The sequence below is a fragment of the Dreissena polymorpha genome, chromosome 16, assembly GCF_020536995.1.
Source record: "Dreissena polymorpha isolate Duluth1 chromosome 16, UMN_Dpol_1.0, whole genome shotgun sequence".
NCBI lineage: Eukaryota > Metazoa > Mollusca > Bivalvia > Myida > Dreissenidae > Dreissena > Dreissena polymorpha.
Window position 1 is genome coordinate 25,677,117 of NC_068370.1, and position 118,344 is coordinate 25,795,460.

General features: G+C 37.2%; 3 protein-coding genes across 4 annotated transcripts in view; all 3 read right to left on the reverse strand.

The window, feature by feature from the left end:
- Positions 1–1,997: 1,997 nt before the first annotated feature.
- LOC127862410 (centromere protein F-like) lies at positions 1,998–82,491 on the reverse strand. Of its 2 annotated transcripts, XM_052401506.1 has the most exons (12): positions 82,373–82,491; positions 61,627–61,776; positions 55,234–55,446; positions 34,975–44,271; positions 34,051–34,194; positions 27,330–27,512; positions 19,324–19,560; positions 15,684–15,803; positions 14,716–14,845; positions 12,111–12,263; positions 5,914–6,728; positions 1,998–5,345 (listed from the first exon to the last, which is right to left on the reverse strand). In XM_052401506.1, exons 2-12 carry the CDS (start codon positions 61,762–61,764, stop codon positions 5,115–5,117), a joined length of 11,661 nt encoding a protein of 3,886 aa, XP_052257466.1. In that variant the 5' UTR covers positions 61,765–61,776; positions 82,373–82,491; the 3' UTR covers positions 1,998–5,114. The 2 variants fall into 2 exon arrangements, with proteins under 2 accessions (XP_052257466.1, XP_052257467.1); XM_052401507.1 differs by lacking the exons at positions 1,998–5,345; positions 5,914–6,728; positions 12,111–12,263; ... (2 more) ...; positions 19,324–19,560; positions 27,330–27,512 and adding an exon at positions 27,781–27,883.
- A 2,512-nt stretch (positions 82,492–85,003) lies between these two features.
- LOC127861721 (zinc finger MYM-type protein 1-like) lies at positions 85,004–86,053 on the reverse strand. The gene has a single exon (XM_052400408.1). The coding sequence runs from the start codon at positions 86,051–86,053 to the stop codon at positions 85,004–85,006; it is 1,050 nt and encodes a 349-aa protein (XP_052256368.1).
- Positions 86,054–99,424: 13,371 nt separating this feature from the next.
- LOC127861722 (microtubule-associated serine/threonine-protein kinase 3-like) overlaps positions 99,425–118,344 on the reverse strand; it is a 220,657-nt gene continuing 201,737 nt past the window's right edge. The window contains 8 exon segments of the mRNA XM_052400409.1: positions 99,425–102,720; positions 103,059–103,429; positions 105,597–105,777; positions 107,486–107,694; positions 109,128–109,229; positions 112,591–112,769; positions 113,637–113,790; positions 114,341–114,497. Of these exon segments, the coding sequence (XP_052256369.1) occupies positions 102,286–102,720; positions 103,059–103,429; positions 105,597–105,777; positions 107,486–107,694; positions 109,128–109,229; positions 112,591–112,769; positions 113,637–113,790; positions 114,341–114,497 (1,788 nt within the window). The 3' untranslated portion in view covers positions 99,425–102,285.

The following is a 118,344-nucleotide window of genomic DNA, read 5'->3' on the forward strand; positions in this document are numbered from 1 at the left end:
TTTTATTTTTGAAAGATCGTCTAATAAATTATTGAATATGAACAATTTCCCCATGATGGCTTACGTTATACTGTCAAGCACTCAAATAGTTGAGCGCGTTGTCCTCTGCCAGCTCTTGTTTAAAAAGAGCAATATCAAAGCAATAAGTCCAGAATGACTTCCCCTTGAATATGAGAAAATTTTGAAATCCCGCTTGTTCACGCAATTAATTCCACAGTTTTCATCCAATTATTTCCAAATTTGCACAGTATCTTTATATCAATGAGGACTTGAACCCTATTGAATATGAGCGGTATCGGAGAAATAAGTACACAATAATCGCCCCTTGAATTTGAGAAAATTCTCCTTGTTTGCGCGATTAAGTACACAGTTTCCATCTTATTCTTTCCAAACTTGCACATTGTTGATAGCAGTAGAGCGATTCAAGCCCCCATGTTCTTCTTTTTCGTACACAACATTTCCCACTTATAACAGACAATCGCTTAATGTAAGTGTGTTCTTCTTTATAGCATTTCTTTCAGCTATATCCATCGGCATTACATATAAACTATGCACTTTTTTGGCATTATATGAAGGTACTTTGATGAAAGTACATAAGGCGTGACATACTCAAGAAGTGGTTGTCAACCCCCCCCCCCCCCCCCCCCCCCCCCCCCCCCCCCCCCCCCCCCCGGGTAACCAGAAATCCTGGATCCTCTGATTCTTATAATCTACTTTAAGTAATAGCAATACGCTTCACAATGACTCATATGCATTTAAAGGGACATTTTCACACATTTTGGCATGTATTGAAGTTTGTCATTTAAAGCTTTATATTGATACATGTAAACATTGGATCTAAAAAAATATAGAAAACAAAAACTATAAAATTAAAGAAAGAAAAAAAGCAACTCTCATCTGGGCTCAAACCACTGACCCCTGGAGTAAAATCGCTTAGAACACTTGGACATCCATGCTGATACTATGATTGTTGTATTTTATACTATTTATATAAGCAATCCTCATAGTGTCACAAAATACAACGACAACAACAGAACTCTCCAAATTATTCAATCATTTGGCATTCCAACGTTTATAATTTTCATGTTTTTAATTCGTCAAAAGATGCATATAATTGATATTTTAGAGCATGGTAAATGGTCAGTATTGGTTTCCTCACAAATATCGTAACTACAACGAAAATTTGTGATTCTGAAACAATTTTTGTTTTATTTTGTCAATTTACCAAGAAGTGAAAAGGTCCTGTTAATTAATAAATCTGATATAAGATAAAAACAACCGTATGCTGCAAATATTTTTTCTACCCACTGGCACAACTTATAAGTTCCTAAAATTTGAAAGTTGCCTACCGTTTCATAGTCCATATATAATGACACCAGGGTACATAATATAGAAAGCTCAAATTAATCAGACCAAATAATGAGGTAACATACTTTAACCATTTACCACTTAGATACGTATTTTGACGCATGTGTACTCCCTTAGAAAGTTTTATTTAATTAAGGCCTTTCTTACTAGACTTAGTAGATTCAAGTTTTAAAAGCTTCATATCTCACCCTTAGATACTGATGAGCAGCAAACAGCATATAGCAATTTTTACTTCTCTTCCAAGTGGGAAAGGGTTAAAATGACTGGGCAGTTTTAAATATACTCATGCAATTTGAAAATGGGTCTTCTGCTCTATGCGACTAGCATGTGCAATCCCCCAAGTCTGGCCACGGGCTGTGCTGTCCACTTTAGTCAGGCAAGGTGTAGATGTCTCATGTGGACAGTGAAGCCAGACTGCGGGGATATGCAGGCTGGGCTATTGCTACTCAGGCCGCATATGGCAAAATATCCATTTTAGCATGACATGCGTCTTTTTAGATCAGTCTGTCAAAGGTCAGGATTATCATTCTATGAGCATAAATATTGTGTAAGATTATCTGCCAATATTTAGCGATGAACTCACAATTGGTCCAAGAACAATTTAGTAGACTGAGAAAACAATACAAACACAAGTATGCAGTTTTATTAGTGGGTGCAAACAGCACTAAATGACAAACATATATAATTGAAACACAAATGTGAACCTTTCAAAGAATTACCAGTAAAATCATGTTCATATACATTTGCTTGATTTAGGTTGGTTATTTCCAACAAAAACTTGGTTGCACAAAAACTTACATACGGACAACAATCATTAAGAGGGAGCGCATTGCAGTCTGTCTGATAGCAACAAACCTGCTTAGACTAAACAAGACATGAACAAGAGCTGCACCAGGACAGCAGGCTTGTGCCTTGATTGTGTTGTTTGTTTTCTGTCAGTCACCTACTGCAATGACCACAAGACATATTTGATTGCTATCACTTGTAACATTTGCATATATTTGTATGGCTGTTTTATGTATATTTCTTGAAACATTAAAGTGAAAGAAGCTAGAGGTATTGTTGTGTATATACTTCAAATAAATATAAATAGAATGTTCGTCTAACTGTACACTAACAGAAATACCATAAATTATATTACAATAAGCCATTATGTAAAAAAAAATAAGTTATAACTATTAAGCTTTCCTTAGAAAAAATCAGGCTACATAGCATAATAAAAAAACACATATATTGTCAAGGACACCAACAAAACAGTTAACAAGAACATTTGCTACAATATGCAATTCATATTTACAAAGCAATTGTGTACATGACATGACACAATAGGTATTCTGAATATATAACATTAAAGCAAATATGATAAGAATTAACTTAAATATTTGAAATACAAATAATTAGACATTTTTAATTCTCAGAAACTAACAATAATTTTTCCTACTTACTGGTGTACTTTTTTCTACATGCTGTGTAGGCTAAACACAAGTTATACTACAAGTGCATATAAGAAAATCATTGTCGATCTTTTTGACAAAAGGATAATTAACAAATGTTGATGATCAAACTGAAATGTAAATTAACAAATTCAGAAACATCAAAACAGTACAATACCTACATTGAAACAATCATACAACACATTCTGAATGAACTTAAATTGGCACTAGAAGTTTGGTTTCAAAATCTAGCAGGGTAGAAACATATATACATGCAAATACCAGACTTAAAAGCAATGTAACACTGAGATTAACATACCAATGCACTTCATGTGTCATTAAGACGTTCTTTTTAAACCTCAAGCTCTATAAAGACAGGCATTCCAATACAATACAAGGGACAAAATTGTCACAAAACCAGGTTTTCATTGTGAAAAAAAAATCTGATAAAGGGAGAAAACTCAAACTGAACTTTTGAAATGACCAAAAAAAATTAACCCCCTTTGTAAGTGTTTTTTTTTTTAAATCTATTTTTAGTCGTGGCGACCTTGACATTGGAGATATTGACGTGATTCTTTCGTGGGACACACCGTCCCATGATGGTGGACAAATGTGCCAAATGATTTTAAAATCTCACAATGAATGACATAGTTATGGCCAGGACAAGCTCATTTATGGCCATTTTTGACCTTTGAACTCAAAGTGTGACCTTGACCTTGGAGATATCGACGTAATTATTTCGCGCGACACACCGTCCAATGATGGTGAACAAATGTGCCAAATGATTTTAAAATCTGACGATGAACGGCATAGTTATGGCTCGGACAAGCTCATTTATGGCCATTTTTGACCTTTGAACTCAAAGTGTGACCTTGACCTTGGAGATATCGACGTAATTATTTCGCGCGACACACCGTCCAATGATGGTGAACAAATGTGCCAAATGATTTTAAAATCTGACAATGAACGACATAGTTATGGCCCGGACAAGCTTATTCCGCCAGCCAGCCCGTCAGCCAGCCAGCCAGCCCGCCCGCATTTGCCAATCTAATAACCAGTTTTTTCCTTCGGAAAACCTGGTTAAAAATGTTGCAAAAAATGCATTAAACTACATGTAGGAGAACAGTAGGAAATACTAGAAGTTTTAGGACAAAAACTAGGAGGTATAAAGAAAAGCATGTGTTTCATAGCAGCACAATTTTTAAATCCATCACCATACAGTTAGGTGTTTAAACATTGCAGGAGCTTAGTAAAACCAAAGAAATAACCAATTATAAAGAACTGGTCAATTTTATATACATTCTTTAACGGCAATCTGCTGTAACCTATGTCCACTACATTGCCTATAACACTAAATCTCAGAAACAACAACATAACCTGTTCAAACAAGGCTATTGTCAAGCAATAGTGTCCCGTACCAGCACCACCATTGTCAGAAATTCCACCACATTCAGAATATATTTTTTTGGTTGCCATAGCAACCACAATTTTTGACATAGGAACAAAATGAAATGACGTGCATAATGTCCATATTGCTATCTATCCATGTTGCAAGTTTCATGAAAAAATATTTAGAATTTTAAAAGTTATCGCAGGATCCAGAAAACCGCCATTTTCAGCAGTATTTCTAGTCTATTTGTTGCCATAGCAACAAGAATTTTTGATGTAGGAACAAAATGAAATGACGTGCACAATGTCCATATTGCCATCTATCGATGTTTCAAGTTTCATGAAAAAATATAAAGAACTTTGAAAGTTATCGCAGGATCCAGAAAACCGCCATTTTCAGCAGTATTTCTAGTCTATTTGTTGCCATAGCAACCAGAATTTTTGATGTAGGAACAAAATGAAATGACGTGCACAATGTCCATATTGCCATCTATCGATGTTTCAAGTTTCATGAAAAAATATAAAGAACTTTGAAAGTTATCGCAGGATCCAGAAAAGTGTGACGGACGGACTGACAGACGGAGCGTAAACCACAAGTCCCCTCTGGTGAAACCGGTAGGGGACAATAAAATATCAGCCACTTATCAGTCTGGTCTGAAGCTTTGATGCCCATGAACAGCATAAAACTAAGCCTTGTTGTGGAAAACTGGACACATGAATGTGCATAGTGTCATTCTAGATTAGCCTGGGAAGTTCACACAGGCTAATCAGGAATAACACTAACGGCTTCTAAGCAAAACTATAATTTAGGCAGAAAGTTTTGTCCCAGAGATGCCTGTACATTTATCACATACAATAAGCCCAGTTTTAAGACTGATTTTTAGCATTGCACGGTTAATTATTTAATCATCTACACGTCCCCTCTCAAGAGGGAGCACAATCCCCGGGCACATCTTCAGGGGCCTGGGTGGCGCTAGGTTCTTGCCTTGACTGCGCGCGCCCCCTGGTCATGTGGGGGGACTTGGTACGGCTCAGCGGGGACTTGGTGCGGCTCAAGGCTCTAGGGGGCCCGCTCAGCGAGATGCTGGGGCCGCAGTCCACAGCCAGGGGCTTCTTCACAGGGCTGTTCGTGATGGTGCTCAATGCGCTTGCCTTCTGAAAACATGTAGGGAAAATTGTTGGAATTAAGATGTTTTGATAGAATTACATTTCAAGACTGATAAAACGATGGTGAACATGAATCATTATTGGTATAAGTGAAGTCTTAGTTGTAATTAACTTAATTGCTATTCTTAAACTCAAACCATCTGAACAGTAAGTAGGTTGGGTTTTTTTGCACAATAAATCGTCTTAAATGGGTACTGGTAATTAATAGTACAAAATAATAATGTGTTTGAAAATCCTTACTTGCCTTAACAAAATCTGTATTCGCTTACATAACATGATTTTTTGCAAAGAAAATCAAAATGACATGCTTGTACAAACATTTCTTTAAATGGTGCTTTTCATTTGCATTTAAAACTATTATTACCTCAAAATACTCGTACTAAATATCATCTCGTACAAAAGACAGAATACCTCATCAAGCAATTGAAGACAATGTTTTGACAAAATAGTGATTTTTCATAATATATTTCTTTAACTTCACAATGGACAGAAAGGGCCATTAGCTAATAAAGGTCTATCGAAGGCATTAATTAAGGGAAAACCAAGGTCTTACTACCTTCTTTGGTGAGACGCAAACATCCTCTTTTTTCCCAAGTGACTTTCCTGGCTCTTCCATCCTAGGCAAGTTGTCCGCAGAGGACAGCGAAGTGAGGTCAACAGATTTCACTACAGAGGTGTCCAGTTTTTTCACTGCTGGTTTACTGGGATCAGCGCAGGGGCCAGGATTGAACGCCGACCCCGTGCTGGTGGTGGTTCGAATGGATCTTAGCCCTTTCACCCGCCCTGCCTGGTTGGAATTGACGGCAACCCTAGCTGGTCCGCCACTAGCTCCAGGGCCAATGTCAGCCACCCTAGAGTCCAAAGTCCTACCCATCCCTCGAGATTCATTCAATATGCTTTCCTTTGTTAGGGTGGAATTAATAGTCTTGCTCAAATTTCGGGATTCATTCATGCTTTTCTCAGACACATCACCGAGTATGCTTGCCTTTGCTGTGGATAGCATTCCGGTAGCGTTCAATGTCTTGCTCAAATTTTGAGATTCAGTCATGCTTTTCACATACATATCACTCAAGTTAGTAGTGGAAAGCATTCCAGTAGAGTTCAAAGTCTTGCTCAAATATCCCAACTCATTCATGCTTTTTACGGATGCTTCACCTAATAAGCTTTCTTTAATTAAGGAAGGCTTTGAAGTCTGCTTAGCCATGGTAGCAGCAATAGTTTCTGCTTTAAACGGAGCAGATACACTGGTGTCCGACTTCATCTCGGGTGTTGTAACAGCACCTGCTCCTTTAGATCTAGACAAACTTCTGGGGCTCTTTCGTTTTGGCGTCGTCTCCGCTTCAACCAGCTTTGTGATAACACTTTGTACTCCTGAAGTAATTTAAATTTTAAGCATATATTTAATGCCTGTGAGTAAAGCATTGTCGTAGATTAGACTGTGCAGTCCAAACAGGCTTATTAGGATCGGCACTTTCTGCCTTTATTGTATTTTACGGAAGTCTAAGGAAGTCTTCTCTGAGTGTAAATCCAGAAAGACGAAAAATGTGTCCCTGATTAGCCTGTGCAGACACGACATTATATATATATATATATATATATATATATATATTATATATGTGGTGAAATCAAATGTCCGAGTTGCCCGAGTCGTACATTTGCTTGTCTGGGCAACATAATTTTTTCAATTAAGTTGTCTGTGGACAACCAGTCAAGTCAAATACAAAAAAATACATTATATTAAAGCCGTAGTTACATTTTACAAAACCGGATGTTGACACGCGATAACATTGTCAGTGCTATTTACGGAGCAATCAAGCTAAAATATGGACACTCCTGCGCAGTGATCTCTCTTATTCTATAAGAGACTGGGAGCATGCCGCATTTTCAACATTCGGCCTGACAGTTAGACAGTGTACAGACTTGTTTCTTTAGTTTCACAATCAGACGGAAATATAAGTATCGAACTAAGATAATCAAAACACGGTCTTCTTTGTTATTTGATAATAATTACAGACGGCTTTAACGGTAAAGATTGAACTGATGAGGTCCACATATTGGACTAGTTTAATTTGTTAAGATTGCGATGAACTTATGTGTAACACATGTTTTAATAACACTAGTTTTGCAAGATTAAAAGTTTGAGAAACTCAGAAAGTCTTTATATTGTTTATAACATACTGCTATAATGAATGTAGCATGGAAATACAACTATAACAAAAGCAAGCAAATTATACTCATTTTGATTTATTCCACATTATTTTACTATAATCAATAAATGTGTTTATAATTTATATAAACATTAACGGACAAGTGTAGTTCAGCAACGGACAAGTTAAATATCCTAAATGGTTGTCCGTGGACAAGTATAGTTTTTTTAAATTTCACCACCCCTGTATACATATATCAGTATCGTAATCATCATTATGACCCTCACCAGCTTCATCATTATGACCTTCATCATATCATGATAATTATGATCTTCATCATCACTATCATTATGATCTTCATCATCACCATCATTATGACCCTCACCAGCTTCATCATTATGACCTTCATCATATCATGATAATTATGATCTTTATCATCACTATCATTAAGATCTTCATCATCACCATCATTATGGCCCTCATCATCACCATCATTATTTCCCTCATCATCATCATCATTATGACCCTCATCACCATCATCATGACCATCATCATGACCCTCATCATTATGACCCTCATCATCATCATCATTATGATCTTCATCACCATCATTATGACCCTCATCATTATGATCTTCATCACCATCATTATGACCCTCATCATCATCATCATTATGACCCTTATCACCATCATCATTATGACCCTCATCATCATCATCATTATGACCCTCATCATCATCATCATTATGACCCTCATCACCATCATCATTATGACCCTCATCATCATCATTATGTCCCTCATCATCATTATGACCCTCATCACCATCATCATTATGACCCTCATCATCACCATCATTATGACCCTCATCACCATCATCATTATGACCCTCATCACCATCATGACCATCATCATCATCATTATGACCCTCATCACAATCATCATTATGACCTTCATCACCATCATCATTATGACCCTCATCACCATCATTATGACCATCATCATCATCATTATGACCCTCATCATCATCATTATGACCCTCCTCATCATCATCATTATGACCCTCATCATCACCATCATTATGACCCTCATCACCATCATCATTATGACCCTCATCATGGTCATCATCATTATGATCTTCATCACCATCATCATTATGACCCTCATCATCATCATTATGACCCTCATCACCATCACTATGACCCTCATCACCATCATTATTATGACCCTCATCATCATCATCATTATGATCTTCATCACCATCATTATGACCCTCATCACCATCATCATTATGACCCTCATCATCATCATCATTATGACCCTCATCATCATCATCATTATGATCTTCATCACCATCATTGTGACCCTCATCACCATCATCATTATGTCCCTCATCATCATCATCATTATGACCCTCATCATCATCACCATCATTATGACCCTCATCATCACCATCATTATGACCCTCATCATCATCATTATGACCCTCATCATCATCATCATTATGACCCTCATCAACATCATCATTATGAATCTCATCATCATCATTATGACCCTCATCATCATCACCATCATTATGAACCTCATCATCACCATCATTATGACCCTCATCACCATCATTATTATGACCCTCATCATCATCATTATGACCCTCATCATCACCATCATCATTATGACCCTCATCATCACCATCATTATGACCCTCCTCATCATTATGACCCTCCTCATCATCATAATGACCCTCATCATCATCATCATTATGACCCTCATCACCATCATCATTATGACCCTCATCATCACCATCATTATGACCCTCATCATCATCATCATCATTATGACCCTCATCACCATCATTATGACCCTCATCACCATCATCATTATGACCCTCATCATCACCATCATTATGACCCTCATCATCATCATTATGACCCTCATCATCATCATCATTATGACCCTCATCAACATTATGACCCTCATCACCATCATCATCATCATCATCAACAACAACAACTGTCTTCTCTATAAAAGAACTTCATCAAAATATGCCTAAGTGTACCAGAATGTTAAGATTTGATAAACTATGATATTTTTTTCGTTTGTTCCACAATATGAACAAGAGTCCCAACAGTTTACAAAAACACCCACTTCAAAGTCTGGCTCACATTGATCTGTGAAGGATGCATTCATTTGTTGTTCAAATGATGGTACATAAAATAATGGATACAAAAAGACAAGCCATGAAACCTGATCTCCCACATATTTCATTTAAATTACATCCTGCCTTCAGTTATGCTTTACAGCCAAATGGCATGCAGTATTACGTTGCAGGATCACGTGACTTTGTGGGGTTCCCTATTAAATGTTGATGGATGTAAACACACTAGTAATGGGTGCTTTTTTTTCCAAATAACAAAAAAAAAATGTTTTCTTAAGAATTTCAACTAGTGCATAAAAGACAGATTTTCATGCTGCCTATATCAATGTAAAAAAAATAAAATTACTTTATTTAATAAGTAGAGCTGCAGCGATTCATCAACAGCTCGATTCGATTTCGATTTCAGACAATACGATACCGATTTTTTCGATTCGATTCATCTTCAAACCTAGTTTTATCATATATTTACTCTTCTGCCTGAAAATAAACATTTCTGTTCAAAAGTGTCGCATACCTAGATATCTTGGGCATTTGTCAAAATGTGTGTTTGTTTCATAAAGTTTGGTTGGTTCAACAGTGTTTTAAAAACTGTTGAAAGTGTGTTACATTAACATTTGTAAGAAATATTTTGCAAGTAACTGCCAATTGTCTTTCAAACTATGTCAATATTTCAATAAAACACATAAACAAGAGGGCCAAGATGGCCCTAGTTCGCTCACCTGAGAGGAGTCGGTTCATTCAATCTTAACCAAATGTCAAACTTTACCTAGATATTGTCCAGACAAACATCCTGGTCAAGTTTCATCATTATTTCATCTGCGAGTCATGATCAATGTACCTATGAAGTTTCATGATCCTAGGTGTAAGCATTCTTGAGTTATCATCCGGAAACCATTTTTCTAAGTTGAGTCACCGTGACCTTGACAGCCATTGTGTGAATGCGTTTTTTGGCACTGTGACCTTTGACCTAGTGACCTGATAATCAATAGGGGTCATCTGCAAGTCATGATCAATATACCTATGAAGTTTCATGAACCTAGGCATAAGCGTTCTTGAGTTATCATCCAGAAACCATTTTACTATTTCAGGTCACCGTGACCTTGACCTTTGACCTGAAAATCAATAAGGGTAATCTGCGAGTCATGATCATTGTACCTATGAAGTTTCATGAACCTAGGCATAAGCGTTCTTGAGTTATCATCCAGAAACCATTTTACTATTTCAGGTCACCGTGACCTTGACCTTTGGCCTAGTGACCTGAAAATCAATAGGGGTCATCTGTGAGTCATGATCATTGTACCTATGAAGTTTCATGATCCTAGCCATAAGCGTTCTTGAGTTATCATCCAGAAACCATTTTACTATTTCAGGTCACCGTGACCTTGACCTTTGACCTAGCAATCAGGTGAGCTAAAAAGAATAGCAAATTAGGACTCAATTTTAATATAAAAACTTATGACTAGAAGATTGTGTTGAATACACAATAATATAAAATTAAATAAATAATCACAAGAACATCTGGAATCAGTGGAGTGATAGTACTATCACTATTAAACTTATATACAAAACCGCTACAAGCATGTCTACCATTTAGCCGTGACAGCATCATCTGTTACCTGTAGGACAAAGCACATTCTCTAATAAACTTAACAAATTCCCAACAGAAACAGAACTACTTTTCTGGCTGGCGACTTGAGTAGTTGCACTTGTGCTACCTCTTAGTATTGCTAAATCAACGTTATGTTTGCATCCGTGAAGCACAGTTTACACTTTGCTTTATCCGGAGGGCTAACATCCCGAAACCCAAAATACTGCCACACTTTTGATCTTAGCTTCTTAGGCGCATCTGACAATTTCCATTTGTCGGCCACAACTTGTTCAGCCATTTTGACGCTTTTTCCGAAAGTAGACCGTAACGCGCTTATTGATTGGATGACTAAAGTAATAAGCAGCCAATCGCGCGCGTCGTTATTACAGGTGAAGATAAAACCTACACCTTCCTGTATCAAATAGTCAGAATACAGCAGGCTTTACGTATCTATGTATATATATGTCTATATGTTAAAGAATCTAATCGAATTTGGTAGGTTTGGTATCGTAATCGAATCGACGGATTTCGAAATGATTTTCGATGCATTGGATCAAATCGTTGCAGCTCTATTAATAAGCCTGTGTTCTTATTCAAAATTCCTTGCTTACTGAACAGTTATACTTCACGCAATGTTAACTTTTGTCAGCGATTTTCAGATGTATGCAAGGATTTATTCTTATACCTTCCGATATCAGCACAAACTACAAGAAAAACTGTCTTTAATGCACTAAAGACTTTTGCAAATTTTAAATAACTTGGAGATATTTGAAAAAATAAAGTTCTTAATGGTGGGTTTACATTCTGTCAAGCCCGTGTGTAAACCCCTTTAAACTCTGTTGATTCTGCACCCTGAGTATACCCACCATGGTCAGATTTCCTAAGTCTCTTGGCTATTGGTTCACTGTTTTTTGTGGAGCTTGTTTCCATAGAAACCTCAGTTTTGGGCTCAGAGGACGACTCTGTCTCTGTACTATGACAATCAGCGGCTTTCGTGTTGGAGACGGTCTTCTGGAGGTCTAAAGTAACCAGATAGGGGATTAATCAGAGGAAACTAGAGCTTTGTCACAGACGTGACGAATACCCCCACATGCCGCGTTGACACAGAATATTTTGCATGTTGTCTTCACAAAAAACAGCGGACGCCATGCTCAATGTTGAAAACACACTAAGTGACCCCTTAAGCTAGTTTTTTACCCGGCATGGCCCATGTTTGAACTTGACCTACACATCATCTGGATACAATTTCTGACCAAGTGTGGTGAAGATCCAATGAAAACTACTTGAATTAGAGAGCAGACACCATGCTCAATGTGTAAAACATACTAAGTGACCGGTGACCTAGTTTTTGATCTGGCATGGCCCATGTTAAAACTTGGCCTTAAGATCATCTAGATAAAACTTCTGACCAAGTTTGGTGAAGATCAGATGAAAACTACTTGAATAAGAGAGCAGACACCATGCTGAATGTTAAAAAACCACACCAAGTGACCCCTTGACCTAGTTTTTGGTCCAGCATGGCCCATAATCAAACTTGGCGTGGAGATCATCTAGATACAACCTCTGACCAAGTTTGGTGAAGATATTGGATGAAAACTACTTGAATTAGAGAGCTGTCAACATGCTCAATGTTTAAAATGCAATTAATGACACCGTGACCTAGTATTTGACCTGCCATGACCAATGTTCGAACTTGACCTAGACATCTAGATACAACTTCTGACCAAGTTTGGTGAAGATCGGATAAAAAGTACTTGAATTAGAGAGCGGACACCATGCTCAATGTTTAAAACGCACTAAGTGACCCCATGACCTAGTTTTTGACCTGCCATGACCCATATTCAAACTCAACCTAGACATCATCTAGATACAACATCTGACCAAGCTTGATGAAGATTGGATGAAATCTACTTGAATTAGAGTCACTTAATACGAACCAACAGACCGACAGACAAGTTCACTCCTGTATACCCCTTAAACTTCGTTTGTGGGGGTATAATAAACAAGAGCACCGCATAACAGGTGCCACGCTCGGCTCGGAAAGCTTGTCAGAATTGTTTTATTTTTAGAGGTCACAGTGACCTTGACCTTTGAACTAGTGACCCAAAATGGGTGTGGCGTGTAGAACTCATCAAGGTGCATCTACATATGAAGTTTCAAAGTTGTAGGTGGAAGCACTTTGATTTTAGAGTGAATGCAGAGGTTTATGTTAAAGTTTTATATAAGAGGTCACAGTGACCTTGACCTTTGACCTAGTGACCCAAAAATGGGTGTGGCGTGAAAAACTCATCAAGGTGCATCTATATATGAAGTTTCAAAGTTGTAGGTGGAAGCACTTTGATTTTAGAGCCTATGTTAAAGTTTTATATAAGAGGTCACAGTGACCTTGACCTTTGACCTAGTGACCCAAAAATGGGTGTGGCGTGTAGAACTCATCAAGGTGCATCTACATATGCAGTTTCAAAGTTGTAGGTGGAAGTACTTTGATTTTAGAGCCAATGTTAAGGTTTTAGCACGACGCCTACGTCGGACGGCGATCTGGCTATGACAATACCTCAGGTTTTCTCCGAAAACAGCCGAGCTAATAAAATTGAGCCACATTCTGGTAAAATGGGGCTTAATGCATGTGCGTAAGTGTTGTCCCAGAACAGCGTGTGCAGTCCACACAGATTATCAGTGATGGCTCTTTTCATTTTTAAGGAATTTTTCTTTTCAAGGAAATCTCTTCTAAACAAAAATTCAGGCTAGATGGAAAATACTGTCCCTGTGCAATTGCATAGGATAACCTGGGACAACACTTCATGCACATGCATTATACCCCGTTTTCCAAAGTGCATCTAAATTTGTGTTCATGTTCTGATTTGATTACTAATTCAATCAGACCAATCTAAGTATTTCCTTCATTTACATTGACATTCATTATGTATTTTTTGGTAGAGAATGTAGAATAATACAAATATTTAGAAAAAATCTGCAAAGGACAATTTCTACTTCTTATAACAACATGCATAAGTTTGTGAACATGCCATCCACTGTTTTCAAACCATTTGAATCCATTTTAAACCTTCCATTACAATTTTTCTAGTGAATTTCTATTGACTGTAACTGTAATTATTTCAGAAAAGGTAGGTGTTTTATTAAACTTGTTTGTTGATCGATTTTTTGGCAAGTTTCTTTAAAGTTTAAAAATTAATATTATTGAAGAAATTAAAACTGTTCTTAACATTACCCTTAAAATTGTTTCTTGTCTTTAAACATGTCTAACTGTAATAAAATATTACTGAAGTTGAAAAGCATGAAAAAAAAACCAATTAAGGTCATTTGCAGAAACTTCATTGGCCATAAACAATGGACCCCATTGGACCCTATCACACAATTTTGTATTTTGTAAAGACAATTTGCAATGACTCTTAAGTGCCTGGTAAGAATTAACTTTTAATTTGACTGGCTTCCATTTTATTCAAGCTGTACCTCTGTGCTGGATGGATTCCACCAGGCGCGAGTATCTCTGGGTCAGGGCGTGGAACTTGTTGAGGTACGTGTCAGCCTCAGCCTGCGCCTGGACCAGTGCTCTCTGCAGCTCCTCTGTTTTCTCAGAGACCTGCAAGCAAATATCACTTCATTTTACATTTGAGATGAGGAGGGGGAAATGTCAAATGCCTACACAGGTTTTGCGGCCCAGCCAGAAATTTAATCAGTAATTATATCAGCACTCAACATTACCTCACAATCTACCTTGGATTCAGAGTGTGTGTGAGGGGGTGTGTAGGGGTAAGGATTTTTCGCCATTTTTAACTTTTAACGTTTCATTGCAGCCATCCTTTTTTTGAGTAAACAGTTGTGACCAGTACTGAGCGTGAATACATATGCAGAGATAGAAAATAAATGGCTCTAGAAATAATTTCATCACACGTAGAGAAACAATAAATAGAATGAGCCTGCCTCTGGGAAAACTATGTGCATAACGTTTTATCTCAGATTAGCCTGTGCAATACCCATAGGCTTATCTGGGACGACACTTTACCACTAGTCATAAAAGACTTTCTTTGAATTAAAAATTCTATACAAGTGGAAAAGTGTCGTCCCTAATTAGCTGTCGCAGACTGCACATGCTTATCTAAATTATGTTTCTTGCATTAACCCACTCAGAGACAAAGTGAAAATGGCTATGTGCAAATAGCATAAAACCAGAACAGCCTGCGAGTAACTTGCAGTCTGTTCAGGTTTAATGATGTTCAAATGCTGCTCACCAGTATCTAAGGGTTGGAAATGAAGCCTTTAAAACTAGGATAGGTCTTTCATTAAATTTAACTTTCTAAGGGACTTCAAATGCGTCAAAATACGTATCTAAGTGGTTAAGAGTTAAGCATGGTTTTTGAAGAGCCCGGCCCAAACATGTATTACAGAAAATATTTAAGGTTCATGAAAGAAGTACTAGCCTTGGTTTCAATGTTTGTGTTAATTGCCTTGATTTGCTCCAGGTATTTTGTGTTCGTTTTCTTCTCAGACAGCAATTGAGCTTGCAGCATGGAGAGGCGACTGTGCAGTTTTGTTATGGTCTGTAAACAGACAAACCAAAAGCAGCATTAAAGGCAATAAGTCTTAAACTTCCAAGCAAATAATAAAATATGAAGATATATTTTTGAAATTAACTAACATGTTTTAAATGTTACTTTGAACCACAATACATGGTCCAGAAAAGATTTAAATAGCAAGAAATACATATCAAACCAATCGCATACTAAACCATGATTTTAAAGATATCACAAACAATTATGTAGACACATACTTACACACATGCATTTTTTAAGGCATGTTCACTGATTATTTTTTTAAAACAAGAAACATGACAGGCAAACCAGAGGAATATTTTGTGATAATTTTATATTAGAGTCACTAGAACAGCGTTTCTATGGAAAAGGCCAATGACATCTATCTTCATGCTCACTTTTTATTCAATGCATCTATCAAAACTGATGTAATTGACCACATGTATACTTTATTGTTATTTTTAGAGACTTTGACCTTTATCCAACAAGCACAAATACAATCCAAAGCTAAGTGACAAGTCTCCATGCAATATTTCTGTCACAAGTTTCATCAATGAAGCTATTGACCACAATCCACCGTTTTTCTAGTTTTTGTAACAGAGACCTTGGCCTTAACCCAACTGGCCCAAAAGAGCTAAAAGAGCATTGAAACTGTTTGTCTGTTTTCAAGCAATTTTCAATATGTCTTGCTCTGTTTAATTAAAATGATACACCCACTTCAAAAATGCTTTCTGAAATTTATTTGTAGAAAAAAATTAATGACCATGACTTCACTTTGGTGTGGTCTAAACGCTGTATTTTTAATCTTATTTCCCAAAGATTCCATGAAACACATTACCAGCCCTTTATTATTTCTCGATTTTGATTTATGACAATCCATTAACAAAATGTCATTTGTCTAAGGAGTGTTCATCTGCTTGTTTGAATGAAATGGTGTGGGTTTTTTTAATCCAAGACAATTTTTTTAAGAATTGTCATCATGTCAAACAAGCACTTCTAACCCTTTCTGGCTCTGAAACAAAGTGAAAACGGATATATGTAACTCACAGTCATTATGCTGTTTGCTGCTCATAAGTATCTAACTAACTCTATCAAGAAAGGTCTTTATTTAACAAAAAAATCCAGGGGACTACACACCTATCAAAGTGTGCATCTGAGCAGAACAGTGTTAAACAACAAAGACCAGAACAACACAAGTACTTCCTCCTTCAAAACCACACAAGTACTTCCTCCTTCAAAACCACAAAAGTACTACCTCCTTCAAAACGACACAAGTACTACCTCCTTCAAAACCACACAAGTACTACCTCCTTCAAAACCACACAAGTACTACCTTCTTCAAAACCACACAAGTACTACCTTCTTCAAAACCACACAAGTACTACCTCCTTCAAAACCACACAAGTACACTGCAACTCCAATACAAATGACATAATACTAGAATTATAATGAAATGACAAAAAAAGTTGTTTTATACAGTACCGGTAGGCAGTATATTTCACAGCCGCTCATTTAATATAGTCAAACTGCAACCATATCAAAGTAAGAATGTTTCAATCGTTTTGAATTACTTGAATTGTATAACTATCCCGCTTGCACCTAACTTGTGGAAATTATCGCACTGAACCGCTCTGATGATGAATACATGTAATAAACACTGACACGCGAGTTTTTCACACCTTTATTGACATTACACAACAGATTAACACCAATTAGCTGTCGGTGTTGTTTAACCTCGAGGCGATTATAATCGGTTCAACGGGATGTGATTGCCGCCATCTTTGAATTGTCTGAAAATACATTAAAGGGATCTTTTCACGCTTTGGTAAATTGACAAAATTGAAAAAAGTTGTTTCAGATTCGTAAGTTTTCGTTTTAGTTATGATATTTGTGAGGAAACAGTAATACTGAACATTAACCATGCTCTAATATAGCCATTATATGCATCTTTTGACGATTTTAAAACCTAAAAATTATAAAGCGTTGCAACGCGAAACGATTGAATAATTTGGAGAGTTCTGTTTTTGTCGTTAAATTTTGTGAAACTACGAAGATTGCTTATATAAGGTATAAAATACGTCAAGAATGTGTACTCGGCGGAATAGCTCAGTAGGCTAAAGCGTTTTTACTTCAGGACTCTGGCAGGACTCCAGGGGTCACTGGTTCGAAACCTGCTCCGGGCAATGTTTTTTTCCTTTTTTTATTTTTTTTCTTAATTTTTTACTGGAGCTTTTACGATCCAATGTTTACATTTATCAATATAAAGCATTTAATGAATAAGTTAAAAAAATGCCAAAATCTGTGAAAAGGCCCCTTTAAGTTGCATAATACGGATTTGAATCAGAAATCAAATGGAAGGTTGGAGAAAAAATGGGATCCAAGCACCCTCCGCGTTATATTGGATTCAGCGTTATAACGGAGCGCTTTATATTGGAGTTACAGTGTATATCACAGTCCGTTATATCGCGTTGTCCAATACTAGTATATCGCGAATTGGCTATGGCTCCCAAAAATTTGACGAGCATAATCCCCAAATAAAATGTTTTAATCGGAGAATTTGATGAATTAAAATCCATTTCGAGCCAGTATTTTTCACTTTTTACAACAACTTTAATCCAACATTCATAATCCAGTTTTGACCAGATTGTTTGCTTACATTGTACATCACTTTAACACCTGTGAACTGCGATAAACAATAGTCCCTCTTGTCAAACATCACAGGTCATTTCGGGTGTTACCATTCTGTAATGAATTTGTTTTGAACTGCCGAAACGCACCAGTGCACACATGAAGGTGTACACAATTATAACTGTAAATGTCACAAGTCCATACTGACCTATCTCAACAATCTGTGTGCGTTAGATACAGTGTAAACTACTTGCTTTTAATTTAGAGGTAAAGATCCCTCAGTTTGTCAAAATGCACTACTATTAAAACCCATGCTTTCCATGCTTTTCATGAGAATGAATGACGTCATTTTGTACATGGGTCTAATTTGTGCATGCTTTCTTGAACAATACAACGCGGCAATGTTTTTCGGATTACAAATTTAATTATATGCATTTGAAAATACACACAAGGAATAATGTTTTGTGTTATACCAATGAATAACATATGGATATAACACATAATTGAATAAGGTAGGTAACTAGCGTGTTTTGAGATTGCATAACGATGCTAATGCATACATATACATGCATACATAACCTTACAATTTATATCGCGCCCCGGGTATATCACGGTCACGATCTTTGGACCCCTTCAACCGCGATATATTGGATTTGCAGTGTACTACCTCCTTCAAAACCACACAAGTACTACCTTCTTCAAAACCACACAAGTACTACCTCCTTCAAAACCACACAATAACTACCTTCTTCAAAACCACACAAGTACTACCTTCTTCAAAACCACGCAAGTACTACCTCCTTCAAAACCACACAAGTACTACCTCCTTCAAAACCACACAAGTACTACCTCCTTCAAAACCACACAAGTACTACCTCCTTCAAAACCACACAAGTACTACCTCCTTCAGCTTCTCAGGGCTCTCCTCCTCAGCAGACGTGGACACAGCAGCCTGTTGTTTCGACATGGTCTCCAACTCGTTTCTCAACCTGGCAATCTCCGCGTCCCTCGTTTCCACCTCTGCAACCAGTGTCCTCAGTCTGGTCAGCTCGGTTTCAAGACTGGAAACCTGGGCCAACTCTGCCATCAGCTTCTCAGCTTCAGCTTTCAACTTTGTGGCTTCCTCCTCTATCTCTTTCTGTTGATAGTTAATAACAGCCTAGTTCTGGGAAATCTGGGCTTTTTATAAGCGTGTTGTCCCAGACTTGCCTGTGCAGTTTGCAAAAGCTAACCTGGGATAACACTTTCCCCTTTTATGGAATTTTTCGTTTCATTCAAGGAAGTCTTTTCCAATTGCAAATCCAAATTAGCTGGAATGTGACCTCCCTTATTAGCCTGTGCGGACTGCAGTAAGCCCAATGTTCCTAGAACGTGGCTGATTCTAACTAAATCAGGGTTCCAGACAAGTTCCTACAATATAGGGTACTGTACCCAGGGGTCAAAGTTGGATATTTTGAAAATCCTCAACTTAATGCTGGGGGGCCAGGGGGCCGGAGGCCCTCTAAGCTCCTGGATTCAACACATTTAAAGGGTGCATGTAGCTGTTCTGGTGAAAAAAACACACAAATATATTTAAAAATCTTCTTGTATTTGATAAGGAACACACAAAAGTAAGTCAAAAAGCAATTCATGTTCTATTAATATTTTCAACTGTATGCAAAGGAACTTTTACATCATACTTTAGCAATACTGACATATATAAACACTGTCTCACATAGTTTTTATAGCTTTTTAACTTATATTACTAACATCCGTTTCTATTTACAATATTTACAACACCATATCTCTGTAGCATAGTGTATAGAGTCTGATTCAATTGATCATCTTGCATTTTCAATACTGATTTACACAGTTTCTCATATAGTTTTAATTCTCTTCCACTTGTTACTGGTAGATGGTAATTTTAAGCTTGACTCTTCCGCAGCTCTCTTTCTAGTCTCCTTTTGTCTTGCAACTTTATTAACTAGTCTATTTTTCAGTCTAGTAAGCTTAGCCAGATGTTTGGCCTTCTCAAATTTCAATATGCCAATTGACTCACTTAATTTAATTTTCTTCTTATCTTCTATATCTACCATCTTTTGTTTCAAAAACTTCTGATAATTACTGTATGCTTGTAAACAGTTCCCTTTCATTGCAGTAGTCACCTTCAATGTTGAGGCATTGACATTGCTCATCTTCATAGCTGTTTTCACAATAGCTACTGCCTCATAGTTTTCAATGCACATTTTAGCACAGTCCTCCTCAATTATGTCACCCATGATGTTGAATGTCCTTTCACCTAAAGGTCCACTGAATATTGATAGTAAACTCTGTGCTAGTTTTGATAAGGTAGGAAACCTCTGCTCACTGAAAGTTTTAAGACAGAAGACTTTTGCCCAGAAGTCTGTGTCCACTTTTTTTTCTGTTCATCATAGGCGTCACTCAGGTCCTTTACCTGCCCATCAACAGAAAAAGCATTTAACTCCATGTTAAGCTGTCCTTCCTCTTCTGGTGTTACAACATTTGGGAGTTCAGGGCTCAAAGTTTATAAAATAAAAAATCATGAAAAAAGCTGGTGGACTGGTTGGGCTCCCGGTGGGTGCAGAAGGCCCCCTGGAATTTACAGAAATAAAGAGCTTTTTTTTCAAGAATAAGTGGTTCAACTCCTTTCTCGATACCTCTCATTGTGCTACAGTTATCGATGTGCACACTTATTATCTGTGACCTTTTCAAGTCAGACTCCTCCATAACACTTTCAATATTCTTTACTATCTCTGGTGCAGTAGAAATGTTTCGAAGTCTGGAACCTATGTGGTCAACTGCTACTTTATTTGAAACATCATCAAAATATTGCACCAGGATGTTTAACACTTTATCAGTGTTTTTGTTTGTTGCTTCTCACAGATTTAAAGACACAAACTTTTGACTTCAGCTCTTCCATGAATGAGTTGGCTAGTCCATGAATATTTATATAAGTTGCACTGGTAGTGGATATAGTCACTATCTCTAAAGCAGGACAGACTCCTGGAAAGTTCTAAAATGTCACCGGCTAATGAAAATGGCAGACAGTGCTCACTAATAAAAGCTGACACAAGGACCCACTGTTTAGCTACCCGATCATGCATAGACTCCAATGCTGGAGTTGCTTTTGAAGATCCTGGCAAAACCTGAGAACAAATTTCAGTGTTATTCTAATAACAACATAAAATGAAGTAAATAATAAATGCATAAATCTTACACTAACCCAAGGAACATTTTAGCTACCTCATACACCAATTTAGACAAAGCATTTTAAATGTAGATTATAATAATAATAAAACAAGGGCTGTTTGTAAAAGATGCATGCCCCCCATATGGGCTCTCCGTTGTAGTGACAGCCATTGTGTGAATATGTTTTTTGTCACTGTGACCTTGACCTTTGACCTAGTGACCTGAAAATCAATTGGGGTCATCTGCCAGTCATGATCAATGTACCTATGAAGTTTCATGATCCTAGCCATAAGCGTTCTTCAGTTATCATCCGGAAACCATTTTACTATTTCGGGTCACCGTGACCTTGACCTTTGACCTAGTGACCTCAAAATTGATAGGGGTCATCTGCTAGTCATTATCAATGTACCTATGAAGTTTCAGGATCCTAGGCATAAGCGTTCTTGAGTTATCATCTGGAAACCATTTTACTATTTCGGGTCACCATGACCTTGACCTTTGACCTAGTGACCTCAAAATCAATAGAGGTCATCTGCAAGTCATGATCAATGTACCTATGAAGTTTCATGATCATAGCCATTAGCGTTCTTGAGTTATCATCCGGAAACCATTTTACAATTTCAGGTCACCGTGACCTTGACCATTGATATAGTGACCTGAACATCAATAGGGGTCAACTGCGAGTAATGATCAATCTACCTATCAAGTTTCATGATCCTAGGCTTAAGCGTTCTTCAGTAATCATCCGGAAACCATTTTACTATTTCGGGTCACCGTGACCTTGATCTTTGACCTAGTGACCTGAAAATCAATAGGGGTCATCTTCGAGTCATGATCAATGTACCTTTAAAGTTTCATGATCCTAGGCATAAGCGTTCTTGAGTTATCATCCGGAAACCATTTTACTATTTCGGGTCACCATGACCTTGACGTTTGACCTAGTGACCTGAAAATCAATAGGGGTCATCTGCCAGCCATTATCAATCTACCTACGAAGTTTCATGATCCTAGGCATACGCGTTCTTGAGTTATCATCCGGAAACCATTTTACTATTTCGGGTCACTGTGACCTTGACCTTTGACCTAGTGACCTGAAAATCAATAGGAGTCATCTTCGAGTCATAATCAATCTACCTATCAAGTTTCATGATCCTAGGCCTAAGTGTTCTTGAGTTATCATCCGGAAACTATTTTACTATTTCGGGTCACTGTGACCTTGACCTTTGACCTAGTGACCTGAAAATCAATAGGGTCATCTGCGAGTCATGATCAATCTTCTTATCAAGTTTCATGATCCTAGGCCTAAGTGTTCTTGAGTTATCATCCGGAAACCATATTACTATTTCGGGTCACCGTGACCTTGACCTTTGACCTAGTGACCTCAAAATCAATTGGGGTCATCTGCAAGTCATGATCAATGTACCTATGAAGTTTCATGATCCTAGGCCCAAGCGTTCTTGAGTTATCATCCGGAAACCACCTTGTGGACGGACCGACCAACCGACTGACATGTGCAAAGCAATATACCCCCTCTTCTTCGAAGGGGGGCATAATAATTTGGCATAGGTCCCAAGGTTTTATACTTTTTACAGTTACATTTTTGTACGGAACAGTTCCATGAAAATCTTTTTTTTTGCTGTTTTGTTCATAAGGCAAAAAAAAAATGGCAACATTCCACCGCCCCCATTGTTTTCATAGAGAAAAAAATCGGCATTGATTCCTCTAGTTGTTTAATTTTTACTTAACTTTATATTTAAGTAAGGAACACAGAATTCAATGAAAATCCATTGCTTGCTGTTGGGCTCATAAATAAGGGGGTTTAACATAATTAAAAATTAAACAGACCTCTCCCAAGCAGCAAAAATGGAAAACATGGTCACATTTTCAAGCAATTGCAATGAAATATATTTACAGGGTTCTAATTCCAATTAAATGTGTTCAGGATGTTAAAACGTTTGTTTATTATATGATAAATTTCGAAATTTCAAATATCAATTTTTTTTTTTTCCGTTTTTTAATGAGAATAGATATCTTTCGTGAATAATAGAAAATATGACAAAGTTCATAGTACAGTGGATATAATTAAAAAATCTCACCTGGTTTGACTTGACAACTCTGACATTCTTTTTGTGTTTAGAATCCTCAGTGTGAGCACGAAATGCCTTCTTTCCACTAGACTTATAGTTAATAGTTTTCCCACATAACTGACAAAAACCACTTCCACGCGTATCCAGCTTCTTTAACCATTAACCCCGCCTAGCTGCACGCGCCTTTTTCATTTAACCATTCTCACCGCCACTTATTCTTAGCATCCTTTTCAAGATCTTTTACATGATATCCGGGAGGTAAGATTTTCATTTTCACTGGTAATACAATTGTTTTTCAAGTCAATTAAGATCAAATGCATACTGAAATCAGAGAATTCTTTCGAACATCCACTTCTGTTTTTCTAAAACAATGTAGAAATACAGTACAGTTCACTCGTTTTCCCCAATTTCCCTCGCTACTCCGCCGACACGCCCACAGACGGAGATTAAGAACGTCCCGCGATACGCCAAGTTTGCATGATTGGTGCCGACGAGGTTAACGATCGGCAAATTGATAAGCCGACGCAGCGGCCCTCTGCATTGGGCAACGCGGAGGAAACTCCGTGTTTAGCGAGATAACGATCAATTTAACTTTGTTTGACTTCCTGATTTTCAAATAAAATTACATTCAGTACAAGTACATATATAGGATCTTGCATGAGTGGTTGTTTTGTATTAAATTTATCAAACAAGTCATCTAAATAAAGATAAAAAAATGAGGCTTGCCAGATAAAAAATGAGGCTTACCAGTTTTTATCTTTTTTTAGATGACGAGTTTAATAAATTCAAAACACAATGACCACGAATCTAAGATTCTATTTATAACATGACCAACAAATTTTCTTTTTATTTTATGCTCTTTTCACCGTTTTATCACATTGTAAAAGAGTTTAACTGAACAAATTCGCTGGAATGACGTCATTTCGTCAAAAAAATGACGTCATTTCACAGTTATATAACTAGTGTAATAACACCCGTGTAATAAACAAAATTGAGCATTACGTTATTTCACTCCTGGAGCGTAGGTCATGTTATATATGTTTATAAAACAAGACTATTGTCAAGCAATATGGTCCCCTACCGGCTCCACCATTGTCAGAAATTCCACCATTTTCAGTTTGTTGTTTTTTTGTGTTTTTTTTTGTTGCCATAGCAACCAAATTTTTTGACGCAGGAACAAAATGAAATGATGTGCATAATGTCCATATTGCCATCTATCCATGTTGCAAGTTTCATGAAAAAATATTTTAAAAACTTTTAAAGTTATCGCAGGATCCAGAAAAGTGTGACGGACAGACAGACAGACTGACTGACACACAAAGCCCAAACCATAAGTCGCCTCCGGTAAAACCGGTAGGGGACAATAATGACATTCAATGTATTACCGGTAATTATCATTGACCAGTCGCCAAATACGAGATCGCTCCGCCCACTAAGTTGTGTTTTCATTAAACGCTTTATCCATTACTCCGACAGTCTTTGTTTGTCGAACCATGTGCCCGCAATAAACTAAATCTTATTATTTCGTGAGTTTGATTGACAGCTGGCAAGTGGTCAGTTATGGACCAAACCGGCAGAGTGACATTCACACATGTTAATCCCTTTTGTCAAAACACCACAGACAGCAGTCTACAGACAAGCTTTGCGTGTTTTCATAACGCCAAACACTTAATCCAGTTCCGTCCAGATGTTCTCTTTAATCAGTATACAGTACAATAACTGTTTCAATGATTACTCTACTAAAATACCGTAACAATAAAGATACGTGTGTTTGAATTGAAATTAATTTGTAGGAAATATCAAATTATTCGCGAGATAATTGTGTTAAAAAATACAAAAAAAAACTTTTAACCGAAATCAACAGAATTCAGTGTTCTCTGAGCTACAAGTTTGTATCAAACAAGAAATGTGTTTGTCAGAAACACTATGTCCCTTTCTGCGCCGCTTTGACTGTTTTTTGTTTGTTTTTTTTATAGTTTTTTTACCCTTGGACCTTGAAGGATGACCTTCCACCACTCAAAATGTGCAGCTCCATGAGATACACATGCATGCCAAATATGAAGTTGCTATCTTCAATATTGCAAAAGTTATGGCAAATGTTAAAGTTTGACCAAACCAACAGACCAACAGACAGGGCAAAAACAATATGTCCCCCACTATATTGGTGGGGGACATAAAAATCAATACATGCACGCTTTCCACGCATAAACCTTGAACTTCTACATTGCAGCATAATTTGTGCGCGCTTTTGTCGGGAAATATACATGATGACTGTATATTGGAAGCATTTGTAAACGTCGTGTTAACATTAAAAATCGGAAGCGTGTTTCGGATTACAAACTATTATTCTCATTTGGAAATTTAACGGAACATTTATTCTTGTGCTATATGTGTTATGAAATAAATACTAATTTGTCAAAACGCTTTACGTGTCGTATATTCATTCATATTGTAGACGTACCTGTGAATAAAAACATATATTAATTTTTTATACAATTATCTTTATTTTTATAAGCCACAGTATTTAAACAATTTTTAATTACAATGTTTTTATTTTTGGCATGCACAGTAGCACACTGCTACCGCGGTGTCGCGCGGCGGTGTCCTTATAAGAACGGAAATCGTCTGCATTTACCGACTAGGCTTAAGTAATAAACGCCGTGGGTATTAGCTAACTTGGTGGAACGCCGAGCGTTTTAGCGAGTACACCTCGCCTTCCCAGCAACGGAATCACTCTCTAGCAGCCAAATGCCCCGCAAAGGGAGCGCTTTTTTGGGAGAAAACATGTGGACTTTACTTTCAATCGATTATTTCCATGGAAATATGGATTAGCTCGTACCAATCAAATTACGCGGCACATAACGGAGGCTGATTATAATCACCGCACATGTGGGAAACATTGTGGGAGGATGAGATATCATTGATAAACAGTACAAAAATAGAGGTGACAGAAGGTCTCCTTGTTTAACACCAAAAGAAATGTCAAAGAAGTTTTCAGCAATATTTATAAGTTTCCCAATATTGATGGTAATGCCGCAAATTTTCCCAATTTGAACGATACCAGTACCATTCCATAATAATAATGGTGAGGAAAAATGCTGACGAAGCATTTAATTTCATTTGGAAAATGTTAAATATTTTATTTAAATGTTGTTTGCTTCATAATTAAATACAACGCTTGTTGACACCTATATTAGGATAACAATAATGTTGTTGTTTATTCTTTGTTAGCCTCACACACAAAGCGACAGGCACACTCGTATAAAAAGTGATCTGGGTCATTATTGTAATGCTGAAATATGGCTAATACTTGTGTTTCCTTAGTGCCAACCTTGAGCCTAAGACTTTCTATCCAATCACCAAAAACAAATACGTTTAAACTTAACCCTTTTCCCTATAAGAAGCAAAGTGAAAATGGCTTTTGCAACCAGCATAAAAACCAGAACAGCCTGCAAATAACGCACAGTCTGTTCAGGTTTGATGATGTTTGCTGCTCATAAGTAGCTAAGGGTTGAAAATGAAGCCTTTAAAACTTGAATATAGTAATGAAGGTATTTAATTGAATGTTATTTTCTATGGAACGACAAATGTGTCAAAATACATATTTAAGTGGTAAAGGGTTAAACAAAACCTTTTCAGATTCTTCCTGCCTCAAATTGTCCTGTAGAGTTGACACCTGCTGTTTCAGACATGTCACTGTGTTCCTTACTTCTGTTTCCCGCATCAGCTCTGCATTCAGATCACAATTCTCTTCCTGCAGCCTCGATACCTCAACACGCAGATCTGTTATTACACCAGCCAGATCTACATTCACCTGAAACAAACTGATCTGTTATCACACCAGCAAGATCAACATACACCTTTAACAAACTTATCATCTGTTTTCACACCAGCCAGATCTACATTCATCTGAAACAGACTGATCTGTTATCACACCAGCCAGATCTACATTCACCTGTAACAAACTGATCTGTTTTCACACCAGCCAGATCTGCATTCATCTGAAACAGACTGATATGTTATCACACCAGCCAGATCTACATTCACCTGTAACAGACTGATCTATTATCACACCAGCCAGATCTACATTCATCTGTAACAAACTGATCTGTTATCACACCAGCCAGATCTACATTCATCTGAAACAGACTGATCTGTTATCACACCAGCCAGATCTACATTCACCTGTAACAGACTGATCTATTATCACACCAGCCAGATCTACATTCACCTGTAACAAACTGATCTGTTATCACACCAGCCAGATAAACATTCACCTGTAACAAACTGATCTGTTATTACACCAGCCAGATTAACATTCACCTGTAACAAACTGATCTGTTATAACAACAGCCAGATCAACATTCACTTGTAACAAACTGATCTGTTTTCACACCAGCCAGATCTACATTCATCTGTAACAAAATATTCTTGTATCACCAAGCCAGATCAGCATTCACCTTTAACAAGCTGATCTGTTATCACACCAGCCAGATCTACATACATCTGTAACAAACTGATCAGTTTTCAAACCAGCCAGATCTACATTCTCCTGTAACAAACTTATATGTTATCATACCAGCCAGATCAACAGTCACCTGTAACAAGCTGATCTGTTGTCACACCAGTCAGATCTACATTCACCTGTACCAGACTGATCTGTTATCACACCAGTCAGATCAACAATCACCTGTAACAGACTGATCTGTTTCACACCAGCCAGATCTACATTCACCTGTAACAGACTGATCTATTATCACACCAGCCAGATCAACATTCATCTGTAACAAACTGATCTGTTATTACAACAGCCAGATCAACATTTACTTGTAACAAACTGATCTGTTTTCACACCAGCCAGATCTACATTCATCTGTTACAAACTGATCTTGTATCACCAAGCCAGATCTGCATTCACCTTTAACAAGCTGATCTGTTATCACACCAGCCAGATCTACATACATCTGTAACAAACTGGTCTGTTTTAACACCAGCCAGATCTACATTCTCCTGTAACAAACTTATCTGTCATCATACCAGCCAGATCTACAGTCACCTGTAACAGACTGATCTATTATCACACCAGTCAGATCAATAATCAGCTGTAACAAACTGATCTATTATCACACCAGCCAGATCAACAATCACCTGTAACAAACTGATCTGTTATTACAATAGCCAGATCAACATTCACCTGTAACAAACTGATCTGTTTTCACACCAGCCAGATCTACATTCATCTGTAACAAACTGATCTTTTATCACCAAGCCAGATCTGCAATCACCTTTAACAAGCTGATCTGTAATCACACCAGCCACATCTACATGCACCTGTAACAAACTGATATGTTATCATACCAGCCAGATCTACAGTCACCTGTAACAAGCTGATCTGTTGTCACACCAGCCAGATCTACTTTCACCTGTAACAGACTGATCTGTTATCACACCAGTCAGATCAACAATCACCTGTAACAGAGTGACCTGTTTCACACCAGCCAGATCAACATTCACCTGTAACAAACTGATCTGTTTTCACTCCAGTCAGATCAACAATCACCTGTAATGGACTGACCTGTTTCACACCAGCCAGATCTACATTCAACTGTAACAAACTGATCTGTTATCACACCATTCAGATCAATATTAAGGACTGATGATTCAGGGAATGATAATTCAGTGTTGTTGTTTTTTAATGAAATTCGGCCTTATTTGGCCCCATTCCCCCATTGTTAACGTATCAGGGGTGTGATTGAGGCAAAGTCAGAGGGGAGGAAAATTATGTCGACTGATTTTGATTACGTTAATGGCGCGCATTATGCAATGACAAACCTTAAAACAGACATTAAAATATACAACTTCTTGAACTTCATCACAATATTTCTTTATAAAAACCTGTTAAACTTTACATTTAACATATTAAGGGTGCAAAGTAAATTTAGTATTTATTGTGATCAATAGCTGCAGTTTTTCAATGTATTGAATTACAGTAAATGGGCTAAATATAAACAAACACACATGAGTGTTCTTCTTGTGTTAAAAATGTATTAAACTTAGTTAAATTAATACATTTAATTTGTTTACCTTTCAATATTTTGCATTTCACATCTTCAGGTCAATGCTATTTCAGTTAACTGAACAGTGTGACAAACATAATAAAGCAGAATATGCATATGAATCTGATTATACACAGATCCACTAACATATAAATCAAATCATGTTTGTCTATTTCCATGTTCGAACAATACTCTTCTAAATTGTTTTACTTTTCGAGTAGACTGAAGTCCAATTTGCAAACACTGGTTTCCGTGACACAAATTCACTGTGCACATTTCTAAACAAAATATGTGTTACTTGTATCTGAAACGTAGTCTTTTTTCGGCGACAAACACATTTCATTATTCCTTTTAAACTATATGTTGTCAGTCGTTAATTCGATTGCTATTTGTCATTTCAATAATCTTAATTTTCGCTTCACAACTGCGCCATTTGCAAACGAATCAGCTTCGGATTACCAAACACATTTTAAGAAACCGATTTTAATTGGAGAATGGGAAACAACAGCCAATTATATCTCTCGTTTTAAAAATGCTTAGGCCGAATCTACCAGTGTAAAATGCGGAGAGATTTCACAGGCCGCAGATATTTCGGGCCGCTTATGAAATACGTCCATGGAATCCGTAGTACCCCCTCCCCCCACATTTTTTAAAAACGAATTTAAGCGAATCTCAGAAGGGACCCCCGGGACAACCCGATCCGCAGAAATCCGCAGAAAGATCACACCCCTGAATATATATTTTCCCCCAAACTATTTGAGAAATTCCCCTCTCAGAATTGTAATTCAATTTTAATCAATATCTCATTTAAATACGTCTTTCTATAATTTTTCTGAACTGCTGCATCCGCGTGTTTGCTTTCTTTTCGCATTTACTCCTTTACTGCAAACTGTACGCAGTTCAGTTCCCTATCACGACTTTCGCTAAATTTACGACATCTACCGCAAATCGTACGTATTCCACCATGCTGCACAACAGCAAAAGCAATCGGAAAAAAATTGACAAAAAATCTGTTTTTAACGTAAAAACAAGAAATGTGTTTGTCAGAAACACTATGGGCTCTTCTGCGCCGCTTTGAATTTTTTGTGTTGACCTTGAAGGATGACCTTGACCTTTCACCACTCAAAATGTGCGGCTCCATGAGATACACATGCATGCCAAATATCAAGTTGCTATATTCAATATTGCAAAAGTATTCATAAAATGAACGATTTTGGCCACATATATTTGACCTCTGACCTTGAAGGATGACCTTGACCTTTCACCACTCAAAATGTGCAGCTCCATGAGATACACATGCATACCAAATATCAAGTTGCTATCTTGAATATTGAAAAAGTTATTGCAAATGTTAAAGTTGGAGCAAACAGACCAACAGACAGACAGGGCAAAAAAAATATGTCCCCCACTATAGTGGGTGGGGGACATAAAAACTATATTCTGTTTATACAAGAAAAACTTAGTCAGTCTTCTTCAAATGCCAGCAGTGAAACACCAGAAACTTCAGTCAGGTCAAGAGAGTGAGTCAAAACAGTTGGATGAAATTAGCGAACCAGAAGTGCCGGAAGAATCGTCGGTGAAAGATGCTGAATGCGACAATGAAATGGTGTGCGAGTCTGAAATATGCTCAAGTGACAAATTCACAGAAAAGCCAAGAAATGTTGATCTTTGAACATGAACATAACCAGCGTTTTTTTCCTTTTTTGTGACCCGCTGAATATCGACCCTTTCCCCTGCGATTTTTTGTTCCCCTCAGCTGGTAAATTTTCCCCTAGATTTCATTTTCCCCTCCAAAAAAAAAACGCAATTTTTTAAAATTTTATTTTCTTAACCTTAAAATATATAAGCTAACCTGATCCAGTGAAGAAAATAGAAAAATATTGCATAATTAAATTTTCTGTTTCCTTGAATATGTTTTTAAAACAGTAAAATATGCTTAATTGATTATTTAAGACTTTCCTTATTTTCCCCAAAATCCGGCGTTTCGTGTGATTTTTTCCCCCAAAATCCGGCGTTTCGCGCAATTTTTTTCTTGATTTTATACTGTTACTTGCTAAGCATTGAAATTTCCCATATTTCCCCTTTTACGCACAAATTCCCCCCCTCAGGGGACCCGACCCCTTTCCCCCAAAACTGAACAAGAGGCCCATGAGGGCCTGAATGGCTCTACTGCTATAAACACTGTGCAAGTTTGGAAAGAATAAGATGGAAACTGTGTACTTAATCGCGCAAACAAGGTGAATTTTCTCAAATTCAAGGGGAGATTATTGTGTCCTTATTTATCCGATACTGCTCATATTCAATAGGGTTTAAGTCCTCATTGATATAAAGATACAGTGCAAATTTGGAAATAATTGGATAAAACATGCATGTCCCCCGTGTGGGCTGTAAGTTGTAGTGGCAGCCATTGAGTGAATACGTTTTTGTCACTGTGAGCTTGACCTTTGACCTAGTGACCTGAAAATCAATAGGAGTCATCTGCTAGTCATGATGAATGTATCTGTAAAGTTTCATGATCCTAGGCATAAGTGTTCTTGATTTATCATCAGGAAACCATTTTACTGTTTCGAGTCACTGTGACCTTGACCTTTGACCTAGTGACCTGAAAATTAATAGGGGTCATCTGCCAGTCACAATCAATGAACCAATGAAGTTTTAATATCATAGGCATAAGCATTCTTGGGTTATCATCCCGAAACCATTTTACTGTTTCTCGTCACTGTGACCTTGACCTTTGACCTAGTGACCTGAAAATCAATAGGGATCATCTGCCAGTCATTATCAATGTACCTATGAAGTTTCATGATCCTAGGCGTAAGCATTCTTGAGACATCATCCTGAAACCATTTTACTGTTTTGAGTCACTGTGACCTTGACCTTTGACCTAGTGACCTGAAAATCAATAGGGGTCATCTGCCAGTCATGATCAATGTTCCTATGAAGTTTCATGATCCCAGGCGTAAGCATTCTTGAGTTATCATCCGGAAACTATTTTACTGTTTCGAGTCACTGTGACCTTGACATTTGACCTAGTGACCTAAAAAATCAAAAGGGATCATCTGCCAGTCATGTTCAATGTACCTATGAAGTTTCATGATCCTAGGTGTAAGCATTCTTGAGTTATCATCCGGAAACCATTTTACTATTTTGTGTCACTGTGACCTTGACCTTTGACCTAGTGACCTGAAAATCAATAGGGGTCATCTGCCAGTCATGATCAATGTACCTATGAAGTTTCATGATCCTAGGCGTAAGCATTCTTGAGTTATCATCCGGAAACCATTTTACTGCTTCGTGTCACTGTGACCTTGACCTAGTGACCTGAAAATCAATAGGGGTCATCTGCCAGTTATGATCAATCTACCAGTTATGATCAATGTTCCTATAAAGTTTCATGATCCTAGGCCTAAGCATTCTTGAGTTATCATCCGGAAACCATTTTACTATTTCAAGTCACTGTGACCTTGACCTTTGACCTAGTGACCTGAAAATCAATAGGGGTCATCTGCCAGTCAAGATCAATGTACCTATGAAGTTTCATGATCCTAGGCCTAAGCGATCTTGAGTTATCATCCGGAAACCATCCGGTGGACGGACAGACGAACCGACCTACATGTGCAAAACAATATACCCCCTCTTCTTCAAAGAGGGACATAAAAAGGGTTTGAGTCCTCATTGATACAAAGACACTGTGCAAGTTTGCCAAGAATTGGATGAAAATTATGGACTTTATCACATAAAAAAACAGAATTTTCATTTTTTTCTCAAATTCAAGGGGAGATAATTCTGGACTTATAACTCCAATATTGCTCATTTTCAATAGGGTTTGACTCATTATTTAGATAAAGACACTGAGCAAGTTGGGAAATGATTGGATGAAAACTGTGGACTTTATTGCGTAAACAAATCTTATTTCACAATTTTCTTAAATTCAAGGGAAGATAATTCTGGACTTTTTACTCTGATGTAACCCATTTCCAATAAGGTTTGAGTCCTCATTAATATAAATACACTGAACAAGTTTGAAAAGAATCGGATGAAAACTGTGGACTTAATCGCGTAAACAAGAAAAAGTCTAACGCACGCGCGCAATGATGGACAGACGACGGAAACCACGCCACGACATAAGCTCTTCAGGCCTTCGGCCAGTAGAGCTAAAAAAAACACTGTAATTGCTGGTCAAGATCAGTTTTAAGGGAAAACTGTGTGAATTAAAAGTGTTGCTCCAAGGGGAAACAGCTTTATATAGACAACCACTATACCAGAATATAAGCCTAGATGAAAGATAAAAATTACCTGCTTCAGAATGGCATATTCAGTTCGAAGGTTAGTGAGAGATTTGGTGGCCTCACTTTCTGACTTCTGCACTGACTTCATCTGCTTCTCCAGAACACTCACAGCTTGATTCTTCTCTTGAATAACTACCTCTAGCTCGTTCACCTTCAACAGTCAATGTAGATCAATTTAAGGCTTTGTTTGACGATGCATCTTATTTTCACATCTTGTTATAATTGGGCCGTGCTCTGTGAAAAAGGGGTTTAATGCATGTGCATAAAGAGTCATCCTAGATTAGCCTGTGAAGTCTGCATAGACTTATCAGGGTTGACACATTCTGCCTGAACTTGATTTTTGCTTAGCGACTTTCTTGAAACGAAAAATATCCTAAAAACGGAAAGCAATATATGTCCCTTACTGGCTCCACCATTGTCAGTATTTTTTTTTTTATTAGTTGCCATAGCAACCAGGATTTTTGACGTAGGAACAAAATGAAATGATGTGCATAATGTCCATATTGCGATCTATCCATGTTTCAAGTTTCATGAACAAATATGAAGAACTTTTTAAGTTATCGCAGGATCCAGAAAAGTGTGACAGACTGACGGACTGACAGACAGATTGACAAGACAGGCAGAGCGCAAACCATAAGTCCCCTCCGGTGAAACCGGTAGGGGACAATAATGTGAACCTAACTGTCCGCAATCTGAATGTGGACCGCTGCCAATTAAAAGCCTAACCCAGTACCTACCATGAACATGACATTAGAAGGCACGTGGTACCTTTTTGCACCAATGAGGTGAATTTTCTACATTAAACAAGCTGCCTTAATGGGGCAACTTTGTGTACCCTTTCAATTTAAGTGATCCGACAATATTTTTTTGTCTTCTTTTCTTGTTTATATTTTTATTATTTTGAATGTATATATTTTAATACAACAATTACCTGAGAGAGATATGATTTCACTTCTTTTTCCGCTACATTAAGTTTATCTTCTAGGGCCAGGAACTTTGTGAGCAAGTCATTCTTTTCACGCTCTTGAGTAGCCACACGCTGTTCAAGCTGTAGATTCACTGTCTTCACAGTCTGTAATTCTGTTTCAATTGCTTGGACTTCATTCTGTCTGAAGTCACGTTGACTTTGGGAAGATTTCAAAAAGTCGTTATCTGATTTTAAGAATTTTATCTCGTCTTTCAAATGTTTCTCAGTCTCAGTTAGTTTGGTATTTGTCTCCTTTAAATCAATTATCTCCATTTGCAATGAATCTATTGTATCCTTACCATCTTGGTTCATTTTCTCAAGTTCTTTTTCAAGTCTTTCTATATTTTTTCTATGCTTTGTTTCTTCTGACTGAAAGTTTGTTTGCAACTGATTATTTTTCTCTACTTCTTCACTTACTTGTTTTTCTAGCATAACAATATTTTTCTCTAGCTCATCATTTCTATCCTCGAGTGTTTTATGCTCAAATTCCATTGACTCAAGCATATCTTTGTAATTTTCACAGTCATTTTCTAATGATTTAATGTTCTTTTCCATACTTTCAATGACACCGTAAGTTTCTTCAGAGGATTTTTCTTTCATTCTGAAATTCTCCTCAAGAATTTTCTTTTCTGTCTGAATTACATTTACACAGTCCTCTGTTTCTGCTAATTTATCAGACAGTTTAGATGCTTCTGCTTCCATTTCCCTCACACTTTTTTTCAAGTCGGCAACTTGCCTTTCAGAATCTCTCAGCTGATCATTGAGTTGTTCAATCTGATCGTCTTTGGAACCGCTTTCAACCGTTGTATATTCAACCAATCCTTCTAACTCTTCTTTTTCTGATTCAGTCTGTTTGAGAGTTTGTTCAAGTTTAATGTAATTGGCTTGAAGTTGCTCTACTTGTATGTTCAAATCTTGAAAAGCTTTGCTACTTTCTTCAACTGAACCATGTGACTCGGTCAACTTAACTTTAACTGTTTCTATTTCAATATTTAAATTGTTTATTATATTAAGATGATCATTAATGACAGATTCTTTTTCTAGCAAAACTTGTTCAAGCTCAAATTTTGCTCTCTCATTTACAGAAGCCTGTTGCTTAGCTTCCGTCAAATCAGCTAGCAGAGCATCTGTTTCATTACTTCTTTGAGAGCATTCACCCTGAAATTTTGAAATCTCATATTCCAGCTTTTCATTTTTATCTGTCAATTCTGTATTTTCTGTTTGCTGTTGAGTGATTTTTATATTAAGAGTTGAAATAAACTCTCTTTTTTCTTCAAGAAGTTCTTTCAGCTCATTGTAGTTCTTTGTATGTTCCTCCATGGCCTTCTCATTACTTGCAATTTCTAATTTTAAATCTTCCAACTGTGTTAATGCCTCCGTCAAACATTTCTCTTTTGTGTCCAGAATTTCTCTTGTTCTGAGATTTTCATGTTTCAAAATTTCAATGTCATCTTTTAATGTCAAATTATTCTTTTTAATATCACCTTTCTGACATTCTTCAAATTTAAAGTCAGATTTTAATTTGTCCAGTTCTATATTCAGATCTGATATTGTTGATGTTAAGCCACTGTTCACATTTTTCAAATCATATATTTGTCCTCCTGTTTCATCCAATTTTTCTTGAAGCTGATTTTGTAGCTTAGTTAAAGATTCAATTTCTTTTTGGAACTGTTTGATCTCATCTTCCATTAGAGCAATCTGTTCATCTCGATTTCTTATTGTATTTTCATGTTTAAAGATTTTGTCCTGAAATTCTTGAATCTTTTCATTTGACTCGTCCTCTAAATTTGACTGCTTGTTATCTCTTTCTTTTATCTCAATATTAAGAAGTTCATTTGCTATTTTTAATTGTTGCAGGTTAAAAACTAATTCCTCTTTTTCAATACTCATTTTTTGCAATTTCTCCTCCAAAATCTTAGAATCTGAACTGACCAGATCAAGTTGTTCCTGTATGGACTGCGTGAAAACCTGTGTGGACTGCAGCTCAACTTCTTTACTGCAGAGTGACTTTTCTGAGTGGTCATGTATTGCTCTTAGATTGTTTAATTCTGTTTTCAATTGGTCAAGTGACATCAACAGTTCAGAATTTTTTTCTTCAAGACTATTTGTTTTTCCCTGATAACTGTTCCTTTCTTCCTCAAGCAAACCACAGATTTCTACATTTTCCTTCAGCTTTCCTTCAATATCATCAAACTTTTTATGAAGTTCGTTTGTCTCTATTTCTTTTAATTTAAGTTCATCTTCTCTTGAAGTAAGTTTGGTAATCAATTCTTCTATCTCACTTTCTAATTGCTTAGTTGCTTCTGTTAAGTCTGCATTTGTACTGCAATATTCGTGCCTTAATGACACTAAATCATTCTCTTTGTTGAGAAGCCTTTTTTCCAAATTATCATTTAAATCTTGCAACTCTAAAATTCGTGACGGCATAATACTTGCCCTTTCTTGTAGTTCTGACATTGCATTTTCATTGGCACAATTAACATTTCTCAGTTCAGTAAGGGCCTGGGTGACACTGATTTTCTCCATATCAAGAGATGTCAGTCTGTCCGTCAAATTCTTGATTTGGTTTTCAAGGCATTCATTATCCTTTTCGAGTTGATCAATTTGTTTTTGAAGCAAAGTATTTCCCTCTTGCATTTGTTCACATTCAAGCTGGCTGATTTTTAACTGAGAAGACTTTATTTGTATTTGGTTTTCAACTTCTGAATATTCTTTCAAATTTATATCATTCTTATCAACCAATTCTTGTATTCTTATTTCATAAATTAATGTTTGTTCTTCTAAAAGTTTTGATGTACGGTCTATTTCTAAAACACTGGCATCATAATTATTTGTCAATTTAATCAAAGAGTTGTTTTTATCGTTAAGGTCTCTTTCTATTTCTGATAACCTTTCAATTAATTTTTCACACTCATCAGATTTGTGCTTTAATTCAAGTTCCAGTTTAAATTTTTCCTCATTTTTGCCCTCATTCATATTCTTAATTTCTTCCATTTGTACAAAATATTCAGCTTTTTCATTATCCAATAATGATTGTACACTTTTTAATTTATCACTTACTTCAGTGACTTTGTGTTGTAGGTGTGCAATTTCTTTTTCTTTGTCATCTAATAATTTTGCTTCTTCTTCCACTTTAAATTCAAACTCTTGTAATCTTGTTTTCATTTCACTGCATTCTTCTTTTAGCAGGCTTTCGTTACTTTGTAATACTTCCAGCTGTTGTACTATATTTGCTTTTTCATTTAATTCTCTGTTTAACTGCACTTTAAGATTGGCAATCTCTTCTTCCTTCCCTTCCGATGTATTAGAAGCTTCTTCTTTTAACTGGGTAATATTGGCTTCCAGATTATTTTTGTCAGTTAGCAGAATGTTAAGTTCATCTTTTAGCTGCTTTACTTCATTTTGATATTTCTCTTCTTTGGCTAAATGGGTTGTTTTTAATGCTTCAAAGTTACTGATCAGAAAACTAGTTTCATCCTTCTCAGTTTTAAGGCTCAAGAGCTCTCCTTCTTTATCTTGAATTTCCGACTTCAACTTCTCATTTGATGATTCAAGATTGTAATTCAGTTTTTTCAGTACAGTCAATTCTGCATAAAGCTGATCCATTTCTTGACCCTTAATAACAAGAGAATTTTGAATTTCGTTAATTTGCTGTGATGATAATGCCTGACTTGAAGTCATCTCAACATTCTTGTCATTCAAATGGTCCTTGAGGTCAGATATTTTTTTCTCAAGTTCATTAGCATGTGCAGTCTTTTCATTCAATTTAATAGCTGTTTCTGACATGGAGAAGTTGGTTTCACCAATAACTGTTTCCAAGTGTTCAACCTTTAGTTCCAATACAGCCTTTTCCTTTAATACTGACTCCAGATTTTGGCACTTAATTTCAATACTTTCTGATAATTTGTTTATTTGATTTCCCTGAAGATCTATTTCTGTCTTCTTTTGTTCCAGTTCGGTTTTCAAAACCTCGATTTCTTGAGTAAAGACAGCTTTCTTTAATGACTCTGCAACATTCAAGTCATTAAGTTTATCCTTTAAAGACATGTTTTCACGCTCAAGATCTTCAGTTTTGTTAAGATGCTGTTCATTAACAAGGGTAGCTGTTTGTATTTCCAAATTTAACTGTTCAATTCTGTCTGCTGATGATACAAGTTTCATTTCTATTTCAGATTTTAAATGTGAAATGGATTGCAATTCATTCGATAAGTGTTCAATGTTCTGTTTTAAATGATCAATTTCTTTAGCTAATGCTTGTTTTTGAACTTCATTTTCAATCAAAGTATTTTTAAGACCATCAATTTCTTGACTAATTTTAACCTTAGTAGTTTCATCTTCATTCTTTTGCATTGCAAGTTCATCTTTTCTAGCAGACAATTCCTGACTTAGCTGTTCAATTTTAGTTTCCTGCGCATCACAATAACTTTTTGCTTCGTTCAATCTGCTCTCCATTCCATCCTTTTCATAAAAAATGGTCTTGTATTTAGCTTCAATTTCAACTTTATGGTCATTTAAACTTGTCATTTTATTTGTAACTTTTTCAAGTTTTTCCTTAGTGTGCTGTAATTCCTGATTAGCCTCTTCTAAACATTTTTCCTTGTTAGAGTCAATATTTTTAAGTTCTTCATTAATCTGTTGTAACTGTGTAAGTTCACTCAACATGTCCAGTTTCTGTTGCTCAAGTTCTGTAATTGTACAATTGCTTTTTTCAAGTTGAACCCTTAAATGTGAGACATCCTGTTGTAAACAGCTTATTTCATTAACCTTTCCATCCACTATATTTTGAAGTTCATTTAATTGCAGTTTCATATTTGCTTTATTTATGCTCTCTTCAACTGTCTGGTCGCTGATTTCATCTTTAAGAGATTGTATTTCAGTTTGCAACAAAGCAAGATTACCATTCTTTTCTGCAATTGCTTCTTCTGATTTGTGGATGGAAAATTTCAGAGTATTCACTTCGTCTTGCAATTCAAGTATTACAAGCTCACTACTTTTACACTTGTCATGTATGGATTTAAGTTCATTTTTTATTTTTTCATAATCTTCAGCTTTATGGCTCAACTCCTGTCTAAGTGATGTTATCTCTTCCTCTTTACCATAAACTATGTTTTGTAATTCTCTGGTAACTGACTGCAATTTTGCCTCAATTTCATGCTTCTCATTTTCAATAGCATGTGTTTTATCTTTGTATTTATTAATTTCATCATTCAATGATGTTATTAACTCCTTCAAAGCTTCACTTTCTGTCATTAATGTCTGATGCGAAAATTTCATTTCATCTAGCTCTTTAACACAGGCATTAAGTTTTAGAACAGTCTCTTCCTTTTCAGCTTTAACATCTTTTAGTTGATTATTAATATTTTCTAATAGATTTTCTTGATTCAGCACCTGAGAAGCAATCTGTTTTATTTCAATGTCTTTTCCTTCCAGTAAATTATGGAGCTCATTATTTGCTTGCTTTAGTTTGGCTTGGTTTACAGATTCCTCCATTGCTTGATCACTATATTCATCTTTTATATCTACGATTTCTTTTTCCAACAAAGACAATTTTGACTCCAGTTCTGACTTTGCCATTATGATTTCATTTAGCTTAAAGTTGCTTTCATCAAGCTCCCTTTGCACTTCAGACAAGTGAGACAGTGCCTCATCCTTTTCTTGCTGATACTTTAACAGCACACTTTCTGTTTGAATTATTTCCTGTGCTTTATGCTCAATTTCAGACTGCAATTGTGCTATCAATTCTTCTTTACCATCAATAACATTCTTAGCATCTGACACTTCTTGCGTAAGCTTTGCTACATTTGTAGTGGATTCCATGGTCACATCATTCAATTTTTCCTTCAATCTTTCAACTTCACTAGTTAATCCGTCTATAACCTTTTTGTTGCTGTCATTGTTGTCTTGAAGTGATTTTGCTACAAATTCCTGTTCTTCAAATCTATTATTTAAGCATGTCATGGCCTCTTCCAAGTCTCTTCTAGACTGTTCTGTATCATCAAAGAGCGTCTGGAGTTTATCTCGTTTGTCAATCAAGTGTTTTTTTTCTTCTTTTAGATTATTCAATTCACATTCCTTACCTTCCAACTGGTTTTCTAATTCCTCAACTTGTTGTTTCAATGAAATAGTGTTAGTCATTTCAGACTCTCTAACTACAGCTAACTGATCCTTAAGCTCAACAACTGATTGTAATAACTCACTTTCAGACTTCTTCAATTGCTCCTCGACTAATTTGGATTCATTTAATGCAAACTGCAATGATTCTTTATCTTGCTCTAATGCTGTTACCCTCAATGCAGTATCAGTTTTAACCAGAGTTATTTCGTCAAGTTTTGATGAAACATGAGACATTTCTTTTGTTTTATGTTCTAATTCATTTTCAAGCTGTTTTATGCTTGCATCTTTAGCTTCAAGTGTGTTGACCAACTGACTAACCTCTTGTTTAAGGTTCGCAATAATAATGGATTGCTCCATATCATTATCACTCATATCATCCTTAAGTTGCTGACACTGTACTAGTAATTCTTCATTGTGTTTCGTCACTTGCTCATACTTCTTTCCCATCTCTGACAATGCAAATTTTGATTCATCTTTTTCATTTTCAATCTTAACAATCTTACACAGAAGCTCATCTTTTTCTGATTTCACTGATGAAAACTGTTCATTTAGCTTCTCAATTTCTTCTAATTTATGGTTAACTTCTTCCTTCAGTGAAAGAACTTCTTCGTCTTTGCCTTCAACAATATTTTTCAATTCAACATTTTCTTCTTTCAGCTGAACACTGATCTGCTGATTTTGATTGACAATGTTATTAATTTCATCTTTTTTGTTGACAAGTTCTTTCTCAAGCTCACTATTTGTGGAATTAAGTTTCTGATTTTGACATGTAAGGTCCTCAATAGCAAATTTTGAACTTTCAAGCTCTTTCTCAAATCCTACAAGCTTGTATTGCAATTCTTTAGTTACAGTCTCATTGTGTTCTTTTTTTGTTAATAAATCATTCAGCTTTTGTGTTGCAGAAGTCAACTCACTGTTTAGACAGCATACTTCATTATTTTTAGCTTCAAGAGAATTTTTCAACTCCTCTATTTCTTGGTTTGACTTTGCACTTACTTCTGATAAGGCAAGTTCTTTGCTATGTAGTGCATCTTTTAATGAGTTCAATTGAGTTTCTTGTTGAATTATTGTGGCATTTTGACTCTCCTGAACTGAACTAAGTTCTGTTAGCTTCAATGTTAATTCCTCTGTGCAATTAGTGAGACTGCTAAGCTTTAGTTCAAGATCCAATTTTGCATTTTGTACATGAGCCATAGATGCTTGAACTCTTTCAAGTTCTCCAGATTTATGAGCCAATTCAGCCTGCAATTCAGTGATAACCTTTGTCCTTTCAATCAGTTCTCCATTAAGATTATCAATGGTTGCTGTCATTTGCGCTTTTGCTTCATTATTATTAAATGTCAAGCTTGTAATTTCATCTTTCAGTTTCTGAATTTCAGTAGATTGTGCTTGAACTTTATTTGCTTCACTTAAAAGATGTTCATCAGCTATTTTCATCTTCTCTTGTAGAATCGCTATATCTTCATCCTTAGTTTTGTTGAGCAACTCCAAATCATTGCTTTTCTTCTGAAAACTATTTATTGATTCATTTGCCGCAATTAAATTCCCATCCATAGATATTATCTTCTTCTCAAAATCTAATATACATTTCTCTTTCTCTTCTAATGAGAATAATGCTTCCTCAAGTCTTTTTTCTACATCTATTTTAACACTCTTAAGATCAGTAAGCTCACTTAAAAGTTTTGTTAAGTTGTAAGAAATGTCATTCTTTTCTTTATCTGACCTTTCCAATTGGTTCTGAAGGTCATTGTTATCAATCTTGAGTTTTTCAATTTCACTTTCTATTTCCTTGATCTTTTTATCCAAAGAATTAACGTTTTCAGCAAACTTGGTCTTTTCTGATTCAATCTTTTCTTTTTCACTTACTAATGATTCTATTCTTTTCTCAGCATTTTTGAGCCCTTGGCAATGTTCAGCTAACTCTGCCTCGTGTTTTGCTTTTATTTCATCCATTTCACATTTTATTGATCTGACTGTTTCTTCTAGAGATTTGCAACTGGATCTTAACGTGCTGCACTGTGATTGAACAGACTCTAGTGTTTCATTTTTCCGATCAAGTTCGGCCTGTAAATGACTTATTTCTCTGTCTTTGCCAGCATTTGTATTTTTTAACTCGTTGATTTCTTGCTTAAATGTTGCATTCAGGTTAAGCAATCTTTCAGTTTCCTGCTTTAGTGTTGCTAACGTTGAAACAAGTTGTTCTTTTATCTTCTCAAGACCTACTACTTTTTTGGACAATTCTTCTTTTTCTTTTTCACAATTGATGTTTTTAGCCTCACAATCTTGTAATTGTCTCTCCTTTTTGGACAACTGTGTTTCACAATTCTTCTTTGAATCTTTAATATTGTCCATTTCTGTCATTGCTTCTTTTATTCTCTTTTCAAGAATACTTATCTTCTCGTTTGACTCCTCTGACTGCTTATCTAATGTCTTCTGGATTTTATCAATATTGTCCTTTTGTTGGGCAATAAGTGATTCCTTATTTTTCAAGTCAGTTTTCGCAGATTCTGATAACGTTTGTGCGTTTGTCAAAGAGTCGCGCAAGAATTTAATGTCCTTCTGAAGCTTTTCATTCTCTTGGTCCTTATTCTTTGCCAAATCGTTCAACTCAGCCACTTCTGCTTCAAGTTTAGCTTTATTCTGACTATCCTGTGTTGACTTCTTGTTGCTGCTCTCTTTCATATTTTGAATTTCAAGACTAATTGTTTTCAACATGGCAGCCATTTTTTCTACTTGGGCCTTTGACTCAGTTTTCACCTTATCCAGCTCCTTTTCCTTCTTTTCAATACAGTCTTTAAGGTTCTTTATTTCATCACTCAATTTCTTGTCCAAAATCTTCATATTTTCTCGCTCAAGTTTCAACTGCTCTGTGACGTGTTTGTAATCAGCTTCTTTCACTGACCCTTGGTCCTTCATCTTTGTTTTCAGATCCCCATTCTCTGCCTTCATGCTGTTTAGCTGCTCCTCCAACTCAAACAGCTTATGTTTCAACGTTCCACACTCACTGCGAAGTGCAGTGGAGTCCTTGGACTGATGCTGATTGAGTTGTTTCAGTTTTTCATGTTCAGCCACAAGTTTTTCGTACTTATCCCCGTGACCCATCTGATCCATCTCATGTTTTTCAACCGTGGCATGCAGTTGTGATACCTGTTAAGGGAGAAATTACAAGTAAGCTTGTATAGACAGCAGAGATTGCCAATATGGGGTACCAATACTGAAAAGCATAATGAACAAAAGCTGTGTTTGTGAAACACAATGCCCCCTACTGCACCGCTTTGAAGCCATATATTTGACCTTTGACCTTGAAGGATGACCTTGACCTTTCATCACTCAAAATGTGCAGCTCCATGAGATACACATGCATGCCAAATATCAAGTTGCTATCTTCAATATTGCAAAAGTTACGACCAAGTTTAACGTTTTGGGACACACGCATACAATGACAGACAGGCAGGCCAAAACAATATACCCCTGATCATTCGATCCGGGAGCATAAAAAGCTGGAGTTTAAGATGGTGTTGTTCGTTATAATTTTTAATTGTCCAATATGGAATTTTGAACTTGTGTATATTTGGTCAAACTTCAGCACATCATAATCTTCATAAACATCTGAACTGAAGTTTTTAAACTAGAGCTTTTCACGGTATTTTAATACCAACACTACAGTAAATGGCCTTAGTAAATGTGTGCAAATTAGACATTACTTTCTTACTGTGTGGAAAGTGGAAAGACAGGATATATATTTAGAGGAAAGCCCTGCAGTGATTTTTTTTGCTTTAATTTGTTACAGCCTGTGCCTTTTGAATTGGGAAAATTAGCGCGATTAACCGTGAAATTGGGAAAAATAGCACGATAAACCATGAAATTGGGAAAAATTAAGCATTATAAATAGGATTATAAGTAACAGAAGTGATATTGTTTTTGAGTGCATGTTCAGGGAGTTTTCTAGAAAAGGAGTCTGGTCAAATTGGGATTTTTTTTAATCAATAAAAGTGGCAAGTTTGGGAATGATTTATGGACAAAAATGACTAAATTCAAGTTATATATTTTGTAAGATGTTTTCAAAAAATAAAGTTGAGACCTAGATTTATGAAATTATAATGAAGTTATATGAGACGTCTTTCTAAAAAAAAAAAAAAAAAAAAAAATGTTTTTTTTTTTTTTTTTTTTTTGGAAGTTGGGCTTTTTTTGGGAAATTTTTGTCAGATTTTTGGGAAAAAACGAGTTTTTTTTGCGATTGGGAAGCAGCCGAAAATCGGCGGTAAATTTGAGCAAAAAAAATCACTGCCCTGTGAACAAACAGATTAACTTTAAAAAGTGGAAAAGCTAGCTTGTATATCTTTCTATTAAATGTCACTATCGAAAGACGTTTGACAAAACAAGAGGGCCCTAATGCCGTAATTTTATATAAGATCTTAAAAAGTTCTTTACTAAATAAGTCTTAAGTACATGTATGTTAATACGCTTTCAATATAGATTTACCTTACTGTTTATATAGATTAAGTTTTACCGATAATGTGCATGAACTGTGTTATAGTTTTGACCATTAAATATGGAAAACATGAGAAATGTAGACTACAACAAGAGCTGTCACCATAGAATGACTTATGCCCCCTATAAACGCTTGGTAGAAGTTGTGAGCTTTTTTAGAAACCTAAACGCAGATTTCAAAACCGAAACGCGGACCCTAAGTTCAAGGTCAAGGTCACAGGGATCAAAATTTGTGTGCATATGGAAAGGCCTTGTCCATATACACATGCATGCCATATATGAAATTGCCATCTGAAGTGACATAGAAGTTATGAGCATTTTTCGAAATCTAAACGCAAAGTGTGACAGACAGCAAACGGACAGTCTGATCACTATATGCCCTCCTTCCGGGGCATAAAAATGTCTGAGAATATCAAAATAAATCAGAAAGCCACATAAATTTAGAGAGCGGACACCATGCTAAATCCTAGAAAAGAACTAAGTGACCCCGTGACCTAGGTTTTGAACTGGCATGACCCATATTCAAACTTGACCTAGATATTGTATTGATACAACTTCTGACCAAGTTTGGTAAAGATCAGATGAAAACTACTTCAATTAGAGAGCGGACACCATGCTAAATCCTTGAAATGCACTAAGTGACCCCGTGACCTAGTTTTTGAACCGGCATGTCCCATATTCGAATGTGACCTAGATCTTGTCTTGATACAACTTCTGACCAAGTTTGGTAAAGATCAGATGAAAACTACTTCAATTATAAAGCGGACACCATGCTAAATTCTTGAAATGCACTAAGTGACCCCGTGACCTAGTTTTTGACCTGGTATGACCCATATTTGAATTTGACCTAGATATTGTCTTGATACAACTTCTGACCAAGTTTGCTAGAAATCAGATGAAAACTACTTCAATTAAAGAGCGGACACCGTGCAAAATCCTTGAAATGCACCAAGTGACCCTGTGACCTAGTTTTTGACCCGGCATGACCCATATTCTAACTTGACCTAGATATTGTCTAGATACAACTTCTGACCAAGTTTGGTAAAGATCGGATGAAAACTATTTGACTTAGAGAGCGGACACGAAAAGTGTGACAGACTGACAGACAGACAGTGAGAAATAATATACCCCCTTTTCTTTGAAAGGGGGAATAAAAACAAGATGCCAAGCTGCACAGAAGATACAAATTTTTCTTGTAAAATTCATTTTAATTAGTAATTACTTACCTGATATCATATGCTATTTACTCCGATAGGATCGTAATTTATCCGGAATTTTTCGTCCGAGGAATCCCACACTTTTTGAGAAACCCGTCTAGTAGGACAGAGCGGTCACATAGTGCCGTGTAGCCGCACAACCAAAACGGGACGTTACCCATAATCCACTCCAATAATTTTTATTCCAATAAAAAATATGAAATATTAGACGAAGAGCGGGGTGGGAGGTGGGACTTACCGATATCAGGTAAGTAATTACTAATTAAAAAGAATTTTACTAGAAAAATTTGTTTTAATAGCTTAATTACGTTACCTGATATCATATGCTGAATTTGCAGCTGAGGCGGGAAGGTTCGCGAAAATCTCCCCATCACAGCGGAACCCATATCTCGGGTTCTCAGCTAATCTTCGTTATTACGGTATTAACTTAATTCACGGATAAGCGTAATATACCTATGCCGTAGAAGATACTATCGTTTGTGCAACCACAAGGGGGCCCAACAAATACAAGTTGTCCTGTTGGCACTCCAGAGAACGAAAATAAAAAGATGAAAAAGTAGTCTGATTCCTCCAGAAAGCAGCTTGAAGCACGTCAGAGAGTGGGGTATGATTAATATATGCCCACGAAGCCGACATCGCTCGTAATTCATGCGGTCTAATCTTAAAAAGGGATGAATCCCTTGAAGAAAGAGAAGAGTAAGCCCTTTTTATAGTCGAGGCTACCCAACGGGAAATAGAAGCCGCAGACACATCGCCCCCCCCTTTTAAGGGAATGAAGAGTCTCTTACGAGAACCTCGAATATACTTAACTCTACTAAGATAGAACTTCAAAGACCTGACAGGGCAGAGGAGTCTATCTTCATCTTCATTACCACAAGTTCTAGAAAGACTTGGGACCTTGAAGGGTTTAGAAGCCATAGAGGGGAGTTGATTTTTAGCAAGGAATCCTGGCTGACACAACAAGGTGACAGAGCCATCGGAGGAATCAAAACGAAAATGGCTTTCTTCGATAGAAAGAGCATGAATTTCACTTCTACGTTTGGATGAAGCCATGGTAAGAAGGAAAACGGTCTTCCAGGTTAGGAACTGTAAAGAAGCCTGATTAAGGGGTTCATAGGGAGCTTTAATAAGCGATCCAAGAACACAAGCCAAATCCCATTTGGGGGTAAGAGAACGAGACACAGGACGTTTAAGTTCCATGGCTCGGATCAGTTCCGAAATGGCTGGGTCAGCACAGACTTGTGATGACTTACGAAAAGCCAAGGTATGCGAAAGCACAGATCTGTATCCTTTGATGGAGCTAAGAGAAAGTTTCTTATCATCAAAGAGATAGATTAGAAAATCCGCTATGCGTCTAGCAGAGGGATTGAGGGGATCAATTTTCCCTCGAACACACCAATTTGAGAAGAGTTTCCAGCGAGCATCATAGACTGCTCTGGTGGACTTTCTCCTTGCAGAGGCAACGAGCATTGAAGCCCTGACAGAAAAGCGTTTCTTCGGCAGGGATTGCCTGATAACGGCCAGACGTGTAAGTGGAACATGTCTGGATCCATGTGAAGTCTGCCTCTCTGAGATAGGAGATCTGACCTGTGCGGGAGTTCCCTGGGAAATTCGCACAGGAGACCGAGAAGGTCGTTGAACCAGGATCTCCTGGGCCACCAAGGGGCTATCAGGAGGATCCGGCAAGAGCTCACCCTGATTTTCCCTAAGATTTGGGGAATTAGAATGGGTGGGGGATAAGCGTAAGCGTCCAGTTGATCCCAATCGAACGAAAGCACGTCTACCGCCCACGCTGCTGGTTCGTACACTGGACTCACATACAGAGGAAGTCTGTGGTTGTCTCTGGTCGCAAACAGGTCGACCAGTGGATAACCGAATGTGATGAATATCTGATTGGCCACTTCCTGATGAAGTGTCCACTCCGATGGAAGTAACTGGTGTTTGCGAGACAAGCCGTCCGCCAGGGCGTTGAGACGACCTGGTATGTGTTTGGACAAGAGAGAGACGTTTAGGCTCTTGCGAAGAACAAGTAATTTCATTGTTTCCAGATACAGGGAGTGAGAGTGTGTCCCGCCCTGTTTCTGGATGTAAGCCACGACTGATGTGTTGTCTGTCGATACCATCACACAGGAGTCCCGAAGATGTGATTGGAATTGAGAAACAGCTAGAAAGACTGCTCGCATTTCGAGATTGTTTATGTGCAGGAGAGACTCCTGAGGAGACCACAATCCTGATAATGTCAGGCTGCGGGGTTCCAGGTGAGCGCCCCAACCTTCCATGCTCGCATCCGTTATGAGATGTAAAGACGGTTGCGGGGGAAGAAGCGGTACTCCTGCCAACAGGGTCTCCTCGTCTAGCCACCATTGAAGGTGGGGGACTAAGGACGGAAGGATGGGAATCTGTGTTAGCAGATTGTCTGGAGACCATTTCCATCGAGCTGAGAGATAGTGCTGAAGAGGACGTAGGAAGAGACGTCCCAACTGCACGAAGTCTGCTACAGAGCTCAGGATACCGTTGAGTGAGAGGAAATCTTGAGCTGTGATATGAGATTGGGACAGCACCCATCTGACCTTCAAAAGGTCTGATATACGTTGCGGTGAGACCCTGACCCGATAGATGTGGGTCAGAAAATTCATTCCCACGAATATGAAATCCTGAGAGGGAATGAGGTCTGACTTGGTTACATTGAGGAGGAGTCCTAAAGAGAGGAGCTCCTTCCAAGAGAACTCTAGGTGTAGCAGAAGCAGTTGAAGATCGAGCTGGTGTAAGAGCCAATCGTCGAAATACTGAAGCAGTTGAACCCCGTGTAATCGGAGGTGTGCGCTCACTGCAGCCATGAGTTTGGTGAAAACTCGTGGAGCCGTGGCCAATCCAAAGGGCATCGCCCGAAACTGGTAAACCTGGCCTCGAAAGGAGAAGCGCAGGTACTTCCGGTAGTTGGGATGGATAGGAACATGGAAGTATGCATCTTCCAGGTCCAAGGAAACCCCCCATTGCATGGGTTTGATGGAGCGCCGAATGAAGGCAGGAGTCTCCATCTTGAAAGTAGGTTTGACTAGAAACGTGTTGAACCCTTTTAAGTCTATGACTGGTCTCCAGGAACCGCTTTTCTTTTGAACAAGGAAAAGGCGACTGTAAAATCCTGGAGAACAAGGGTCGTGAACCCTTTCTACCGCCTGTTTTTCCAAGAGTCCGAGAATGGAGTCTGGAAGTTGTGGATGCGGAGATACCAGATCTATTGGGACGCGAGAGAGTGGGGGCCTTTTTTCGAATTGAAAAGTGAGGCCTTGTGTGACAAGAGAATGAACCCACGCGTCCGAAGTTATTTGGAGCCATCGATTTGCGAAGTGCATAAGTCTGGCCCCGACTGGTACCTCCGGCATCAGAGGTTGTGGCGGTAGAAAGGGGTATGACCTAGGGCTGACCTTAAGGAGGTCCACCCTTGCCGGAAGAAGGATTAAATGACTTCTTGTCCGCATTGGGTTTGCCCTTACTCCAATTTTGTTTTACAGAAGGCTTCCGATAGGAAGTTGTTCTGTTCTGAAAAGGAGGCCTATTAGTGGGATGACGTGGAGCAGACGGACGCTTAGTAGGGAAACTGTCCCTTTTAGCGTTCTTGGCCGGTGGGGCTCCTGGGGGCTTAGAAGCAGGGCGCTTAAAAACCACAGGGCGCTGGCCAGAGTTGCTCCTAGCTAAAGAGGCATGTATCTGATCTTCACGATCAGCAGTAAGTGCCGACTGTATCCTCCCTCCGAAAAGAGACTCTGCTGTTAGTGGAGCAGTTCGAAGGGAGTTTACGCCTGTTTCCAAAAGGAAATTATTGGGCAAGGAAGAGAGGATGAGGTCTCTCCGAAGCCTTAACATCTCAGACATAGAAGACGCAGCATTGTGAGATAAACACTGCGTAGTACGTGAAAGATGAATTTTCAAGGCCCAGAGCTCCTCTGGGATTGAATCAGAGAGCTCCCAAACCAAGTCTAAGGCTGTGGCTGCCATGAGATCTAGATGGTTAGCCAGACCTATGGAACGGCGTTCTCTCAGCTCCCAATTTTCCAACAGGGAAAGAGGGACTGATGTATGAGTAGATGATGAAGGCATTGTAAGTGACAGCTTACTAATGTCAGCATCAGGAACCGGAAGTTTGGAAAGGTCCAAACCGGTAGCAGGATCTGGTACCGGGGCCTTATAACTTTTCCCGCCGTCCATCTGTTTAGGCTCCGTCAGCTCCTTAGGGGCTTTCCATGGAGATGGCGAAGGCTTATTGGCTGGTTCAAGTGACTAGAAAACAGCCATTGTGGAAGAGCCAATAGGAAGGCGTAGATCCACTCGGGAAGTAGCCTTACTTATCCTGCCGGGCTCTCGTCTGCGTGCTACCTGTTCTGTAACGGTAATTGCAGATCCTGTGAGAGACAAGGAAGGGCGGGGGCAGAAGTCCTCATCTAAGGTATTGAACATAAGTTCGTATACCTGATTGATGGAGGCCAAATAATAAAGTTCGGCCTCATTAGACTCCGAACCCGCCTCAATCGAACCATCTGCGGGAGCATTGGATTGATTGAAACCGGTGGATATAGGAGAAGGAATAATAGATTCATTCGCTTCTATCATGAGAGAATCGTTTTCCGGCACCATCAAAGATATAGCTGGTGAGTTAGGTCTCTCAGAGATCAAGTCAGCAGACTCACTTTGAATACCAGAGGTCGCTGGTAAAGGATCAGTCGAAAATGGGACAAAGATTCCCGGCGACTGTTGGATCCACAAAGTATTGGGATTTGATGGTGTAGCGGCAGCCCGGGGTATACTTCTATGCAATGTGGAAGAGACCCGTGGGGCTGAAAACGCAGCCGAAGTGGTTAGATTAACCCCTGTACCTTGAGCCTGATATGTATGCAAACTAGTGTTTGAATACAAGTTATGCTCAGTGGTTGTAGGAACGGCTGAAGTGTGTGTTGAGGCCAACATAGAGGCCGACACACGTGGAAGGGTGTCAATAGATTCCTCAGAGAAGGATCGACTAGGGGACCTAGGAGTCCGAAAGCTAATAGAGGAAGGTCTATGTCCCTTATCCCTGCGACGCCGAGGCACTGTTCGGCGGCGCTGGGAATGATGTTTCCTGATCGAACGTCTCCCCGAGCGCTGGCGTGATCGCTCTTTATGAGGCAATCTACGCCGAGAAACACTAGGTGAGCGTGAACGACGTCCCCTCCGGTAATGATGAGGGCTATTTGAAGTAGACGATGAGTCATACGACGACGAGCCCCAGGTGGAGGAGTAGTCGGAAACATCAGACACTACACGTTTACGTCTGTTACTCACAGTAGAAACGCGGCTGCGTCTACCTTTGTGGAGTACTGACAAGGTAGTGTCAACATCTACGGTGACCGGAACGGTCTGTGGCACAGACCGAAACCCGGTGACCGGATCGGTCATTACATGACCGGTGACCGGACCGGTCAATGAAGGTGACCGGTGACCGGACCGGTCACAGCATGACCGGTGACCGGACCGGTCACAGCATGACCGGTGACCGGACCGGTCACAGCATGACCGGTGACCGGACCGGTCAATGACCGGACCGGTCATAGCATGACCGGTGACCGGACCGGTCAGTGACCGGTTGACCGGTCATAGCATGACCGGTGCCCAGACCGGTCAATGTTGACCGGTGCCCGGTGAAGTCTCCGGACCGGTCAACTGGTCATTCCCGATGAACGGACCGGGCAAATTTTGTCCAGTGTCGTCACGGGGTAGGGACCGATGCCTGGCAGCTACTGGTGGCATATGGTCAAGATCGTGTGGTGAAAAGTCCCGACACACGGAACTTTTCCTACGTTGATCTGATGCCGAGTCATTCAAATGGTCATTCCCGATGAACGGACCGGGCAAATTTTGTCCGGTTTCGTCACGGGGTAGGGACCGATGCCTGGCAGCTACTGGTGTAGTATGGTCAAGATCGTGTGGTGAAAAGTCCTGACACACGGAACTTTCCCTACTTTGATCTGAACTATTCTTGTTGCGTCCACGACTCTTGAAGGGTCGACGCTTAATGGCCCAGGTATCAGCAGACCAATGCTCACAGAAAGGGCAGCAGTTATCCTGGGTACATCCTGAACACGACAGGCAGCTACCATGGTTGTCCCATGCTGCCTTTGTGTGTCCACATGAGCCACGTGTTTGAGGCATACTTTGCCTTGAACAAACAAACAAATACACAAAACGATAAAGAAATACACGGATATATATACGGAGAATGTTTTAAAACAATACAAAAACTTCTCTATTCTGTTAAACAGAAGAATCCAGCGAAACAGAAGCAACAATTAAGTTTATAACAAAATGTCGGCCTTTGTATATCGCCATCCGGAATAAGAGTGAATTATGGGTAATGTCCCGTTTTGGTTGTGCGGCTACACGGCACTATGTGACCGCTCTGTCCTACTAGACAGGTTTCTCAAAAAGTGTGGGATTCCTCGGACGAAAAATTCCGGATAAATTACGATCCTATCGGAGTAAATAGCATATGATATCAGGTAACGTAATTAAGCTATTAAAATGTCTTTACTGAGTCAACGACCATTTGTATGCCCCTCGTGTTCAGAGATACCAATATACTGCCATATCATTTCTATTTGACCACATGCAATTTGGAGGTTGTTAAATAAAATGACAATTTGGTAAACATATAAAGCCATAGATTTCTGATTCAGTGAAATTTTTGTCGGTCATTTGCCAATATGTTTGTCACACAGGTCCCCTTTATTGGCCACCTCAATACAATACATCAGGCCTTGAAGAATTTTTCCAGAGCCACTCGCCCTACAGTGCAAGTAGGCCTGACAAACCACTCGCCGTTCACTTTAATCTACTCGCCCTGCATAAAAAATATATATATCTATATTTATAGTTATGATCAAACAGAACGTTTTCTGCACCTGTTTCCTTTTCTCAATACTTTCCGCTTCTTGTTTTGATGACCTTTCTTTCTGTTCCCTGTCTCCACCACCTTGCAGATATTTAAAATAGAACCCTTTTCCATGCCGAATTTTAATATTTCAGATGAACACTGAAAGACACGCTTGATTGACAAATGGTTACAATATGGTAAATTTTGGCTAAGGCTTCTGATCATAATTATTCTGTTTATGAATAATTATTTTTATGCCCCCAGATCGAAAGATCGTGGGTATATTGTTTTTGGCCTGTTTGTCATTGTATGTGTCCGTGTGTCCCAAAACTTTAACCAAAACTTTAACATTCTTCATAACCAATGCGGGGAATCATGTGGTCAGATTTGAGAAAAAATGGCCGCCGATGCCTCGATTCGATGGGGAAATTGAGTCTTCAAACAGGTACATCTACCTTATTTCTTACTTGTTTTTAATTGGAAAACGCCTATCATAGGGCCAGCCGGAAGCGGTTTCAGCGAGTATCAACCGTTTTCCGCTGGTTGGTCTGAGTGTGGAGATAACTCATGGAATATTTAGCGATTTCCTGACAGTTACCTGTTTGAAGACTCAATTTCCCCATTGAATCGAGGCATCGGCGGCCATTTTTTCTCAAATCTGACCACGTGATTCCCCGCATTGATAACCTGTGTAATATTGAACGTAACAATTTGGTATTTGGCATGAATGTCTATCTCATGGAGCTGCACATTTTGAGTGGTGAAAGGTCATGGTCATCCTAAAAGGTCAAAGGTAAAAAATATATTCAAAGTGGCGCATTAGGGGGGCATTGTGTTTCTGACAAACACATCTCTTGTTTCTGTTTATTTTTAATTAAATATAAGAAGTATTATAATTAACCAGTTATGTATTGTTTTTTTTATTGATATTAACATTTAAATAAAACTTTATTCTTCACAGAATGACCAATATATTTAACTGTTTTTTTCACTTTTAATCGATTAGCTAAGAGCACTGTCACCTACAAAAAGAGCACAGCCGATTTCGAGAATTATTTTTACTGTGCCCGTGACGTCATTTTTCATTGTTAAAACGAAAGTGCAGTTTCTTTGTGTACTAAACCTATTTTTTGTTCGTTTGAAAAATTGTTCGCAATTTATATTGATGTGGCAGGAGGTCTGGAACTGAATTTATATTTCTCAACTTGAAAAACAGAACTCGCCCAGTCGGTCGAGTATTTAACAAACTTTACTCGACTAATGCGAGCAGTCGAGTGGATTCTTCAAGGCCTGAATACATGACTACTTGTACCACTGCAGCCACGGGTTACCTTGGCAACCACTCAGCATAAATGTATTTCATATTTTATTCATCACTATGGTGGCACTATGCACCACCATGCCCAATTAATGTTGAAATATGTTGAAGAGGGGCATAATTGAAGAAATGTTTAACTACACATGAAATATTAAATACAATACAATACTACTGCCTACCTTGGCCACCTCCATGTCGAGCTGCTTCTTCAAGTGAGCCATCTGGCCGTTGAGAGCATTGATGTGGCTGTCTTTGCTGAGCACGTCGGTGGCCAACTTCTGCCGTCTCTGCTCCACGTCCTGACACGATTCTGTGATGGACTGCAGCTCACGCTTCAGCGCCGACATCTCTGACCTCTCGTCTTCCACTCGCTTCTTCTCCTTCTGTATTACCTGGTATATGTATAGAAGGGAAACACATGAGTTGCACTCATTTGTGAAAATGGGGCGAAATGTATGCGCACACAGTGTCATCCCATATTCAGCCTGTACAGTCTGCACAGACTGATCATTCAGAGGCACATAAAGAATACAATGCCTATCAAATTCTTTAGAATTCCAAAAAGTTTTTATATAAAGTTAATACACAAAAATTTAATAATGGTCCTTATTTTTTTATGGGTCAGTTATAAGGCATCATCCGCACCATGGATATAGTATTTAGAATTTTAGTTTCAAAACATTAACATGAGTCTTAATTCTTTTTCGTTTCAAACATTGGGAATTTGGAACCATGGAATCTTTACAGAGAAGAGCCCAAACAAAAACACATGTTTGTCCAGTGATTTTTTTTTGCCCAATTAGGAAAAGTACTGGTACCAGCCCAATTGGGAAAAATGTGCACGTAAAACCCTGAAATTAGACAAGAGCTGTCACCGTCAGGGGTGTGATTGAGGCAAAGTCAGAGGGGAGGAAAATTTTGTCGACTGATTTTGACTACGCGAATGGCGCGCATAACGCAATGGCAAACCTTAAAACAGACATTAAAATAAACAACTTCTTGAACTTCACAACAATATTTCTTTATAAAAACCTGTTAAACTTTACATTTAACATACTGACGATGCAAAGTAAACAGTATTTATTGTTATCAATACAGGGGTGTCAATTTACCGAAATCTTAAATCCTGAAAATCATCCTAGAATTTGGGGACCAGAGTCAAAAAGAGTTTTAATGATTCATTAAATTATGTTTCCTTTGTAAACAATATGCCAAAGGTCAATAATTTGTGTTTAAGAGTGACATTTTGTGACAAGAATGCTTAAAATAACCAAAACAATCCTCTGATTTATATCAATATCAAAAGTTTTCCTTGAGGGCTTAAATCCTGAATTCAGGAATAATCCTGAAAATTGACACCTCTGTCAATAGCAGCAGTTTTTCAAAGTATTGAATTACAGTAAATGGACTAAATATAAACAAACACACTTGAGTGTTCTTCTTGTGATATCTTAATGATGTATTTAACTGAGTTAAATTAATATATTTAATTTGTTTACCTTGCAATATCTTGCATTTCACATCTTCAGGTCAATGCTATTTCAGTTAACTGAACAGTGTGACAAAATAATAAAGCAAAATATGCATATGAATCTGATTATACACAGATCCACTAACATATAAATTAAATCATGTTTGTCTATTTCTATACTCTTCTAAATTGTTTTACTTAGCGAATAGACTGAACTCCAATTTGCAAACACTGGTTTCTGTGACACAAATTCACTGTGCACATTTCTAAACAAAATGTGTGTTGCTTGTATCTTAAATGTAGTCTTTTTTGTTGACAAACACATTTCATCATTCCTTTCAAACTATATGATGTCAGTCGTAAATTCGATTGCTATTTGTCTTTTCAATAATCTTAATTTTCGCTTCACAACGGCGCCATTTGCAAACAAATCAGCTTAGAAATACCAAACACATTTTAAGAAACCGATTTTAATTGAAAGATTTGGAAACGACAGCCAATTATATAGCTCGTTTTAAAAATGCTTAGGCAGAATCTACCAGTGTAAAATGCGGAGATATTTCGCGGGCCGCGGCTATTTCTGGCCGTTCATGAAATACGTCCGCGGAATAGGTGGTACCCCCTCTCCCCCACATTTTTTAAAACGAATTTACGCGAATCTCAGAAGTGATGACCCCCGGGACAACCCGATCCGCGGAAATCCGCGGAAAAATCACACCCCTGATCATAGGATGACTTATGCCCCCTATAAACGCTTGATAGAAGTTATGAGCTTTTTTCGAAACCTAAACGCCGACCCTATGGTCTAGGTCACAGGGGTCAAAATTTGTGTGCGTATGGAAAGACCTTGTCCATATACACATGCATGCCAAATTTGAAATTGCTATCTGAAGCGACATAGAAGTTATGAGCATTTTTCAAAACCTAAACGCTAAGTGTGAAGGACATCACTATATGCCCTCCTCTGGGGGGCATAAAAAATCACTTTATCAAGTCATCATATTTGGAAATAGGTGTATTTTATTTTTTGCTCCCAAATACTTATAATTTGATAACTAAGTGTTGTCAAGTTGTAAATATTATATTAACTTAAGTTCAAGCTATAGATCTGCATAGGGAAACTAACTTAATATTGCACTTTATTTTTTGGAAACCTTCTATTGGGAATTCTTTTGACAGCAATTAGGAAATTTGTAGTTTTTTCCTAATTGGGAAAGTGCCATTTTCCTGTACTTTATAAAGAAGGAAAAAAATTGCTGTTGTAAATACATACTTTGTCAGATAAAACAAGAGCTGTCCGAAGAGGGAAAATGTGCAAACAACTGTTTCAAAATGTATGATAACCAGCGCTCTAGCTTGGCTCAGATATTTGGGAGAAGTCACTTCTCCCTCAGCTCAATGTAGGGAGAAGTTTTTAGAAATAGGGAGAAGTTTTCAGAATCAGGGGGAAATGTAGCGATCGGTCCTAAATGGGACTTATTCTAGCAGACATAAGGTTTTGTTAACGCTGTTATTAACTTTTAAAGACAATCAGTAAGCTTTTACATCATAAACTAAAAAAGAAAAACAATTAAAATTGTTAATTATTTATTTATTGCAATAAAATCTCAATTAAAGTGTCAGATTTTAAATATTATGCATATATACATGTATTATAGATGCATGTATATAGTCATCATATATACTTTAAAACAAGCATAATATCTCTCTAAAACAAGAATTATGTCAGTGTCATTTTCTTAGAAAATATTATCATGATTTTACAAGAAAGAATACAATCAAGGTTGAGGGTGTGATATTTTAAAGTCTTTCTAGGAGCAAGTTCTGTTTAGTGCAATACAAAATATTGTCAAATAGACCATCCATAGCACCGCATGTGTATTCGTCATTCTATAAAAATGTTATAAAGAACGTCAAAAGTAAATTAAAATCGACGAACCATACCGCATCCGAAAACAAATGTCCGAAAACATGTCGAGATACGTCTTTTGCACATGCAATAAAATATGCATATGGCTTGACTGCAGAAAATAAAAACCAGTAACCCGTAACCTAGCAAATACGCAATCAATATATAATTTGGTTGAAATATTGTTTTAAAATTTGATATTGCAGTGCTTTACTTTACATAGATACATACAATTGCGAGATGGCGGACATTTGCAACATGTGTAAACTTGTAGCGAGACGTTTCATCAATTACTGCTCATGTCATTATCAATAAGAAATCAATAAATAAAAGACTAGGCAAAATCGGCACCAAGCCAAACAATAAAGGACACATGCCCGCATACAACGGTTTATTGCATCATCATGACACGATAATTGCTTTCAATTAGCTATCAATTAACGAGATCATGTGATCGCACGTAATCCCTCGCTACTGTGCTGGAAAAACGCTCCCATTGGCTGATGTCACCAAGCGTTACACGCAGTGTGGCCTGTATCGGTAATCCAGATACGCCCCAGGTGTGGTTTCAATTCTTTTGACAGGCGTTGTGTATTTAAAAATTAAGGCAAAGTTTTGTTGCTGTGAGGTCGGAAGACATTGACGTTTTGAAACTTTAAGCGACTTTGTCACCGAAGTCGCTCAGTTGCGAGAGCCCTGATAACAGCGATTTGTTGTCCAATGGTAAAAAGAACCAGTATCTATCCAATTAGGATGAAAATCCTGAAACTGGGAAAAAAATTGTGTCGTGCACTGGTAATTTAAGGTCTTATTAATTACCGGTACTTTGTTCTTAATTGCACGTACCCATTTAAAAAATTGTTGTCAGGCAAGCCTAAATTACCATTTTGTAATAAAATTAATATAAAGAAAAACAAGAGCACCGCATAACGGGTGCAACACTCGGCTGCCGGTGCTGTTTTGAATAAATAAAAGCTTGTCAGATTTTTTTTTAATTTAGAGGTCACAGTGACCTTGACCTTTGACCTAGTGACCCAAAAATGGGTGTGGCATGTAGAATTCATCAAGGTGCAGCTACATATGAAGTCTAAAGTTGTAGGTTGAAGCACTTAGCTGGCTATGACAATACCTTGGGTTTTCTCCGAAAACAGCAGAGCTAATAAAATAAAGAGCAATCACAATAAATAACTTGTTTTTCAAATGCCACAAAACACTGTCTGTCTCTTTCATTTGTTAGAAAATTTTGATAATTTTCTATTTTTGATGTTTGCTGAGGTGTTTACAACCCTGTTGTTACAGCAGAATTGAAGCTTTGAATGCATCATGGGAGAAGCCGTTCCTATTTGTGGTACATTGATTGTTTGAGAAGCCAAACTCTGTCAATGGAATGCATCAGTGTGACTGATTACAATGTGTTTTTTTGCATTATTATTTACTATCATGACTAATTTCAATAAAAAAATACTACAGTTTAGATTTAATACAAAAACTAAAATTGATAGAAAAGTGTGGAAACTACTATATTTATTTTAAAATCTGTGTTGTAAAACCCAAATTAATTGAGATTTCACACAACTAAATGATCTTATTCGTTAACTACAGTACAGCTAACGCGGCACAAACATAATCCGCGGCTACGCCACGGCCAGATTATTAGTACGCGGCGGCCAAATCGTGTGTTCACGCGGCGTATCGCCGTGGCACTCGGCATCGATCCGCGGAACGACGCCGAGTCTATGTTAACCTCGCGTACTTTCGCGGAGTAAAACTGCCGCATACGTACGCAGCGGATCCAGTGAAAAGATATCCACCTACATGTACATACATGTATGTGTAGCGTAGAATTAATTACGCGCAACTGTTAATGTTTCGTTCGATTATCATTATTAAATTTGTAATCCGAAACACACTTCCGAATTTTAATGCCAACGCGACCTTTGATAAATTCTAGCGTCAAATAAACAGTGCTAAAATATCCTTTGTTTCATAAAAAGCGTGCGAAAATTATGCAGACGTGTAGAACGTCGTTTGGAAAGTTTGGGTGTATTTTGTGTTGTATAAATACATGAACATCACGTCAGGCGTAAATCGCGTGTTCAGTGGAAAAAAAAAACGCCCTGATTAGACATTATTTCATCATCTCTATAAATAGTAACCAATGCAAAAATGTATTTGATACTTAAGGAAATATCGAGAATGTTTGTGTATCGTAAATATTTACCAGCATTTGCTTTAAAACTGGAATATACGGGATTATCGGGTAATTAGTAGCGATATTAACTGTATAATATGAACAAAATAAAACGTGTTTATATTCGCATATTCAAACAATAGTTTTAATAAGCTGATAATTAACAAAACAACAAATACGTCGTCACCGTCTTGATTATTGATGTGGCTTCAAACTGCTAATTTTCTCAGCTTAAATTTAATAGCAAAATCAACATGCAATTAATTTATAAATCCACCATATGCTGGAGCCTTGACCACTTGTATGTGCGAAAACATAATTACATGACCTTGTTTATGTGTGAAATACATACACTACGGGCGGGAAACAAACTTAATTGGCCAGACACATTAACTATGCTTACATGTATATGCTAATACAATCCGCGCACAATAAATTTATTATGATTTTAATTATTATTATAATTGTTCTTTCAAAATTTGTTAACTACATGTAACTAATAATTTAAAAAAAGATTTTTTTATTTCATGATGCGCATCGAGTCGGCATCATGTCGCGGATAGCGGCATGCCTCGGCGGACAGATGCGAAGTTTCGCGGCGTAATGCGACTTGCCGCCGCATACTGACGCGGCTTCAATGACTGACGCGGCATCGACTTGTTTTGCCTTGCCGCCGCGGATCGCGAAATACGTTTGTTCCGCTTTGGCTGTACTGTAGCTGAGAGTTCAATTTCAGAACATAACTGCTGCATCTGCCTTTGTTTTGGGAATTGTTTCTGACGTCAATTGGGAATTTTAGCATTTTTGCTTGATTGATAAGTACTTTTTATCGGTAATTTATAAAGAAGGGCAACAATCATTTGATAATGCCAGTCTTGTTAAGACAAGACATGCAAAACTCCTGACGCTCAAAACTTTGCAATCTATTAACTACCCCCCTCTAGCACTACAGTATGTCACCTGCTCCCCCCGTCTACCTACATTTGTATGCAGTTCATTACCTGCTCCATGCTGTCAATCTTGAACTGCTTCATCTCAGCCTCCTTCTTCAGCCTGTTCAGCTGGCCCTCCAGCTGCTCCACCTTCTGACGCGCCTGGTGGGACAGGTCCACCTTCCATTCCTCCGCTGCCCAACTCATCTTATTGGTTAACTGCAAAAATAAACGATATGTGTTAAACTTAAAAAGGTCCTTACATACCAATGAGTCTCGCTCTGTGAAAAGGGTGTTAAATGCATGTGCATTAAGTGTCATCCCAGAGGCAGTTGGCACAGGCTAATCAGAGATCACAATTTCCACATTTTTCATTCTTGACGAAACTGCACTTTAGACAGGAAGTATCATACCTGTGCGACAAAGGCATATCAAAGTAAACACTAAAACCACATGCCAGTGGATTTTTTCACCATTTTGGGAATGGGGCCAGGGCCCTCAATCTATCAAATCTGCCGCCGAATTTTGGCGGCAGTCCCCCACCTGAAAAGTATACTTTTTTCCCCTTTTGGTGGGGGGGGGGGGGGGGGGAATTCCCCCTAAAAAAAAAAAAAAAATTTTTTTTAATAGAAAGATGTGTCTCATTTCAGGATTATTATATCTCAATTCTATTTCACTTTAATCTTTTCAAACATACTTAATTAAGAAAAATGCAATGAATTTAGTGCAAACATGTACAAATGTAATAATGAGAGAGTAAGTAAAAAAAATCCCCCAAAAAGGGAAACGCCGCAAAAATTCCCCCTCCTAAGGGCTGCGGACCCCTTCCCTCGAAGTATTGTGAAGGCGCTGGGGGCCGGGTCCCTTTGAATTGGGAAAATTAGTGGTTTTTTTCTTAAATTGGGAAATCAGTGTTGTTGCTGTCTTGATAAAAAATATTTCAAATTGAAAATTGAAAATAAAAGTATTAACAGTATTCTTTTAACTAAGGTTAAACTTTTATGACTGGCTGGGAGATGAACAAAATGTTGAAATCTAAAAAAAAAAATCTTTTTTGAAACCTTAAATTGGGAATTTTTAGGTCCGATTTGGAAAAAATATATACTTTTTTCCATTGGGAATGGGGCCAAATACCGGGCCTGATTTTTAACGAAAAAAATCACTGCATGCATTAAACCACCTTTTCACTGAGCAAAGGCTCAAATAGTTTATCTAATTCATGTATCTCAGTAAAACTTTCTGCTGCGCCTGGTGGGACATGTCCGGCTTACATTCCTATGATTCCCAACTCATATTTGTCATCACAGATTGCCGATTGGTTAACTGTCACAATAAACAACACATGCGTAACCAAGAATGACCTTTCTGATGTATGCAACTCAGTAAAAATGTTTACTTCACCATTGCCAGGGCTCTTTGAAACACGCGATTGATGGTATTTGTACGCATAAATATGACAAACGCCGCTAATTACAAACCTAACAAGATTTCCCAGGAAAGCATTTTGTCATGACTGCTTATTTGTATTGAGAGTATTCTAATTTTTAATTCACTGACTCTCATCAATTGGATGTTGTAATTGAATCTGAACAATGCATGATGCACGCACATCACATTTTAATACTTGCTTTGGGCATACAATCGGAAAATACCAGTCCCATCATTCAGTGTACAATTCACTACGGAAAATTGAGTACTTTTGTGTTTTTTTAATTCTTTAAAACATTTATCATCTATATTTGATGGAATTATTATTTTTCAATTGAGTTCCTGGTGGTATGGGATTATCAAACATATAAAAATACTAGAAAAGCTGTATTTTTGTTTTCAATACAGTTGAGTTTCTATTAGTTCTGGCTACCATAACTTTAAATGTTTTTTATGTCAGATTTTTGACTGGCCCCACTTTAAAGTTATGGTCCAACCCCATTAGGTAAGTCAACCAGAAATTCCAGTAAACTTGACAGTTAACAAAGACGGGTCCAAAACAGCTTTTAAATGCAGTTATTGGCCAAAAGCAAGCAATTGATCGGAAAGATTGACATTTTTCACATTTAACTGATATATTCTTTCACAAAATAGTACTCAATAGTCTTCTCTATCTTTTTAATATATAGAGAGTTCCGATACGAATTTCGCATCACTCCTGAATTTAAATACACACATATTTGTGACTATTATGAAAAAACGTTGCTTAAATAATATATATTGAGCAATATATATCGAAATTTACCTGTTAATAAACTATATTTCGAGTTTGTTTTATCCAATATAAATCCTTGTTAAGTAAAGGATAATGTTATCTCCCTTGGTGAATGAGAGCTCGAAATCTAACATCGCTATCGAACTGGAGGTTAAATTCAACTAGTCAATCTTGTGCTTGCGACTTGAATTAAGCGACTTTTGTCTTATGCGACCACTTTAAATCCCGCCCGAGCGTTTTGCCTATATTTTCATATTGTATTAAGCGACTTTTGTCTTACGCGACCAGCGACTGCTGATTTTAGTGTATTTTGATGCCCGAGTCTTGAATTAAGCGACCGCTTTAAGGTAAAAGCAGTGTTTTCTTTCACCTATAGGGGAATGGTGGCAGGGCCCGTCCAAAGGGGAAAAACGCGTCGTTTTTTAGGAAAAGGGGAAAATTACAAATTCACTCTTTTTTATGTAATGATATTTATTATATGAATACACATGTATGTATGAATGCAATATTCACAGAAGAATGTCTCTGTCCTTTTTCTTAAATATATATATCAATGATTGTTTCAACATTAGTTTCAGAAAGTTCAGCCGTCATGCACAGTCTCAGTTTTCCTAGCCAATTTCAGTCTAATTGGATTTTTTTTTAATCGATAAAATGGCAAATTTGAGCATTTTTTATCAATAAAATGGAGCAAATTGGAATGTTTTTATCAACAAATGTTGACACAATATAGATACATCAGACCTTTCCCTGGCCATTTTGGGAAAAAATGAATTTCATGTGAAAAGTGACCACTGATTTGGGAAAAACTAATTTAACTCTTTATGATAAATCAAAATCATATTAATATTATATTTATATACTTTGTTATGAAATAAATATGAGATATATGTATCATAAGACAGTTCTCTTGAAAAAAAAAATATTTTTTTTTTAACTTCTGGAGGGGATTTTTTCTACAAAATAGGGGAAAATACATACTATTTTTTTAGGGGAATGGGGCCGAATATTGGCCCCGAAATTGCCATTAAAAACACTGAAAAGTGGTAAATCTGTTGACCGTTCAGGACAAATCAGAGTTGATTGTTTTCTAAGCCGATAACATGAACGATGACACTTTTGTTGTGATTTCACACCAGCCATTTTCCTTTGTCTCGATGACCTTTTCTAACCGGTGTTAATGCTGACTGCGTATCAATTTTGATGTCGAATAATACAGTGAGGTATTGCCAACAGTCTACGGGTTAAAGAGTTTACTATCTGGGACGTTAAGTGACAAATTTGATCGCCGAATTTATTGCAGAGACAATGCGCCGACGCGACAAACATTTTCACAGTGTTCTCGAGAGGTGAAAAAATAAACTATTAATCGGTAACATGTAGCGAAATCTGTTCATTAAAAAATGCAATTGTTATTATGCTGATTAGTTTGTGTTAGAAAATTTTCCAATCAACCGTGTTTATTTAGTTTTCAATCAAGGTGTTTTATTTATTTCCCTATCTACCATAATCGAGTCAGATATATAAGCTTACATGCAGAAATTAAAATGTCAAAACGGAAAGTATTAACGTTAAATGAGAAAATTCGGGTATTGGAAGTGTCAACGAGTAAAAGTGCACGTAAATTTAATCGCGAATGACTTTGGTGTCGGAAAAACCCATTCTCCATGCAAACCATTTACATTGTATTTAGAATTAGAGAGAACAAATACAACTTATTTTAAGTAAAAAATTGTTTTATTCATTTTATTTATATTTAGATTCATTTGATTACAAAAGCAGAAATCGCTGTATCAAAAAGAGATAATCCGATATCTGGATTTAAAATCAAAGGTCCGCATTCATCACAAATGACCTTTTTTTAATTTAATGACCATTTTATTAAGAGACCACTTTTGGTTTCTCCCTTAAATTTAGTGGTCTCTAAATACAAGATTGACTGTGTGTTTGTAACCAGTCTTCACGCTAAATACAGGGGTGTGATTGAGGCAAAGTCAGAGGGGAGGAAAATTCTGTTGACTGATTATGACTACGCGAATGGCGCGCATAACGCAATGACAAACATAAAAACAGACATTAAAATAAACAACTTTTTGAACTTCATAACAATATTTCTTTATAAAAACCTGTTAAACTTAACATTAATGATACTGAGGATGCAAAGTAAACAGTTAAGTAAGTATTTATTGTGATCAATAGCAGCAGTTTTTCAATGTATTGAATGACAGTTAATAGACTAAATATAACCAAACACACTTGAGTGTTATTCTGGTGTTAATGATGTATTAACTGAGTTAAATTAATATATTTAATTTGTTTACCTTTCAATATCTTGCATTTCACATCTTCACTCAGTTCAAAGCTATTTCAGTTAACTGAACAGCGTGACAAACATAATAAAGCAGAATATGCATATGAATCTGATTATACACAGACCCACAGACAAAAAATCAAATCATGTTTGTCTATTTCCATGTTCAAACGATACTCTCTAAATTGTTTTACTTCGCGAGTAGACTACACTCCAATTTGCAAACACTGGTTTCCGTGACACAAATTCAGTGGGCACATTTCTTAACAAAATATGTGTTGCTTGTATCTAAAACGTAGTCTTTTTTTGACAAACACATTTCATTATTCCTATCAGACTAGGTGATGTCAGTCGTTTATTCGATTGCTATTTGTTATTTCAATAATTTTAATTTTCTCTTCACAAAGGCGCCATTTGCAAACAAATCACAGAGCGCATTTTAAGAACACGATTTTAATTGGAAGATTGGGAAACGACAGCCAATTATATGGCTCGTTTTAAAAATGCTTAGGCAGAATCTACCAGTGTAAAATGCGGAGAGATTTTGCGGGCCGCGGATATTTCGGGCTGCTTATGAAATACGTCCGCGGAATCGGTGGTAGCCCCTCTCCCCCACATTTTTTAAAATGAATTTACACAAATCTCAGAAGTGACATCCGGGACAACCCGATCCGCGGAAATCCGCGGATCCGCGGAAAAATCACACCCCTGTAAATATTTTAGACCAATAGCCCTTTGGGCTAATCAGAAAGAATATTTAATAGCCCTGAGAGATTTTCAATAGCCCGAAAAGATTAACATAATTTTTATGACTTTTTGGGCTAGGAACAACAAAAGAATTCATTTCCAATCAGAAATAACTACTTAAAGTGAGTACAAACAGTTGCCATTTTCAACATTTATTATTCATACAATTTGATGCATAATTGACATTGCATCAATTGCGGTTCAGGATCGTATTGCAGCCATCCTCTACCCGATTGCCATGATTTTTGAACTGTCCGAACTCCCTTGACATCCTAAGCTTTCAGGGCTCTTGGAAACGCTTAATTATGCGTATTTGTACGCATAAATTCGAAAAAGGACACATGTTCCAAACCAATGGAGAGTCCCTGGTACGTACGTTTTTTTTGCAATAAAAATGTATAAAAATATCGAAAATTGCATCATATCAAGCAGCTGAAATGTACCGAGATTGTCCGCCATTCAAATCCGGACTGGTTTTCAATTTGGTTACATTGTCAGCGTAAGCATTTAAACAAAAAGCGAAACCGGGTCTGCACCATAGTAAGCGACCACGCGTGACCTTTTTTGTTATGAAAGCGCGCATGCTAGCTGGGCCAATCAATATCAAGCTCGCTTACACCTGAGATAACTTTGTTGAATAAAATGTTAGAATGGGCGGAGCTAACGATTCATAATTATTAATCCGAGTTAGATGCAATATACACTGAAAGCACGCGCTATAACTAAACAAAACATGCCAATACATATTCCACCAGAGTAATAATCCAGTAATATAATTATGAATGAAAGTCGCGGATCTGATCGACAGAATAGCCGAAAGTTATTTTTATGGGCGGAACTTCACATAAAATAGTACCAGTGCTCACGCTGCTGCCAGACATTATCGCCAATGGCGATTATTTTATCCAACTGGCTATTATTTCTTAAAATTGTCTAGAAAAAATGGCGATTATTTTATCCGCCTACATAAAAAAACAAATTGCCACTAAATGTTGTCCCGCGATTGCGAAACGCCTGCAAATCGGGCCATCAAGCAGGAAAAATCGATAACGAGATTACCTGTGTACACACTCGACCCTGTGTATTGTCATACACGCGTCAATAACTTCTGCGACATTGTGGCCTAGAGCATTTTTCTCAATCAGTGTCCGACAGCAGTGATATATTTCGGAAAAAACGTCTTTAATCTCCCTGTGCTTTACCAATTATCGGTAACTGTTAGATCTTTGTTAATTTTTCGCCAATTATTATTTAATCGTCATTATTGAAAATCGCCGCTAATATTGTTGGCTGGTTTTGTTTTGCACGCCGTTTTTTCTGCAATTAGATTACGTTGAACATTCTTGATGAAATAATTATTTAATCGCCATCAACTAATTAGCCCCGTAATTACCGCTGTTTGTCGTCTGCTTTAACATAATGATTCCAATTTTTAACCAGGTAACCTGGTTTTCCTAATTCAAAGGGACCCGGCATATGCCATGGTCAGCTAATTTTAACGAAACACGTGTTTGGAATTACACTAAGGTGGTGTATTTTAACTCACGCGCTGTGACGTTAATTGATGTAAACATGATCGGCATTGCGAAAGTGTTATTTTTGGAATAAATCATTTACAATTGATATTGGCCTCTGCCTACAATATTGCGGCCGATGGCAAACGCCGTATTAAGAGATAAAGTAGTCGAACGATATGCACATTTTAGATTATGCATATTAATATTTTATATTATGCATATTTCATGCGCAAAACGCGTACAATTGTTCGGATTACCGTTTTCGGATACTGTATATTTTCGTCCATTATGATTTATTTTCGAAGTTCATAACAGCAAAAATAGAATGACGAATACACATGCGGTGATACGGAAGGTGTGGTTTATAATATTTCGAGTATTCACCAAAAATTGCAATTGGAAAAACTATAAAAAATAGTATAATTAGTGCTCTGGGTGGGTTGGGGCCTCTGCCCTTAATTCTTATGTGTATGTAACTGTAGCTGAGATCTGGTTTGTTAAGTCACACCCACAACATTGATTGTATTCTTTATTGTAAAGCCATGATAATATTTTATAAGAAAATGACACACTGATATTATGCTTTTTTTTTAGTATATATATATATTATAACTTAAATCAATAGATATACATTTAATAAAACATAGATAAAATGAGATTCATGGTTTTTTCTTTTTTTTTGCCTTCAGTACCGTTTTGCGGAAAAGTCCACATATGTTTTGGCTATTATTTGTTTAAGGAAAAAAAATATGGCTATTATTTTCTGAAGGCCAGAGTGAGCACTGATAGTACACAAGAAAAATAATATACATTGTATAAATCTTAAGTAAAAACTGTGTTAGAATCAAAATAATTTGCGTACTTTATAGTTTGTTGTTGAATAACCCACTACCGGAAAATAAGATGCTGTGGTTTCAAATCACTCGTGATTTAATTCCTACGCATCTAAACTATTGGCCGTGGGTTATTTAACAACAGAATTTAACGTACACAAATTATTTCTTAATTATTTGGTTTTGTTGTTGTCAGTAGCCAACCTACGCACAGACATTTGTTTGGGTCAGTGCATTTTTGTAAGCTATTATGCAAGTCGACAACTATTTAAAACATTGGTATAGACTTACACAGATTAATAATATTGACCACGATTAATAAAAGTCTGATAAAACAGCACACGAAACAACAATGAAATAGCAAATGATAAAACCAGTTGAGAAAACTCATAATTGTTCCGTTAAAAAAATGCTTAACCCTTTCCTTGACAGCCATTTAGCCAATATAAGCCTCTCCAGTTACCACAAGACCTAGCTGCCTGCTGACCAGTGGCTGATAGCCATCTTATCAATATCAGTACTCCATCTTTACAGACATTATTGGAAAAACGCTGTTTTATGACCCTCATTGCTTTTGAACCTGATATTCTCATAAAAATTGAAATATTATTGAAAAATACTCTATATGAAAGTTTTAGCTAATAAAATTTCCTTTCCTGTGGTGTCAACTGTATGTTTCTACCTTAATTTATAAACTTATGTTTCTACATTATTTTATTCATCAGATATAGTCATGTAAAGTTGACCGTTGTGTGTTTTACTGGGTTTAAATGCAAATCTCTTTCCAGCTCATATAGAAACTTTGCGAAGTTGGTGTGTTGAATCAAATACAAATAATTATATTTTGGAATATTTTTTTTTTTTTCTTACTTTCCAAACTACAATTCTTTTCTCTTGAAGATTTTTTTATTTTATAAATTCATTCTACAAGCCTAAAAATTCATGTAAATTCTTATAAATAACTATAGAAAAACACAGAGTTTCTCAATTAATTTCATTTTCAAAATCAATTGTATTATTTCTTATAAAATTCTTACAATACTTGGTATTTCTATTACATTAATTCACCAAATGATTTATAAACATTTATAGATACCGGTAACAATTTAATTGGATGTTGCATTATGTGCCATGAATATTCATATAATCAATTTGCATTTTGCATTTTATTACCGATCGAAATCCGGCAATGTCGCGTCTTCAATAAGTCTTCAGTTCGTGTATTTATTTGCAAAATTCCAATTTTAGGCGGCTTAATTCTTTATCATCAAATACTCCAGTTTATAATCTGATCGCAGACATATAACTTTATAACCCAGAAGTCGCCGACAAACACGTGTATTTGTGTACCAAATAACAAAACGCAGAGGTAACATGGCACGCGCGCCAATGTCATCTGAAGACTACTGCTGCGTCCGGTAAACATGTTTATTCAAAGTGTCTGGAACCCGTGTTTTTATCCCTTAATGTTAGATTAGCACATGCGCTATTAATTATTATGTTGGTCAGTTCAAAGGCATATTGAAGACCGCCGAATGCGTCTTTGTTTTATTGCCCAATCAAGCACCGATAATCCAATATCCTGTGTATTACGAAACACAAACTTTAGATAAGCATGTGTCGCTTGTAAAAACATTTGAGTGTAAATGCCATTAAACATATCGATGTAATTATCGTATATGATCTCGGAAACAAATATTTACGATATAATGGAATCAAACAACAATAAGAATGAAATCGATTTACACCCAAATCATATTATATCCCTATGGAACGTGTTTATTTTTGCGGCATTTTAAAGAGTTATTAATATGTTTTCGGAAAATGTCTAAATTAAATACGGTTCGAGAATAGTAGTTATTTTAGGACATTACGAAATGCCCGAAGCGCGCACATCCCGGAACGTGATTTACGCATGTCAAATGGTAAACCCTCGTCTTGATTGGTAGCCAATTGCATCATAACTTTAAATAGCAACATTACCGGATGTTTACTCGACAGGTTAGAAAAATGATGAATGTAGGTGTATATGCATTTCAGTTACACTTAAAACGTCATTTTAAGCATTTAAATAGCAAATTAAATCATGCCTCGTAAAAACGCGTATATATCAGGTAATAGATAGGGTAGTAGAAATGCGTAGATAACAGGGAATCGATACAGGCGTAGATACGCGTATTCGACAGGGAATCGATAGGGTCGTAGAAACGCGGAAAGGGTTAAGGGAATTTTACTTGTACATTTATTATACCAACTTCATGAATGGCAGGGTTTTTTTTAGAGAAAGGGGAAGACGCTGGACGCTGGGTGAAAGGGGAAAAAAGAGTGCGAAAGAGACATATTAGGGGAAAAAATAAAAACTGTTCATTTCAATGTCTATAACTCATCAAAAGAGGCATGTCTCTGTCCTTTTTGTTCTTAAACACATTTAACACGTATTAAAGTCAAAGTCCTTAATAAAGTTGCAGGTGTAGATCTAATAATGGGAAATGTTTTCTACTGTATTTCTGTACTGGGGCCGGGGGACGATGTCAATTTTGTGATTTCAATTTCATGATGAATGGGTTGACTATCTTGATCTGCTACAGTATTGGAAGGGAAAGGAGCGGCAGCTGCTGATTTTCTACTTTCACTTTCACAATGTTCGATGTTGATTACCTCAGAATCCTGCTAGGTTTTAACGGTTTTCGATGATTCTTTCTTTAACAAGGGACAAAATTGTCACAAAACCAGGTTTTCATTGTGAAAAAAAATCTGATAAAGGGAGACAACTCAAACTGAACTTTTGAAATGAACAAACAAAATTAACCCCCTTTGTAAGTTTGTTTTAAAATAAATCTATTTTTAGTCGTGGCGACCTTGACATTGGAGATATTGACGTGATTCTTTCGTGCGACACACTGTCCCATGATGGTGAACAAATGTGCCAAATGATTTTAAAATCTCATAATGAATGACATAGTTATAGCCCAGACAAGCTCATTTATGGCTATTTTTTACCTTTGAACTCAAAGTGTGACCTTGACCTTGGAGATATTGACGTAATTTTTTCGCGCGACACACCGTCTAATGATGGTTAACAAATGTGCCAAATGATTTTAAAATCTCACAATGAACGACAAAGTTATGGCCCGGACAAGCTTGTTCCGCCCGCCCGCCCGCCAGCCAGCCAGCCAGCCAGCCCGCCCGCATTCGCCAATCTAATAACCAGTTTTTCCTTCGGAAAACCTGGTTAAAAATGCCTCGATGCGTTCAGTATCTTCCAAGTCCGAACGTTTTATTTTGTTTGTGTAAGAACGCCAATTGCGAGACATTTTTTTCTGTTTTCACGTTTATATCTTGGCTTGCACATAGCCCGGATGAAAATTCAACTGGTTTCCGGTAATTAAGTGACGAAACACCCTTCTCGCGCAAGACCGGTATCCAGTTAAATAGTCACATGAATATTACGATTAGTTGCCCAGTGTACATGATGTAATTTAAGAGCTACATGTACATTTAGAATAACTGGGATTCCCAGATTTTTTGTGTTCGTCTGGAGAGATAGAGCGAGATCGTTGTACATGGTGCAAATTGGATAATTGTCAAATGCCAAAAGGAAAAATAAACATTTCTTTGAGAGAAAATATTATATTTTGGTGAAAAATGATATTTTTGGTGGGGAAATTTATTTTGAGGGGAAAATTCTGGTAGAGGAAGACGCCAAATATCAGCGTCGCTTTCTTAGTAAAAAAACCCTGAATGGCAAAATCAAAGGTATATATTTTAACGTAATTTGTCATGATTTTGGATATTTTCGGATACTTCTTCCCCATTTTTATCCAGACCGATTGATGTTGTGGGAAAATATGATCCCTGGGGTTAATGGCATTTGATAAAAAATGTGTTATGTTAATTGTATTATGACCACTGATTCAAACTAGACTTTTTCGTTTTGGACTCCTACTTTTTCCAAGGAAGGAGTCCATGGACTCCTGTCTTTAAACCCTAGCGAGAGCCCTGGCTTTCTTAGCAGATTCAGCGTCGGTCAATTGCTTACGTTTTTACCTGGTAGCGCAACGCTGCGGTACCGTAAAATGTTGTGTTTTAGGCCCACATTTTTACCCCCAAATTTAATTTTAAAAACTTGATGCGCGTTATGCACAACTACAGCCATGCCAAGACATTTTTTCCCTGTCAGTTACCCAGTTACAGTAACTCGCAACATTCTGTTCCCTGTTGTTTTAACTGTAACTATGTTAATAATTGTGTTATATTTACGATCTGAATATAGATGGACAAACGTTATAAAGTTAACATTAAAATTTTCTCTTTTTTTCAGGTTGTACAGAGCATTGAAATCAAATAAATTTTAAGAAGAAAATGAAAATAAAATGCGCGGTTGTGAATTAGTCATGCATGAATAACCCCGTGCCAATACCAATAAAAAATTTCAGTGTCTTAATTATACCAAGCACACTAATCGGTCCGTAATGTGTACTCCTCCACGATAAAATCCTGGACAGATACTTAACAGACTTATGATGAAAACCTCGATGGTATCCTCGTGGATATTGTGCATTTTATGCATAATTCATTTAAATCAAAACGTTTACGCGTAATATAATTAACACACACAATTAAGTTTTATCTTTATCGTTTTTAAGATAATTAATTATTGAAACAATAAAATAACACATGAGATCGGCAATGTAAATAAAACGATTTTCAGTGAGCCTATGGTACAGAAAATTTTCTCTCATTTATTTTTTGCTTCAAAAACTTTTTTCCCGACTTTTTGCTTCAAAAAGTAGATGCGCGTTATACATAAATGCGCGTTGTACACAACACTTTACAGTAATTAAGTTGGCTTAACGCCAACTTGAGTGTGATTTTAACTCAATGAAATTGTTTAATGAGTTATCATACAACAAGAATAGCCATATAGGTTGATTAAAACTGTATAGAAAAAGAAGCTTTTTTTTTTGTCAGCTTTGAACAAACGGACCAATCGTAACACCTCGTCCATTTTCGGGGTCTCCATAAGAGTGGGACACGGAAGTGTTGATTGGCTTACGACTTGTGCTCGTGATGATTGGCTAGCAACTTGTGCTGACTACTTGCATTGATTACGTCATTAACCCGAAGTGGCTTAACGGAGTTCATTTAGTTTTTTCACTTCAGCGCCCTCACACTATTGTTGGGGAAGGGGTCCACAGCCCTTAGGAGGGGGAATTTTCGCCGCGTTTCCCTTTTTGGGGGATTTTTTTTACTTACTCTCTCATTATTACATTTGTACATGTTTGCACTATATTCATTGCATTTTTCATAATTTAGTATGTTTGCAAAGATTAAATTGAAATAGAATTGAGATATAATAATCATGAGACACATCTTTCTATTAACCCTTTCCCCGATAGATGCGTATAATCCCGAGTCTATCGATTCCCCGATACATGCGTTTATTACCGTCTCTATCGATTACATGCGAATTTGTCCGTGTCTATCCATTACCCGATAATCCCGTATATTCCCAATGTCCATTTTCAAATGCAAATTCTGATTGATATTGACGACAAAAGTGCTAAAACAACTCATAAACCCTTTCAGTGCGGGAACCGAACTTTGAAGGCCTTTGCAAACAGTTTGGATACAGATGAGACGCCACAGAACGTGGCGTCTCATCAGGATCCAAACTGTTTGCTATTCTGATAATATTCTTTGAAAAAAATCGAAGAAAATGCTAATTTTAGAAGTTCAGCAGATGACATTGTAGCAGACGACAAATTTCCCAGCATGCAAAGGGTTAACCCAAACATCGGACATTTTTCTCAAGTATCACATGAATTTCGGCATATGTTTATATTTAAAGATTTGATGAAATAGGTGTCTAATCGGTACAAGGGTAGTCCAACACGCGTAAATAACTTTATGTGGTGTGCGCGCATCGTGTACAGTTAATGTTCTGTTACAAATTGTAGCCAGAAATAAATACATGTATATGCCCATGATATTTTCGTGTCAAGTCTTTGTTTGGACAAAAAGCGCGCGAAAATAGGCGTGAGTGTATTTATTTATACACAAAAACTGCTTGGCACAGACAACAACGTAAAAGCTTCGTATTGAATTTCCATTTAAATATCGGAGTATCTTGCAAATGATTTATACATTTCCTTGAATAAAATAAAAGAAATAAACGCTGTATCATTATCATTTTTTAGTTTGTTAAATATTGCAACAATTATTGTACTGTATCTGATTGCACACAAAGTGCCGTGTGCAGTTCATGAATATTCTTTTACAACGACCAATTAACAGCGTCATCTATATTTAGATTTTATGCAATATGTACAAGTCATTTTCTGGAAATTTTGGAGAAAGTAAAAGTGATTTTTAGAAAATAAACCAACTTTTTTTTTCCATTTAATTTGTCATAATTATTTATATTTTATGTTGTCTGTGTATGTTTGTTTGGTTCTCATTTATCTTATGAAAATTAATATCGTAATGATAAATGTTTAAAGCAAGTCCCATTTCCGAGATCATTTACGAGAATTTCTTCGATATATTTACTGACATGGTTTTGACAGACGACACGTGCTTATCTAAAGTTGGTGTTTTTGTAATACACAGGATATTGGATTATCGCTGCTTGATTGAGCAATAAAACAAAGACGCTGTCGGCGGTTTTCAGTAGGCCTTTTGTACTGACCAACATAATAATTAATCATGCATTAATTATCTAACATTTAGGGACAAAACACACGGGATACTAGACACTGGGCCATAAAACGCAATCGCGGTGGCTATTTTCAGTAGCACATGTGTCCAGAAACTAACGAGTTTGGGTAATAAAGCACAGAGATTTTTATGATCGTTATATCCTCGTATTATTTATTAGAATACAGACTTAAAATGTATATGGTTGGAAGGATAATTTATTTCTCTACAATATTTACATTGACACAAGTGATGTAAAATGCAAGCAACTAAGTGAAAATTAAGCCTAAACAAGACAGGTGTAACAGTTGAGAATTTTTCCATTATTTTCCCAATAACCCCATTGAGATGGTGTAGTCAGGCTTATCAGCTGTATATGGAGTCACTGTTATCAGAACAGCAGGACTGGTATTGATTGGCCTGGAGTGGCAGATCAGTTAAGAAGTCTATCAGGGAAAGGGTTAAAAAAAAAAAATTTTTTTTTTTAGGGGGAATTTTTCCCCCCAAAAGGGGAAAAAAGTATACTTTTCAGGTGGGGGACTGCCGCCAAATTTCGGCGGCAGATTTAATAGATTGAGGGCCCGGCACAATTTTATGCTCAAATATTCAAAAGACCGGTCGGGCAATTTCGTATGCATTTACGACCAAGGCCATCCTTAAAAATTCTTTTGTTTGGCATAATCCGACTGACCCACTAAAATCGGCCCGACTGAATTTTTTTGGTTACTTTCCAAAAAAAAAAATTGTTTGCTCGACGAAAATTCTTTCCGCTTTTTATCCTTTTCGGTTATTTGCGTCATTTAATTAAATGCTCTTTCAAGGATATCTAGAATAGCAATGAACAAAACGCGTACCAGTATTTATTTGAGTCGCCTATTTATTTGACATATGCATGTGCGATTAATAAGACTTTAAATACAATTAAACCGCTTCTGTTTTTCTAGTATCCCTTTAATTAAAATACGCTGCTGTCGTTCAGGATATTTTGGGAGTAAAAAAAAAAATTAATTAATTATCACTGTTCAATTCAATTCGGCAATCGGCAGATGTGTAATATTATCGCCATATAACTAATTATTTAATTATCACTCTTTAATTCAGATCGGTAAATATTCGGGAGAAAGATAAAAAGTGGTCAGCTTAGAAATATTTATTGACAGGTATTGTCCAATTTTTGTTTCATTTGCTTATCTCTTTATACGACTTTCCGACCGGTCGCTATTTTGGAGGCAGACGGCGATATTAAATGTGTATTCAAATTATACAACATCTGCGCATGAATGACCCAATATTATCCAATAGCTCCACCCGTCCTCACGTTTCATTCGAACGTCATGTCGTGTGTACGTGAGCTCAATGCCGATTGGCCAGCTACCATTTGCACTTCATTAACAATAAGGTCAAGCAATGTCTAATCGGGTACAGACCGGGTTTTGTTAACTGTTGGAATTGCAAACACTTTCATGGAAACAAAGAGACAAATATAGAAAACCAGTCCGGATTAAAATGGCGGATGTTTTCAACAAAATTTTACTAGATTTTCGCAATTTAGATTTTTCTTGTGCCAAATTCTCAATATTTTCACAAATGACTCAAATGGCGAACGACAGCGCGAGTATTGCGAACGTGTTATTATTGGAATAAATGCTCATTATCACAGGGCACTATTGTTCGTCATTTGCGAAAGTATAGCGAATTTGGCTCAAGAAAAATATAATTTGCGAATATGCTTAAATCTCGTTAAATTTCATTGAAAACATCCACCATTTTAATCTGGAGTGGTTTTTTAAACTATTTTTCTGTTTGTTTCCATGAACAATTTGAAGCGCATATGGTAGCTGGCCAATCAACATTGAGTTCGCTATCGGGTAATATTGGGTCATTTATGCGCAGATAATGAAATACACAGTTGATATTGTCGTCTGCCTACAATATAACGGCCGATGGCAAAAGTCATATAAAAAATAAGCAAATGAAAAGAAGAGTAACACTCAATAAATTATTTTTAAGCTGATCACTTTACAAATTTCTACCGCCTATCGATCTGAATAAAAGGATGATAATTAAATAATTAGCTACATGTCGAAGATGTTGCACCTTTCTGTTCTTGATTGAAATTAAAATGTTATAATTACTTTGTTGTTTTTTTACTCACAAACTATGCTATTGTAAAATTATGTCAACCAAATAGTATATTAATTACGTATTTGCTAGGTTACTTGTTTTCATTTTCTGTAGTCAAACGATACAGCGCTTCCGTTAGCTCTTAAAAGTTGGAAGTCCTGACTTCTAAGCCTAAAATTTTGGACGTCCCAGTCATAAATTTTTAAGTCCCACTTTTATGTCAGAATTTTAATATACGTACATGTTCCAACTCTATCCATTACGCGATAATCCAGTATTATTACAATTTATATTTTCAAAACCAAAATACGACCAATATTGACGTCTGCAACGTCCGCCATTTTGGCATATACAAATTGAATTGTGGGATGGGGGAATTCCCATTGAACATGCGTTAATCACGTGACGTGATTTGAGAGCATAGAGCACGTTCATATTTAGTGATTACAACAAATCAACGTCTTAACTAAAATGTTTCATGTACCTCCTTTCAGAAAAGTTTGCGTAAGTGAAAGCGAATTTTCTAGCAACAAATAAACATTTCCCGTGTATTTCGTGCACACATGAAAATCATGCACAAATTAGACTTCATGTACAACGTCACGCCATCCTTCCTCGAGGAAAGCGTTGACTTAATTAAATTTGATTGCTAAATTAAAACTTCGTAGCGCAGAGGTTGCTAATATTATTGTATACAGCTTCCCATGGGGTCAGCATGTATTTTGCTGCCTAAGCGCTGATTGGCTGATACGCTTACCAAGAAGCATGTGATTGACAGCTGGAAAAATCAATATTGACCACTCGCTGAGAAATTCATTGAAAACTGTAGCTCTTAGGTGGAGCAAAGACCTATAGGTCTTTGGGCGGAGTTAACGGTCTAAATAACCCGATTTTCTGTTGACATTTGTGCGTGTTGTGTATTCGCAAACAGCGTACATGTGGATTATCGGACGTCCAAGGGACTTCCACCATTTGCATAATGGACGTACGACTTCCGTTTTCGGGCGTAATTTACGCCCGGACGTCCACTAACGGAAGCGCTGACGATATGCACATTTTATTTCATGTGCAAAATGAGTACAATTTTTCGGACTGTCGTTTTCAGATAAAAGTATTTTTCGTCCATTATATTATATTTTCGAAGTTCTGTATAGAAAAAATAGACTTACGAATACACGTGCAGTGACACGGACGGTGCAGAAAAATCTTTACCTGAGGCAGATGACTTGGAGCTTTATTTGATAATTACCTTTCAGTTTGGTATATGTCAGAGTTCAATGTCAGAAAAAAAATACAAAAAAACATTAAAATCCCTACTTACCTACCCACCCAAATTTACCTGGGTCGGGTTATGCCAAACACACAATTTTTTAAGGAAGGCCTGACCGGCCCAAGAATTGACTGGTGCTTCGGGCTTATAGCACTGTCTATCATCACCACCGGAAATAGATGACCAGCAAAGCATGAATAAACAAAACAACCATGGAGAGCAGTGAGTATTTACCTAAAATATCTAATAATTACTCGCTCCTGGATAACCAGTGCGTGTTAGGCATATTAAAGACAGATTAATATGTTTAAAATGTGTATCTTTATTGTTACAAACAGATTAATATGTTTCAAATGTGTATCTATATTGCAATTTGTATTGATGAAGCGTTATTTACACAAATTTTTGACTGCTTGGTACCACAGGAGGGAATCCCGTATTTTTTTATATTTTTTTGTATATATGCTATAATAGAAACAAGGAGTGCAACTTCATTTGCCAAAAATCTACACCATCTTTACTGTAAACCATGTAACTCGAACAATTTTTAACGAATCAACTACACACCGTTTTTTTTGAAAGCTCATAAAATAATTTATCAGAAAAAATTAACATCAGTACCATTGATCCAGCAGTATTTCGATAGCAGCCCTCAGAAGTTGACACTCTTCCAAAATCGTGTTTGGTCGGACACAAATGTGTCCACATAGAGATTTTTACGTCCATCACTTTAAAGAGCTAAAACTCAATAACCAAGTCATTAAACGGTAGATAAACAGCACCTGTATGCACATTCAACATTTTTCAATCGGTTACAATACCCAGTGTTATAGAAAAAGTATGGTAAACACCATTTTAGCGCGTCTTTTGATCCGCGAGTACAAAATAAACAGAAAACGATCTATTTTGACTCTGAGATACCCTTTAATGACGTCAAAGATTTTGTAAACACAAAATACGATTGGTCGGTTTTCATCAATTTCCCACTCACCTTTTTACGGAGAGCCTCGGGAAATTCCACCCAACCAATAAAAAGAACGCATGCGAACACATTGCTTTATCGAATGACGTCAGAGGATTCCCGTACTTTCTTTAAAAATTAAAGCTCTTTGTTGTTTAATTACCAATCGGAGTGAAAAACACTTTTGATGGTGTGTGAATGACTATAAAATGTATTGTTATCGATTCATTAATGTTTATTGACAGGAAATAACCGTTTAAATGATGAACAGTATTGTAATTGTTGTGTTTCTGCTGTTTGAAACGATCGGAAAATGAAGCTTTATTGGACATGTTTGTGTCAGACCAATTTTTTTCCTTGAGTGCCAACTTCTGAGGGCTGGTATCGAAATACTGCTGGATCAATGGTACTGATGTTATTTTTTTCTGATAAATTATTTTATAAGCTTTTGAAAACAACCCGTGTGTAGTTGATTCGTTAAAAATTGATCGAGTTACATGGTTTTCGGCAAATGAAGTTGCACTCCTTGTTTCTATTATAGCATATATACACACAAAAAATACGGGATTCCCTCCTGTGCTTGGTACCGGTTTGAAATTGGTACTGCTCGAAGAAACAGCTTTTCTTTTATGATTACATGGTTTGTCATCGTGTATGGAGTTGATTTCCTATTCTTATAGCATAGGCAATGTTCATTTTAATGTGTTTCATTTGTTTGTGCATTTCTATGTCTTCCTAAATAGACGAATTGCACCCAATTAGGATACAAACATAAATCAAATAGGGGGAAATGTCATCGATTAAAATAATTCTGTTCAGGGGTCCCCTTCTTCTGCATTGTGGGTTACCAAACTCAAAACTATTTGCCATACACAATGTTATGTCATTTTGCTATACGCTGTACACATCAGATCATGCTATTCCCAGTACACAACAAAGTTTCTATTTTTGCCAAACATTTGCATTCTAACTAGATTTTGGGGCTGAAGCTTTCAAAAAACGATAGTTTATATAATTCTATTTGCACACCATCGAAAACTTCGGCAAAATCAGTATACTTTACTCTGACAAAAGGAAAAAAGATGCCCAAAACGAACTTAACTTTCGGTACCAGGTGGCTGATTATTGATCTATTTCAACATTCAAATGTATTAATAAAGAACTCCAACTTCTTACGATAAAAGTTTGATATGTCCACTATTCATTTGTCACACAGTTTTTGTAAAACGTTTGCGATAAAAATGGTATAACGTACTCTTTTCAAGAGCACTACCTGGGTTGTTTTGTTAATTCTCGCTTCGCAGGTCATCTACCGTAGGTTTCCTTGTATAGCGCGCAGTGTTTTACCTCCAAAATTTAAATTAAAAAGCTGGTGCACGCTATACATTGATGCCATGCTATCCTGGCTGCTAAATTGGTAAAAATATGTTTGTAATCATAAATAATCAAAATGGCCGCAATTTATTTTCCAGAAAACTACCACCCTATAATCGTACAGACTGAGGGGCCATTGTCGAAACAACAAGAAGTCGCTACTGGTAGATATGAACGCGGTAAAGTTTTGGTCAAAAATAAATTTGTTTGAATAAACTAGCGGACATTTCTTTGTTAGTGTTTTTACACTTCTTAATTGATGAATTCTGATGGGGACTGTTGTCAACATTCCTTAGTGCAGGCAAGGGTAGGTGCCAACGAGGTCTTTTTTTCTGGTAACGGTAGTTGTGCACTTCGTAATTAATTTGCAGATGTTATTGAGTAATATGTGCCACGACTTGTGACGTGTTAGACATTTAATTTTCGAACACTGACTCTTTGTATTTTTACTACTTACACAAAACGCGTGACATACCGATCGAAAGCTATATGCATGCCATATTGCGTGAACTAGGTCGTACGAAAGTCAGAGGATGATCAGCAAAGATATTGGAAAAAAACTACCTTGCGCGGCTGTTTGTTGTCATAAAATGACTACTGACGTTGACTTTTGTGGTCACGTGACAGTTTTTTTTCATTCACAGTGAAATTGATAACTGTGAATGTACGAAATTTCCCAGGACGAACAATATTCTGCATAACCATCACGGAATTAAAAATAAAATAAAATGCAGTAAGTTATGCACCCAAAATGGACACTGATGTTCTAACTCTACCTATAAATTTGCTCTTCAACGCTCTTCAGATGATCTTCATTCGCGCAATTTTATGTTGTTGACATCGCCATTTTCAATTTGAAATTCGCCGACGTTTCAGTGCGCATGCTCAACGACATCAACGATTATGGCAGGACGGCCTGTTTTGTAGATTCGCCCAAACATAAAAAGGTCAATACACACTGGTGAAAAGTAAACCTACCGATCTCGAGATACATGTAAATGAGTAAACTTAAGATTCCATTGCAAAAGTGGACGGCGGTTATTATGATAACCGTTTGAAATAACTTACCAGATATACATGGAAAACAACCGAAATTAAGTCATTATCATATACTATCTGCACAGGCGAATCTGGGACGACACCTCACGACCAAGCATTATAATGCACCGTTTTCCCCAAACGGCGTTCCTTTAAAGCCCCATACTCTTTGGAGCTTGTAAGTAAAGTGAGTTATCAATGTTGCTAAGATATATTTGCTGAGAATTCCAGAATCATTTGAGCCTCGCTCTGGGAAAATTAGGCTTAATGCATGTGTATAGTGTTGCCCCAGATTAGCCTGTGCAGTCCACACAGGCTAATCAGGGACAACACTTTATGCATATACTGGATTTCTGTTTAGATGAGGCCTCATTGAAACGAAAAAATCCATAGTAGAATGTGTCCTCCTTGATTAGTCTGTGCTGACTGCAAAGGCTAATCTTGGATGACGCATTAAGCATATGCATATGCCCAGTTTTCCCAGAGTTAGGCTCATTTAATTCGTAGAATTCCTCTTCTTTGCCAAAATGTGCGCATGCGATCCTAAATATTCATATGAGCCATACATTTTTAAAAACTAGTTGTATGTTATTCTGATGTAAAAACCCACCATAAATGATGAAATTGAAATCAATTTAGAATAATCTTGTGTTACGCCATTTCCACGTGCAAACAGATGAAACCATAAATACCCCACATATGCTAAAGCGTCCGATCATAAAGGATGAATGATTTTATGTGAGCTTGTCCAGAAAGAAGTCAAATGATCACATGTACAATTTTTAATAAAAAATAACTTATAAGTGAGATTTTAAAGTTTGAAAGGTGTTGCGTTAAAAAAGTCTCCAAGTGTATGGTGGTTATGGTAAATACCGAATTGTTTCACATAAATATAACCTGTATTACAGGGGCGTAGATAACCTCCCAACATTGGGGGGGCGGTCCAGTTTCTGTACTGGGAACATAAAGAGGTTCGTTTGAGAGGGTTGTCCTCTCCCGTGGTTCCGAAAAAAATATACAATTACAATTAACAATTATTTCGGGGAACTTTCATGTTGATATAAATGTTATTATTTTCTTTCCAAAAACTCTAATTACAACATAAAATTAAGTAAATGTTTATGTATTTTAATGACGGAGTTTAACAAGTGATATGAGAAATAAAAACATTTACATTACATTCACAATGGATATATTTTATTACTAATGGACATATTTAACACCTGAAAATGGGAGAGTGTTATAAATAACCACATGAAAATACACAACAACCAATACAATATGACATGATTAGTAAATAATGTATCCACATTTCGAGCACTATTAAAATACTGAACCAGGATGAATAAATATTATTAAATTAAGTTAGATAAACAAAAATTACGGATAATTCATTTTTAAGCCACAATTTATCATGCACTGTTCGCGCAATGTTAATGCCAAGTGTCACATTCTATGAAAACTTCCCGAAGATCCCGTGATTCATTCACACTGACGAACTCATTGGCAACATCTAACAAGTCCATTGCGTCGGTAGCACACCTGTGCACGTGGAGCGTCATGAGGAAAGTGAGTCTCTCCTGTGTCATAGACGTCCGGAGGTACGTCTTCAGGCGTGTCAGGCCGGAAAAGGACCTCTCGCTGGTGGCGTTGGTGGCGAGCATTAACAGGACGTGGCGGAGGACGCGCATCACCTCCGAGAAAAAGAGGCGAGACTCAGGAGGCAAGTCGCGGAAGAACGTGACAATGTCCGTGATGGTCTTGACCTTTTTGTCCCGTACGGCGACCTGGTACGTCTCCAGCTGAGTGGTGAGCGCCTGCTCGTTGAAGTCGTCCCTGTAGAAGTCCATCATGCTCCGCAGATGAGTGGCGTAGTCACCACCACGGGCGCAGCACACAAGAAGGTCTTGGAGGGATCTGTAGGTTTTGTAGCCTGGCAGATCGAATCTGTCCTTGATACACGCGATCACCAAAGCGAATGCTTCAAAGTAGACCTGGCTGTACCGATCATGTGCTGTGGCTGGATACTCGTGGGCCCCGGTTCCAACGTCATAGCGTTTCGGCATCTTGCGTCGCCTGGGAACCAATGGCTCTCATACGTTGACGTCATCGAGCTTGCTGTTGACGTCAACCCAAAACTTGTTGAAGGCATCGTCGGAGCGCTTGCTGGTCAATGTTTCCACCGTCATTGAAGCAACTGCCTGACCCTCTAATGCGGACATGTCCTTCTGTTGTAGGGTGCGGCTCAAGTTGTCTGTATGTCGCAGGATGATGTAACCCAGATGGACACCAAAGAAGAGGTCGAAGCTCTCCATCTGGGACCGCACGCCTACTATCCTGGAACGGATCTCCAAGTCTTTGGTCTGCTCCTAGCAGGTGTTCCACACGGTCTGTAACACAGTGTAGTTGTCTAAGACACTACACAGGCTTGCTGCACGCACTGTCCATCTCGTGGGGCACAGTACACGGAACCCAGGGGTATCGGGGCTCATCTCCTCCTTCAGAATCTGTAAGGTACTGTCCCTATTTGGTGAATACTTAATCAGTTTAGAGACTTCATGCACTGTATCCATGGTGTCGCGCAAGAGCTTGCACTGACGTACACAGTCCCCAACCGCCAGATTGAGCGCATGTCCGTAGCAGTGCGTGAACACAGCTCGCTCCTCCGTTGCTAAGATGTTGGTCGCCACAACACCCTTCGCTCCGGTCATGTTGCTGGCCCCGTCATAACACTGCCCTCTGCACTGGCTCAAGGATAGGTTCATTCTTAGAAGAGTGTCTTCTATGACCAACGTCAGTGTTGTGGCGTCGATGTAATTTACTTGGTGAAACCCAACAAAGTCCTCGTGCACATTTAAGTCCTCGTCCACGTGTCTGAAGACTACCACCACTTGTTCTCGGTTGGACTTGTCTGTTGTCTCGTCAGCCATGATTGTGTAGAACTTGTTTGTCTTGATGTCGCTGGCCACTTTAAGGAGGATGCGCAGTGCCATGAGCTGGAGTATTTCATTCTGGATATCAGGGGCGACGAACTTGTCCCGCTTCCGTTCCAGCCACGTTGGGATAGAGCTGTCCGTCTCCCCGTGGTGTTGTAGCAGCTGCATGAAGTTCCCCTCATCGTCGTCGTGCCCACGTAGCGCGATGCCCTGGCGTGCGAGGAACCGTATGCTGCGTAGGATTTGCAGCAGCTGCTTCCGGTTGTCGGCCTTCTCCTTAGCGTGCCCCGCTGACAGCATCTCTTCCACGTCACGCGTCGTGGCGGGAAGCGTCACCAGTCGCTCGACCGCCTCCTTGTGGCACTCGCTTTCGTCGTGCTTCCGGAACTTCTCGGTACCCGCTTTCCATTTGGAGAAGCTGTCACTGATGAAGCTGCCGTCCACCTTCGTGTTGCCGATCTTGCCCAACTTCTTGGCCGCCATGCAGAGATGGCAGAACGCAAGGTCCCGGCTCTGAAAAGAATAACATTGTAATAAATTTTGTGTTAAATATTAATGATAATAATAAGAAACATTATTAAGCAACAATTGTTTTCACAATACGAGTATTTTTTGTATGTTGTGTCTTTTTTCTAAATTTCGTTTGTACAACGATCAACGTTAGGTTCATAAAAGATAAGAACGATCGCAAATTAAAATTGAATACTAATATACATACCTCATCGTAGTGGAGCCATGTGATGGAATCAAACCAACAAGATTGGAATGAAGGCTGTTCTGGCTTTTTCTTCCCGAATGTACCTTAGACCTAATGAAACCAAGGTGTTTTGAGCAGCAAATATGTTATGATTAAGTTTTAAGATGTTGGGGAAAAAACTGGCGTATCCACAATGTTTCATTATTCAAAGTAATATCAGGAAAAATGCACAGTACCTTGGTGGTCATGTTATTCAACAGACCGGATCCATTTTCTAATTCGTCCATGATATTACTAGACAAAAAATCCGAACGAGATTCGTGATTATTTGTCAAAAGTGTAACTTCAAGTTTCATGAAGGTTGGTAAATGCATGTGGTGTCTATAGTATTCAATAGGTATTTGATGAATGTTGGCGAAGTACGACGAAAAAAGTTCACGATCACGAGCACGCTGTGAGTGAACTTAAAAAAAATATGTACACAGTAAATCAGGTGAGGTAATTCTGACTTTTATATATGCATGGTAACCACCTTGTCATTAAAAGTCCATTAAAATAGTGCACAATTAATGATAAAAGCCTTATTGGCTCTGTTCTAAAGGCAATATCATGGTTGTTGTTCAGCCAAAGCAAAACAATAAAGGTTATATATAGGAATATAACCAAATGACCAAATTGTCATGTATAAGTTTGTGCATGTGTTGATTAACCGGCGGAATGATACAGATCTATATATAGGAATATAACCAAATGACCAAATTGTCATGTGTAAGTTTGTGCATGTGTTGGTTAACCGGCGGAATAATACAGATCTTTTGATCTACCAGGATTCAATGCAGCTTCACTGTTGAAAAATAAGCAAACGCTATTTCAGTTTAATTGTTTATTTGAAATTTTATGTGCAGTGAACCAGTTGGTTTCCAATCAATAACTCGTCAACAAATTCACTGATTGGCTTGATACTTCACATGTTCATTGGCATTTGACAGTAGATGATGCCTATTGAAATTGGGGTCTCTAGGTCAAAGGTCAAGGTCACTGTCACAATAAGTGTGAAACTCATTTCTAATCAATAAATCATCAACTGATTAACCGATTGGCTTGATACTTCACATGTGCATTGGCATTGGACAGTAAGTAGATGACCCGTATTGAAATTAGGATCTCTGGGTCAAAGGTCAAGGTCACAGTCACAATAAGTGTGAGCATCGTTTCTAATCAATAAATCATCAACTGATTTATGGCAAGCAAAGTGCACGTTAATTCCTTAAACCACAGTTTAACAGTTAACTATATAGTTAAGAGACTTTGAACCCGGGTTCAAAGTGCCGTTTGCACATTAAGTCCTTAAACGCGGGTTCAAGACTTTGAACCGCGGTTCAAAGTGTGTCTAAAAGTAGATACAAATTTGTTATCTGAGACAACCAATCAGCGGAGCTTAAACCACAATTAGAAGGTAAATGCCGCGACTTCATTGGTCATCTCTTAACTATAGGGTTAAGAGACTTTGAACTGCGGTTCAAAGTCTTAAACTGCGGTTCAAAGTTTTAAACTGGGGTTAAGACGCGCGGAATGCACATTAATTATTTAACAGTAAACTATAGTGTTAAGAGACTTTGAATCCGAGTTCAAAGTGCCGTTTGCACATTTATTCCTTAAACCCGAGTTTAAGAGTTTGAACCGCGATTCAAAGTGTGTCTAAAGATAGATACAAATCTCTTATCTACATAATTCAGAGACAATCAATCAGCGGAACTTAAACCACAATTAGAAGGCAAATGTCAAGATTTTATTGGTCGTTTTTTAACTATATACTAGAAGTTAAGAGACTTTGAAACGCAGTTCAAAGTCTTGAACCCGGCTTTAAGGAATTAATATGCAAACGGCATTTTGAACCTGGGTTCAAAGTCTCTTAACTATATAGTTAACTGTTAAACCGTGGTTTAAGGAAGTAATGTGCATGTCGCTTGACTTACTGATTGACCGATTGGCTTGATACTTCACATGTGCATTGGCCTTGAAACAGTAGATGACCCCTATTGAAAGTTGGGTCACTTGGCGAAAGGTCAAGGTCACAGTCGCAATAAGTGTGAAAATAGTCTCCGATCAATAACTCATCAACGAATTGACCGATTGGATTGATACTTCACATGTGCATTGGCCTTTGACAGTAGATGACCCCTATTGTATTTTGGGTTACTAGGTAAAAGGTCAAGGTAACTGTCACAATAAGTGTGAAAATCATTTCCGATCAATAATTCGTCAACAAATTGACCGACTGGCTTGATACTTCCTATGTGCATAGGTCTTGGACAGTAGATGACCCCTATTGAAATCGGGGTTACTAGGTCATGATAACTGTCACAATATGTGGGCAAATCGTTTCTGATCAATAACTCAATTAATTTACCTATTAGCTATCTGAGCTGAAAACTGGTAAATTACACGGTAAAGATGGGATAGCCTTTTAGGAGCGGAATTTGAAAAAAAACACACAACATATTACAATCCTGATCTAGAATAGTCTTTTTAATCAAATTTTAGATACAGGTATGTTTCCGAAATCGTGGTGCGAAAGTATTATAGTCCCAATATTTAAATCGGGAAGTAAGGAAGAACCGGCTAATTACAGAGGAATTTCACTGACTAATGTCATGTATAAAATTGTCTCAAGTATAATTACTGACCGTATAAATGAGTGGGCAGAGAAAAACAGCATCATAGAAGAGTCACAAGCCGGGTTTAGACCTGGGTACTCGGTTGTAGATAACATTTTTTGTCTCCAGAGCATGATTCAAAAGTATACGTCGAAACCTGCTAGTCGTTTCTACGTACTATACATGGACTTCAAAAAGGCATTTGATTCGTTAGTTCATTTCAAGCTTTTTATCACATGTGGTTAGCGTGTGGCTATGATATCAATTAGTGAAAACATCATTTTGAATGATAAATTATCATATTATAACGAAAAATTAACTTTTCTGGAAAAAAAAATCACCGACAAATATATATATATATATATATATATATATATATATATATATATAACAAGGTATCCAACTCGAAATCACCCGAAAACGGGGTGCATCGTTTTGAACAGCTGTTACTTCATCAATTTTGCAGCGATTTTCATGAACTCGGTCTTATTCAACGATAAATGAATTTCCTTTCTGGAAATATCTTGTTATATTTCTACACATGCTGAGTCAAATTTTAAGAATATGGGCAACATATGTGAAGGAACTCTTATTTTAATATAGTTTTGGTTTTGTTTGGGTTACCCAGGACGTAGGCGATATGAATATATTTTTACAATGTTTTAAACAGCGTATACAAGACTGTAAAATCCAAGACTGACACACTGAGATTAATGCATCTCAGCGCTGCGACACTTACAAACAGTTTAAGTCACTTTTAACTCCAGAGAAATATTTAACTATAGATGTATCCTTTAAGTCACGTTGCGCATTTGCTCGTTTTATGTGTTCTTATCATAACTTGAACATTGGACTTTGCAGGCATTTTAATGTACAGCGCGAAAAACGAACATGCTTATTTTGTTTAACAAGATTTGACGTACATGTATTGGAGAACGAATTTCATGCGTTCTTTGAGTGCCCCCAGTACACTGATATACGAACAACTTATCTGTATAATTTGTATAACGGCCAAAGAAACGAAACGCTACCTAATATCATAATGAGCACAGGTGGTTAGCGTGTGGCTATGATATTAATTAGTGAAAACATCATAGTGAATGATAAATAATCATATTATAACGAAAAATTAACTTTTCTGAAAAAAAAAATCACTATCAAATATATATATAACGTTATATATATATTTGATAGTGAAATATTTTTTTTCAGAAAAGTTAATTTTTCGTTATAATATGATTATATACCATTCAAAATGATGTTTTCACTAATTTATATCATAGCCACACGCTACCCACCTGTGATAATAAGCAGCACTGATATTTTTGTTATAAAACAATTAACATTCTATGTTACGAAATAATTGAATGTAATTGGGAATATAAATTTACCTTGATTAGAAACTTTGTTATGTAATAATTTTTGTTGTATAATAGTTTCATTGAAAGACTCTACTATTGTCACAAAATGCCGAAAAATATCATTTTTGAGTTTCTCATATATGAATGATGGAACTATATGCACTGGTATTACGGATTTTATATTATTTTGAAAATGTGTATTTGTTAAAATGTAAGTGTAAAACCACCATTAATACAAGGTGGCATTTATCATTATGAAATTGTAAATGAATGCTGTATTTTGGGCCGGAGGCATTTATTTACATGATATCTAATAATCTTAAACAAGAGGCCCCAAAGGGGCCTGGGTCGCTCACCTGAGAGACTAAGATGGAAAGAAACAAAGATTAAAACTCTTCAGCAAATATTTCAAATTATTAGTATGACAAGACTGACTTTAAAAATAAGGTGTTCCAAAGTATTCACAATAGGCCTATATAGAAAATTACCCCACCACCCTGGCAGCCATGTTTTTAATACCCAGATTTTTTAAAATATATATATATAACTCTTTTAGTGCTGGAACCGAATTTTGAAGGCCATTGCAAACAGTTTGGATCCAGATGAGATGCCACAGAACGTGGCATCTCATCAGGATCCAAACTGTTTGCTATTCTGATAGTATTCTTTGGAAAAAAATCGAAGAAAAGGCTAAATTGAGAAATTCAGCAGACAACATTTTAGCAGACGACAAATTTCCCAGCATGCCAAGGGTTAAGGAAAATTCTTCTTACAAACATATAGAGAAAACTGCCCCATCCCCTGGAGGCAATGTTTTTCCACTGATCACGACCATTTTCAAACTCATCCATCATATCAATAAAACCAATGTTTTTACCAAGTTGCATGATGATTGGCCAAAAAATGTGACTTTTAGAGTGTTCACAGGCTTTTTTAGTATATAAATATAAGGAAAATGACCCCCCCCCCCCCCTGGCAGTCATGTTACTAGATGGATCAAAACCATTTTTGAACTCAACCGTCCTATCCAGTAAACAAGGGTTGTTAACATTGTTTTGTGAAAAGAAGAGGTTTGCTGTTTCGGCAGATATATACATATATGCGTTATCAGTAGTTTTCTGTGTGTGTTTATTTTTTTTTAAATAGACACGTGTTACCCGTTGCGACAAAGCTTAAATTATTTTGGATAAAAGAAATATGAGGACAGTAATTTAATAATGAGCATCAGCAAAAGAAAATGGAAATACATTTTTCAACAAATTGTCGTCCAAATTTGAGATCATGATATAAGCATCTCAGCATCTTATAGGGGATGACTATTTACAATCTGTTAGCAAGAACACTTTTAGATACTGAAAACAACCATATTTGTTCAAGAGATTGTGTTTTTATAAAATAGTTTTTGCATAATTAAATAAAAAATGTTGAATTGATTTCATATATCAAAGTCAGTTATAAAAATGAAAATGAGTATGAGAATATATGTACAGATACTAGAAATTCAATATTGATCTTCTTTTAAAGTACAAAACATCACTTGATCATTCTTATAGTTATAAATGTGTGCACATATAGCAGTAAACACACACAAAACATTTGAAAACGTATCATATGAAAACAACTATCAAACTATTTGTAATTTAAATGCACAAAAAATCTGTAGCATAAATATATTATTTTTGCAAAAACAAATGCAAATCAACTTTTCTTCAAATAGTTGTTTGTGCTTCTTAAAAGATGTGATAAGTTGTTGCTTTTTTTGCTACCAAATTGTTCACAATTTTGACAAAGTGTTTTTAAACAACTGGAACAATTTTAGGACTCTCCTTGCGTTGATATTTCCAATTGAAACAACAATAAAACCTGCTAAAATAACAAATCTTTTATAATCACACACAAACTACTGACTAACTGAAAATTGTAGGGTAAAACATTTCAAGTTGTAATGTATCTTATGAATGGTTTCCATCTGACATCAACACAAAGATCTTTGAAGAAAGTGACCTGAGTTAATGGGGGTCAATTTCCAGGAGTGTTACACAATTACCACCTGGCAACAATGCAGGCACAGATATAAATGAATTTTATAGATAGTAGCCTAGGATAAGTGAATGAAAAGTCAAATAAGATTCATATGTAACACTTCTTGTTGTTTTATTGGTTTTACCACTATGTCAAGTTTCTGCAAAGATATAGATAACAATCATAAGTACTGGCAATAATTAATTTGAGTAATGCAACAATTATAATTAGATATTTGGGGTTGACAGTAATGTTTCTGAATCCATTACCAGTATCATCATGATAATCATAATTATCATCATCATCATCATCATTATCATCATCATCATCATCATCATCATTGTGCACCAACATCAGATTCCGCATTTCAACTATGTTATGAGTGTTAGTCATATTATGAAAACTGCCGCTAACCTGGCGGCCATGTTTTTCAACAAACCGTAACCATTTTCAAACTCAGCTTAGCTATCAATACAAAAAATCTTCGACCAAGTTCCATGAAGATTTGGCTATAAATGTTACTTCTAGAGTGTTAACAAGGTTTCACTATAGCCATATGAGCATAGCTGCCCCGCCCCCTGGCGGCCATATTTTTCAACAGACTGAAACCATTTTCAAACTCAGCCTAGCTATCATAAAAACAAATGTTCAGACCAAGTTTCATGAAGATTGGACTATAAATGTGACTCCTAGAGTGTTAACAAGGTTTAACTATAGCCATATAGGCAAAACTGCCCTGCCCCCTGGCGGCCATGTTTTTTTACTGATCCTAACCATTTTCAAACTCAACCGTCGTATCCAGGAAACAAATGTTCTGACCAAATTTAATGAAAATTGGACCGAAAATGTGACTTCTAGAGTGTTCACATGTTTTCACTATATACATATAGAGAAAACTGCCCCGTCCCCTGGCGGCCATGTTTTTTCACCGATCTAGACCATTTAAAAACTTGTCCGAAATATCCATAAAACCAAAGTTTTGACCAAGTTTCATGAGGATTGGGCAAAAATTGTGACTTCTAGAGTGTTCACAAGGTTTCTCTATAGCCATATAAGGAAAAGTGCCCCACCCCCTTGCGGCCATGTTTTTCAACGGACCGGAACCATTTTTGAACTCAACCAACATATCATTAAGACAAACATTTTGACAAAGTTACATAAAGATTGGGCATCAAATGTGACTTCTACAGTGTTCACAAGGTTTTTTTGTTTTTTTTCCTAGTGACCTAGTTTTTGACCCAGCATGACCCAGTTTCAAACTCGGTCGAGGTATAATTGGGACAAATGTTCTGACCAAGTTTCATGAAGATCAAACAAGAAATGTGGCCTCTAGAGTGTTCACAAGGCAAAATGTTGACGACACACGCACGCACGGCGGACAAAAGGCAATCCCAAAAGCTCACCATGAGCACGTTGTGCTCAGGTGAGCTAAAAATCTATCTAATAAATCTTGATACTTCCCATGTGCAAAGGTGTTAAAATCCTTTCTGATAAATAACTCATAAACGAATTGAACAATTAGCTTGATACTTCACGTGTGCATTGGCCTTGGACAGTAGATGACCCCTATTGAAATTGGGGTCATAAGTTCAAAGCCCTGTTAAGGGGGTATATGTCTCTGACCATGGAACTCTTGTTGAACTCAAATTTGAACAAGATAGCCCCATTAACCTGAGGGCTAGTGCAATTTGTGCCAACAATGTATGGAGTTGACCTTATGCATAATTGCTGGAAGATTGGACCTTTCTTTTTTTATTCCTGTTGTAATGGCTTAATTTCCAACCCTAAACCTGAACAGATTCTTTTATTACAGGTTTCATAAAGCCATTTTATCTTTGCTGAGTGGGGAAAACTTTATTTTTCTAAAATGGGCACCACACTGCATACTCAAAACTGAAGTGCTGATGCACTACTTGGAAATGGGAGCTGCTAGGGTAGAGCATCCAACATGATTTTCTCTCCTTTGTAGAATGGAATCTGAATTCTTGAGTGCATCACTGTTTAAGGTACAAAGTTTACTCATTTGCAATTTCTTATATTATTTGTTAGTATTATTTTGTAAAACAATCAAATTAGTAATTTTTAACAACTATTACAAATTCAAGAATCAGGTTTAATGTCTACATATTTTTAGCAGCAAATACACATTGACCTTTAAGAATTGTGTGAATGTGAAATGAATTAAAATTTTAATATTCACAAAGGTACCAAAATAAAAATGGAAAGTGTTGTCCTCCAAGAGAACCAATATGTGCATGTACACACCTCCTTACATTAACTATGCAAAAGAGTTCAGATTTTGTATATAAAAACAACACCGCTCCACTTTATAAAATTTAATTTATGCAAAATATTAACAAGAAATAAATTGATATGAAATGTACAAATATTGAGAAAGCACATTTAGCATGTGTCTATAGGTCAATGAGTATCTATAGGAATGAAAACAGTGACTTACAATCTTACATCTAAGATTAATGCCTTTGTCAAGACTTTATGGACAAGCTGTCAATTTGATAAGGCGACACTATTCTTATAAACATGTAAACCTTTAAACCCAAATAGTTGTGCAAAAATTTGCCTAATAAAACATACAAGCACTATGTAGCCAGTAGAAAAGCCCGACATAAGGAATGAAACTAAAAAACTAAAAAATCAAGAGCTTTATCACAAACAAAAAGCTGTTCCTTTACAGGTTTAATTTTGTCACAGTAAGAATAGGACCTCTAGAAGTTTTATTTACCTTGCTTAAGTACTTTTGAGATATGGAAAGATGCAGATTTTAGTTTTCGATCATTTCTGTATTTAAAGCAACCACATATTGGTCTGACAAAAAATACTGTGCTGTGCATATGGCCCTCAATCAACATAACGAGTCTCATTAACCAAGCTTAACTACTTTGTGAGTTATTGCACGATCCAGATTCTAATTATCACTTATTTGTGTAACCATAGCCAGCACAATGTTTGTCTGACAAACAAATGTTGAAAACATGCATCCATATGACTCTCTAGTTTTTCAAAGGTTAAAATATAATTATGATGTGCACATACAAGGATTTTACAGTCTTCAGTTCCCCAAATGATGTCTATTACTCAACCATTATAAAGCTGCTTGCATAACGCTTAACCACATCGATACGTATCTCGATGCACTTGTAGTCCCTTAGAAAGTTAAATTTAAATTCTATACATACTGTTGACCAGCAAACAGTATAAAACCTGAACAGACTGCGAGTTACTCCCAGGCTGTTCTGGTTTGATGCTGTTTGCACACAGCCATTTTCACTTTGCTTCTGAGTGGGAAAGGGATAATCACTTCATGGAATAGGCAGATTGACATTCCTTATTTCAACCTTTCTGGCTTATATTTCTTTTAAAATGCTGAGTACATACAATAGACAATCCTGATGCTAAACACTTGAAACGAAAGATAGAAGAGATCAAAGTAAAAGAAAATATTTAAAGAAGTCAAAAACAAACATATGACAATACACTTAACTGAGCAAGACACAATGTACATCTTTTAAATATTGTTTCAAAAACAGATAAACATATAAGCACAATTAGCTGTACAGTAAGCATTTAACATTATCAAAACAAAACCTGAGAAGCGCAATGAAGCTTTTGAGCTTTGCTCTGGTAAAACGGGGCTTAATGCATGTGCGTAAAGCATCATCTAGGTTTAGCCTGTGCAGTCAGCACAGCTAATAAGAGACAATACTCGCTTTTATTATATTTCTTGTTTAAAGGGAGTCTTTTCCTAGACTCAGTTTAGAAGAACGTTTTGTCCTAGTTGGACTGCACAGGCTAATAAGGGAGAACACTTTACGCACATGCATTAAATGCCGTTTTACAAGGGTGAGGCTCATTTAATTATTTGTACAATTAAGAATCCCAAGCAATGTGTACACACAACTTTGACTTTTTTTATAACAAATATGTAAACAAAACTGTGTATTGGTATGTGTAAATATATAAACTATTCTATTATTATATACCTATTTATATAATCCAATCAGATGTCGTTGTTCGTACCACATGACTGCATATGCTCTACTGTATTCTACTGGACGCACATGCGTTCAATATATTCCATTATGGAAGATCTAAGTTAAAAGATTTCCAAGTATAGGCCAAAAGTATCCTTTAAGATAATCTATCAGAGCCTAGTTCTGAGAAAACTGGGCTCAATACATTCAAGCAAAGTCTCCTACTAGATTAGCCTGTGCAGTCTGCTAATCAGGGATGACACTCTTTTCCTACAATAGACTCACTTAAAAGAGACTTCCTTTAAACTGGACTTGCTTAAAAGAGACTTTCATTACAAAAAAATATCATAACAGCAGAAATTGTGACTTCTAGAATGTTTACACGGTTACTCTATAGCCAAAGAAGGAAAACTGCCCCGCCCACTGGCGGCCACGTTTTTCAACGGATCGGAACCACTTTTGAACTCAACCAAGATATCATTAAGACAAACATTTTGACAAAGTAACATGAAGATTGGGCATCAAATGTGACTTCTACAGTGTTTACAAGTTTGTTTTTTTTACCTAGTGACCTAGTTTTTGACCTGGCACAACCCAGTTTCGAACTAAGCAGAGATTTCATTGGGACAAAGCTTCTGACCAAGTTTCATGAAGATGGGACAAGAAATGTGGCCTATAGAGTGTTTACGAGCAAATGTTTACGGACGGACGGACGGACGGACATACGACGGACAAAGACTGGTCACAAAAGCTCACCTGAGCAATCATGAGCTAAAAATGCATTTAGTGGTAACATATTAAAGCATATAATAATAATAACACATGAGGCTACAATTCAGACAAGAATGAACAATTCTAAAATAAGGGCTTGTTTATAAATTCACCACTAAGTTTTTCTACAAACAAACACAAGACTCCTACTATATGAACACAATAAAAACGTAATTATCACAGATAAAATATATAATTGAAACACAAGGACATAAACTTCAACACAATTTAAAGACATCCATTCTGTGGACAAATACTGTATTAGATTATTAGATACCCTAATTTCTTTAGATCTGAATAAGAATTAAAGAACAATTTTAAAATATACTACCGTTTTTACTAGAAAGTACCATTTGAAATGAAATCAACCAATAAACAAATGAAATCAACATGTCTCATAATAATATAAATAAATCACTAGTATTGTACGTCTCTCACAAATAAATGAATCAACCACAATAATGAGTAAAATTTCAAATGGAAACGAAACCAACTCGTTTTTATTGTAGATTGGTTTAAAATACATTTGCATTAATTGAATGTGTTACCCATTGGGTTACACCCACCCTGGAGTAAAAATGCGCCAATAGATAAGCTGAGCTCTAGGAAAACTGGGTTAAATGCATGCGGGATGACTTTTTCTGCTATAAGGAACTTTTTGTTTAAAGGAAGTCTTTTCTAAATGAAAATCCACTTCAAGCATTAAGTGTCATCCCTGATTAGCCAGTGCAGACTTCAAGCATTAAGTGTCATCCCTGATTAGCCAGTGCAGACTTCAAGCATTAAGTGTCATCCCTGATTAGCCAGTGCAGACTGAAACTTTTTGCACATGCATCAAGTCCCGTTTTTCCAGGCTAATATGCATGTGGAACCAACTGTGTTCAAGAAATGACAGAAGAATTCTGTCACAAAATGGTTATCAGAGGGAGGGATGTTTTTCATACATGGTTATTCATAATTAAACATTATCAATATAACAGCCCCTAAAATAGTATTTGAGCAATATCTGTTTATTCCATAGTCACTAAATGTAAATTTAGGTATCCATAGTAACAAGAAACATATGTTGATTGGAGTCTGCAAAAATATTTTTTTCCTCTTGAAAGCCCGTGTAAATTAGACAATGCCATAGCCTGACACAGTTTTTTATGGGCGAAAAAAAAAATTAACAATAATTATCATGAAAGGTCTGCAAAAGTTCCATGTATTGCAATAAGGGGCTTAAAGTTAAAGTAATAGTAGTAATGTTCAAATTTTCAATCTATTCTTCTTGTTTATTTTACAAGAGTAAATCATAGTTTTCCCAGAAACTGACTCAATTATATAAACATTTTTAGTTTGTTGATTTATAATAAATTTGAACCACACAAATTATATATGCCAACCAAAATATGTTCGAACATAACAAAAAAATGAATGTTAACCATCAGATGCAAACTAACTGATAACAAGAGCGCCGCATGACGGAGCAATATACGCCCGATTCGTGTGCCATTGGAGATGATACACTGATGATTGATGTATTTGTTTTGGAAATAAGCAAAAAAAACAACAACAACTTATATAACTGATATATTCATATATATGCATTGATATCAATAAGTGTACATGACCCATATTCGAACTTGACCTAGATATCAACTAGATGCAACTACTGACCAAGTTTGGTGAAGATCGGATGAATACAATTTGAATAAGAGTCCGGACAAAGTGGCGCTGTTGAAAATGGACTAATTGACCCTATGACCTAGTTTTTTTACCTGGCATGACCCATATTCGAACTTGGCCTAGATATCAACTAGATGCAACTACTGACCAAGTTTGGTGAAGATAAGATTTATACAATTTGAATTAGAGTCCGGACAAAGTAAAATGCACTAATTGACCCTTTGACCTAGTTTTTGACCCAGCATGACCCATATTCGGACTTGACCTAGATATCAACTAGATGCAACTACTGACCAAGTTTGGTGAAGATCGGATGAATACAATTTGAATTAGAGTCCGGACAAAGTGGCGCCGTTGAAAATGCACTAATTGACCCTATGACCTAGTTTTTGACCCGGCATGACCCATATTCGAACTTGGCCTATATATCAACTAGATGCAACTGCTGACCAAGTTTGGTGAAGATCGGATGAATACAATTTGAAATAGAGTCCGGACAAAGTGGCCCCTTTGAAAATGCACTTATTGACCCTATGACCTAGTTTTTGACCCGGCATGACCCATATTCGAACTTGGCCTAGATATCAACTAGATGCAACTGCTGACCAAGTTTGGTGAAGATCGGATGAATACAATTTGAATTAGAGTCCGGACAAAGTGATGCCTTCCGCCCGCCGCCCGCCCGCCGCCCGCCCGCCCGCCAAGGGGTTTCACATAATACGTCCCGTATTTTATACGGGCGTATAAAAATAAAGATTTACATAAATGGTGCATACTTGACAAGCATACATATTCCTAGTAATTAACTACATAAATGTTTATAAAAAACATCGTTGAATAGAAAATATTGCAGAAAATAAGTGAAATGACTACCAGAGTCAACATTTTCTTTTGAGTACTATATGACTTAAAGGAATTAATAAATGAAATGTTAAGTATTGTTTAGGGCAAATTCATTAACTGTTTTAGTGAAGTTAAAAACATTATATGAAAATTTGTCCAGAAAAAAGAAATGAAACTGCATGTTCATATCTTTGATGTAAGAAATTGTTTTTAAACGATGATATAAACACATGGAGATTTTAACAGACAATCAAAAAGAAATAGATGAATTTATTGACGTGTCCACAAACATTTGTGAAGTATCAAATAAAACAAACATATCCTTCAAAACAAAACAAACAAAAACAGTGAAAGTACAAATAATATAGTGCCATTTTGTTTGAGTCACAAACTAGACTGTTCCCTTGACAGTTGCAATAAAAGACAGCATGAAAAGTACACCATATATCCAATTAACTGAAACACTGACGCTCAAAACTGCCGTTAATTTGGGGGTCAAATTTTTAAAGTGACTAAGTTGTTAACCCTGTAATATATGTTTTAATGGTAAACACATGTGTGTTTGCCTTAAATAATTTGATAATGTTCGATAATAACTTTTAAATATAATTTTATTTGGGTCTGAAGTTTACTGGCAGTTAAAAGTTTTGAGCTATGGGCCCAGAAATCTAAAAGCAAATTTGACAGTCAAAATACCAAAAGAACATTAAACTGCCATATAAAAATGTCTTTTATTACAATTACAGCTTCATTTAAATAGGATAAAGCATTTGTTTAAAGGAATAGAGGTGATGAGTGTGCTGTGATGATGTCTTCACTTCATATGAGGTTGTACACGATAAATAAAAAAAAAGCTAACCAGGGCCCTTACTCAACAACCAATTCTTAAGATTTACAAATAGTCTTAGACTCAATAAAAACAAGACGTGTTTGTGAAACATTTGTCCCGCCCCATATATTTGACCTTTGATCTTGAAGGATGACCTTGACCCTTCACCACTCAAAATGTGCAGCTCCATGAGATACACATGCATGCCAAATATCAAGTTGCTATCTTCAATATCGCAAAAGTTATGGCCAATGTTAAAGTTTGACGCAAACAAACCAACAAACAGACAGGGCAAAAACAATATGTTCCCCATTATAGACTGGGGGACAAAATAACTTCTAATTTGCATATACACAGGCACAAATGGTTCTCATTTAGTTGTTCTAAATGTACAATTACATAATTATAGGTGTTAACTGCAATGCAAGACTTAATTTTTAAGTGGTTAAATTTCATTTAAGTTGTTCAGAATATTCTTTATGTTAGACTTACATCTAATTGGTTGGTGAATATGGGCCCCGATTATTCAGCAATAACAACCAACAAATTCACATGTTTCCAATGCTCTGAGGCATCTGAAGGCAGAATTATATTCAATCCATATATAAATACTAAAAAATCTCTTCTCTACAGAAACTGAGCACCTCAGCAACAGCAGAATATATCACCCAAATGACTATTTGCTTAAATAAATATGAGCCTCAATCTGGGAAAATGGGGCTTAATGCATGTGCGTAATTGTCTTCCCAGAATAGCCTGCGCCGTCTGTCAGGGACGACACATTACGTCTCAACTAAATTTTCACTAGGAAAAGACATCCTTTAAAACAAAAACTACCAAAAATGTTGAAAGTGTCATCCCTGATAAGCCTGCAAAGGCTAATATCGAAAAACACTTTAGCCACATGCATTAAGGCCCATTTTAGCAGAGTAATGCTCCTATACAATATTTACAGAATTATATAGACACAAAGTACAAAACAATAACAACAACAACAAGATGTGTTTGTGAAACACAATGTCCCCCTATATGACATTTGACCTTGAAGGATGACCTTGACCCTTCACCACTCAAAATGTGCAGCTCCATGAGATACACATGCATGTCAAATAAAAAATTGCTAGCTTCAATATTTCAGAAGTTACATTACATGAGCAATTTTGACCATATATTTGACCTAGAAGGATGACCTTGACCTTTCACCGCTCAAAATGTGCAGCTCCATAAGTTACACATGCATGCCAAATATCAAGTTGCTATCTTCAATATTGCAAAAGTTTTCATAAAATAAGCGATTTGGGCCACATATGTTTGACCTCTGACCTTGAAGGATGACCTTGACCTTTCACCACTCAAAATGTGCAGCTCCATAAGTTACACATGCATGCCAAATATCAAGTTGCTATTTCCAATATTGCAAAAGTATTCATAAAATAAGCGATTTGGGACACATATATTTGACCTCTGACCTTGAAGGATGACCTTGACCTTTCACCACTCAAAATGTGCAGCTCCATGAGATACACATGCATGCCAAATATCAAGTTGCTATCTTCAATATTGCAAAAGTATTCATAAAATGAGCGATTTTGGCCACATATATTTGACCTCTTACCTTGAAGGATGACCTTGACCTTGATCTTTCACCACTCAAAATGTGCAGCTCCATGAGATACACATGCATGCCAAGTATCAAGTTGCTATATTCAATATAGCAAAAGTTATTGCAAAATGTTAAAGTTGGCGCAAACCAACCAATCAACCAACAGACCAACCAACCAACCAACAGACCAACCAACAGACAGGGCAAAAACAATATTTCCCCTTCTATTATAGTGGGGGACATAAAAATAATTATGCAACAATGAAATATATTCATGGCGGATCCAAAGACTTGCTTTTCACGTCTTGAAGGGAAGCTTTTCTATTCTGATTCTTCTCGGCAGAGTTAGGGTGCAGCCTGTCTGGAGACAGGGCTCTACGGAGAAGAGGGGAGCCTTGCTCCCCCTTAAAGGAGTGCCTCTTCACCAGGGCCTGACTAGTGGTGGAGCTGTGCAGATGGGAAGGGATTGTCATTTGGGGCTGATTAGATGCCCCCACGTGGTGACCTTGACCTTGTATCAAGGCCAGGGGGCTGGGTGACCTCGTGGGTGAGACGGGCATGGGAGAGGGGGAAGGCGTACGGGCAAGAGGGGACAGCGGAATGTTGTGCACGGATTTACGCCGACACGGTGACTTCAAGCTCTGTGTCCTCTTGTGCTTGAGGCCAGTAAGGGAGCTAGGACGACCATATGAGGAGGCAACATGCACCTGAATGTAGATAGCAAAATAATATAAAATACAAAAAAAGTTTCTTTTGTTTATTTTACTGTCTTAAATACTAAACAAAGCCTTCATCACAAGAATCAATATAAACATTTTTTATTTTGTATGTAAACAGCAAGAGATTTACATAGTAGATGTCTATTAAAATAATGCTGTCCACAGTGTGGACTTTATGAAATTACATTTTTGTATGTTTACATGTTGTTATCAGCAGATAAGTTAGTAAGCAACATTTAAAGATTCCCTGAGAAAACTTCATAAAAGATGCGCTAAATACAAAACTGCATCTGTAAAATGACCAATCAACCCTGTGACAAACGTACCTGGGTCGCGGGGGAGTTGGGCGAGCTGGAGTTGGGGGAACTGCTATTAGACGAGGTTGACGTGTGGCCCGAGTCAGGTGACCAGGTGAGGGACAGAGGTGAAGACTGGATGGGCTGCTTGAACGGTACAGTCGTCGAAGTGTCCCCAAATGACCAGGACTTGCTGAAGGGGCTGGTCCCCCGATAAGAGGTCGTGGAGGTCAAAGGTGAACTGCTCAGCTGACCGGCTAGATGACCCGACTGCTCAGCACGTTTAGTACTGAGACGCCTGAACAGCGAGCGACTCTTCTTCTTCTCTCCGCTCCTCTCCCGGCTCGTCTTTTTCTTTGAGCGTCGTGCCATCTTGCCCGGACTTCCTTTCTTCTTAGCACCTGAAACACATTCTGATCTTATTAAGACACTCATCAGTTTTAAATATTTTAACAAAATAAACATGGTCTCTTTGGGGATCATGATGTAGCTTATCATGATAATAAAAAGTTTTTGCTCATGACATCTGAAACTGCATGACCTGTATAAAAAATGTTAACAAGCAAAAATCGTATTAATAAGGATGCCTTCAACTGGAAATTTAAGTTCAATCTATTTAATTTTTTTAACAAGAGTTGTCATCAACATTATGCACAGTGTGGAGTGGTTATGTTTATTATTCTATCAACAATAAAAACAAGAGATGTGTTTGCCAGAAACACAATGCATCCTAATGCATGGCTTTTTTTTACCTTTGACCTTGAAGGATGACCTTGACCTTTCACCACTCAAAATGTGCAGCTCCATGAGATACACATGCATGCCAAATATCAAGTTGCTATGTTCAATATTTCAAAAGTTATTGCAAAACTTTAGTTTACTGTAAGTTTTGGGACAGAATGACGGAATAGCAGACAGACAGGCCAAAAACAATATGCCCCCGATCATTCGATCCGGGGACATAAAAAGGTATGTTTTTTATTGTTTGACCTTTGACTTTGAAGGTTGACCTTGACCTTTCACCACTCAAAATGTGCAGCTCCACGAGAAGTAGAATGGAGAAATGATCTATTTTTTATTTATTTTTACCTTTAACCTTGAAGGATTACCTTGACCTTTCACCACTCAAAATGTGCAGCTCCACGAGATACATATGCATGACAAAATATGAAGTTGCTGTGTTCAATATTAAAAAAGTTATGAAAATTTATGTTTTCTATATTTTGACCTTTGACCTTTCACCACTCAAAATGTGCAGCTCCATGAGATACACATGCATGCCAAATATCAAGTTGCTATGTTCAATATTTCAAAAGTTATTGCAAAACTTTAGTTTACTGTAAGTTTTGGGACAGAATGACAGAATGGCAGACAGACAGGCCAAAAACAATATGCCCCCGATCATTCGATCCGGGGACATAAAAAGGTATGTTTTTTATTGTTTGACCTTTGACTTTGAAGGTTGACCTTGACCTTTCACCACTCAAAATGTGCAGCTCCACGAGAAGTAGAATGGAGAAATGATCTATTTTTTATTTTTTTTTACCTTTAACCTTGAAGGATTACCTTGACCTTTCACCACTCAAAATGTGCAGCTCCACGAGATACATATGCATGACAAAATATGAAGTTGCTGTGTTCAATATTAAAAAAGTTATGAAAATTTATGTTTTCTATATTTTGACCTTTGACCACTCAAAATGTGCAGCTTCACGAGAAGAAAGTAAGAGTTTGAATGGAGAAATGAATTTTAATTTTTAATTTTTGACTTTGAAGGATGACCTTGACCTTTCACCACTCAAAATGTGCAGCTCCATGAGATACACACACATTCCAAATATGAAGTTGCTGTGTTCAATAATAAAAAAGTTATGATAAAACTTTAACGAAGGTTAAAGTTTTAGGAAAGAAAAATACAATGATATTTGACCTTTGATGATGACCTTGACTTTTCACCACTCAAAATGAGCATCTCCATGAGATACACATGCATGGTAAATATCAAGTTGGTATTTTCAATATTGCAAAAATTATCAAACTTTAACAAACGTTAATGTTTTGGACAGAATGACAGACAGACAGACAGATAGACAGGACAAAAACAATATACCCTCGATCTATCGATCCGGGGGCATAAAAAGAGTAATTTGGCGATGGCACAAAACCAGGTTTTGTAATGTTAAAGCATTTAATTTAATTTAAATAATTGTGCAATCCCATGTGAGGTCTGCATGTAAGCTACCCATACAAAAAATTGCAGCAGAATATCTCCATCCAAACTTAAGTTATTGAGCAGAAACCATTTTCCTTTTTTAAGTAAAAGTGACCTTGACCTTAAAAGCCCCAAAACAATCCCAAGCTGGGTCTCTCCATGCAAGCTTGATAAGTCTTATGTTGAAATAAGATTGGTGAATGCTAAATAAAGATATTGACCAGAAACCACCTGTTTGACCCTGACTGCCTGCTTGCCACACCTCAATCTTATAACCAGAATTTGCAACTTCAAAGTGATTAATAAGATCTTTAAACCTGAGTAACAGAAAGAAACATGGTCAATGGTTTGTATACCAGTTTGAATGGAGGAAGATTCGAGAGGCACGCAGCGTATCCTCAGCTCTCCCTTGCCTCGCAGGATCAGCTGTACAACCTGCGTGTGCAGCAGACTGTGTATCGGCTCCTCGTTTATGTGGGTCAGTAGGTCACCAGGTCGCAGGCCCGCCTCAAATGCTGGGCTGCCGTCTTCTACCGCCTAGGGAGAGGGTAAAGAAAATTGCTAGTGAAAATAAGGCATAACGCATGTACGTAAAGTGTCGTCCCAGATCAGAATGCACAGGCTATCTAGTGACAACACTTTCTGCCTAGACTGGATTTTTGTTTACAAAAGACTTCCTTTAAACAAAAAGAAATCCATTAAAGCAATAAGTATTGTCTCTGATTAGCATCCTCTGATTAGCCTGTGCTGACTGCATTGACACTTAGTGCTGACTGCATTGACACCTGTGCTGACTGCATAGACACTTAGTGCTGACTGCATTGACACTTAGTGCTGACTGCATTGACAATTAGTGCATATTTATAAAGAACATTTTTCACAGAACAAGGCTCAATTGTTTATTCAAGCTCAATAGCATTGAAAGACTTGGGCTTCTTGGGACACTATCCAGTCCCGGGAAAAACCTGTTTTTGGGCACCCCTGGAAAGATCTTAAGAATACTCTACCAGTGGAGGTCAAACCCAAGGCGTCCATTATGGCCTCATAACATATACATGTATCATCGTTGTTACATAATTTGTGTCAACATACTTTAGATATAATAACCTTAATATTATATTGGTATTGTTTAACAGAGTTTTTGTCACAGAGCATTATATGAGAGTGACATACAAAGGCTGTAGAGTTGTTGTTGCAAACTATAGCATCAACATGTTTGTGTTATGTACTCCACTAACAATTTTAACATGTAAATGAATCTGCAAAGTTATCCACTCATTGTTCTTTCATACACAGTTGCAGTGGCATCACCTTATGCACAATGCAGGCAACATGAAATGAATGAGAGGATAGCAATTCCAGCCTTTAATACTTCCAAGAAGTAACCAATCAACATATTTTTTCACTAAGTGTTAAGCCATTCCAAAAGCTCTCACTGCAGAGTTTAACAGAGATTTTTTGTAAAAACATCTGAGCGTTGCTCTGGGGAAATGGCTTTGTGCAAACAGCATAAAATCAGAACTCGCAGTCTGTTAAGGTTTTATGCTGTTTGCTGCTCATCAGTATCTTAGGTTTGGAAATGAAGCCTTTAAAACTTGAATCTAGTAAGAAAGGTCAGAAATTAAATTTAACTTTCTAAGGGACTACAAATGCATCAAAATACGCATCTAAGTGGAAAAGGGTTTATTAATCAGGGACAGTGTGTTTATAAATCAAAGCAACCAGCTAATTTCATCTCATCAAAAGATTGTAATTTTGGAAACACCTCAGGGAAGAAAAAAACCATCCCCATTACAAATTTTACCAAAAAATGTCATTTGGAGTAGATCCAGCAAAGATTAAAACAATTTATAAAACTAAAATGGGAATTTCAATGGGGGAAATATGGTCAAAAGACGCCGAAATCACAACACTGTACCAATCTGTATACCTGTACACTCCTGAAAAAAACTTGCGTTGCTATAAATACGAGTTGCGTTCTGGGAACACTGGGCCTTATGCACGTGCATTAAGTGCTGTTTTAGGTTAGCCTGTGCAGTCTGCACAGGCTAATCAGGGATGACACTTCCGCTTTTATGAACTTTTTCATTTAAAGGAAGTATGTTCTAAACAAAAATCCAGTTTATGAGGAAAATGTTGTCCCTGATTAGCCTGTGCACACTGCACAGCCTACTCTGGAAGATACTTTAAGCACATGCATTAAGCCCAATTTTCCCAGACTGAGGCACATCCCATCCTAACTCACCACAACAATATGCTGCAGGTTGTACGTGTTGGTAGAGCCCAGGTAGACCCGGATGGCCCGTAGTGTGAACCCATAGCCCCGGTGGCCCCTACGAATCACGATTGGGGGCTTGAGACTCTTCACCAGGGGGGACATGTCCCGGGACGGAGAGCCATCGCGGGAACTGGTGCTGGAGCCCGGGGATTTTGACGACTGGTTGCAGAACTCCTCTGTGAACATAGCTATCAGTTGTAGCATATGAACATATGAATATAATTAAGCATGTTATCTATGTTTATTGAGTTCATGAGTATCTGCTTGATATTATTGAGCTATATATACTACTTCATATGTAGGTAAGTTGTGCAAACATTGTGAGATTTGCTCTATGCAAACGGGGTGTCATTAATGTGCACCATCCATGAAAGCCTGTGTTGTTTCACAGGCTAATCAGGAAAATTTTTCCTTAAACTGGATTTTCTTTCAGCTGACTTCATTTTAAACAAAAATTCTATGAAAATGGAAAATGTCGTTCCTGATTAGCTGGTGCAGACTGCAACCAACTTACAAATATTGATGTACCTTGTTTATCTTATTAACCAACTTAAAAAATACTGGCATTTGTCTAGTCTCTTTTCTGCTTTTACAACTAAGAATTTATAATTACAAAAATGTGAGTTCCTTTGTACCTAAACAATGTTTTCCTACAAAATTACAGAAAACAAGCATCAAATTATAGAAAATAAGCATACAAATTTTACCTATACTTGCTACAATGCAGGTACATGATCAAAGAGTTCTTTATTAGAGGGTCAGATAACATACATTATTTTGGGGCAATACTTAAAATTTTCATAGATACGAGACTTGCTCTGGGAAAATAGGGCTTAATGCAGTCTGCATATTCTAATCAAGGACAAAAATTTCAGCCTAAACTGGATATCATCTAAACAAAGAGATTTCAATAAATAAAACAAGATGTGTTTGTGAAACAAAATGTCCCCTTATATGATGTTTGACCTTGAAGGATGACCTTGACCTTGTGAAGGATGACCTTGACCTTTCACCACTCAAAATGTGCAGCTCCATGAGATACACATGCATGCCAATTATCAAGTTGCTATCTTCAATATTGCAAAAGTATTCATAAAATAAGCGATTTGGGCCACATATATTTGACCTCTGACCTTGAAGGATGACCTTGACCTTGACCTTTCACCACTCAAAATGTGCAGCTCCATGAGATGCACATGCATGCCAAATATCAAGTTGCTATCTTCAATATTGCAAAAGTATTTATAAAATAAGCGATTTGGGCCACATATATTTGACCTCTGACCTTGAAGGATGACCTTGACCTTGACCTTTCACCACTCAAAATGTGCAGCTTCATGAGATACACATGCATGCCAAATATGAAGTTGCTATCTTCAATATAGCAAAAGTTATTGCAAAATGTTAAAGTTGGCGCAAACAGACCAACAGACAGGGCAAAAACAATATGTCCCCCACTACCATAGTGGGGGACATCAAAAATACAATAAATGTGGAAAGTGTTGTCTCTTATTAGCCTGTGTGGGCTCTCCGCACATGCATTAAACCCTGTTTTCCCACGGCGAGACTCCAATATATAAGGCTAGACATGATCTTAAAGTCAGCTCACCAGGGGCTTGGATAAGCAGAGTCAAAGCATGTGCTGATACCGACTTTTGCATCAGCTTGCCCTCACCGCGCCGTTCTCTATTCTCACCCATGGGAGACAACTCTGCAAATATAACAAGGGAGTTAATTCATTATACAACATTCATAATATATGTATCAACAGAACTCAGATAGTTTCTTTTACAGCATTACAGTGTTATTATTACTGTAGTGCTGATGATTTGACAAATTTCAATTATTTCTCTTATTCAAAAAGAATACTAACAGTAAAATACATGTATTTCAGTTTATCTAGTTATGCAATCCTCCTTTTTGGTTCAATAAACCAACAAGAGAGCCTAAAAGGCCCAAAGTCGCTCACCTGAGATAACAAGACATTATTGGGACAAATCTTCTGACCAAGTTTCATGAAGAACGGACAATAAATGTGGCCTCTAGAGTGTAAACAAGGTTTTACTATAAAAAAATGTCCCGCCCTCTGGCAGCCATGTTTTTCAACCAAACATGCATCATTTTTTAACTCTTCCAAGATATTATAGCGATGAATCTTCTGACCAAGTTTCATAAAGATCAGACAGTAAATGTGGCCTCTAGAGTGTTAACAAGATTTGACTATAGCCATATCAGGAAAAATGCCCCGCCACTTGGAAGCCATGTTTTTCAAGCAAACAATTATTTTCGAACAGATCCAAAATATCATTGAAACCAATCGTCTGACCAAATTTCATGAAGATTGGACAATAAATGTGGCCTCTAGAGTGTTAACAAGGTTTTACTAAAGCCATATATAGCCATATTAGGAAAAATGCCCCGCCCCTGGTGGCCATGTTTTAAAAGCAACAAAAACCATTTTCGAACTCGTCCAAGATATCATTGGGACAAATCTTCTGACCAAGTTTCATGATGATCGGAAAATAAATGTGACCTCTAGAGTGTTAACAAAGTTTCACTATAGCCATGTAAGGAAAAATGCCCCGCCCCCAAGGTGGCCATGTTTTTTCAACCAACCGCCCTCATTTTTGGTCTTGTCCAAGATATTATTGGTATGAATCTTCTGACCAAGTTTCATGAAGATCAGACAGTAAATGTGGCCTCTAAAGTGTTAACAAGATTTCACTATAACCATATAATGGAAAATGCCCCACCCCTTGGCAGCCATGTTTTTCAAGCACACGTAACCATTTTCAAACTCATCCAAGACATCATTGAGACCAATCTTCTGACCAAATTTCATGAAGATTGGACAATAAATGTGGCCTCTAGAGAGTTAACAAGGCAAATGTTAACGCTGCGCGACGCAGGACAGACAAAAAGCGATCACAAAAGCTCACCATGAACACTTTATGCTCAGGTGAACTAACAAGAGGGCCATGATGGCCCTGAATTGCTCACCTGACTAACCAAATACAATCCCAACCCAGATTTCATCAAGATAAACATTCTGATCAAATTTTATAAACATTAGATGAAAACTGTGACCTCTATTGTCTACACAAGGTTTTTCTAATATTAGACCTAGTGACCTAGTTTTTGACCCCAGATGACCCAAATACAATCCCAACCCAGATTTCATCAAGATAAACTTTCTGACCAAATTTCATAAAGATTGGATGAAAACTGTGACCTCTATTGTCTATACAAGGTTTTTCTATTACTTGACCTAGTGACCTAGTTTTTGACCAAGTGACCTAGTTTTTGACCCCAGATGACCCAAATACAATCCCAACTCAGATTTCATCAAGATAAACATTCCGGTCAAATTTCATAAAGATTGGATGAAAACTGTGACCTCTACTGTCTACACAAACAAATTGTTGACGGTTTTTCTATTATTTGACCAAGTGACCTAGTTTTTGACCTCAGATGACCCAAATACAATCCCAACCCAGATTTCATCAAGATAAACATTCTGACCAAATTTCATAAAGACTGGATGAAAACTGCGACCTCTATTGTCTACACAAGGTTTTTCTATTATTTGACCTAGTTTTTGACCTAGTGATGTAGTTTTTGACCCCAGATGACCCAAATACAATCCCAACCCAGATTTTATCAAGATAAACATTCTGACCAAATTTCATAAAGATTGGATGAAAACTGTGACCTCTACTGTCTACACAAGGTTTTTCTATTATTTGACCTTGTTTTTGACCTAGTGACCTAGTTTTTGACCCCAGATGATCCAAATACAATCCCAACCCAGATTTCATCAAGATAAAAATTCTGACCAAATTTCATAAAGATTGGATGAAAATTGTGACCTCTAATGTCTACACAAGGTTTTTCTATTATTTGACCTAGTTTTTGACCTAGTGACCTAGTTTTTGACCCCAGATGACCCAAATACTATCCCCACCCAGATTTCATCAAGATCAACATTCTGACCAAATTTCATAAAGATTGGATGAAAACTGTGACCTCGACTGTCTCACAACAAATTGTTGACAGATGCACGCACACACCCACATACGGACGCCGGACATCACACGGTCACATAAGCTCACCATGTCACTTTGTGACAGGTGAGCTAAAAATACATTGACCATAAAGAAATAATTATCAGCATCTTTTAGATTACCAATATTAACCTTTACACATTAATATATTCGAATAACGTTACACTAAATTAATGATTTTCCATAATGGAGGCGAAAATCAATGGATTGAAGCTCGCCTAATAATTATACTGTTATTGCTCACTTAAGTTATGCAAAACTTAAATTTGTGCCCATAGAATTCACAAGTGAAAGGTATATGTTGTCAAGCTATCCTCTATCGATGCTATCATCAATATTGCAAAAGTTATGACCAACGTTAAAGTTTTGGGACATATACAATGACAGACAGACAGACACATACAATGACAGACAGACAGGCAAAAAACAATATATTCGATCTGGGGGCATAAAAACAAGCAAATCTTTTGAATTGATATCCCCCGCCAATATACTTCTGGACACAAAAGTTTTCTGGACTGATGGACAAAGCCAATGAGCATCATCTTCTTATCCATATACAAATTTTTCTAGTAAAATTCATTTTAATTAGTAATTACTTACCTGATATCATATGCTATTTACTCCGATAGGATCGTAATTCATCCGGAATTTTCTGTCCGAGGAATCCCACACTTTTCATAAACCCGTCAGGTAGGTCAGAAGGGTCACATAGTGCTGTGTAGCCGTACAACCAAAACGGGACATTACCCAGAATCCACTCTTATTTCGGATGGCGATAATTTTTTTTTGATTTTTATAATGATTTGGCGTGCATCATCCTCTTATCCATATATATACTCATACCAAGTTTCAATGAAATCCGCCAAAGCATTTTCAAGATATGGCTCCGGACACAAAAGTGCCGGACGGACAGACAAAAAGACGGACAACGCCAAAACAATATCCCTCCGCCTATGGCGGGGGATAATAAACAAACTGCTTAAAGCTACTGCTCATGGATCCTACCTAAAGGTTTATCATCGTCAGAGGACACAGCGACGCGAGGGATGGGTGCTTGGGTCACGTTAACGGAAGAGCGCACGTTTCTCTTGACAATGAGGGGTGATGAATCACTCTCTGTCTGGGATGAATCAGAGGCTGATGTGGACATCGTGCCCTGAACACTGATACTGGACCTGGGGGTGCTGAAGCAGAAAATGGGGCATAATGCATGAGCATCAAATTGTTGTCCCATATTAGCCTATGCAGAAGGCACAGGCTAAACAGGACCGACACTCTGCTTTCTATTGAATATTTTGTTTAAACGAAGTTTCTTCTAAACAACAATCCAGTCTAAGTGGAAAATGTTGTCTTATTATAGAAAGTGTGAGGTTATGGTTCTTCTGCATGGCATTTCATCTCAGTGATATCTATACACCTATGAAGTTTCATGTTGATATTTTATATAGTTTCTGAGATATAGCCATAAAATATTTGTGAAAGATGGACTGACAAACCGACTGACAGACTGACCAACAGATTGATGGACAAGCCAAATTCTATAGCCAAAGGCGGAGGATAAAAATTCTGATGAAAATTTGAGGCATAAGAAAGGCCTGATTTAGATATTTTTCTCTGGGAGGAACTAACACTAAGTTTCTGAAAAACATCCACAATAGGGAACGAACTAACAATCACAACATATACTTCATACACAAAGCATCACAAAGAAGCAACCCTTTCCCACACGCAAAGTGAAAATAGCTATATGCCATCAGCATACAACCAGAACACCCTGTAAGTTACTTGCAGTCAGTTCAGGTTTTATGATGATTGCTGCTATTCAGAAGTATCTTTAAGGTAGAATTTGAAAGCTTTAAATTGAATCTAGTAAGAAAGGTCTTAAATTTGATTTGATTTTCTAAGAAACTACATTTAAAGGAAGACTCTTGAAGCAAAAATCCAGTTTCTGCAGAAAGTGTTAACCCAAATCTGTGTCAACACTTTATGCAACACTTAAGGTACATGCTTTAAGCACTGTTTACCCAGAATGCAGCTGAATTGCCCCTTACCTTTCTGCACTGCTGAACACATCCTCTTCCTCCGCCAGTTTGCTGTGCGAGGACTCCGCCTTGGCCTCTGTCGTGTCCGACAGCGTGCGGTGACGCGAGTTTCCATCCGACATGGTTCTCTCTCTTGCCCCTCCGCCATCACTTCCGCCACTCGCTGGAGGTTACATTACACTAAATAATCTTTTATAGGAAGCTCTCATTTTGATTTTGGTCAATAGAACTTTCTAAGAAGTTGGGAGATGGGACCTTTTTGAAAGCAATTATAGGAAGAGGATAGATCCATCTTTAAATGATTCCAGATCATCATGAGATGCGCAAAATTTTATCTGTTGGAAAGCAAACAAGCAAATTCGTTTAATTGATATCCCCTGCAAATATGCTTCTGGACACAAAAGTGTTATATTTGACACAAAAAAAGCATTTTTTCAAGATACAAAGGGCCATAACTCTGTTATTATCAGATGGTGTACAATGCCATTTAGCATGCATCATCCTATTATCCATATATATATATACTCATACCAAGTTTCAATGAAATCTGCAGAAGCACTTCCAAGATATGGCTCCTGACGGAAAGACGGACGGAAGGACGGACAGACAACGCCAAAACAATATCCCTCCGCCTATGGTGGGGTATAACAAATCCCTTGAAATTGGCAGCCTTATAATGGGACCCTATCAGATTTGAATATGTGTTTTCTTACCTGGACCCATGTAAGACTGGAGCTCCAGAGAGTTCTCGGAGCTGGTAGAGTGGTTTGAGTCTTTACGTTCAAGTGCTTGCTTCTCGAGGAGTCGGGTTCGCATCTCATCGGCACTCGAGTGACGTCGACGATCCCGCAGCGGGTCTGTACCATAATCCTGAAGTATGCAAGGGTGAGGATAGAAAATGTGGTGCAATCCTCTCTTTTATCTCTTCTGGGAAAACTGGGACGCGACTTTCTGGTTTAATGGAATTTATTTGTTCAAAGGAACTCTCTTCTTAGCCAAAATAAAGGTAAGGCTAAAAGAGTTGTCCCTGACTAGCCTGTGTGGACAGGACTTCACAGGCTAATCTGGGACAACACTTTACACACATGCCTTAAGCCAAGTTTTTCCTGAATGATTCATAAATTATGATAAACAAGAGATGTGTTTGTCAGAAACACAATGCCCCCTAATGGGCCACTTTGAATTATTTTTTTGACCTTTGACCTTGAAGGATGACCTTGACCTTTCACTACTCAAAATGTGCAGTTTGTATGAGATACACATGCATGCCAAATATCAAGTTGCTACGTTAAATATTGCAAAAGTTATGAAAAGGTTAAAGTTTTGGTTAAAGTTTTTTTGTTTGTTTTTTTTACCTTTGACCTTGAAGGATGACCTTGACCTTTCACCACTCAAAATGTGCAGCTCCATGAGATACACATGCATGCCAAATATCAAGTTGCTACGTTAAATATTGCAAAAGTTATGAAGAAGGTTAAAGTTTTGGTTAAAGTTTTTTTGTTTGTTTTTTTTACCTTTGACCTTGAAGGATGACCTTGACCTTTCACCACTCAAAATGTGCAGCTCCATGAGATACACATGCATGCCAAATATCAAGTTGCTACGTTCAATATTGCAAAAGTTATGAAGAATGTTAAAGTTTTGGTTAACGTTTTGGGACACACACACACACATACGATGACAGAAAGGCCAAAAACAATATACCCCCGATCTTTGATCAGGGGGCATAAAAACTTGCATTGATAGTTCAAAATTTGTACTGAAGTACAGATAGTATGTGTGGAAGGTATCAGGACAGAAAGAGCTAAATGATATTGAAATTTTCTTAAAGAATGAAATCTGTTTTTGAATCCAAACTTTATATGTTTAAAGCTAAATAGGGACTCTTCAGGATTTTGTATGCAGCATTCATATTGAAAACTTAGTAATAATGAAAAAAAATATGGTATTGTCATTTTATTTTAATGAGTAAAGTTTTTTTAATAAAGATTTTTTTTCTACCCAACAGATGACTTTATCCATGAAATACAGTAGGAATATTATGGTAAAACATGCAGCAAATATATGGGCCATGCTCTGTGAAAAGAGGCTTTAATTCATGTGCATAAAGTGTCAGTCCAGATTAGCCTGTGTAGTCTGCACAGGCTAATCAGGACAACACTTTCGGCTTATGATATTTTCTATTTAAAGAAAGTCTCTTCTAAGCAAAAATCCAGTTTGGGTAGAAAGTGTCATCCCTGATTAGCCTGTGCGGACGACACTTTACACACATGCATTAAACCCCCTTTCCACAGAGCATGGCCCATATGTATTTGATGTAAAAATAACAATACCCCACCGGGTATAGTTCATAACAGGCTAACCAGTTAAACATGCAATATCAAGTGAATGCTGAATGCCACATGCTATTGTATGCATGCTCTATTTGCTATATTAAAAACAAAAGATTCTGGCTCAGAATAGCAATGGTTTATAGGTTACATAGTACTAAATTAAGGCTAGAATGTCAACAGAAACTATCTGAAGTTTATGAACTTTATACACAATAGTGAGTTGATCAATTGCATTCAATGATTTATCTTAAACATCTTCTGATAAAATACAGTTTCTATGAAAGGGGTTCACAACATCATGCAATATATACATTAAAATAAGCACATACAAGGGCTGTTTGTAAAACATGCATGCCCCCCATATGGGCTGTCAGTGGTAGTGGCAGCCATTGTGTGAATACGTCTTTTGTCACTGTGACCTTGACCTTTGACCTAGTGACCTGAAAATCAATAGGGGTCATCTGCAAGTCATGATCAATGTACCTATGAAGTTTCATGATCCTAGGCCTAAGAATTATTGAGTTATCACCCGGAAACCATTTTACTGTTTCTTGTCATTGTGACCTTGACCTTTGACCTAGTGACCTGAAAATAAATAGGGGTCATCTGTCAGTCATGATCAATGTACCTATGAAGTTTCATGATCCTAGGCAGGGTTTTGTTTTGGCCCCATTTTATAGCCGAAATTCGGCTATATTCCCAATTACAAAAGTATACTTTTTTCTTAACCAAATTTTCAATTTTCTAAGTATAAAAAGGGCACATAATTCTGTCAAAATGCACCCCAGAGTAATCTAACTTTGCCTGCCCAGTCCCCTCATGATAGTAAGTAAGTGTACCAAGTTTAATTGCAATAGTTTTGATACTTTATGAGAAAAGTGGACCTAAACACAAAACTTAACCAGACGCCGACGCCAAGGTGATGACAATAGCTCATAACTTTTTTTTTCAAATGACCTTGACCTTTGACCTAGTGACCTGAAAATCAATAGGGGTCATCTGCGAGTCATGATCAAAGTACCTATGAAGTTTCATGATCCTTAAGCATAAGCGTTTTTAAGTTATCATCCGGAAACCATTTTACTATTTCCGGTCATCGTGACCTTGACCTTTGACCTAGTGACCTGAAAATCAATAGGGGTCATCTGCAAGTCATGATCAATGTACCTATGAAGTTTCACGATCCTAGGCAAAAGTGTTCTTGAGTTATCATCCGGAAACCATTTTATTATTTCGGGTCACCGTGACCTTGACCTTTGACCTAAAAATCAATAGGGGTCATCTGCGAGTCATGATCAATGTACCTATGAAGTTTCATGATCCTAGGCCTAAGCGTTCTTGAGTTATCATCCGGAAACCATTTTACTATTTCGGGTCACCGTGACCTTGACCTTTGACCTAGTGACCTGAAAATCAATAGGGGTCATCTGCGAGTCATGATCAATGTACCTATCAAGTTTCATGATCATAGGCCTAAGCGTTCTTGAGTTATCATCTGGAAACCATTTTACTATTTCAGGTCACCGTGACCTTGACCTTTGACCTAGTGACCTGAAAATCTTTCGGGGTCATCTTCGGGTCATGATCAATGTACCTATGAAGTTTCATGATCCTAGGCCTAAACATTCTTGAGTTATCATCCGGAAACCATCTGGTGGACGAACATACGGACATACAGTCATACGGACATACGGACGGACCGACCGACATGAGCAAAACAATATACCCCCTCTTCTTCGAAGGGGGGCATTAAAATAAAATATTCATAAACATAACACAAATATTCATGGCAAATCAGTAAGAACACTAACATAAGAGGTATACCCAAAGAGAGGTGGGTTTTATTCACATGCAGTCATTGTTTTTGACCTTAATATCAGAAAGAAATAATAAATTGTAAATTACATCATACCATAGTTCTTAAATAATAAGATATGTCACAGAATGTTCCAAATAGTACATAGTCAAAATAATTAACATAAATACAAATTATACATATTCTTTACATACATTAAAACCATGAATTGTTTTTACAAATACTTATTACCACAAACATGTACATAGATTAAACAAAGTCTTGATTTTGTTTTCCCCCAAAATAGTGATAACTATTTAATTTTGAAACAATAATAAACTTGGTACTATTGCATGCAGTGACTATTTAATTTTGAAACAATAATAAACTTGGTACTATTGCATGCAGGTGACTATTTAATTTTTGAAACAATAATAAACTTTGGTACTATTGCATGCAGTGAATTTAGCATTTATTATGAAAATTGTCAGTGCAATTTTTTGTCACTATTACTGTAAATTCATGATTTAGCAATAGTGATTTGTTAATATAATAGGACCCTCAACCAGATAATGAGACAAAGTACCTT

Coding starts and splice junctions, on each gene's coding strand:
- LOC127862410 (XM_052401506.1), bottom strand. CDS start 61,764: ATGAGTTGGGCAGCGGAGGAATGGAAGGTGGACCTGTCCCACCAGGCG. Junction 55,447..61,626: donor AGATTGACAGCATGGAGCAG/GTAATGAACTGC, acceptor TACATATACCAG/GTAATACAGAAGGAGAAGAA. Junction 6,729..12,110: donor ACTTAGGAAATCTGACCATG/GTGGGTATACTC, acceptor AAATTACTTCAG/GAGTACAAAGTGTTATCACA.
- LOC127861721 (XM_052400408.1), bottom strand. CDS start 86,053: ATGGCGGCCAAGAAGTTGGGCAAGATCGGCAACACGAAGGTGGACGGC.